The following is a 105,768-nucleotide window of genomic DNA, read 5'->3' as shown; positions in this document are numbered from 1 at the left end:
GAGAGAGAGAGGGAGAGACAGGGACAAACAGAGAGGAAGGGAGTGAGATGAGGAGCACCAATTCCTCATTGCAACCCCTTAGTTGTTCATTGATTGCCTTCTCATATGTGCCTTGTCCTCCAGGAGAGCTAGTGACCCCTTGCTCAAGCCAGTGACCTTGGGCTCAAGCCAGCGGTCTTTGGGCTCAAGCCAGTGACCACTGGGTCCTGTCTATGCTCCCATGGTCAAGCCAGCGACCTCACGGTCAAGCCGGTGAGCGCGTGCTGAGGCCGGGGACCTCAGGGTCTCGATCCTGGGTCTTCTATATCCCATTCCGACGGTCTATCCACTGCGCCATCTCCTGGTCAAACTTAGGTAAGGTACGCGCTTTGGCACCCCTAGAGCCTAGAACGATACCCACCACTGATTAGGCGCTCAAAATATTTGACGAGGGACCTACTGCCAGAATGAATACCAAAAATGTTGAATGCGGCTTTGCCCTCTACCAGATATCTGCGATCACAGCAACCCCTCCGGCTCCCACCCCGCTGCCCCTGGTCAGCCCCGTTCTCCCCTCCCTCCACGATCCAGCCTTCGGCCCCGCCCCCAGCTCCGCCTTCAAGGCTCCGCCTGCGGCCCCGCCCCCAGCTCTCCCGTCCTTCCGGCTCCGCGTACTATCCCCGGCTCGCCTTCCACGCTGCTTTCCGGAAGCCCCACCTCCAGCCCAGACGGAGCTACGCCGCCGAGCCGCCAGAGCAGCCCAAGACCCTTGGGTCCGCCTTACGGCTGACGTCAGCACGCCGGGCCGGGAAAGCGCGCGTCGAGAGTGTGGGCCCGAGAGCCTACAACTCTGGCTTGTGGTCTCCTGGTTCCGAGCGGACCTCGCTGGCCCGAGACCCCGGTCGCTGTCCTCCCGCCGGCCGCAGAGCCGCGCCTGCGCAGCGCCCCGGGCCCGAGCGGGCGCGCCAGCCGCCATGGCGCACCGCTGCCTGCTGCTGTGGGGCCGGGGCGGCTGCTGGCCCCGCGGCCTGCCCCCGCTACTTGTTCCCCGCGGCGGCATGGTGCCCGACAAACGGTCCTACCTCCGGACGGTAAGTCCTGGGCGCCGTCCTCCCCTGCCCGGCCCTCGGGCCGCTTCCGGGCCCAGAGAGCAGGGCGTCAAGGTCACCGGCTCTGGGCGCGCTCGCGGACCGCCGGGCCTCGGCTTCGGGGAGACCGCGTTCGCCGCCTTCGCGAGCGGGCGCCCGAGGTTCTCGTGGGCACGCTTGGCCTGTCTGGCCCGGGGCATCGAGTTGGACTTTTGAAAACGTTCCTTTCCAGTAGAATCAGATTGTTGGGTCAGGTAACTTCAGTAGGGCGTCTGCTAAGGTTCTCAGACTTCATTCTGGGTGAGCCTGTTTTACGGATGTGACAGCCGAGACCCGAAAAGGATACGGAACCTGCCTGTCACACCTGAGGCGTCGGTTGCCTCTTTACCCGAGATGACACTGCCTGTGCTGTGTGCGCTGTAAATCTGCAGCGTGAGGATGGCAGAGAGAAAGCACAGGTGTGGCGTTAAGCCCCCTGTCCTCGGAGCCTCCATTTTCCCATCTGCCGAGTGGGGCTGGCACGCTGTGTGTGGCACATGTTAACCGGGATTATGGGTAACGTCGCCTCTTCGGAGCAGGCTGGTTTTTGCTGCCTAGGAAGGTCTGTCCTCATTAGGAGGCTGTTTCCCACTTGGTGATAACCCGCAGATACAGGATACTTCACGGGTGGGCAGTGGTGCGAGCTGCGAAGTGATGGCTGAACTGAGGCGGTCGTCTGTCTCCAGTGGCGGTGCCGGTAGCCAGGAGTGTGTCTGCTACTTCAGCGACCCGGTTCTGCTCGGGAGGCCCGCTTTGCGCTGGCTTCCCTAGTGGTCCACCTGTAGAGGCAGCACAGCGGTGGACACAGGACTCTGCTACTTACCAGCCAAAGGCCCTGTTTTATCCTCTCCACTTAAAAGAGGAGATTGGTGGTACTTGTGTGGAGGTAAGAAACGTCCAGGCTTGTGGAGAATTTTATGAGTGTATTTGAACCATACTGATGGCAATGCCAGAAGCAGAACCTCAAATGCTCAGAAGAATGGCAATTTACAGTTTTATTTATTTATTTATTTTTTACATTTAGAATTAAGGAGGGAACTTAAGGAAGAGGACACAAAGGTGGGAGAAAGCAAGGCGGGATTGGATTGTGTCATCTCTTGAGGGCAGTTAGCTTCTGCGGGGTGTGAAGAAGAGGCATTTCAAAGGTATGTTAGACGTAAAGGAGTAGTGGACAGGGCTTGCTTAAGGCAAAGATAAAGCTTTTACTAGAGAAGTTCCATTTCTGGGCTGTGACTGCCCACTCTGGCCTGCCCAGTTAGGAATTGAATGATCAGATCACCTGGTTAGGTTACTTGTTAGATTTACTACAGCTCTCCTTGATCATCCACGCTTGCATTCCTGAGTTTTACTCCTTGAAGCTCCCTCATCAGTCTTATGTTATCTTTTCTGTCCTACTCCGTACAGCCCTGCACTAGGCCTTTCCAGTTTCTGGCATTGCATTCATTTCCCTGTTTTATCTTGCTCCGATTTCTCTCCTTTTGCCCCAAGTGATTATTGGACTCAGACATAAAATGAGCAGGTAGGGTCTGCCTTTTTATTTTGCAGGGTTTTTTTTTTTTTTTGTCAGGAATATTACCTAAAAAGCCTTTGGAGTGACACTCTTATCCAGGGGTCTCAAACTCGTGCATGCGGCCCGCCGAACAATTTTGTGCGGCCCGCACTTCATGGATTAGTCTGCGGGCCGCACAAAATTGTTCGGCGGGCCACGAGTTTGAGACCCCTGCGCTTATCCCTGTGAATCGTTGATGCTGAGGTATAAGGAAGTCCCCTGTGCTGAGAGTGACAGCTGATCATTTGGGGGTCTATAACATACATTCCCTGGTTGTGCTTTGAAGGTCTGGGTAGGGACAAAGGCATTACTGTGCTACTTGCAGGGCAGTCTGATAGAACGGGTTTTCCTTTAGGTTCATGCTGGTATTAAAAGAGCAGGCAGAGTTCTGTTCTCACAGTGAGATTCCTAGAGAAAAGATTTGGATGTGTGAGAGGTCAGTTCTCGGGTATTGTACTCAGAGGGATTATAAGACTGAAGATAAAGCAGATAACAAGTGCTCATATTGTCAGTCATAAAAGCTAATACTCTAAAACGAGGTGTTCTAAACTTCAGTTTTGTGAATTCATATCTTTTATGTCTTTCTTTGTAGGGACTGAATTAGGTATGTAGAGGTGAAAAGCTTCATTGATGGTTCCTTTATAGAAAATGTCAATGTGGCCCTGGCCGGTTAGTGCAGTGGATAGAGCATCTGCCCAGCATGTGGAAGTCTGTGTTTGATCCCCAGTCAGGGCACACATGAGAAGTGACCATCTGTCTCTTTTACCTTCCCTCTCCCCCTTCTCTCTCTCTCCCTCTCTCATATCCAGTGGCTCAGTTGGTTCTAGCATCAGCCCCAGTGCTGAGGATAGCTCCGTTGATTTGATCATTGGACCCAGACAGGGGTTGCCAGGTGGATCTCAGTCGGGGTGTACAGAGGTCTCTCTCCCCTGCTCTCTCTTAAAAAAAAAAAAAAGAGCCTGACCAGGTGGTGGCGCAGTGGATAGAGCATTGGATTGGGATGCAGAGGACCCAGGTTCGAGACCCTGAGGTCGCCAGCTTGAGTGCGGGCTCATCTGGTTTGAGCAAAAAGCCCACCAGCTTGAACCCAAGGTCGCTGGCTCCAGCAAGGGGTTATTCAGTCTGCTGAAGGCCCGCGGTCAAGGCATATATGAGAAAGCAATCAATGAACAACTAAGGTGTTGCAACGCGCAATGAAAAACTAATGATTGATTCTTCTCATCTCTCTCCGTTCCTGTCTGCCTGTCCCTGTCTATCCCTCTCTCTGACTCACTCTCTGTTTCTGTAAAAAATAAATAAATAAAAAGAAAGAAAGAAAGAAAGAAAGGGAAGGGTGGGGAAGAGGAAAAAAGAAAGAAAACAGTGTTGATGTAAAATGCAATCACAGGAATTATTCCTAGAAATTATCCAGTTCAACAGAATTTGAAAGTCGAGCTGAAAAGAGGCTGATTAGTCAACTAATGCTGATGGAGTGCATGCTGTGTTCTATACTTAGCTTTGTGTTGACATAAAGACCTGCTTTACATGGGGATATAAAGAAACTTTGCTCTCAAATAGCTTTCAGAATAATTGGAAATGATCATTTAAATCTAGGTTTTACCATACAATTTTAAAAGTGCTTTCACATGTGTAAATTACATTTGCTCCTTACCGTAGTATCCCTGGGAACTGGACAGGCAGAAGTGTTTTCTCCCATTACAGATGCATAGTTGAGGGTCCTGATACATTGAGAATTGTAAAAAAGCTGTATTTCCAGCTTTAACAAAATAAAAAATTCTCACTCTGTGTGGCTGAACTATATATAATAGGTCCTTCAATTCCCAGGCTAGATGTCACTTTTCTTGTGACATCCCTAGATCCCTTAAACTTGTAACCACTTGTCCTCTCTGCGGCCTCCGTTCCTTACACTTAGAGGTTTTGTATTTTGCATGTATATTAAACCATCTTGTAATTGGTTTGTCCCCAGAACTCTCTTCCTTACACTTCTGAGTTTCTTAGGGTTAGGGCAGGGGTCGGGAACCTTTTTGGCTGAGAGAGCCATGAACGCCACATATTTTAAAATGTAATTCCGTGAGAGTCATACAACGACTGTGTGCCATGAACATGAGCGGTAAGAAATGAATGGCATGCCCTGGCCGGTTGGCTCAGCGGTAGAGCGTCGGCCTAGCGTGCGGAGGACCCGGGTTCGATTCCCGGCCAGGGCACACAGGAGAAGCGCCCATTTGCTTCTCCACCCCTCCGCCGCGCCTTCCTCTCTGTCTCTCTCTTCCCCTCCCGCAGCCAAGGCTCCATTGGAGCAAAGATGGCCCGGGCGCTGGGGATGGCTCTGTGGCCTCTGCCTCAGGCGCTAGAGTGGCTCTGGTCGCAACATGGCGACGCCCAGGATGGGCAGAGCATCGCCCCCTGGTGGGCAGAGCTTTGCCCCTGGTGGGCGTGCCGGGTGGATCCCGGTCGGGCGCATGCGGGAGTCTGTCTGACTGTCTCTCCCTGTTTCCAGCTTCAGAAAAATGCAAAAAAAAAAAAAAAAAGAAATGAATGGCTTGGGGCCCTGGCCGGTTGGCTCAGCGGTAGAGCGTCGGCCTAGCGTGCGGAGGACCTGGGTTCGATTCCCGGCCAGGGCACACAGGAGAAGTGCCCATTTGCTTCTCCACCCCTCCGCCGCGCTTTCCTCTCTGTCTCTCTCTTCCCCTCCCGCAGCCAAGGCTCCATTGGAGCAAAGATGGCCCGGGCGCTGGGGATGGCTCTGTGGCCTCTGCCATAGGCGCTAGAGTGGCTCTGGTCGCAACATGGCGACGCCCAGGAGGGGCAGAGCATCGCCCCTGGTGGGCGTGCGGGGTGGATCCCCGTCGGGCGCATGCGGGAGTCTGTCTGACTGTCTCTCCCTGTTTCCAGCTTCAAAAAAAAAAAAAAAAAAGAAATGAATGGCTTGTAATACATGAGAATGTTTTATATTTTTAACATTTTTTTTATTAAAGATTTGTCTGTGAGCCAGATGCATCCATCAAAAGAGCCACATCTGGCTCGCAAGACATAGGTTCCCGATCCCTGGGTTAGGGACTGTTCTGATGCACCTGTGGACTGACCCCACTGCTTGTCAGCACCTGCCTGGATTAGCTGTTCAGGGAATCAGTGTTACTTGTTGCCTTGTGCATCTTGAATAACAGGTCATTTTAACCTCACCCTTAATAGAGTTGTCATTGGGAAAACCTCTCACTTATGATACATCTGGTTATTTCTTTAAAATTTTTAAATTCTTGGCCTGACCTGTGGTGGCGCAGTGGATAAAGCATCAACCTGGAAACGCTGAGGTTGCTGGTTCAAAACCCTGGGCTTACCTGGTCAAGGCACATATGGGAGTTGATGCTTCCTGCTCCTCCCCCCTTCTCTCTCTCTCTCTCTTTCTCCTCTCTATAATGAATAAATAAAATCTTTAAAAAAAGAAGTCCTCCCAAGCCCAACCTTAAAAAAAATAATAAAAAATAAAAATAAAAATTTTAAATTCTTATTAACTTTAGAGAGAGAGAAGAAGGGGGACAGAAAGAATGAAACATTGATTTGTTGTTCTACCTAATTTGTGCATTCATTGTTGCTTCTTTATGTGCTGCGATGAGAGATTAAACCTGCAACCTTGGTGTATTGGGAAGATGCTCCAGCCATCTGAGCTACCAAGCCAGGGCATGTCGTTATTTCTTAGATCAAGTGTTCCTAGTGGGTGGGGAGGGCCTAACACAACGGAAGCTCCAAATTCTCTCAGACCAGCATTGCTGTCAATCAAGAATAGTATCAGTGTTTCTGTCTATTTTGCTGTGTATTAATTTGAAGTTAAATCAGCTCATTTAAAAAGATTTTAATTACCATTTTTATTCACATATCATAAACTTCATTATTTTAAAGTGTACAATTCAGTGGTTTTTAATATTGTATATTTGCAAACATCAGCATTGTCTTAATTTCAAATATTATATCACCTCCAGAAGAAGTCCTACAATCATTGTCAGTCACTCCCCATTTCCCCAGGCATTCATCCAGCCCAAGGCAGCTACTAATTTACATTCTCTATGGATTTACCTATTCTAGACATTTTATATGAATGGAATCATAATGTGTGACTTTTTGTGTCTGGTTTCTTTAACTTAGCATCATATTTTCGAGGGTTATCTATGTAGTAGCATTTATCAACACTTCATTTCTTTTGATGGCTGAATAATATTGCCTTCTATGAGTATACCACATTTTATCTGTTCATAGTCAGTTGATGGACATTTGGGTTGTTTCCACTTTTTGGTTGTTATGAATAATGCGGTGAACATTCATGTAAAAGGTTTTGTGTGGACATATGTTTTCAGTTTTCTTGAGTAGGAGTGGAATTGCTGGATCATGGGTAACTCTTCAGTTAACGTTTTGAGAATTCCAAACTTTTCCAAAGTGATTGCACTATTTCCCATTCCCACCAGCAGCGTACAAGGATCTCACTTTTCGCCACATCCTCACCAAAACTTGTTATTGTCACTCTTTTTGATTATTGCCACACTAGTAAATGTGAAGCGCGGTTTTCGTAGTTTTCTGATGTTTTATTTTTCTCATTAGACCTGAAAGGGGGCAGATAGTGGTAGATAGTAATACAGATGAACTTCACTGTAAACGTTCTCAGCTGTATTTAAAAGTTTATCCTCCCAAAACTTCTGGTGAATTTTTACTTTGCAAAGGATAAGATTACTTGAACTTTTTCACTGCCAAAATTGGATATATCCCCTTAATGTGCCTTGTCTTTGATTGCTTTTAACTATGCAGATTATACTTTGATTTACTTAGACTGTATTTACATACAACTTTTTAGCAACATGTGTTATTAAAGGAGAGATGGATCTGTAATGGGAGTTAGGTAACCAGGGTTCTCACTAGGATGGCAATATATCAGATATTTTTAACAAATGTAATTAGTGTAAGGATTATCAGTGATGTTGGACCATAACATTCTTATCTTTGAACTAAGGTAAATTTAGTATTATGTTTATAAGCAGCATTGTTCTGTAATTTCAGGTAAAAATAATCTTTCAAATTTTTAAACCTTGAAAATGAATGAGTCAGCATGAAGCAGCAGATTTCTGTGCCCAGTTTGGCTTTTGAATGCTGCAAATTAAGTAAACAATACCAAAGTAGGTGTGTTGGCAGAGAATTGTAGTTGAGCTGCAATTTTTACTTACGTGTAATTCTGAAGTGTTCTTGTTTCCGGATCATAATTTATTTATGTCTTGCTGGATAGAGTGGCAGAGTGCCAGACAACCCTGGTTCTGGAGAGAGCTCTTTCTGTGCTAGTCTATAACCACCTGTGGAAAGGAGAAACATTTCATCTACTTTATGGTATTAGGGAAATGACGCTCTTTTTAAAAATTCTTATTTTAATATAACTTATGCTTTTATTTGTGTTATGTTGCAGCTTTATTGCTATGCTACGACTCAAACGACGACCAGAAAAAACTCTCTTTTGGCAGATATAATTGCTGCTTATCGAAGATTCTGTTCTCGACCTCCGAAAGGTAAACACTTAGATGTGACTATAATGTTCTCCCATCCTGTTAAAGAGCCATGCATCAGTAGGTGTTTACAAAGCAGGTGCATAGGTGGTATTTTAGGTTGTCTCCTTCTGTGACCCACCCCTGCTTCCTCCTGTCTGATTGCAGTGATGAAAATGTCACCTTCATATGTGATACTGTATAAGTAATGAAATTGGCATGCAAATGAAACATAATTTTACCCCAAATTGTGAACTGTATTAGACTTATTTTTTCCTACATAAGAAATGTTACATTTTTAGCTATGCTTTATTTATTTATTTATTTAGCTTGAGAGAGAGACAGGAAGGGAAAGAGATAAGTAGCATCAACTTGTAGTTGTGTCGCTTTAGTTGTTCATTGACTCCTTCTCATATGTGCCTTGACCAGGAGTCTCAAGCTGAGCCAGTGACCTTGGGCTTCAAGCCAGCAACCTTTGGCTCAAGCTGGTGAGCCTGTGCTCAAGCCAGATGAGCCCATGCTCAACTGTTACCTTCAGGGTTTCAAACCCGGGTCTTCACTGTCCCAAGTTGACACACTATCCACTATGCCACCACCAGTCAGGTTTAGCTTATGCTTTTTAATGATGTATCAGTTGCTTTAAAAATGAACACATGGCCTGACCAGGCAGTGGCGCAGTGGATAGAGTGTCGGACTGGGATGCGGAGGACCCAGGTTCAAGACCCCGAGGTCACCAGCTTGAGCGTGGGCTCATCTGGTTTGAGCAAAGCTCACCAGCTTGGACCCAAGGTCACTGGCTTGAGCAAGGGGTTACTCAGTCTGCTGTAGCCCCATGGTCAAGGCACATATGAGAAAGCAATCAATGAACAACCAAGGTGTCGCAACGAAAAACTGATGATTGATGCTTCTCATCTCCATTCCTGTCTGTCTGTCCCTATCTATCCCTGTCTCTGACTCTCACTCTGTCTCTGTTAAAAAAATAAAAATAAAAATGAACACATGGCCCTGGCCAGTGGCTCAGTAGATAGAGCATCAGCCCATCTTATGGATGTCTCAGGTTGGACTCCTGGTCAGGGTACACAGAGAAGCAACCATCTGCTTTTCTCCCTCTCCCCCTCTCCCCCTCTCCCTTCTCTCTCTTTCCCCTCCCACAGTGGCTTGATTGGTCCAAACGTTGGCTCTGAGCACTGAGGATAGCTCAATAAGTCCTAGCACGTCAGCCCCAGGTGCTAAAAATAGCTTGGTTGATTCAAGCATCTTCTATAGATGGGGTTGCCAGCTGGATCCCCCAGTCAAGGCACATATGAGAAGCAATCAGTGAACAACTAAAATGATACATATCACTTAGGAGATAATGCTTCTAATCTTTCTCCTTTCCTGCCCACCCCTTCCCCATTAAAAAACAAACAGGTACATAAAACCTGATGACTTTTAATTTGAGGATATGTCTTTTTTACCCTTTTCTAACAGGATTTGAAAAATACTTTCCTAATGGAAAAAATGGAAGAAAAGCTAGTGAACCTAAAGAAGTTACGGGGGGAAAAAAAGGTATACTTTAAAAAGATTATGTTTGAACTTACATTTTCCCCTAACACAGGGATAGTCAACCTTTTTATACTTACTACCCACTTTTGTATCTCTGTTAGTAGTAAAATTTTCTAAATGCCCATTGGTTCCACAGTAATAGTGATTTGTAAAGTAGGGAAGCAACTTTAGTTTATAAAATTTATTAAGCAGAGTTAAAGCATATAATAATAATTACTTACCAAGTACTTTATGTTGGATTTTCGCTGAGTTTGGCAAAATAATCTTTATAAAACAACTTACTATAGTTAAATCTATCTTTTTCTTTATACTTTGGTTGCTCCGCTACCGCCCATCGTGAAAGCTGGAACGCCCACTAGTGCGCGGTAGGGACCAGGTTGACTACCACTGCTCTAACACATGATATTGGGATAGTTTTTATTGAACAAAGAGTGTTATATTAAGATAGTACTGAAACTCATAGGTTATAAGTACATGCAACAGACTCAATATCTTATTTTACCTTTAGTTTTCTCTTTATATTTTTTTGTCATTTTTCAAGTTGATTGAAGATCACCTTAGAGATGTCAGTCATATTTAACTGCTTATTTAATGAATATATGTCACATAATATTGTGTCAATGAGAAAAATCTTAGAAACCTAATCCATGCAGTTTATATGACCCATAATGTGGTATGGGGCATTTTTTCTGCTTGTTCTTCAGAGCCTTGAGGGATTCAGAGAGGGTTTCTTAGAGCTGGCTGGTGGCAGAACCAGGCGGGCTCTGAGCCTCCTCCACTTGACACATTTAGCACATGCCTGGTACGTGCTGACATTTAATTGGCATTCTTTCTTATTAGGGAAATGTAAGGAAAAATATAATCCCTTGTTTAAATGAACTTGGATTTAGTTGGAGAGACAAATACATGCTCAAAGAATTCAAGGAGCCTGACCAGGTGGTGGCGCAGTGGATAAAGCGTTGGACTAGGATGCGGAGGACCCAGGTTCGAGACCCCAAGGTCGCCAGTTTGAGCACGGGCTCATCTCGCTTGAGCAAAAGCTCACCAATACCCAAGGTCGCTGGCTCGAGCAAGGGGTTACTCAGTCTGCTGAAGGCCCACGGTCAAGGCACATATGGGAAAGCAATCAATGAACAACTAAGGTGTCGCAACGAAAAACTAATGATTGATGCTTCTCATCTCTCCCCGTTCCTGTCTGTCCCTATCTGACTCTCTATCTCTGTAAAAAAAAAAAAAAAAAAAAAAAAAAGAATTAAAGGAGTGAAAGCAAGGCCAGGGGAGAAGGGAAGGAGAAGCTCTTGTGTGGGCTGGAACATAGGTAACACAGGCGATTTCGGCAGTGCTGCCTGGGCATGGTAGATAGTCTTCTAATCTTGGTTTGGGGGTGGATTAATGATAATAGGTCCAAGTTTTTTGTTTTTGTTTTTTCCAAAAAAATTTTTTTTTAAGTTTAATAGGTCTAAGTTATAAACACAACCTGTTGGGAACCTTTTGCATATGTTGCTTTGCCCCAGAGTAGTGTGGAATATTTATACACGTGCTTACTCTGCTTTCCAGCCCTGTGCCTCGTGCAAGAGGGCTTGTCTCTCAGACCTTGCCTCACTTAAGATGGGTGTGTAAGCTCTGGATATGCCTCACAGAGGGGTGGGAGTGTCAGGAAGCCCCGGTGGCAAGTAGCCACTAGGGGTGACTGGGTGCTGCAGTCTGCTGTCCTCACAGCAGAGGGGTGCTTCATTACATCGGAGTGACATTTGTGGGTCTTGAAGAAGATAGAAAAGTAGGAAGAAAATGAGGGTGTCAATGACTGGGTTAGTTTCCTGCAGCTGTCATAACAAAGGACCACAAATGGGTATGGTAAGCAACAAATGTATAGCTCACAACCCTGGAGAATGCAAGTCATAAATCAACATGTCGTCGTCATGGTTGGGTCCTTCTGAGGGTCACAAGGGAAGCATCTGCTCCAGGCCTTTCTCCTTTGTTTGTGGGTGGCTGTCTTCTCTGTGTCTCTTCATGTGGCCTTTTCTCTCTGTGTGTCTGTGTCCCGAGTCCCTCTTTTTGTGAAGCACCGGTTATGTTGGTTAGGACCTCCCACATGACCTCATTTAACTTGATTATTTCTGTAAAGACCCTGTCTCCAAATATGATCACTGGGAGGTTAGGACTCGAACATAGGAATTGGGGGGGGGAGAGGGGTGCACAGTTTAGCCCATAACAGTGATTAATTTTAGATTCTTGCAAGTTCATTTTATGTGGCTGGGGTTTTTTTAAGCTAATTATTAGACTCATGTCTTTCCTACAGAGGAAACTGTTAGTAGTGTTTGCTTCACGGTAGTGGGAGAACAGAGCACTTTTTACCTTCAAGGGGGAACTCAGGAATTCACTTTCTGCCTTCACGCTGTCACTTACCGTCACTTAACACTAACAAATTATTCAGCAAGTCATTTAAGCTATAATTTCTCCATCTGTAAAATGAAAGTACTTTGGGTTATGGGATAATTGTGCAGATTTCATGAGATGATGTATGTAAAGCACTGACAGATCTCCTTAAATGTTAACTCTTTGTATTAGTCTCATCTGCCTTCATAGTACTTTATTAGGAACAGATCAGTTGCCACAATCTTATTTTGCAACACATCTTTTTCTAACTATTAATGGGAACATTGTTGAGATGTGGAGAGACATAAGAGCCTGCTCTGCTATTGTGTGTGCTCTTTGTTCATGAACAGAGTCAAAGTCTGCTTCTTCGCGGCCTTCTGGAGGAGCTGGTGGCGGTGGAAAACGTGGTGGCAAGAAAGATGATTCTCACTGGTGGTCCAGGTTTCAGAAGGTTTGATTCTAAACTGTGTGTTCATTTTAAGAATCCTGGGTGGTTCCAGGAAAGTTGGGAGGCATTAATGGCACTGGGAGAGAGTTGTGCCCAACATAACATAGATCACATTGTGACATTTCATTCTTCACAGAAATTGTCTTTTTCTTTGCCCAGGGTGACTTTCCATGGGATGACAAGGAATTCAGGATGCACTTTCTCTGGACTGCTCTGTTTTGGGGTGGAGTCATGTTTTACTTCCTGTTCAGGAGCTCTGGAAGAGAAATCACATGGAAGGACTTTGTCAATAACTATCTTTCTAAAGGCGTAGTAAGTATTTTATGGGATTGGTAGCTATTATGATTAAAAAATGGTAAAATTCAGTAGATTTGACCAATAAAGTGACAGTTGACAAGTTAGCCAAGCTTGTCCATTGTAAAGTTACTATTTTCGAATTTGATTTTTTAATGCTGAAAAGTACTACAACCCCAAAATCTGCTTGTTTTCACCCAGCAATCCCCACGTTACCTACCACAAAATCCTTATGTTTCATTTCACAAGAGAGCCTAGTTTTGGAAGCACTGCTCCCAGCTCCTGCTCCGGCAGCCCTCTGCCTGCTTGCATCGTTTGCTCACGTGCCTTCACTGTCTATCCCTGCGGTCGTGTGCCAGTCTCTCGTGGCACATCCACATCTGTACTGCTTGTATCTCCTGTGGGCTTGGAACTGCTGAGGAGCCACTCGGAGTGTGTAGAGTGAGACCGGGTGGGCTCTGCACGCTGCTCAGGAGCCTTTGTCAGCCAGCTGGGTCTTCATCCACTAAGACCCTATTGCAGTAGTTTTAAGATGCTTCTGATTTTAAGACACATTATTTTGTGTGTTACTAAGAAAAGCCTCCAACGAAGCTGAAATACCATCATTTGTGAAGTGTGTTATAGCTTCTGAGATACTAAAACATGAAAAATGTCCCATTTTAGAGTTGATGAAATATAAGAGAACCAGGATTATTAGGCCTGTTTTGTGACCTTGGGGAAAATATTGAACCTCTCAATACTGGGTTTTTCATCAATCAAATGGATAAAATAAAGTTATTCATACTATTAATGTTTAAGGAATCTAAAATTATTTTTAAAGGTTGTACAGTAAGGTGAGGACGGAAAAAATGAAAATGATTACTCAGATTTTTGGAGCAAATGTTTCTTTCTCTCATGAAAGTGATGATATTACATCTGTAATTTCCAGGCTGTGGGGAGCCTGCTTTTGTGTGGAGGGGCTGCAGCTGTCCTTCTAAGGGTGGTGACAGGCCTCGAGGGTTCTCCGTAGCCGCTCTGACGTGTTTTGTGGGCCCAGTCCACCGTGGCTGTCATGGCTTTATGGGGTAGAGTCCGTCAGATGCTCCTTTCCAGAAGGACTGCCTTTAGGAACAGCCAGTCCCTGGTTCCAGCTCCTCCTGGAACTTGCTGGCTCCCTCACTGGCCAGTTTGACTCGTACCTTCCAGACTTCCTGCCTGGACAGACTTCATCACAGCAGGAAGCGAGCTCGTGCTCTGAGTCAGCCAGAGGCTGTGGGATGAGATTAAGAGTATTCTTGAGAGTCTCATATAATTAGGAGGTTACAGAAAAACAAGTTTTGACCATTTTATACCCACAGAGTGGCAAAAACGAATAAGTCCTATAATTGCAAGTGGGATGCAGAGTAGTAGGCGTATTTTCCTAGGGTGTGTGAATTGGAGAGCAATTTGGCACCATCCAGTAAAATTGAAGACATTTGTGCCCTGCAACACAGCCTTCCTAATCTATCTACAAGTGCACATCCCAGAGAAACTTTTGAAGATGTGCCCAGAAAGGTCTGTGCAGGAATGTTGACAGCAGCATTGGTTGTGATAGTGAGCCTCTGAAACAGCGTAAATGTCTGCTAACAGGAGAATGGGAAGTAGCTTGAGGTATGCTCATAGAAGGACTGCTCCACGGGACTGACATGTCAGCATGATGAACCTCACGGGTACAACGACAGGAAGAAAGAGCCTTGCAGAAGCATACATACCAAATGAGATCATTTTTCAAGTTTGCAAACAGGCAGAAGTGAATATGTGTTTAGAGTTACTTTTGTGTGGGGCACAAGTGCTTTGGGACGATCAGTAGTGCAGAGTGGCCATCCCTGGGGAGGAGAGGGAGGCTGGTGGCTTCAACGGGGTTTGTGATGTTTTATTTCTCAAGCCAGAGTGGGGGGAACATGGGCCATCTTTATGTTACTTATTATTATTCTTTGTATGTCTAAAACATCACATGCATTTTAAATGATTTAAAAGAATATTTCAGGTCTTTTCTTTAAATTTATGTTTGTTTAACTTTTTAAAATTCCAGGTAGACAGACTGGAAGTTGTCAACAAGCGATTTGTTCGAGTGACTTTTACACCAGGAAAAACTCCTGTTGATGGGGTAAATGGTTTTATTAATTGATGTGAATTAGCTGTTAACTTTTCTTTTAAGTGAAATGAGGGGAGATAGAAAGACTCCCTCATGCCACATGCACACCAACCAGGATCTCCCTTAGAGCTGAAAAGCAGACTGGCTCACAGTGCAGAGCATTGTGCACTGGACAAGCTGGAGTACTTGTCACCGCCGTAGGTGATCATGCACATGTTGTGTGCATAATTGTAATTCAAGCATTGGGTCTGTGGGCTTGGTTTGGTCTTACTAATAATTTTGGCCGTACATTTAGGAAACATTGAGTAAAATTCCAGTTTTTTTTATTCCAATATCTATGATTTTTTAAGACTAAGAAAACAATTGTTTTAATATCATTCTTTTTTTTTTTTTTTTTTTCTTTTTTCATTATTTTTAAATTTATTCATTTTTAGAGAGGAGAGAGAGAGAGAAAGAGGAGAAAGAGACAGAGAGAGAGAAGGGGGGAGGAGCAGGAAGCATCAACTCCCATATGTGCCTTGACCAGGCAAGCCCAGGGTTTCGAACCGGCGACCTCAGCATTTTCAGGTCGACACTTTATCCACTGCGCCACCACAGGTCAGGCAGAAAACAATTGTTTTAGAAAAATGTTAAAATCTTAATTGCTTGTCTTGAGACAGCTTTTTTCAAATTGGCTTAAGAAGCATTCGGCTCTATATCTCCCAACCGTTTTGTGATATTATATTGTTATAATTTCAGTTTCTTTCCCAGTTTCTAAAATAATTTACATTTCTTGTCTACCCATTTGAACACTATTGTAGAGCCCCGGACTGGCTGTAGGGATCAGTGGGGGAGGGGAAGTGAGGGGCAGGTGCAGTTCCCAGGCTGAGGCCCTTTCCTCCCTGGGCCTACCCCACCCTCCTGCCTGACCCGGGTCCCTCAGCATCTTGCAGTCTGGCCATCCTCTCCCAGGGCCAGACCTCTCTCCAGCTGCTTCCCTCCCCTCATAGGATGATTTTGTGTAACCATTTCCTAGTCATCCTGCCTGGATGAGGCAACATTTTAAGGCAGTGGTTCTCAACCTTTCTAACGCCGTGACCCCGCAATACAGTTCCTCATGTTGCGGTGACCCCAAACCAAAAAATAATTTTGGTGGCTACTTCATAACTGTAATTTTGCTACAGTTATGATTCGGAATGTAAATACCTGATGTGCATTATGTATTTTCCGATGGCTTTAGGCAACCCCGCTGAGGTCGCGACCCACAGGTTGAGAACTGCTGTTTTAAGGGAAACTAGAGCTGATGGGGACCATTTCTCTGTCTAATAAACATTGGTAAATATTGAATATCTGTGATATCAAATGACTTTAGTATTTTAGGAAAGTTATTTTGTCTTAATTTTTTCCCATTCTTTTCACCTTATAATGAAATGTTCATTGATAAATATGTTACATTTTTTCTCCCTTAGAACCATCCACCAGACTTCTAGTGCTGGGAATTAAATTGGAACTTGTTTCAAGAGGCCAGTTTGCAGTGTATATAGATCAATATTGTTGAAATTATGCACACACTGAGTAATTTTGCTTCGGTAATGATACTAGGGGAATAATTAAGGATGCATGTAGAGATGTCTATACAGGGTTGTCCTCCAAAACATTGTGGGTTTTTTTGTTTTTTGTTTTGTTTTTTTTTAAGGTTAAGATGGTCGAGTTTATTTATTTTTTACAGAGACAGAGAGTGAGTCAGAGAGAGAGACAGACAGGGACAGACAGACAGGAATGGAGAGAGATGAGAAGCATCAATCATTAGTTTGTCATTGCGTGTTGCAACACCTTAGTTGTTCATTGATTGCTTTCTCATATGTGCCTTGACCGCGGGCCTTGAGCAGACCGAGTAACCCCTTGCTGGAGCCAGCGACCCTGGGTCCAAGCTGGTGAGCTTTTTGCTCAAACCAGATGAGCCTGCGCTCAAGCTGGTGACCACGGGGTCTCGAACCTGGGTCCTCTGCATCCCAGTCTGATGCTCTATCCACTGCGCCACCGCCTGGTCAGGCCAAAACATTGTTTATGGAGCAAAAAATTAGAGAAATGTCCCCATTAGGCTCCTCATTTCCTGCGCCTCCCCCTGCTGGAGCCATGGCTCTCAGGGCCGTGCTTTTCCCAGAGTTCTACATTTAGTATTAGCAGGCACAAGTATTTACGTATTTAAATTTATACCGTTTTATTATAAATTATATTTCTTTCTCCTTCATATTACAGTTAAGGTTATATATTGATTTCTTTCCAAACTTGTGCATGCATTTCAATACTGTAAAGGACTTCTATGAAGTCTTGAAGGAGTGGCATCAGAATTGCTAATAGTGTTTATCTGCGGGTGTTGAGGTGACAGATGCTTTGTGTTTTCTTAGTTTTCAATGGAGCACGTGTGTTGCCTGCATGGCAGGCTGCAGACTGAGCTCTCAAAGTGGAGGTGAGGTTTAGTGCTACATTGCTGACAGAGCAGCAGCCTTGAGACTGCTGTGTAAACAGAGCACAGGCTTTGGGGTCTGACAGATTTGGCCTCACATCAGCTCCCTCTTACTAGCTGTAGGCCTAACTCCTCTATGCCTTGGTTTCTACATCTTTAAAATGGGAACAATACTACTGTTTTAGTGCTTAAATGAGAATTGTGAAAGTCGGTGGTTTTCAAACTTCAGGATGGGCCAGAGTCTCCTGGAGCACTAGGACCCTCCCCAGGGGTTCTCATCCAGACTTGTCCCCAGTCTCCGTGCAGCTGGGCCGTGTTCCACCCTGATTCGCTGAGAAGAGTCATGTATTTAGTGTATTGCCCAGTTGCTAGTAGATTTGAATTTAGGAATTGCCAGTCTCATGTAGTTAATCTGTTATTGACATGTTTTGAGGCTTGTAACCATAGGAATTTTGCAGCTTTGCCAGTGAACAGCTTACTGAGAATTATTGTTATATTATAAAACTTACTCTCCATCTTTTGTTTTTAGACACATGGAGAGGGTTACCAGAGTGATATTCCCCACTCAGAAACTGGATGGTGGGAGGAATATGGGGTGACGGGTACTGAGTTGTCTGAGGTTTATATCATAGATTTATTGTTTTGATTAAAAAAAAAGACTTTTAAGCAATTACATGTTAAAAGATAAAGTCTTTGTGCTATAAAAATGTGGCTAATACTTGCAGAGTGCTGGAACAGGGCCTACTGTATAGTAAAACTCCATAAATGTGAGTTATGATTAGCATTTTCGTGGTATAAGAGAGGTAGTGTGATACGGTGTTTATGGTCAGTGGCGTAGAGCCAGACTGCTTGGATTCAGATTCAGAGATTTAGCCTGTTACTACTAAGTGTGTAATCATGAGCAAGTGAAGTTACCTCTGGTTTTCTCGTCTGTGAAATGGGGACAGTAACAGTCAGGGCTGATACAGCACAATATGGACTACCTCTGTGTTGAGGGTAAAATAGCCATTCCCTCAGGCCCGTCAGGTATTCTCTCCAGGGCCTCAGTAATTCACCAGATGAGTGAATAGAAGGGAAACAGGGTAATGGGGATGGGGAAGGTGCCTTCCTGATCTTAAGATTTGACACCCCTGTTGATAGTACCTGCTGCTTAGAGTGGCTCTGAAGGTTACATGAGTTATGTATATAAAGGTCTTAGAACAAGGCTGACATTAGTAAGTGCTCAGTGAACTCTGTTATTACTGTGTGTCACATTGACTTTTTGTTTGAGCATAGGTGGCTGGGAAGTGGAGAAGAGGTAGAGGAAGCATGGTTATTTATAAAAGGGTTCTGTTTTCAAATAGGTTTTTAAATTTTTTTAATTTATATTTTATTATTTTAATTTTTTTTAAATTTATTTATTTTTAGAGAGGAGAGAGGGAGAGAGAGAGACAGAGAGGGAGAGAGAGAAGAGAGAGACAGAGAGAGAAGGGGGGAGGAGCTAGAAGCATCAACTCCCATATGTGCCTTGACCAGGCAAGCCCAGGGTTTCAAACCGGCGACCTCAGCATTTCCAGGTTGATGCTTTATCCACTGTGCCACCACAGGTCAGGCTTGTTATTTTTTTTAATTGATTTTAGTGGGATAGGAATGGAGAGAGAGAGGGAAGGAGGGAGGAAGGAACATCGATCTATTCCTGTATGTGCCCTGACCGGGGATAGAACCGGCAACCTTTGTGCTTCTGGATGATGTTCTAACCAACTGAGCCATCTGGCCAGAGCTTCAGATAGGTTTTTTATTCTTTTCAGTTTATAATTTTAGAACTACTGAGGAATATTGCTCAAGAAATGTTTATTTGCCAAGGATTGCCAGGTGTTCTCACTGAGTGAAACAATCGCCATATCATTAAAACCTGTCTTTTTTTGTTTTATGGTTGGTTTTTTTTTTTGACAGACAGAGAAAGTCAGAGAGAGGGGCAGACAGGAAGGGAGAGAGATGAGAAGCATCAGTTCTTCGTTGTGGCATCTTAGTTGTTCATTGATTGCTTCTTCATTGATTACTTTCTCATCTGTGCCTTGACCTGGAGGCTGCAGCAGGGCAAGTGACCCCTTGCTCAAGCCAGCAACCCTGTGCTCAAGCTGGTGAACCTGCGCTCAAGCCGGCGACCTTGAGGTTTCGAACCTGGGTCCTCCATGTCCCAAACTGACACTCTATCCACTGTGCCACCATCTGGTCAGGCTGTTGGGGTTTTTAACTTGTAAATTTTTAATAGTTCTGAAAAATTCTTTAAAAGTTGAACCCTTTAGTGAATTAAACTTTTGTTTCCCCTTAGTTCTTAGTATATTTTGTTTTTCTGTTTTTATAGCAATACGTCTGGTTTAATATCGGCAGTGTGGACACCTTTGAGCGGAACCTGGAAACTTTGCAGCAGGAACTGGGCATAGAAGGGGAGAACCGGGTACCTGTTGTCTACATTGCTGAGAGTGATGGGTAAGACGCAGTGATGCTCTGTGATGTCACCATGTGGCCAGCTACACATTACTCTGTCAAGTAGGCCCTTTTCAGTTTGGCCTGATTTTTTTTAAACCATTGGTAATTTACTAGTTTTTGCTACTAACTGATTTTCTACACATTTATTTTTATCATGATTAAGCAGTGCTTTGGGGTACTAATGTCCAATGCACTTTTAGTAGGTTTCAGTACAAAGAGCCCTGAGTGTTCAAGAGTAGCATTCCCACCTTTTAAATACATTCACATTTATATTTCACAGTTTTCCAAGATTTTTAAGTATTCTTCCTCTGTTGTCAGAGCTGCTGCTTCCCTTAGGGCAGGCATCCCCAAACGACGGCCAGCGGTCCACTGAGGCCATTTATCCGGCCCCCTTCTCACTGCCGGAAGGGGCACCTCTTTCATTGGTGGTCAGTGAGAGGAGCACTGTATATGGTGGCCCTCCAACGGTCTGAGGGAGAGTGAACTGGCCCCCTGTGTAAAAAGTTTGGGGACCCCTGCCTTAGGGGATATTTGTCTTTAATGAGGGCACTTACAAGTCTGAGTCTTTCAAGAAGGGCCCATTGATTTTAAGAGTTCACTTGTTTTTGAAGTTACTTGGGAATTATATTGACTTTGAGTGGTCATCTGGGTATACCTTTCAGTTATTTCATTTGCAGAAAATGCAGAAGGTACACCTTGCTCTTGAATGACAAGTTTCAGAGTAAAAATAGAAATAAATTATAATTTTTCTGTATATGAAAGAGCAGAAAAAGAGAGTTGATGTGTTAATTGAGCTGATAGTATTGTTCAGTTCTAGGGACTCTTGAATCCTGGTTTGTATAAACTATAATCTACTTGCAGTATTTAGATGTAAGATAGCTATTTAAATCATCTCACTTATGATAACTTTCTGCCTTGAGGCTAGCATGTAAATATTTAACTTTATAGGCTGATGCTGAAACATTACAAAATGTTTTATTGCACGATTCTTTAAATTTTTATCATCAGTATGTATTTTTTTTTCCTCCAGAAATAAACCAAATGTAAGTTTTTCATGGTTCTTGCTGCTTGCTATAGGAGAATTTAAAATATTGTAAAAGATGAAAAATTAGGAAGTAAATTCTGGTTTTTGTTATTGTTTTGTTCTTGACCTGAGATAGAAAGAAGGCAAAAGGCATCCTCAGGCTTTACGTGATTTCCCAGCACATCTCTCCGGAGTAGACACAGGGCTGGAGGGCAGAGCAGCTCGGCTGTGAGTCTCTGTCAGCCTGCGCGAGCCGGCCCAGCGGCTGTGTGCCCTCATCGCCATTGATCCAGAGTGTGCAGCACAGTCTCGGCTGCTGCTCCATCAGCAGCGGGACATTAAATCTCACCTCAACTTTGAGGACTTAGTCTCCAGCCTACCACACAGGCAACACATGTGCTCTGTTGAAAACTAAGAAAACACAAAGCATCTGTAACCTCGGCACCCACAGATAAACGCTGTTAGCAATTCGGATGCCACTCCTTCAAGACTTCATCTCTAACCCTAACCCTAACCCTTTACAGTTTTGAAGTGCATGCACAATTTTGAAAAGAAATTAATAAAAACCTTAATTGTAATATAAAGTAGAAAGAAAACTATAATCAAATGGTATTTCAATACGTAAATGCTTGTGCCTGTCAGTACTAAATGTAAAAATGTATACAGGACTTTTGAAACTGATGAGCTGTTAAGTTAGCAAGGATTGATATTTGGAAGATGCATCTTCAGAATAACCTGAGGCATTCCCATAAGAGAACTAGAATTTCTACCCATGCTAATACCAGGATTGTGTTAAAATTTTTAAGTGAATAATTGAAATGAAATTTCTTGAAATTTGGCTCTAATGCCAGTAAATCAGTTAATTCTGCACTGCACATAAATGGAGGCTGTTGAAATAGGAATTAAGTATTAATACCTGTTAAGAACTGATTTTTCTCTGGTCTTTGTGCTTCTACTTCAGTGATATTGACAGTAAGATTCTCCTTGTGCTTCAGATAAAATGTTAGAATGTTCAGTTTTTATAAAAATAGAAAATGTATAGTTATATCCCAAGCAGTTATCAAAAAATGTATCTTGCAAAACATTAAAAAAAGCCAAAGATTAGCAGTCTTATAAGTGTGTTGCTGTTGTGTGTGGTCCTCTTTTAGTTCGTTCCTCCTGAGCATGTTGCCCACGGTGCTCATCATCGCTTTCTTGCTGTACACCATACGAAGAGGGCCTGCTGGCATTGGGCGAACAGGCCGCGGGATGGGCGGGCTCTTCAGTGTCGGAGAAACCACTGCCAAGGTCTTGAAGGATGAGATAGATGTGAAGTTCAAAGATGTGGCTGGCTGCGAGGAGGCCAAGCTAGAAATAATGGAATTTGTGAATTTCTTGAAAAACCCAAAGCAGTATCAAGACCTAGGAGCAAAAATACCAAAGGTAAAATAAACTTTTAAAATGTTATTTTCAACTTACTAACCCTCAAATCTCTTGAATTATTTATTGATCTCCGAAGTTAAAATTTTCTGAAGTTTGATTACTCATTATGAAGTAGCTCTTTCCTTCTTCCTCTGCCTGAACTTACTAGTTTTCTGCTTAACTTAGGAGACTTGGGTTACTCAGTCTGTGTGAATGTGTGTTCTTGCATGTAGTGTGTATATTCCCAGAAGATTCATGTTTTATCCTCCTTGAAACCTTCCTTGGGTTGCCTTCCTTCTCTCTCCAGTCTGATTTAGACACCCCATTATCAGCAGCTGTAGTGCCCTGAGCATTTTGCTCCCTGCTGTCATCCAGCTGTCCCTGTGTCAGCAAGTATGCACAGCCCCTCTGCCTGAGCTTGGCGCTGAGGTTCATGACACAGGACTCGGGAAGAGCCGGACAGCACTGGTTCCTTCCCTTCTCCCAGAAGGATCACATCCTGTGTGACCACTGCTGGTGATGGGCTGGCCTCACTGATCTTTGTACTGCAGGGACAGCCTCAGTCATTCAGTATATGAATCAAACATTTTTAACTAATTCTTTTTTTTTAATTTGACAGAAACAGACAAGAAGGGAGAGAGATGAGAAGCATCAGCTCATTGTTGTGGCACATTAGTTGTTCATTGATTGCTTTCTTATACGTGCCTTGACCCAGGGGCTCCAGTGAGTCAGTGACCCCTTGCTCAAGCCAGCAACCATAGGGTCATGTCTATGATCCCACGTTCAAACCAGTGACCTTGCACTCAAGCTGGTGGGCCCATGCTCAAACTGGCGAGCTTAGGGTTTCAAACCTGGGTCTTTAGCATATGAGTTCGACGCTCTATCAATTGTGCCCTAAAGTGGTCAGGCATTTTAACTAATTCTTTTAAAATTCCATTAATAAAGTTTACTTTACGCCTGACCTGTGGTGGCGCAGTGGATAAAGCGTCAACCTGGAATGCTGAGGTTGCCGGTTCAAAACCCTGGGCTTGCCTGGTCAAGGCCCATATGGGAGTTGATGCTTCCTGCTCCTCCCTCCCCCTTCTCTCTCTCTCTCATTCTTTCTCCTCTCTAAAAAAAAATTAATAAAAGTAAAAAAAAAAAAATCTTTAAAAAAAAAATAATAAAGTTTACTTTAAAGAAATCCTTTATAAAGGGAATCACAATTTCCTTGATTTCAGAGCCCTACCTTTATGGATAAAAGTCCGTATTTTATAGTTTTTTAATTTGGTTTTAACATAAGTACCTGTACACATCATACTTGGGCATCTCCACAACTTAAAATTATTTTTCTTTTTAAGTTCACCATTGGTCATTAGATTTTTACTTTTGTGAAATTTTTTTTAAGTTTTTTAAAATTTTTACAGGGACAGAGGGATAAATAGGGACAGACAGACAGGAATGGAGCGAGATGAGAAGCATCAATCATTAGTTTTTCGTTGTGACACCTTAGTTGTTCATTGATTGCTTTCTCATATGTGCCTTGACCGTGGGCCTTCAGCAGACTGAGTAACCCCTTGCTCAAGCCAGCGACCTTGGGTCCAAGCTGGTGAGCTTTATGCTCAAACCAGATGAACCCACACTCAAGCTGGCGACCTTGGGGTCTCAAACCTGGGTCCTTCCGCAACCCAGTCTGATGCTCTATCCACTGCGCCACCGCTTGGTCAGGCTTCATTTGTGAAATTTTAAAGGAAAGAGAATAAGCACAATAAAAATTGGGAGTGTGATGTTTATGTCTCCTTGAATTATTTAAGTAAACCTGTTGGTTTATTAGTACGTGGCTTAAGTCACCCTTAATACACTGTTAGAAGAGTCTAAAAAGCAACACTAAAAATGTTATAAAATAAGGGAAGTTTTTTTTTTATTTGTTTGTTTATGTGAGACATGTGGAGGCAGAGACAGACTCCTGCATTGCACCCCAACCAGGATCCACCTGGCAAGCCCATTGGGGGGCGATGCTCTGACTATGGCCATTGCTCCATTGCTTGCAACTGAGTCATTTTAGTGCCTGAGGTGGAGGCCATGGAGCCATCCTCAGTACCCAGGGCCAACTTGCTCAAACTGCTTGTGCCATGGCTGTGAGGAGAAGAAAAAGAAGAGGGAAGGGTAGAGAAGTAGATGGTCACTTCTCCTTTGTGCCCTGACCAAGAATCGATCCTGGGACTTCCACACACTGGGCCAACACTCTACTGCTGAGCCAGCCGGCCAGGGCCATGGCAAGATTTAAGATTTCACATTCTGACCAAATTTTTTTTTTTTTTTTTTTTTTTTTTTTACAGAGTCAGAAAGAGGGATAGATAAGGACAGACAGATGGGAACGGAGAGAGATGAGAAGCATCAATCATTAGTTTTTCGTTGCGGCACCTTAGTTGTTCATTGATTGCTTTCTCATATGTGCCTTGACTGCGGGCCTTCAGCAGACTGAGTAACCCTTTGCTCGAGCCAGCGACCTTGGGTCCAAGTTGGTGAGCCTTGCTCAAACCAGATGAGCCTGCACTCAAGCTGGCTACCTCAGGGTCTTGAACCTGGGTCTTCCGCATCCCATTTTGATTCTCTATCCACTGCGCCACTGCCTGGTCAGGCCTGACCAAATTTTTAAAAACAAAAATAATCTCTAATAATTTTTTTCTTCCTGTTCTTACTAATATAAGAGTAATAATCTAACATATTTTAAATGTTTAAGAAATATTCAATTAAAAAAAAGATTCAATTAAAATTTATCCAGATTTATACCTAGGAATTATTAATGAATATGCTATTTACTTTTCTGAAATTCTAGTTAAATATACTTTCTCTTTTTGCACCTGAAGGGTGCCATTCTCACTGGTCCTCCAGGCACTGGGAAAACGCTGTTAGCGAAGGCCACAGCTGGAGAAGCCAACGTCCCTTTCATCACCGTTAGTGGATCCGAGTTTTTGGAGATGTTTGTTGGTGTGGGTCCAGCTAGAGTAAGTCTTTTGTTTCATTTTGACAGTGCAGCTTCCTTCCTCTCCTCCTCCTCCTTTATCTTCTTCCTCCTCCTTCATTATTCTACTGTAATGGGGATTTGATAAAGACGGCCCTGTGCCCTGGACTCCTGTGGAGTGACCTCTCCCCAATCACTGCTTTGAACACTCTTCCAGGGGAAAGCCTCAGCAAGGCCTGTGACTGCACACAGCCATCCGTCCCCAGCCCTGACCAAGACTGCCGACTGTTAATTGGGTTCTCTTTTTGTTGAATTAAAGAAGAGTCTTTATATGTTCTGGATTCTAACTCCTATTCAGATACATGAATTACAGATGTTTTCTGCAAATGGGTTGTCTGTGGGTTTTCACTTTCTTTATAGTGAAGCACCAAATTTTTAAGTTTTGATGAAGTCCAGTGTATCAGTTTTATTTTTTTCTTTTGTTTCTTGTGCTTTTAGTATCAACTAAGAATCTGTTACTAAATCAAGGTTGTAAATATTTATTTATCTCTGTGTTTTCTTCTAAGAGTTTTATTTATTTATATTTTTAAATTATTTATTTATTTCAGCTAGAGAGGGAGGGAGAGAAAGAAACAGGAACATTGAGCTGTTCCTGTGTGTGCCCTGACTGGGGATTGAACTGGCAACCTCTGTGCTCTGGGTCGATAGCTATCCAGCCAGAGCTCTTCGTATTGTTTTAGCTGTTTGATTTAGGTCTGTGATCCATTTAAAATTAATACGATCTGTTTTGTGTTAATATGGTATGGTATAAAATTCCAGCTTCACTCTTCTCCATGCCCATATCCAGTTTTCCCTGCACCATTTGTTGAAAAGACTGTTCTTTCCCCATTGAATGTCCTTAGCATCCTTGACCATAGAAAATGGGTTTGTTTCTGGACCCTCCATTCTACCTTATTGACCTGTATGTCTATCTTTATGCCAGTACCACACTGTCTTTATTGCTGTTGCTTTGTAGTCAGTTTTGAAATCAGAAAGTGTGGGCCATGGTCAGTTGGCTCAGTGGTAGAGTGCTGGCCCAGTGTGTGGATCTTCCGGGTTCCATTCCTAGTCAGGGCACCCAGGAGAAGCGACCATCTGCTTCTCCACCCCTCAGCACCCAGGTGCTAACGATGGCTCCATGGCCTTGCCTCAGGTGCTGAAATAGCTCAGTTGCCAGCTGCCCCTGCTGGATAGAGCATTACCTGGTAGGGGCTTGCAGGGTGGATCCTGGTCAGGATGGATGCATGCGGGAGTCTGTCTCTCTTCCTCTCCACCTTTCACTTACTAAAAGAAGTAAATAAATAAATCAGGAAGTGTGAATGTGGATTAATTTTTAAAGATACACTTAAATTTTTGTTCTTGTGTATTTTACCAGTGTCTAAAATGTTCGCCCTTTTCTTTTAGCAGGGGTTGGGGGAGATAGACAAGCACAGGCAGACAGGAAGGGCGAGAGATGAAAAGCATCAACTCATAGTTGCGGCACCTTAGTTGTTCTTTGCTTTCTCATATGTGCTTGGACCGAGTAGCTCTAGCTGAGCCAGTGACCCCTTGCTCAAGCCAGCAACCTTGGGCTTCAAGCCAGTGACCTTTGGGCTTCAAGCCAGCAACCTTTGGGCTCAAGCCAAATACCGTGGGGTCATGTCTGTGATCCCACATTCAAGCTGGCAACCCCGCACTCAAGCCAGCAGCCTCGGGATTTCAAACCTGGGACTTCAGCGTCCCAGGTCGACGCTTCATCCACTGCACCACCACCTGGTCAGGGAAATGTTCACTTTTTTTTTAAAAGCACAATAGAAATGCAATGTGTTATCACAATTACTTTTCTAAACGTTGAGATACAACTTACAATCAGTAACAAAGTATAGTGTTATCAGTTGGCAGCATTTTTTTCTTTCTCAGTTGCAAATGTAGTAAGGATAGGTCTTGCCATTAAACTGTAATATATAAAAGTTGGAGTTGGTGGATTCATATGGGTTTTATAAGGCAGATAATTCTTATAAAAATAGGGGTTCATAGAGGAGTTTTATAATGTGGATCATGGAATCTAGTATGTGCAAGGAGGGATTTGGAAGACCAGAGAGGAGCTGTGGGTGTTGGGAAAGCAGTGGGCTGAATGGGATGAAAAGCTAAGAAGTAGGGGAAGAATTGGTTGTGGGACGGGCTTGAGTACCTGGGCAAGCCAGACCAGCCCATCAGGAGCATGGGTGGTCAGAGAGTAGACTGCTTGAGGATGGTTGTTTAGAGGGGACCTTGGCAGTGCTGGTCATGTCAGAGTGGAGCAGAAGGTGATTGAAGAGGTGGGTTGGGGATCTGAAAGACCAAGACCCATGTGAATATGGAAATTAATGAGAAACTAGTTCCTGGTCGGTGGTCTGGGTGGGAGAAGTGGGGGTCAGGCCAGGGAGCGGCTAGAATGCCACATGGTAGGCGCCTCAGTGAGCAGGAGCTTTCCAGCACAGTTATTTTGGCAGTAGTGATGGGATGTGAAGTGGACCCTGACTCCAGCTGGTCTGGAGGGAAAGATAAATACCTTCTATTGAGAGCTTTGCCAGGACAGCCAAATTTCAGCCTAGGCAAGGAAGTGAAGGAAATATTCACAGAAGAGCCTGTGAGGGTAGGGGCCTGTTGATCACAGATCTGGAGTACAGAGGTAAGGCTGTAGTGGGACATGAGTTATGTTAAGAGATGTGCTCAGAGCAGTGTAGGCATGAAAATCCCAGAAGTCTAGGCAGGGAAGGATGGTGGGATACTTGGGTTTCTCGTGACGGAAGTAAAGGGATATGAGGCATAGGGAGTTTTGTCTCTGAATCCCTCCATAGAGGCAAGGGATAGGGTGAGACCCTGAGCTCTCTCATCTGATAGCGAGGTGTGGGGATGGCTATTCCTTCTTCAACCCACCTAAACTACTGGCCTGAGGGTATTAATGTAGGCAGGTAGCTAGATATTGATGGGGAAAGAGCAAAAGGAGTTGGACACTATATTTTATAAAGCTGGGAAGCCTGCTTCAGCAAGAGGCTTCAACATTCCATTTAGCTTAACCTACTCGATTGCGCATTTCAGGAATCCACTGTACCCAGAGTCCATTGTGCCATGGACCCCTTGGACCCGAACCCATTAAGAAAAGAACAGGTGTTTTTAGCCCCCAGGGTAAAACTAATTCATACCCAGACTGTGCGGGGAGGTACTTCTGTGCTTCCAACTTAAGCATGTGCAGTAGAAGCCAGAATGGGGACTACCGAGTCTAGCCTAAAGAATCTGATTGGTTATTAGGAGGAACCCACAAAAGCTTGTGAAATTTTTAAAAAACTGATTGGGTAGCTTAAGGAAAGTTAGTCCTTCCCAGCCCGAAAATATAAATGCAGGCTTTACAGAGGTCTGACCCTTTACCCTTTTTATAAACCTTTTGCCCTCTATCTGCTTTCCTGCTGAGAGAAGCACGCTAGCCCCATTTGCAGCCATGCTTAGTGGTCTGGCAACCGATGGTCTCCCAGTACAGGCGTTGAGCAGCGCCTGGACTGGACTGAGCTTTGATGTGGGCCAAACCATGGTGCAGAGTATCTAGACTTAGGCTTTTTTTTTTTTTTTTTAAGTGAGAGAGGCAGAAACAGATAGAGGGACAGATAGGCAAGAAGGGAGAGAGATGAGATGAGAACCATACATTCTTCATTGTGACACCTTAGTTGTTCATTGATTGCTTTCTCATTGCTTTCTCCTATGTAGATGTGCCTTGACTGGCAGGCTCTAGCAGAGCAAGTGACCCCTTGCTCAAGCCAGCGACCCCACACTCAAGCTGGCGACCTTAGGGTTTCAAACCTAGGTCCTCTACATCCCAGGCCAATGCTCTGTTCACCGCGCTACCACCTAGTCAGTGCAGACTGGCTTTTTATATTGGGCTTATTGGAGACTAGACTGGACTTTTTCCTTGGTGGAACAGATAGAGATAAGACATTGGGAACCTGTAAAAAACCGTCTGTTTCTTTATTTTAAGATATTATTTATTGATTTGAGAGAGAGAAGGCACTGGAGGTGTGGGAAGCATCAATTCATAGTAGTTGCTTCTCTTACGTGCCTTGACCAGGCAAGCCCAGGGTTTTGAACTGGCGACCTCAGCATTCCAGGTTGATGCTCCATCCACTGTGCCACCACAGGTCAGGCTTGTTTCAAGTTCAAAGAAATCTTACTGCAAAACCTAAGCTTCTCCAAGTGTGGTTTTATAAAATGCTTTTTATACAACCCTGTACATAAACCTGCCTGGAACCGGCATCAGAACCGGTATCAAGGGAACATGCTTTGTGGAAAAGACGATGAATGCAGGGCCTCACATCGCTCCTGTTGCAGTAGGCTGAGGACAGGGCACTGACAGTCACCCTGGGTGATTGCTGGCTCGGCTGGGTAGGTCATGCCTTTGCTTTCTATGTAAGTATAACCTGGATCGCTTAGTGAGTCTCTGTTAATAACTGCCTCAGCAATGAAATGTGAACCTCAGAGTAGTTTGAACTTTTAAACTGACTGTAAAGTTTACAGCGCTATGCCTGACCTGTGGTGGCACAGTGGATAAAGCAGTGACCTGGAATGCAAGATCACTGGTTCAAAATCCTGGACTTGCCCAGTCAAGGCACATACCAGAAGCACCTAGTATGAGTTAATGCGCCCCCCTCTCTCTCTCTAGCCTCTCTCTAAAATCAATAAATAAAATCTTAAAAAGTTTACAGCGCTACTTGTGTTATTTTTTTTATAGGTCAAAGGTATGTATTATTAATTTGTCGATGTTGTAAAAGTAGCAAATGTTAGTGGTTATTACATATACAGTAATTTGTGAGATTATAGAAATAATGTTTGCTCACCTTAAATCAGTTATGTGTCACTTCACTTCTTTGGTAACTTCTAAAACATCTACTGTGCAAAAAGATTGTCTTCCTGTGGGACAAGGAACAATGTTTGTTTTTTACTAGGAGGATAAATGTTCATTTGTCAAGTGACTCTAGTGTTTATATTTTTATCCAGGTTCGAGACTTGTTTGCCCTTGCTCGGAAAAATGCCCCTTGCATTCTCTTCATTGATGAAATAGATGCTGTGGGAAGGAAGAGAGGAAGAGGCAACTTTGGGGGCCAGAGTGAACAGGAGAATACACTTAATCAGTTGCTTGTGGAAATGGATGGTGACTATTCAAGTCTTTAGCATTTTAAACTACACTAATTGTTTTATATATTATATCTTAAAGGAGAATGCTTATAATATTGAATGCCAAAAATAAGCATTTTCTAAAACAGCCTTTTTAAAGACTCTTTTATTATACCAGTACAGATAATAGCAAAATATTCTTGCCTGCCATAATTTAATATTGGTGTTGAGATGGTATTTGTACCTAGTGTTGAACAAGAGAAAAATTGGTGAAATGATTCACAAAAGATTTATGTTCTCATTCTCAAAACTGTTTATGATTCTGAAGCATCAGGAAAACCCATGTTTAACCACATGTGTCATGTGAGTGTGGCAAGTTTCTTTTACTAAAAGAGCAGTGAACTTTCCATGTTAGTCAGCTTTTTCTTTTCTTTGGGAAAGTCAGTTTTTAGGGTGTGCTAGGTCCTTCATGCTATGAGATGTGTCGATGCTGTCGGGTGCTCAGAGAGGGGAGGCCTGGTGCCGAGTGTTGAGCTGGTTTACGTTATTGAGCGGGCATTGTCGCCAGACTCAGAAGGTAGAGCTCCTCCTCCACTCTGGTGTCAGTCCAAGTTAGTGCCACGTGTTTAGATCAGAGCCAGGTTTGGGGGAAATTATCACCTGAGCTATTCCAGTGCCACAGTCCAGAAGATAGGCTCTGCAGTCATGGCCTTGATGGTTGAGAAATGGCCAGTAAAACAGAGCAAGTTGAGCCTGAAGTAGTGGTTAGAGGTGGAAGTTAATACCTGTCATCAAATATGTTGTAGGCTGTTCCGGGACCCAGAGAGTTTAGACACATCATTTGCAAATTTAATCGTACTGATTATAAAACATTTTTAAAATTGACGATCTCAATAAAAAAATTTTTAAAAAATAAAATAAAAAATAAAAATTGACGATCTGAATTTCTAATTGTTTCTTTTTTAAAAATTGCTTCTTAAGGTTTTGAGTCTTATATGTGACTAGTATTGCGATGAAGGACAAGATGAATAGTAAGAAAAATAAGTGATTTAAAACATTCGATAATAAATTGAAAAAGGTTTAAGTAGTCTGTCTGTAGTACTCATACCTTTTTGACAAGCACACTGTTTCTCTGTCTTGTCACTTAATAACGATTACATCTTTGTTATCTTTTCAGGTTTTAACACAACAACAAATGTAGTCATTTTGGCGGGCACCAATCGGCCAGACATTCTGGACCCTGCACTGATGAGGCCAGGGCGCTTCGATAGGCAAATCTTTATTGGTAGGTTGATTTTCATTGGATTTATCCTAGTTTTTGTGAGGATATCACTGTTTCACTATGATTTTTTTTTCCTTAAAAATAATTTCTCAAGGACCACCAGACATAAAAGGAAGAGCCTCTATTTTCAAAGTTCACCTCAGACCACTAAAATTGGACAGTACCTTGGAAAAGGAGAAACTGGCAAGAAAACTTGCATCCTTAACTCCAGGGTTTTCAGGTGAGTGGAACATAACCTGCTGTCCTGTTTATAAGTCATTTAAATCAGTGGCAGTTGTCAGGTACCAGTTCACTTTGTTCTCTCTCATCTTAGGGCTTCCTGAGTATATACAGTGTGTCCATAAAGTCATGGTGCACTTTTGGCTGGTCACAGGAAAGCAACAAAAGACGATAGAAATGTGAAATCTGCACCAAATAGAAGGAAAACTCTCCCAGTTTCATACCTATTCAGTGCAGTTTGATGTGGGCTCACGCACAGATTTTTTAGGGCTCCTTAGGTAGCTATCCCATATAGCCTCTACAGACTCATCACTGACTGATGGCCTACCAGAACGGGGTTTCTCCACCAAACTGCTGGTTTCCTTCAACTGCTTATCCCACCGAGTAATGTTATTCCTATGTGGTGGCGCTTTGTTATAAACGCACCGATATTCACGTTGCACTTTGGTCACGGATTCGAATTTAGTGAGCCACAGAACACACTGAACTTTCCTCTGTATCGTCCACATCTCGACTGGCATGGCCGTGGGCTGCTCTGCTGTATACACGGTGTTACGTCATCACCTCTGCATGCGCACATACTGCCACATCATCCTACAGAAACTGGGAGGGTTTTCCTTTTATTTGGTGCAGATTTCACATTTCTATCATCTTTTGTTGCTTTCCTGTGACCGGTCAAAAGTGCACCATGACTTTACGGACACACTGTATTTTATCTCTTATTATAGGAAATTTCAAACATATAACAGAAGTTTAGGAAATACTGTAATGAACTCCTGTACTCATCATCTAGCATTAGGAGCAATTCTTAATTTGTATCCAACCATGTCTGTACCTTCACCCTCCTCCCTCTATGACAGATTCCTTGACAGCATATCATTTATCCAGAAATGCTACAGAAATTGAGTTTTTAAAAAACTCTATTGCGATAGTATACCATCATGTTCACCTGTGTGTGAAGTGTACAATTCAATGGTTTTTAGAATATTTATTAAATGTAGTTATGCAGCCAATCACTAATTTTAAAACATGTTCATTATACCAGAATAATTCATTAGCAGCCATTTTTTCCACTCCTGGTCCTAGGCAACCCCTGATCTACTTTCTTTCTCTAGAATTTTCTATACTAGACACTTATATTGATAGAATTATATAACGTGATCTTTTGTGCCTGGCTTCTTTCATGTAGCTTACTGTTTTCAGAATTCATCCATGTTGTAGCATGTGTCAGAATTTTGTTCTTTTTTATGACCGAATTGTATGAATTCCCATTGTATGAATATGCCATATTTTATTTATCCATTTATCATTTGATGGACATTTGAGTTGTTTCTTTTTCCATTATTCACAACAGGCTGTTGTGAATAATGCTGCTACTAACATCCATGTGCAGATTTTTGTGTGGAAATATATTTTCATTTCTCTTGGTTATATACTTAGGAGTAGAGTTGCTGAGTCACTTTTTTGAGGAACTGCCAAATTGTTTTCCACAGTAGCTGCACCATTTTACATTCCCACCTGCAGTGAATGAGGGTTCCATTTTCTAAACATCCTTGTCAACACTTGTTATGGTCTTTTTGACTAGCCATCCTAGTGGGGGTGAAGTATTATCTTATGGTTTTGATATATATGTGGTATTGAGGATCTTTTAATATGCTGATTCCAAGAGTTTTTAAATGTAAAATGTGATCCTTTCTTCCCATTCCCTATCTCCCTCTTCTAGCTCAAAATGAAATAAAAAGGAACATTTGAAATGTATGAGGAGATTAGAACAAGTTGTCAGAGGAAGATAGGCATCTTAAATGTCTCAGGAGTCCTAACTTTTTACTTTTTGTCTTTGGACTTTGCAATTTATAACATTTTAATATGTATTTGTTGAGCACATACATTGTGCTGTAGTTTATTTATGTTACTTTATACTTTGCCCGAAAGCGTAATTCATAGAGCATGGCTCTAGAAAGCATTTGGCAAGTTTCATGTGTTTAACATTTGTTGTTTGTATGCTCTAGGTTATTTTAATGCTTATGGTTTTTATTATATTTTATCATATTATAATGTTCACATAAGTCACTTTCTCAAAAGAGATAAAACTAGTTAATAAGGGCATCTTTAAGTACTTTTGGTTGAACCACATTGTATATAAATATTTGCCTATAATTATCTGTTTACTACTAATACTTGTAGCTCAGTTTAAAGGGCCAGGATTATACTGGGCTGTTTGTTCTTGAATGCTAGGATACTTAGGGTTATCATGTGTCAAACTGAATTATATTTACGTAAAGCCCTTATAGTGGTTGAGAGATTGACTCTGGTTTTGGTTGTCCATAATGTGTAACTTAATTGGTCACATATACATATTTGGTGGATAAGCTGTCCTGTGTCTTCATTTTGTAGGAGCTGATGTGGCTAATGTCTGTAATGAAGCTGCTTTGATTGCTGCAAGGCACCTTTCAGATTCCATAAACCAGAAACACTTTGAACAAGCAATTGAACGAGTGATCGGTGGTAAGGCAGCTGAATGTAACTCAGGTTAAAAGGCTGATAAGATGAATTTGAGGCCAGGGATTTCGCTGTTTTGGCAAGATCTAGACGCAAAGAAAAGTACATTTCCCAAGCAGTGGGGCTCACCATGTACCTGCTGTGTTTCTTTGGTGCTGCACACCCCTGCTGTCCCCTGTGGTCTGCATAGCGATGGGTGGTGTGGGTGCTGGGGAAAGCAGAGATGGCAGCCCACACACTGCCTCACTTTCATGGGCAGCAAGCAATGGGGTGTCTTCCCTGAGTTATATCAATCTGTTTCTTTATAAATGCTCACAGCCTTATTTCCAAAATGTCACATCTTGTGAATTAAATCTGGTCTATGCTAGCTATAGGTGATGGGTAAATAGATCCAATGACTGTTTAACCTGGAGACCTTTCACCAGCACGGTACAGGGATGGGGGGACACATAATGTGTTTTTCTGGCTTTATAAAGAACTTACAATGTAATACTCATAAAAATATAATTAGCAGCTTGAAGGAGAGAAAAGAGTGCAGTCAGGAGGGCTGCACAGAAGAGGTGGCATTTAAACTGGATTTAGTAGGCATAGGGACACCAAGTGAAAGTGGTGTGAGCAGAAGGTGCTTTGGAGATAGTGTTGCATATCCCTGTGTTTCGTGGAGGGAAAGGAAACCTGTCAGACTCAAGTTCCTGGGGGAGGTAAGGCAAAGTTGATTGTAGAAAGCCTTGACTGTTCAGCTCAGGGACTTCTCAGATGTTCTGTGGCCAGTATTGAACTAATGTGAGTTTTTTCTTGAGCCACTGAGTAATGTCATAATCATTGCTAGTTTATGAAAATGAATCTGACTGAAGAAGAGGGAAGCATCTGGAGACAGAACCTTGTAGTCATTCATAGTCATTCGTGTGAGGTAGCAGACTGTGAAGTACTTTCTATAGGTAGTCCCGATGGAAAGAGGCAAACAAGGACAGTCTGACGGGCTAAGGTGAGTGGGGCGTTACCAGGCAATGAAGAGACAGAAAGCAGTGTCATTAGAGGGGACTCGGACACGGGAGGGCAGGGGCATGAGTTATTAAGAGTCAGCAACTGGTTTGGCTGAAAAGGAGATGTGCCGAGTGTGCGATGGAGAGGGTGTGCGTGTGGAGTTCTGGAGCACTGCAGCGAGACAGCTGTGCTGCTGTGGTGTGAAAGGGCAAGGGTGGGTGAGCCGGTGCTGAGGGGGAGCAGGGCCCGCAGAGTCACCACTGCCAGATGTTCGGACTTGGTGGCAGCAGGTAGAAATGTGAGTCAGTAGAGTCACCAAAGCTTGTGTGCTCAAAACACAGAGGAGACAAGGAAGCGGTATCACTAGAGGGGACTGGGCCCCGGAGGGGAGAGGCCTGAGCGAGGGCGTGGTTATTCGAGTTGTTAGCAGGGTCAGGTGATGTGGGGGTGTGAGGGAGAGTGACCTTAGGATTTGGCAGTGAGGCTGTTCTTGGTGACTTCTAACACGACAGTTTGAATTGAATGAAAAATACTAAGCCAGATTACTGGAGAGTCCAGTGAGGATCTAGAGCTAGGATAGTAATGTGCTCAACCTGGGTTCAGAGCTAAATATCTAACTATTTTGTTAATGAAAAGAAAAAATCTAAGATGATAGAGTGTGATGAAATAAATCAGTATAGAAATAGGAAACTGCATATTTTTGCCTCTTTAAGTCAGTGGGCTGCTGTCATTTCTTAGTACAAAGTGAGAGTGTGAAAGAAAGCAAGGCGGCAGGTGGAATGGGAGGCCTTGCTCTGAGGTGGGTGGGGCTCACCTATTCATAGTCTGGCCACTGTAACCAGCCCGGGACAGCCATGGGTAGCCTTTGGCTGCCCATGATCCTAAAAATTAAAATTTCTGTAATACTGAAAATTAAAAATTTATGATAAACACTGGGGAAAATTTTTGTTTTCTCAGGTGAGCAAAAACTGCTTATTTGTGGAAGACAGAGGCCTTTTTGTTTGTTTTTTTATTTAGTGAGAGGAGGAGAGGCAGAAACAGACTCCCTCATGTGCCCTGACTGTGATCCACCCAGCAAGCCCACTAGGGGGAGATGCTCTGCCCTTGCTCCATTGCAAATAGAGCCATTTAGTGCCTGAGGCAGAGGCCATGGAGCCATCCTCAGCGCCCAGGGCCAACTCTCTCCAATGGAGCCATGTCTGCAGGAGGAGAGAAGGAGCGAGAGAGAGAGAGAGAGAGAGAGAGAGAGAGAGAGAAAGAGAGAGAGAGAGAGAGAGAAGCGATAGGGAGAGGGGTAGAGAAGCAGATGGGTGCTTCTGCTGTGTGCCCTGACTGAGAATCGAACCCAGAACATCTACCCTCTAGGCCAGGCGTGGCCAACAGTTTTTGCTCCCGGGCCAGATTAGAAAGAAAACTTTTTTCATGGGCCAGACAAAATATTAAAATTAAAAAATGTAAATACAAAAACAATTTAAGTAAACAAAATTTTATTATGTAATTTGTTTATGAATAAATGTGAGTGAAAAAATTTCAATATACAATATTATTTTAATAAAAATATTTTTTAATAAAAATATAATTACATACCATATAAATATCCAAACTGTATTGCAATCAATTGAAACTATTTAATTAATAGAATGAGCTCGAAGGGGTTATATCGCAAATAAAACAATTATTTCATTTTACAAACAGCCTGACATGTTTTCAGTTATCAACTGCATCTATTGTCTATCCTACAATGCCACTTGATTCAGCACACTTGACCACAAAAATAATGAATTGTTTGACCTTGGGTGCGCACTGGCAAACTCCACCTAAAAGAATGTGGGTTTCACATCACCACTAAATGTCAAAGAGTTCATATTGAGTATAGACAAATACAAAACTTGTCTTTATAATGGGAATTTTTTAAAAAACGAAGTATCACGAATTTATTTGACCAATTATTGGAAGTTAACCCTAGATTAATATCACTATCTTCTTAAATATCTCAATTTCCAATAATCAAAGACGCTTCCACTTCTGAGTAGCTGAGATTTTAAAGTAGCGGAGAATATTAAAAATTTAATCGCAGGCCGTATGTTGGCCATGCCTGCTCTAGGCCGTCGCTTTACCGATGAGCCAACTGGCCAGGGCCAACAGGGGGTTTGTTAACATACCCTCTATAACTTCCCACCTTTGGCTTTACTTTCCACCTGTGGTTATACCTACTTGCCTTACGTTGTATCATTGGGAATGTAATGCTCTCTTTAGTTGTCTAGGCTCCTGGTATCACGTGCAAAATTCTCTCAGATTGAGTTATCTCAAGCACAGCAAAACTACTTTTGTCATCATGGAATGATTTGTATTAGTACAAACTGTGTAGTTAGTTCCTACATAGCAAAGGTGCTTACAAGGTTTTGTATTCAACTTTTTCTGGGCCAAAGAAGAATCTTGCACAGATAGGGCTGCTTCAGCTCTGTAGTGTACACACAGGCCAGCACAGATCTCTAGGGGCTTATCTTCTCTGGTCTGTCCCTTGCTGCTTGCTCTGGCTGTTGGAATCCCTTGGCTATTTGTTGGATGTGCTGAGTGCTGCAGTGTTGGCCTGACCGACTGACGCTCTGAGTCAGTATTTCTCACTGGTCACCCTCCCTCTGGCTGTTGTCTGTGTGCGCTCAGGAGGAGCAGGCAGTCTCCCGGGGCAGGCATCCCGTGGGGCCTGGTCACTCTGAGAACCTAGACCAGCCAGGGAACTCCTTCCAGACTTCATTTTCTATGAATTTATATGTTGTAGGTTGATTTAAGTGCTAAATTTTATTTGGCATTTCTGTTTATTTCCTAAAAAAATTTATATGTCTCAGAAGTGGGAAAGTTAGGAAGAAAGAGGGCCTGGGGCTAGGAACAGTAAGTGTATTGTTGTTGTAGTTGGTGTGTTTTGAAGTTTATCCTTGACTGTTACTCTTACCTTGACTGATAATTTTTGGATTGTCAAAGCATCGTAATGTCTAAATCACCTTGTAGATAAGGCAATGTGTAGTATTGTGTACCTATTTATGCCAGTGTCACTAACACAGTGGTTTGGGGGTTTTGTTTTTTTTCAGGCTTAGAGAAGAAAACCCAGGTTCTGCAGCCTGAGGAGAAGAAGACTGTGGCTTACCATGAGGCAGGACACGCGGTTGCTGGCTGGTATCTGGAGCACGCAGACCCACTTCTAAAGGTAATAGGAGGCAAGCTGGATGGTTGTATGAGCATATACTTGAGAAAATCATACTCCCTCAAAGGATACATAGATGAGATGTTTAAGTTTAAAGAAATTTGAGAGAAATATCTGGTAATAACAGTGGGATAAAGTGCTTACACAAACCCTCCCACAAATAAATTATAAAGCTTGGAAAGAAAACTACCATTAAAAGAGACTGAGAAGTTTCCAAAAGTAGACCAAAACTGAGGAGAATTGACTCCAAAAGTAGCACCTATGATGGGTTAGGAATGAGTGCTGGTGGCTTTTTTGCCTGAGGGTTTCACACAACCAGTGGTGCGAATGCTGGCCTTTCCATACTGAGGTGACAGAGGAGAGAGTTCAGGATTTGAAGAAAATTGGAAATTTAACAGGAAAATTCTGGAAGCAAGAAAGTTACAGAGACCCAAATCCAAGTAGAAGCTTCCCAAAACCTTGGCTGGCCTGACCAGGTGCTGGCGCAGTAGATAGAGCGTCGGACTGGGATGCAGAGGACCCAGGTTTGAGATCTCGAGGGTCGCCAGCTTGAGCGCGGGTTCATCTGGATTGAATAAAAGCTCACCAGCTTGGACCCAAGGTCACTGGCTCGAGCAAGGGGTTACTCGGTCTGCTGAAGGCCCGCAGTCAGGGCACATATAAGAAAGCAATCAATGAACTAAGGTGTCGCAACGAAAAACTTATAATTGATGCTTCTCATCTCTCTTCGTTCCTGTCTGTCCCTATCTATCCCTCTCTCTGACTCTGTCTCTGTTAAAAAAAAAAAAAAGAGCAAGGCTTTGTGCAACTGTGCATTACTAATTCATACCTGTTAGTAAACAGAAGTAAGGCCAGTAGCCACAGCCACCATCACAGCCACCTGACCCATGCAGGTTCGCATTAGATTTGGACAGACGGTAATGAAACAATGGAGCCAAAAACTGATGGGCCATTATCTTTATCCCATCTTGCACCCAGCGGGCAAGAAATACACACAGTGGGAAGACACTTCCCTTTCCATTCAGGGCTCCCAAAGCCACTGACTCATCCGAGTTTCCTAGAATCAAAGGTTTCTAACCTCACCAGCCTTATTCATCTCTGTTCCCCATCTTCTCTACACAAACTGGCTTCTCCCTCAGCACTCCACCATCTTGGCTGCTTCTCCTGGCCTCTTCCACATGGCCTTTTTCTGCTCTCCTACAGCACGGGCTCCTCCTAGAATGTAATCACTCTTCCCCGGAACAATGTGATCTCTCTTCCTTTTAAAACCTTTTGGCGCAGATGCCCTCCCCCAACACACCCATCCCAAGCAAGAAGGGCAACTAATATCACCTGGGCGACACAGGCTTCCACGTGGGCAGCGCCATCTTTTACAAAATGAGCATAATATATTTTATCTGCCCAACAATCCACCCCTATGCTCACTTTACCACCCAGTCTACACCACTGGCATCCCTGTGCAAGGAAATTAGGCATATTACACAAATTACAACAGCACAAATCATACAGTTTCAACAGTTACAAAGGTACATTTCACCAGTCTCTGAGCACTTTGCCAAAAGTGCAAAATGTCCTCGGCCTTCTTTTTAGCCATGGGAAAAGCTTCCCAGGGCAGGGGAAGGGCCTCCAGCAAAGCTGCCGCCCACCCCCATCAGGGGATTTCACATTGTCCAAAATTCGTAAGTCCATCCAACAGAGGAGCCAGTGCCCACTCCAGTTGTAGTCCAGGAATCAGTTCACGCACATGGGCCCTCAGCCACCCCCCTCAACCCTGCTGTCCTGGCAGGTCCTACACTGTCCCAAGGAGGAGCACATGGCAATAGCAGTCAGCATTTCCATCTCTGCTCCAGAGAGCATGATGGCATCCACCCCTAGTCCCCAAATCACAGACTTACCAGGAGCATAGTAGATACTCCTTGCTGCTGGGCACTCATCTTCTGGAGACTGCAGGTCGCAACTCCAGCCTGATTCTCCTCATCCAAAGATGAACTGAAAACACCAGCTCATGCTGCTGGGCTCGAGCCCCGGGCTGCTGCAGCCTTCTGCTCCGCAGACCTTGCAGCTGCAGCTCCAGCCTCATCCCCAGCCTCCCGCCGCTGCTGGCTCTCCACAGCGTCCAGGGCAATCTGCAACTCACAAACCTGTGATTCCTCCTCCAGCAGCTGCTCCATTTCCAAGTGAATCTCACAAATCTGGTCGGCCGCCTCCGGTGCTTGCTCCAGCTCCAGGGTCGTCATCTCTTTCTCTCATGTTTGCTCCAGCTCCTTCCACTGCTCGGATTGCAGGTCCCGGGCAGCCTCTTCTACAGAGCTCTCAATTTTCTCACGCATGGCTGTTAGCCAGCCTATGGCCCCCAAAAGGACAGCCATGGGGAAACATAACAGCATCTATCCTCTACTCCACCACTCAAAGGTGGCGGCGGCTCCATACTGAACTGTATCAAATCCTGCCACAGACTACACCAAATGTAAACCCAGTAGCCATGGCCACCATCACAGCTGTCTGGCCCATGCAGGTTCACATTAGATTCGGACAGATGGTAATGTAATAATGGAGCCAAAAACTGGTGGGCCATCATTTTTATCCTAGCTTGCACCTGGCAGGCAGGAAATATACCCAGTGGGAAGACACTTCCCTTTCCATTCAGGGCTCCCAAAGCCACTGACTCATCCGAGTTTCCTAGAATCAAAGGTTTCTAACCTCACCAGCCTTATTCATCTCTGTTCCCCATCTTCTCTACACAAACTGGCTTCTCCCTCAGCACTCCACCATCTTGGCTGCTTCCCTCCGCATGGCCTTTCTCTGCTCTCCTACAGCATGGGCTCCTCCTAGAACATAATCACTCTTCCCCGGAACAATGTGATCTCTCTTCCTTTTAAAACCTTTTGGCGCAAAAGCCCTCCCCCAACACATATTAACATAATCATGCCCATTCCAAGCAAGAAGGGCAACGGGCTTCCACGTGGGCAGCGCCATCTTTAACAAAGTGAGCATAATATATTTTATCTGCCCAACAACAGGCAACTCCATCTATTGTGTGGTGATGTGTCCTCTCTCATAGACTCAGGTTTTACATGTCAGTGTTTAAGTGTAAATTAGAACAGGCCACCTAGATTCTTCAGAAACTGAAAAGTTGTTTAAAATAGAAGTGCATCCAGCATGGAAAAACAAACCTCATTGAACTGTACACTATAAATACATCTCTTAATAAAGCAGATTTTTTTTTTTTGTATTTTTCTGAAGCTGGAAACGGGGAGAGACAGTCAGACAGACTCCCGCATGCGCCCAACCAAGATCCACCCGGCACGCCCACCAGGGGCAATGCTCTGCCCACCAGGGGGTGATACTCTGCCCCTCTAGGGCGTCGCTCTGCCTTGACCAGAGCCACTCTAGCGCCTGGGGTAGAGGCCAAGGAGCCATCCCCAGCGCCCGGGCCATCTTTGCTCCAATGGAGCCTTGGCTGCGGGAGGGGAAGAGAGAGACAGAGAGGAAGGAGGGGGGGGTGGAGAAGCAAATGGGTGCTTCTCCTGTGTGCCCTGGCCGGGAATCGAACCCGGGTCCCCCGCACGCCAGGCCGACGCTCTAACGCTGAGCCAACCGGCCAGGGCAATAAAGCAATTTAAAAAATTAAATTGCAAAAAGAGAATAGAAAAGAACATGAAGCCTGCTGAGCATGGCTGTCTGCCGCTATTCTGTGAAGGAGGGAGGCCGCACTGCCCACGGGCTGAAGGAAGCCGCCACTGTATGCCACTCAGGAGTCAGTACTCTTCAGCAGTTGTCAAGACTGAATATTTCAGTTTTGTAAAAAGACAAATGCTTTCTAGAACTCAAAGGTGAAGTTACTCCTACTAGATCTTATCTAGGCAAGGTTGGTAAATTGCCCATCTGTTATGCTTATTATTCATAAGTGAGTTTATCTGTATGTAAATGTTGTGATCAAGCCTGTGTTTGGTGGTGGAATCTCCAGCAATTTCTGTTTTGTACTTGCCAGGTGTCCATCATCCCAAGGGGCAAAGGACTAGGTTATGCTCAGTATTTACCCAAGGAACAATACTTGTACACCAAAGAGCAGCTCTTGGATAGGATGTGCATGACTCTAGGTGGCCGGGTGTCAGAAGAAATCTTCTTTGGAAGAATTACAACTGGGGCTCAAGATGACTTGAGAAAAGTGACTCAGAGTGCATATGCCCAAGTAAGTATGAAATGGAGTGTTTTTTCCTCAGCTTCTCACATTTGCATGAGAAATGGTCATTTACAAATGGCTGATAAACAATTCTATTGTGTTTGACTGGGTTAGGCTTTTCAGGTGAGGATTATTTCTTAAATCCATTTTAAAGCAATCAGAATTTACAAGAAGAAATTACTTTTCTTTGGGCATTTGTGTTACTGTCTCAGCTCTTCTAGGTCTGTCACTTTCTCAAATCCTTTTTAATGCCTAATGTAAAAAATTTTTTTTCTTTACTGTCATCTTTACCATCTATTTCTTAGGGCATTATTTCTTGTGTTTGTTTGCTGCTTTGTTAATTTTACCTTAATCTTTATTTTCAATTTTTCTTTATTTATTGTTTTTTAAAGGGAGAGGAGGGAAGATAGTGAGACAGATTCCCACATGCCCCTCGACTAGGATTCACCCAGCAACTCCACGTGTGTGGCCAATGATCAAATTAGCTGAGCTATTTTTAGTGCTTGAGGCCAGTGTTCCCACCAGTGGAGCCACTGGCTGTAGGAGGAGGAGAGGGAGGGAAGTGGAGAGAAGCAGATGGTTGCTTCTCTTGTGTGCCCTGACTGGAAATCGAACCCAGGCCATCCATATGCTGGCTTGACACTCTATCCATTGAGTCAACTGGCCAGAGCCTCTTTTCTATCTTTTTCCTGTGTTCTAGCACCTCATCTGAGTTTTTCTGGTTCTCGTTTATATTATTATTTCATCTTTTTTGTGGTTGTCCTGATTTAGCCTTTTTTGAAGTAGGAGGCCAGTTGTCATCTGTCCTATGGGATGTCTTTCCATCCTGCTTTCCTTGTCTGTGGAGACAGTATTCTGCTCCTTGTTTTTTTCTCATAATAACTTCATGAGGGATTTTTCTGTTGCCCATTTTTACATTAAATTTGTTTTCCAGACCTGTTAGCAGGGAAGATTAGGATACCTTTTCTAGTTTTAGAGCTTTAGAATTCCCATTTCTGTTTTATTAAGTTTTAAAAAACATGGCCTCCTATTTTCTGAGTTCTCCTGGCTCTGTTTCTGCTTCCCATTTTTACCTGGGTCTTCTCTTTCCTAGTCAGTTTGGATTTTACTTCCAGAAGCCTTTTTTTTTTCATGTATTGAGATGCCATTGGTTAATAAGAGTATACACAGGTTTCAAGTATACAATTCTATGATACATGATCTGTATGTTGCATGTGTGTCCACCAGCCAAGTCACATCTCCTTTTGTTACCAGATATTTGGCCCCCTTTACCTTTTACCTCCCCACCCCCTCCCTCTGGTAACCACCATACTGTTCATGTCTGTGAGTTTCAGTTTTATATCTCACATATGAGTGAAGTCATATGATTCTTAGATTTTTCTGACTTGTTTTGCTTACTATAATACTTTGAAGGTCTATCCATGTTGTTGTAAATGGCAATAGATCATCATTTATTATGGCTGAGTAGTAGTCCATTGTTTATCTGTACCACATCCACTTTGGTTGTTTTCATGTCTTGGCAACCATGGATAATGCTGTGATGAACATGGGGGTGCATGTCTTTGTGAATTAAGTTTTCAAATTTTTGGTTGGATATGCAGGGATGCTGGGTCATATGGTACTCTATTCTTAAATTTTTGAGGAACCACCATACTGTCTTCAATAATGGCTGTACCAGTTCTTTATTGCAGCACCTTAGTTGTTCATTGATTGCTTTCTCATATGTGCCTTGACCTGGGGGCTACAGCAGAGCGAGTGATCTTGGGCTTTAAGCCAGTCACCATTGGGTCATGTCTGCGATACCATGCTCAAGCCAGCAAGCTTGCGCTCAAGATGGTGAACCTGTGCTCGAGCCGCGACCTCAGAGTCTGAACTTGGGTCCTGTTCGTCCCAGTCTGATGCTCTATCCACTGCGCCACCACCTGGTCAGTCTAGGAGCTACTTAATGTGGGACTTATTCTGGTTAGTTTTGGGGGCTCATGGTCCAGAGTGGGCCAGCCGCTTCACATAGTCTCCCAGCCCCGTGGACTCAAAGAATGGGAAAATGTAAACACCCCTTCCAGGGTCAGTTTTTCTCAGATTGACGTGATGACATTCTTTGCAGGAAGAGCCTGGAGGATTTGGGGTTCTTATTCTCGGGTCTGCCAGAGCTTCTTGTTTCTCTTCTCTTCCCTCATGCACAGAACAACATCATGTGGGTCTCACAGCTGTTGGGATTTGTCCCTACCCGTTTTCCCTGATTTTTTTTGTATGTTGTCTATGGGCTTCTGGTCCTATATTCATCATTGAAGAATTTAAAACACCATTCATTGCTGCCACTTTCTACACAGAACACCCTCTTCTGCTCAACCTACTCAAGGCTGCTATGTAGATTTGCCATGTGACAAGTATTATAGTCAAGTGTGTAGAGTTATTGTCATTGTAAAGACTTATTGGCATTTTATAAAAATATGTTCACCTGTCAGCAAAAATGGATGTCTACCACTAATGATGCATTCTTTTTCAGATTGTTCAATTTGGTATGAATGAAAAAGTTGGGCAAATTTCCTTTGACCTCCCACGTCAGGGTGACATGGTATTAGAGAAACCTTATAGTGAAGCCACCGCACGATTGATAGATGACGAAGTACGAATACTTATTAATGATGCTTATAAAAGAACAGTAGCTCTTCTCACGGAAAAGAAAGCTGATGTGGAGAAGGTAGGTGCCAGTTGTACAAATATTTCTATACATGATTTTGCAGAAAAAGTTTAGAGTGGCGATTTATTCTTTTGGTTGGTTTATAGATGCCAGCATTTCCTGTATCTGGCTAGCTCTTGGGTTCCTTCCTTCCTTCTGATGTTTTTGTGTCTGCTTTGTCTCCGTGAGGTGGTGGGAATATGGTGGTGAGCAAAGCGGGAATGAGCCTGGCTCTTGTGCCTCTAAAGAATATGAGTGAGGGGTTAATGAAGTCTTATAACCAATCTGGTAAATCCTCACCTAATATCATTGGTAGTTTCTGCAACCCTAAGTGAAATAATGCATAATGAAACCAGTTTTACCATAGGCTAGTTATAATAAACAAGAACTAAGTTCCTATGGCTCCATTAATGTTATAACAAAACGGTGAATAACATGACATCATTTGAGGCTCTGCAGTGCTCTTAACTATGGAGCATAATGGGCTGATTGAAATTTACCATTGGTTTTCACCCCCTGGAATTAACAGTAAGTGACAGATGAAAGGGCACATGAAAGAATTAGTCAAGGCCCTGGCCGGTTTTCTCAGAGCGTTGGCCCAGCGTATGGAAGTCCCAGTTTCAATTCCCAGCCAGGGCACACAGGAGAAGTGCCCATCTACTTCTCTACCCTTTTCACTCTCCTTTCTCTCTCTCTCTCTCTCTCTCTCTCTCTCTCTCTCTCTCTCTCTCTTCCCCTCCCACAACCAAGGCTCCATTGGAGCAGAGTTGGCCCAGGTGCTGAGGATGGCTCTGGTTGCAATGGAGCAACATCCTGGCAAACATCGCCCCCTAGTGGGCATGACAGATGGATCCTGGCTGGGCGCATGCAGGAGTCTGTCTCTCTGCCTCCCCGCTTCTCACATCAGAAAAATACCAAAAAAAAAGAACTAGCCAACCCTGACCAGGCAGTGGCACAGTGAATAGAGCGTCGGATTGGGGCGCAGAGGACCCAGGTTTGAAACCTCAAGGTCTCTGGCTTGAGTAAGGGGTCACTTAGTCTGCTTTTGCCCCCTGGTCAAGTCCCATATGAAAAAGCAATGGTTCTCAAACATTTAGAAATCAGGGCGCATTTAAAATCCTACAAATAATTGTAGGCACTCTATATACAAATTTCTGAGAAATGTGTTATAATAATTAAGTCAAATATTAAAGAAAAAATATAAAGTCCAAGTGTGCTTTTTATGGTAATTAAACAAAATAAATACGACAAATTTATTCTGACAATAAAAAAGATTTTTAGCCTGATCAGGCAGTGGCACAGTGGATAGAGCGTCGGACTGGGATGTAGAGGACCCAGGTTCAAGACCCCAAGGTCGCCAGCTTAAGGGCAGGCTCATCTGGTTTTGAGCAAGGCTCACCAGCTTGGACCCAAGGTTGCTGGCTCAAGCAAGGGGTCACTTGGTCTGCTGTAGTCCCCTGGTCAAGGCACGTATGAGAAATCAATCAATGAACAGCTAAGGAGCTGCAACAAAGAATTGATGTTTCTCATCTCTCTTTATTTCTGTCTGTCTGTCCCTATATATCCCTCTCTGACTCTCTCTGTCTCTGCCACACACACACACACACACACACACACAATTTTTATGTTACATTTTTTGAGTTATGCTTTTTAGAATTCATAGAAAAAGGGGTTAAAACATAAAAAAAGACAAAAAGTTATCTTTTTATATATATATAGATAGATAGATACATTCTTAGTAAGATTTAGTAAATTTGGCAGGTCCTGGCGTGAATGTGTTTTGCATTCTTGTGTTTATGAGAAACATGAGCCTAATGTGTCCTAGCGATTTCTTCAATATTTGGGCATATATTTGAAAGGCAAACTTACTTTCTCATCAATACATTAAAGAATTTCTCTCTTTTTTACTCTTAATTGTGTTGAGTGCAGAAAACCCCCACCATACATACCATCTTAACTTTACACCAAACAATGGATAGAAGAAATTTGCCTCCGGTCTTTCCGGGGAACATGGAGGGTAGTGTAAACAATCCAGCACCACAGCTTAACAGTCTTTTGCAACCTAATCAGGCCAGGGAGGTGGGGGGTTGGGCAGGCAATTCCCCACACCTCTGTCCCCCCAAAATCTAAACTCTAAAAACCCTGTTAGTTTTTTGGTCCCCAACAGGCACATATTTCTCTGGAATACCATAGGGCGCAACTGGAAATTTCTAGGGTGCACACTTTGAGAACCACTGAACTAAGGTGCCGCAACGAAGAATTGATGCTTCTCATCTCTCTCCCTTCCTGTCTCTGTCCCTTTCTGTCTCTGTCACCCAAAAAAAAAAAAAAGCCAAACTTGATACGCAGAAGTCAGCACATGACAACTGTATTTGGCCTAATTATGAGCATCCAGGAGTAAACACGCTTCGTGTTTTCCACTGTTGTACCCCTTTGGATAGCACCTGCAAAAGGCGCGGATCTTTTTTAATTTAGTGGATTTCTTACATCCAGTACACTCTTAGGTATTCAGAAAACACACACCCAAAATGAGAATATTTTGAGTTTTGAACATTTCACACTAATGCGAAAAGCACAAATGAAAAAGCTTTATTAAGAATTGACACATAGCCTGACCAGGCGGTGGCGCAGTGGATGGAGCGTCGGACTGGGGTGCGGAAGTACCCAGGTTCGAGACTCCGAGGTCCCGCGCGGGCTCATCTGGCTTGAGCAAAGAGCTCGCCAGCTTGGACCCAAGGTCGCTGGCTCCAGCAAGGGGTTACTCGGTCTGCTGAAGGCCCACGGTCAGGGCACATGTGAGAAAGCAATCAATGAACAACTAAGAAGTCGCAACGCACAACAAGAAACTGATGATTGATGCTTCTCATCTCTCTCTGTTCCTGTCTGTCCCTGTCTATCTCTGCCTCTGTAAAAAAAAAAAAAAAAAAAGAAAGAACCCACATAATGCACTTGCACTTAAAAAAAAAAAAAAAGAATTGACACATATAAAAAAATATTCTAAAGCAGGCTATTCTTAAGCAGTTCTTCAGAAAAGCCTCTTATAGACTGCTCTGTGCCATGCAATTCTAGAAACCCGTGACATCTTTTCACAAAGTATAGCGTCAGTGGGAGAGAGCCGGTACCTGTGAAACACCAGAAAACATGCTGCAGGCGCTCTGAGAGAGGAAAGCAGTGGTCAGAGGAGGCTTGGTATAAGGCATAGGGCTTAGGTTTTACCTCAAGGATAATAAGGTTACAGTTGGTGGGAGAGGGGCCCTCAGCATGGAGACCTGAGGAGCAGACAGGGCCGTGGGGGGAGGGTAGACTGGGGCTGGCCTGGCTAGAGCAGATAATGGGGTAGGGACTGGTAACCCAGGCCTCAAAGCTAGGTAGAAAATTTAGAAACACAATTTTAGGACTAAAAGTGACTTTTAAAATAGTCTAATCTAACCCCCTTGTTTTATGGTAGGGAATCCTGAAAGCAGGGGTTGGGAACCTATGGCTCGCAAGCCAGATGTGGCTCTTTTGATGTCTGCATCTGGCTTGCAGACAAATCTTTAATAAAAAATAATAATAACGTTAAAAATATAAAACATTCTCATGTATTACAATCCATTCATTTCCTACCGCTCATGTCCATGGTTGCAGGTGGCTGGAGCCAATCACAGCTGTCCTCTGGAACAACACCAAATTTTTATTGGATAATGCATAACATATGCAGGTCGTTGTATGGCTCTTACCGAATTACATTTTAAAATATGTGGCGTTCATGGCTCTCTCAGCCAAAAAGGTTCCCGACCCCTGCCTTAAAGAATCTTGAGTGGAAATGATTATATTTTCTCATTTCAAAGGAGAGTGTGGCCGCAGTGTGCCAGCCAGCACTGGTGGGACAGAAGAGACAGCAGAGCAGCTCAGAGCTGTTGTGGACTTGTGTCAACATTCCTGAGATGGGGCTCTGGCAGCAGATCTAAAACAATCAAGAATTACTGATTAAACTTAATAAACTAAGTAGAGAATGAATAGGAGGAAAACCCTTAAGATCACTCTAGGGCCTGACCTGTGGTGGCGCAGTGGATAAAACGTCAATCTGGAAACGCTGAGGTTGCCGGTTCAAAACCTGGGCTTGCCTGGTCAAGGCACATATGGGAGTTGATGCTTCTTGCTCCTCCTCCTTCTTTCCCTCTCTCTTTCTCTCTCTCTCTTTCCCCTCTCTATAATGAATAAATAAAATCTTTAAAAAAAAATTTCTTTAAAAAAAAAAAAGATCACTCTAGGACTCCTCATAGTAGACACAACCTGGGGTGGGACAGGGATTTGACCTTGACACCCAAGAAGACATAGGCAATAGGCATTTTTAGTGGTATGTGAGTAGGAGTTTGAGGCCAGGCGTAGGGTTTGGTAATCATCCTCCTATAGTCAGTTGTTGAAAAGAAATGGGCTGTAAAAGACAATGGAGGGTGGGAGAGCTCACCCGAGATGACAAGCTATAGGAGACTAGTGTGTGAGACGATGATTCACGACACAGATGCAAAAATATGTCCAGGAAGCTACACCCAGTTATATATCCGCCTATGTGTACAGTATGTGTACTGGTAATTGTAACAAAGAAATAAATGTTTGTGAAGGGATAATTCAACAGAATGAGGATCTGCAAATACTGCAGAGTTCTGAAATTCTGCCTGGCCTATCATAGAAAATTAAATATGTTAAGAATAATGTCAAGGCCCTGGCTGGCTAGCTCAGTGGTAGAGCATGGGCCCAGCATGTGGAGGTCCCAGGTTCAATTCCGGCCAGGGCACACAGGAAAAGCGCCCATTTGCTTCTCCACCCCTCCCCCCTCCTTCCTCTCTGTCTCTCTCTTCCCCTCCCGCAGCCAAGGCTCCATTGGAGCAAAGTTGGCCCGGGTGCTGAGGACAGCTCCATCACCTTTGCCTCAGGCGCTAGAATGACTCCGTTGCAATGGAGCAACACCCCAGATGAGCAGAGCATTGCCCCTTGGTGGGCATGCCAGGTGGATCCTGGTCAGGTGCATGTGGGAGTCTGTCTCTCTGCCTCCCCACTTCTCACTTCAGAAAAATCCCCCCCCAAAAAAATAATAATAATGTCGAGCCAGCCAAGAGCCATGAAGAGGAGAGGTGGCTGGAAGCCTTTGCTGCTACAGCCATTGCCTTCCATACTCTGGGGCTCGGTTTACTCATGTATGGGATAAGGATTTGGACAGGTTGATCTCTAAGGGACAAGCTTTAGGAGAATAAGAGTAATCTGCTAGTATTCTCTTAGTATCTTATGTCAGCAGGTACTGGCTAAGGTGTAGTAACTTCTCTAAAATCTCCTGCAACCTCATGAAGTCACTAGTTACTATCCCCATTTTACAGATGAAAAAGCTAATACATAAAGAAACAGTGTTGCTAAACTTTGCTTCAGGTCATCAGGCAGTTAACTGGTAAGAGGCACGACCAGGATTCAGACCCAAATGTGCTGTCTGCAGAGCCCTTGCCATGAACTTCTAACCAAGCCAGTGCTGTCACTGGTTAGTCTCAACTGAGATGTACTGTGAGCATAACATGCACACTGGGTTTTTAAGACTGAGTATGAGTCTGAATGAGAGAGAGAGAGAAGTAAGAGGGGGAGGGGTGGAGAAGCAGATGGGCGCCTCTTCTCTGTGCACCAACTAGGAATCAAACCCAGGACATCCGCCTGACCTGTGGTGGGGCAGTGGATAAAGCGTCAACCTGGAAACGCTGAGGTTGCCGGTTCAAAACCCTGGGCTTTCCTGGTCAAGGCACATATGGGAGTTGATGCTTCCTGCTCCTCCCCCCTTCTCTCTCTCTCTCTCTCCTCTCTATAATGAATAAATAAAATCTTAAAAAAAAAAAAAACCACAAACCCAGGACATCCACATGCCAGACTGATGCTGTACCACTGAGCCAAGCGGTCACGGCCAGCAATCTTTAATTGAATACAAAAAATGTTCCACAAGATGGCAGAAAGTAATTACTGTTTTTAAAATAGATCTAATTTGCCTGACCAGGCAGTTGCGCAGTGGATTGAGTGTTGGACTGGGATGCAGAGGACCCAGGTTTGAAACCCCGACGTCACTGGCTTGAACCTGGGCTCACTAGCTTGAGCGTGGTGTTGCTGGCTTGAGCGTGGGATCATAACATAACCCCATGGTCGATGGCTTGATGCCCAAGGTTGCTGACTTGAGCAAGGGGGTCACTTGCTCTGCTTGAGCCCCCTGGTCAAGGCACATATGAGAAAGCAGTCAATGAACAACTAAGGTGCCACAATGAAGAATTGATGCTTCTCATCTCTCTCCCTTCATGTCTGTCTATTCCTGCCTGTCCCTCTGTCACAAAAAATAATAATAATTTATAAGGCAGAGGTAACAGTAAGGGAAAACATGTGAAATAAGATGGCAGTGGGCTCTGGCCTGTGGCTCAGTGGATAAAGTGTCGGCCTGGTGTATGGATGTCTGGGGTTCAATTCCTGATCAGGGCACACGTGAGAAGTGACCATCCACCTCTCATCCCCCTTCTTTTCCTCCTTATCTCCCTCTTCTCCTCTTGCAGCCAGTGGCTACATTGGTTTGAGAGTGGCCCTGGGTGCTGAGAATAGTTCCATTGTAGTGCTATAGCCTAAGGCACTAAAAATAGCTCAGTGCTTGATCATTGGCCTCAGCTGGGGTTGATGAATGAATTCCAGTCAGGGTGCCTACGAAGTCTGTCTCACTAACTTCCTTCCTGTCACCATAAAAAACAAAAAAAGGTGGCATTACACATAAAAGGTGATTAATCATAAAAAAGCAATTATAGCATACTATAAATATAAACATCATGCATCTCACCTTTCTCATTGGGTACATTGTTCATGGTGTATATGTGATAGATTTAGCCACTTCCTTGCTGATGGACATTCGTTTTTCTAGTATTTTACACATCTTACTCCAAAATTATGTGGCCTTGTGCATATCTTTTTCAGTGGGATGGGGTTGGCTATAAATAAAACCATTAGCTTTGAATGGATTTTGCTGATTAACTGTATTTAATAGGAATTATTCATATTTCAGGTTGCTCTTCTATTATTAGAAAAAGAAGTATTAGATAAGAATGATATGGTTGAACTATTGGGCCCCAGACCATTTGCAGAAAAATCTACCTATGAAGAATTTGTGGAAGGCACTGGCAGCTTGGATGAGGACACATCACTTCCAGAGGGCCTGAAGGACTGGAACAAAGAACGGGAGAAGGAGAAAGAGGAGCCCACAGAGGAGAAAGTCGTTAATCAGATCCAAGGAGGGAGGCCCTTTTAGCATGGATTGGGGTTTCTGTTCGCACGTTATTTCAACTCTGGCTTTCTCAGAAGAATGAGAAGATTGCTGAGTTGACCTTAACCAGCTGCTGACCAGTTGGAGTGGTACAAAGAGAATGTGATCCTCGGCCTCAGGAGCCCAGTGGTGTGGCAGGTGATTTTCCCAAAGCTCTTGGGCAACTGGGAGAGTAGAGATTGGTGCCCATGACTGCTCCCTCCCCACCATCAGTGAGGCCCACTAAACGGGTCAGGGAGGAGAATCTGCGAGCTGGCAATGTGGAAGAGGTCTAGATTTCACTTTCCATCTCCCCACTCTGCATTCCCATTTCCTTCAGAGGCTGTGAAGTTCAGTTGGAGTCCTGATAAGAATATTTTAATTACTAAAGATTGAATCCAATCACATGTTGCTGTTTTATTGGAGTGGATTTCTACAGAGAGCTGTAACATATTTAAAAATATGAATGTATTATGTAAATATGTCTTCTTTACATCAAAAATAAACATTGTACTTTTTTTTCTTCTGATCACAGAGAGGGCCCCTTCCTTTAGGAAACAAAATGTCAGTCTTTCTAGTTCTCAGCTCCCACAGGAGGAGGAGTAACTTCTAGGTTTGTGTGTCCTTAAATGATGAACTCTGGATATGAGTATGTTGAGACCAGTCAGTGCAGAAATCGGTAATAAAGGCATTAGTTTACCTCCTTAATAGACAAGCAATGACCACCTGTTGGTCACACTGTCTGGATCTGGCAGTCAGTGTGTAATGATAGCAGGTGTGGCAGGCTGTCCCAAGCCATCACCTGCATTTCAGAGAAGGGCCAGGACTGCAAGCTAGGCGGCCCCTGTGCCTGGGTCTGCCATAACTTCCCAGGTCTGAATTGTAAGTGGTTGCCATTACTATTAGAAGGGTGTGTGGTTCCAGAAAAGCGGAGGTCTGTGTAAAGAAGGTACACTCAGTCTTCAAATGCCACTATTGGGATTGGAAGGTACCATACATTTTTGCATTGTTTATATTTAGCAGCCTCCTTTAATGTTATTCCAACTTGTTTTGTGTGTTCTAGACACCGGTGGAGTGTACTGTTATGGCTGGCCTCAGCTGGGAGGCCTCCTGGTTTAATACAGTGGGTCGTGCCAAACGGGAGTAATGTTTGACTCAGAAAACTGACAAAGCTTGGGTGTGACTCGATCAGATGGTAACCCACACCTGCAGCCCTCGGCAGCTCCGTATCTGTGCAGTGGTCACTCCTGCACTCTAGAAGTGTAGCAAGCGTTTACCTGTATTGGGGCGTAAGTAGAGCCTGGCCCACAGCAGGTGCTCACGGCATGTCTTTTCTCTTTCAACGTCAATCAAACCTAGCATATTTCCAGGTTAGATGGGGATGGTATATTTTTTTACTGTATTCTACAGAACAGTTCAGATTTCTGCAAAAAATAAGATCTGTTCTCACCTCAGGTCATGCTGTCTGCCCAAGGCCAGGGCTTAGCACAGTCAATGCAATTACTTCATGTGAGACATGTCATCACAGAGCACCAGCCAGGGCTAGGTCATGCTGTGAGGTGGCCCTAGGTCTCCAAATGGCAGTCATTTCTCGTTTTTGTCCAACAAAAATCAGGGCTTTGCTCAGGAGTTATTGGTGGGAATGCTGGGTCCCTTTTATAGGAGGAAAACTCCCCACTTGGGAGGCAGACAGAGGGCCAAGCACTTCTGCCTGGAAGTGACACGATACATTCTTATGGCTAAAGCAGTCACAGGTTCACAGCTAACTTTGGCAATGTCTGCCACTTACTAATAAAACTAGCCTGGTCCTGTCCTGTGGAATTTGACTTTACAAAACTCCTTACAGAACTTGTGGCTAGTTTACAGGAACCTTAAAGTGATTTATTATATAGAAAACAGCCTTCGCCCACCCCCTACCCCCACCCCATGCTGGGCCAGCCACTGGCCTGGGTTCCTGGTCTGAGTACTCATGGAAGGAAACTCAGCAGCTCTCAAAGCCCACCTACCTGATACCCCTCACCCACTGGGAGCCTGATGGAAACCTGCAGGTAATTTCCTGTGGCTCCTCTGGCCAATGTCAGCTGTTGTTTAGGGAAGGCTAGGAACCACTTGCCCAGGCCATGTAGGAGGATAAAAGATTCTGTGGGAGGTTTAAATACTGTCGCAAATGAGGATGACAGGCTTTTCTTTATGCGTGCACTACCTTTAGGCTCAGGACTTTAAGCCTGCTATTCAAGAAAAGCCTCTTTCCTCTAGTTCAGGGGTCCCCAAACTGCAGCCCCCTGAGGCCATTTTTTGGCCCCTGCCGCACTTCCAGAAGGGGCACCTCTTTCATTGGTGGTCATTAAGAGAAGCACATTGACCATCTCAGCCAAAAGCAGGCCCATAGTTTCCTTTGAAATACTGGTCAGTTTGTTGATTTAAATTTACTTGTTCTTTATTTTAAATATTGTATTTGTTCCCATTTTATTTTTTTACTTTAAAATAAGATATGTGCAATGTGCATAGGGATTTGTTCAGTTTTTTTTATAGTCCGGCCCTCTAACCGTCTGAGGGACAGTGAACTGGTCCCCTGTGTAAAAAGTTTGGGGACCCCTGCTCTAGTTCTTTGAACTGCAGGGCAGTTCACCCAGCAAGGACAGGGGAGCTAAGCAACCACTGTGACAGTGCAGGGGGACACATCTATCACATAAGCACAGGCTGGGGGACACAAAAGAATAGTTTTAGTGTTTTATTATGAATAAATTGTTTCAAAGGTCATTCTTGCATATTCAGTATAAGGCAACACTACACAGCTTTTCACAAAGGATGAAAACACTTCTAACTTCCCTGCTACTTCTCAGACACGACTGAACCACTTAATAGAAGGTGGGTTTTATTTATCTAGCCCTTTACTGATGCCCTGATGTTCATTAAAATCCTCTAGAAAATGCCCCTGGCCTGATCTGATTGGATAGGACTACCAATTATCTATTTTAATGTGCTTTCTTTATTCTGAGTACAATTCTATTGCATTTGGGAGGGGCCTGCACCCATATATTCAGACCAGTGCATCATTTGATGGCCGTTACAGTTAAAACACATTGGAGTTAAAGAAAATCTGAATTGTATCTGAGACAGGGATGCTCCTTGCTTCTCTATTCATTGATCTCCTCTTCATCATCTTCAAAAGCTTCCTCCCCGTCATTGGCTGTGGCCTCTTAATATTGCTGGTACTCAGACACCAAGTCATTCATGTTGCTCTCAGCCTCGGTGAACTCCATCTCGTCCATGCCTTCTCCTGTAAACCAGTGCAGGAAGGCCTTTCGGCGGAACATGGCAGAAAACTGTTCCGAGATGCGCTTGAACAGCTCCTGGATGGCTGTGCTGTTGCCAATGAAGGTGGATGCCATCTTGAGGCCCCGGGGAGGGATGTCGCACACAGCTACCTTGACGTTGTTGGGGATCCACTCCACGAAGTAGCTGCTGTTCTTATTCTGGATGGCCAGCATCTGCTCGTCCACCTCCTTCATGGACATGGGGCCCCGGAAGACAGTGGCCACGGTCAGGTATCGCCCATGTCTTGGGTCACAGGCCGCCATCATATTCTTAGCATCAAACATTTGCTGAGTCAGTTCAGGCACTGTCAGCGCCCGGTACTGCTGACTGCCTCTGGCTGTCAGGGGGGCAAAGCCGGGCATGAAGAAGTGGAGGCGGGGGAAAGGGACCATGTTCACTGCAAGCTTCCGGAGGTCAGCATTGAGCTGGCCTGGGAAGCGTAGGGAAGTGGTGACCCCACTCATGGTGGCTGATACCAGGTGGTTGAGGTCACCGTAGGTGGGCGTGGTCAGCTTCAGGGTGCGGAAGCAGATGTCGTAAAGGGCCTCGTTGTCGATACAATACGTCTCATCCGTGTTCTCCACCAGCTGGTGGACTGACAAGGTGGCATTATAGGGCTCCACCACTGTGTCAGAGACCTTGGGGGAGGGCATGACGCTGAAGGTGTTCATGATCCTGTCCGGGTACTCCTCTCTGATTTTGCTGATGAGCAGCGTGCCCATGCCCGACCCCGTGCCTCCTCCAAGGGAGTGGGTCAGCTGGAAGCCCTGCAGGCAGTCACAGTGCTCGCACTCTTTCCTCACCACGTCGAGCACCGAGTCCACCAGCTCCGCTCCTTCTGTGTAGTGCCCCTTGGCCCAGTTGTTCCCTGCGCCAGTTTGTCCTGGAATGAGCAAAAGAGTGTAGCGTGCAGTTTAAATAGGGCAAAGCCGGAGAGAAGCGTTCATTGATATTAATACTTTTTAAAAGGAATAGGAAAGAGGTGTTATGAAACAATTAGATATTACGGTGTTGGCCAAAGTGAGTGGGCAGGGAAACAGGCACCCACCAATACCGCTGCTGAGCCTATATAATTAGTACTGCGTTAGACAAATACGTATCAGTTTTTAAGACAGACACGTTTTGACTAGGTAATTCCACTCTTATTTTAAACAGGTAACTGTCACACATGGTAAAATTCAAGGGGAACAAAATGTACACATTAAAAAACAAGTTACTGGCCCTGGCCGGTTGGCTCAGTGGTAAAGCGTCGGCCTGGCGTGCAGAGGTCCCGGGTTCAATTCCCGGCCAGGGCACACAGGAGAAGCATCCATCTGCTTCTCCACCCCTCCCCCTCTCCTTCCTATCTGTCTCTCTTCCCCTCCCGCAGCCGAGGCTCCATTGGAACAAAGATGGCCCGGGCGCTGGGGATGGCTCCTCGGCCTCTGCCCCAGGCACTGGAGTGGCACTGGTCGCAATAGAGCAACGCCCCAAAGGGGCAGAGCATTGCCCCCTGGCGGGCAGAGCCTCGCCCCCTGGTGGGCGTGCCAGGTGGATCCCTGTCAGGCGCATGCGGGAGTCTGTCTGTCTCTCCCCGTTTCTAGCTTCAGAAAAATACAAAACAAAAAACAACCAAGAACAAGTTACTAAAAAACAACAACAGAAAAAAACAAGTTACTTTCCCTCTCCTCTGAACTTTTTGAATTTTGTACTGTGTATATTTTCTTTTAAAAACACTTGTGTTTTTCACATTCATGGAGCCCCTCACTTATCATCTAGAGTTACTGTTGTAAAAACTTCTGAGCACCAGTTATTTACTTTGCACCCACAGTTAAATTCTCAGCAGAGGAAGTGGTTCCTGCCCGCACACTGCTTCCAGCCCGTGGTAGTGGAGTTGAGCATACCTGAAGGATTTTTATGTTTTTATCCAAGTGACTAAAAACAGACCTTCTAATTAGTATGTTTTCTGCACAATGGTGCATTTTCCCCACTTGCTTATTTATATCTTACTTACAGAAGACATTTTGCATCTGGAAGGTTAGCTCTTAAATTTAAAATCCTATCTTTCAAGCTCATTTCATTATAAAAGTGGAATTCTATTAGTGGAAGAGGTATCTCTCACACTGTATAAATAAAACAGGCTGGTGTGTGTATGAAACGGTGCACTCAAAAAGAAGTGATAAAGAGGACTAACAGGGACTTAGCACGGCACGCTTCCCACAGTGCACTGCTCTTCAAAACGCTCTGCAGCACTGCAAATACTATGAGACTACCTGCTCCTCAGACATTTTTAAGCTGACATCTAATTTATCTTCATAAATGCAAATAGTTGTAAATGACACAATTTTAATTTCTAGGGTACTATAACTTATTCCCCTTTAAAAACTTATGTTATTCTGTTAACATGTATCCAACAGTTTACAGAAAAATCAGAAATCCCAGCTTGAAACTGATTGTTGTTAAATTCCTATAATCAAAAGATGTTAATAATACGTCATTAACTCTTTTTCAATTAGTTCATTTATCTAAAAATGAGTATTAAATATTGTCAGAATGAGACATGGTTTGGCATAAATTTTATTCTTCATTTTTTTAATGTATATTCATATTGAAAAAATGATAAAGAGTTGTGTTCAAATAATGTCATTCAATTATTTGATTTTTATATGCCAAACATCAAATAGTTGATCTATCATCAAAAAGTATTTTTAGCCTGACCAGGCGGTGGCGCAATGGATAGAGCGTCGGACTGGGATGCAGAGGACCTAGGTTCGAGACCCCAAGGTCGCCAGCTTGAGCGCTGGCTCATCTGGTTTGAGCAAAAAGCCCACCAGCTTGAACCCAAGGTCGCTGGCTCCAGCAAAGGGTTACTCGGTCTGCTGAAGGCCCGCAGACAAGGCACATATCAGAAAACAATCAATGAACAACTAAGGTGTTGCAATGCGCAATGAAAAACTAATGATTGATGCTTCTCATCTCTCTGCGTTCCTGTCTGTCCCTGTCTATCCCTCTCTCTGACTCTCTGTCTCTGTAAAAAAAAATAAATAAATAAGTATTTTTAATCATATTTCAGCCAAAATCTCAATTTTGGTGAAAGCAGAATTGGAAACCTAATTTGCATCAGTCATTCTTTGTTTCTGGAAGACTGATCCAATGCTAGCTCTTCGCCTTAAAGGCATTTTGTTTACTCCAATGTACTTAGAGTTGGGAAAATGGGAATATTTATACCAGTACAACTTCATCAATATGATTTTTTTAATGAAAAGTTTAAAACTTTTAAGAAATGTTAGGTTGCAGTTTTAGCTATAAAACTACAGCCCATATAATCTAATTAGCAAAGGCAGCCCTCATTATTAGAGCAAGCCTGAAAATCAGTCATATTGTCAGAAATTAATGACTTCAAATAGATAGGTTAATATGCATTTCAAGGGCCTGACCAGGCAGTGGCGCAGTGGATAGAGCGTCAGACTCAGACACAGAGGACCCAGGTTCAAAACCCCGAGGTCGCCAGATTGAGCACAGGCTCATCTGGTTTGAGCAAGGCTCACCAGCTTGAGCCCAAGATTGCTGGCTTGAGCAAGGGGTTACTTGGTCTGCTGGCCCCCCGGTCAAGACACATATGAGAAAGCAATCAATGAGAAACTAAGGTGCCACAATGAAGAATTGATGCTTCTCATTTTCCGGTCTATCCCTCTCTCTGTCACAAAAAATATATATATGCATTCCAAGGAATATTAGGAAAACCACTGAGAACCAAATTTTAGAGCATACTATAAGGTGAATTACGAAAAGCAGTTAAATCAAAGTAAGGAATGCAGACTTAATATATCTAAAAATAAACTGAAAACAAGGCACCTACTTGCCATTTCTCATTCCTTGAACTGAGAATGATAAGAAAATGTAAGAGCCTGACCAGGTGGTGGCACAGTGGATAGAGCATCGGACTGGGATGCGGAAGACCCAGGTTCGAGACCCCAAGGTCACCAGCTTGAGTGCAGGCTCATCTGGTTTGAGCAAAGCTCACCAGCTTGGACCCAAGGTCGCTGGCTCGAGCAAGGGGTTATTCAGTCTGCTGAAGGCCTGTGGTCAAGGCACGTGAGAAAGTAATCAGTGAATAACTAAGGTGTCGCAAGGAAAAACTAATTATTGATGCTTCTCATCTCTCTCCGTTCCTGTCTGTCCCTATCTATCCCTCTCTCTGACTCTCTCTCTGTCTCTGTGAAAGGAAAAAAAAAAGAGTAAGGAAAGAAAATGTAAGAGCTAAAATTTTAAGTTATTTAAGAAGCATGGGAGAGTATTAAAAAGCATTGTCTCTCTTTTGTTGAATAGGCACAGCAAACTCTTGCTTGAAAGGAAGAACCACAAATAAAAAATCCATCAGCACCTGGTCAGACTTTGCCTCCACACTAAGTGAGAGACCAGGCTACATACAGTGTTGAGAGCCGTGGGAAGGGGGTTCGATTGTTTCAAGTGGACAGAAGTGAGAGGCAGAAACACCAAGCCATCTGTTCTGCCCACCTTTAGGGAAAATTTTAAAGTGTCACCAATAAGTGGAGAATTACTGAAGGAAGACATACACAATGGAAGGCACTGTGACTGTCATGGGGGATGTCTGAGATGTGGCAATGACCATTTCAAAAAGCTGCAAAATGATATGTGTAGCCTTATACTCAATGGTAGCCCTGCACCTGGGGCTCACGGCTGAACTATCAGGAAGATTGCGTGTCATTGTTACAGAGAGACTATGAATTATTTCATTAAAAGAGGGTAGAGCCTGACCAGGCAGTGGTGCAGTGGATAGAGTGTCGGACTGGGATGTGGAAGGACCACGTTGGATACCTCGAGGTCGCCAGCTTGAGGGCGGGCTCATCTGGCTTGAGCAAAAAAATGCTCACTAGCTTGGACCCAAGGTCACTGGCTCGAGCAAGGGGTTACTCGGTCTGCTGAAGGCCCGCGGTCAAGGCACATGTGAGAAAGCAATCAATGAACAACTAAGGCACCGCAATGAAAAACTGATGATGGGTGCTTCTCATCTCTCTCCGTTCCTGTCTGTCTGTCCCTATCTATCACTCTTTCTGACTCTCTCTCTCTGTTCCTGTAAAAAAAAAAAAAAAAGAAGGTAGAAACTACAAACTGAAAATAAGCAGGAGGCTTTACGCAGACATACAGCCACTGGAAATCAAGCTTGCTGTAGCTGTTCAGTGTACAGAGATTCTGAACTTGACCCTTTCTCCTCCTTCAGTTCCCACCATTCACTTGGCTTCCTCAGTATTTACAGCATGATTAGCCATGCAGTTTTCTCTGTTCTTGATAAAAGGAGGAAGCTGGTGACTTCTGAAATATTTTTCCACTGTCTCATAGCAACAGACGTTCCCAGTTAAATATTTGGGGGTCATGAGTTGAACATCTTCTGTAATACAGTGTTGTGATATAAATCAATGGCTCCAGATTGTAGAACACAGGTTGTAATCTCTAAACTTTGGCAGTCCGGTTGCAGCAGATCCCCAGGGCTTTCTCAGAGCCTACCCCCCCCCCTTACCTCCAGCTCACCCTGCTGGTGGATGGAGCCCTGCAGCTGTGTGTGCTCTGACCCCTCCCCTTGCACTACATTTTCAAGAAAAGGGTACAAGTGTAAGAGGCTTAAAGGAAAGTGTATCTGGGCGTTTCATTTTCTCCCACTAATAGGCATGACTGCTACGCAGTCAGCAATTCAGTAAGAAAAAGTTTTTAGCCTGACCAGGCGGTGGCGCAGTAAATAAAGCATCAGACTAGGAGGCGGAGGACCCAGGTTCGAAACCCCGAGGTCACAGGTTTGAGTGCTAGCTTGAGCGAGGGGTTGCTGGCTTGAGCAAGGGGTCACTTGCTCTGCTGTAGCCCCCTGGTCAAGGCTTATATGAGAAAGCAATCAATTAACAAGTAAGGTGCCGCAACGAAGAACTGATGCTTCTCATCTCACTCCCTTCCTGTCCTAATCTGTCCCTCTCTCTGACTCTCTCTCTGTCGCTGTCAAAAGCAAAAACATTTCAAACTATAACTGTAAATAGACTGACTCTGGTTTATTTTAATTTACCAATTCTGAAACAATGAGCTAGAAAGCCATCTCCCATTCTTAGACAATTTTGCCTCTTTTATTAACTGGAGAATGCTGAAACAGCTGTTTCGCTAAACAACATAGTATGTTCACTCATTCTGTACATATATCCCTCCGTTCCACAAAGGATGCTATTTTAACAAAATAAGCAAGCATATCACTTAAACAATCCACCATCCTTAATAAAAAGAGCAGCAACAGTGTCGGCAGTGTGCTACGAGGGGCAAGGTTTTCCTAACACTACAAGGGTCTCTGGCCCAGTGAGTGGAATGTAATAGTAATTCTTGCTACTAGTGAAGAAGAAAAGAACAAAGTTTAAAAATTACTATTGAATAAAGCAATTTCATGTCAGTATAGTGTGTTAAAATTTTTAAATATTCTGAATCTAAAATAGAGTGTGTGTTCTGGCAAGACGCAGGGATACAAATAATCCTAGACACGCCAGAGTGCCAAATGCCACTTCTCACACTTTCAAGGTTTAAAAGGACAGTAAATTAGATAATTAAATGGTTACTATAGGTCTACTTTATTTTTTTATTATTTTTTTTATTTTTTATTTTTTTGTATTTTTCTGAAGTTGGAAATGGGGAGGCAGTCAGACAGACTCCCGCATGCGCCCAACCGGGATCCACCCAGCACGCCCACCAGGGGGTGATGCTCTGCCCATCTGGGCCATTGCTCTATTGCAACCAGAGCCACTCTAGCACCTGAGGCAGAGGCCATGAAGCCATCCTCAGCGCCCGGGGCCAACTTTGCTCCAATGGAGCCTTGGCTGCGGGAGGGGAAGAGAGAGACAGAGAGGAAGGAGAGGGGGAAGGGTGGAGAAGCAGATGGGCGCTTCTCCTGTGTGCCCTGGCCGGGAATTGAACCCGGGACTCCTGCACGCCAGGCCGACGCTCTACCACTGAGCCAACTGGGCAGGGCACTATAGGTCTATTTTAATGTGTTCTTAAATTTTTTGATCCCCTTTATTGAGACCTAGAAAGAAAACCTTTCTTACATTCTCAATATTCACTTCAAATAAATGAAACCGAAGAAAACCTCCACAATTGCTGAAGCTGCTGCTCTGAGAAACTGGCTTATCATGACTTCACTAGCTTGTCATAACCCAACTATGTGAAAATCAGCTCACAGTTTCGACTCTAAAACACCAGCAGGTCCTGGCTGTGTTGGAGGGGGTGGCCGAGGGGGAGGCCCAGCTGCTGAGCAGATGTCTGCACCAGGAGAGAGGAAGTGAGGCAAAGAAGGTACATGGCCTCTGGTGTCCAAGTAGAGACCTCCCCCAGAAAGTGCATTAGCAAGTGCCATGGCCTCATCCGTGGCTTTTCTTATGACAGATTTAAGGCATGGAAAAGGGTATAAAGAGTGATGTCCTATCTACTTACCTCCACCCATCTTAAGAAATAAAACATAACAATGTTACACGGAGCCCAATATAACATATATAATTTTGAACATCTCAAATTTAAACAATGTAGAGTTAGAGAATTTTTTTTCTATTTTTCTCTCAAAAAGCAGTTGGTGAATGTGTGTTTTGGCTGACCTCTATGGGAACAGGATTCACTGAGTTGGATTTTAATATTGTGTCTTCAGCTTTCTTCATGTGTGAGTCCTGTTTATGTGCACTTGGAGCCCAGTATGGTCTCTAATTCAGTAAAAGGTAAGGAATATAATTGTCCCCACTTGTGACTATAATAGGGCACCTCGCCATGGGAAAAGACACCTGATACCTGTGTGAGCCTATGGACCAATGTCACCGCATTAAATTTAATTTCTAAATAAAGTTCTTAAAAATTACAAAAATAAAAAGTGAAACGTTAAAAAAGAAAAAGTAAAAAGAAAAGGGAACCAGAGCCCTGATGTATTTGAAATATAAAGGTGAAAAAACCCTTGAACAAGTTATTATCAGAAGCTTCACCTGTCCTGTTGGCTGTAGGTTTGTCACGGTGACGGGGAGTGGGTGATACCCAGAGGTCACATAAACTCTGAGAAGGTTCATCATCCCGAGTCACCTTTCTACAAGTCACTGCCTGATTCTGCTACAAGCTAGTCAATTCATCTACAAATCAAAGCTCCCAAAATTCTGTATCCTCTTGTATACTTTAAAGCAGGGGTCCGCAAACTTTTTACACAGGGGGCCAGTTCACTGTCCCTCAGACCGTTGGAGGGCCGGACTATAAAAAAAACTACAAACAAATCCCTATGCACACTGCACATATCTTATTTTAAAGTAAAAAAACAAAACGGGAACAAATACAATATTTAAAATAAAGAACAAGTAAATTTAAATCAACAAACATCAATATTTCAGCAGGAACTATGGGCCTGCTTTTGGCTATTGAGATGGTCAATGTGCTCCTCTCACTGACCACCAATGAAAGAGGTGCCCCTTCCAGAAGTGCAGCAAGGGCCAGATAAATGGCCTCAGGGGGTCACATGCGGCCCACGGGCCGTAGTTTGGGGACCCCTGCTTTAAAGTAACCTTGACTCTAAAAACCATGGCTACAGGGTGATGAAGGCTGGTAACACTAAAATGCCCCTTTAATTTTATACATTTTCTTTAAGAGTTTACAGAAGCGTAGATGCTATTATCACTTTTTCTTTTTTTTTTAAGTAGAAGAGAGGGAGGATTTCCCAATTTTGATAAAACAACTCAGATGGCACCAGTGTTTAGAAAGAGAGAAGAACTAACAATAGTGGAAAAGAAATAAAAGGTATAAACGTATTGAGGTTAAAAGATGAGCAACACGCCTGTCCATTGGTGGCGCAGTGGATAAAGCATAGACCTGGAATGCTGAGATTTCATGTTCAAAACCCTGGGCTTGCCCGGTCAAGGCACATCCAATAAGCAATCAATGAACAACTAAAGTGAAGTAACTATGAGTTGATACTTCTTGCCCCACACACCCCCTCCTTTCTCTTTAAAATCAATAAGTAAAGTCTAAAAAAAATGAGCATATAGCAATAAAAAACAAATTATTATCATATAGCCTGACCAGGTGGTGGCACAGTGGATAAAGCATCGGACTGGGATGCAGAGGACCCAGGTTCAAGACCCCGAGAGGTCGCCAGCTTGAGCGCGGGTTCATCTAGTTTGAGCAAAATCCCACCAGCTTGAACCCAAGGTCGCTGGCTCTAGCAAGGGGTTACTCGGTCTGCTGAAGGCCCAAGGTCAAGGCACATATGAGAAAGCAATCAATGAACAGCTAAGGTGTTGCAACACGCAATGAAAAACGAATGATTGATGCTTCTCATCTCTCTCCATTCTTGTCTGTCTATCCCTGTCTATCTCTCTCTCTGACTCTCTGTCTCTGTAAAAAAATAAAAAATAAAATAAAACATTAAAAAAATTATTATCATATAATAATTTATGAAGGGGAAAGAAGCTAATGGCTAAAAATGTTTTAAATAATGACCTACCAGTATAAGTATTTCATTTAGAGATGCTGAGGTTATTTTCTTAAAAAAAAAAAATCAAGAATTAAAAGAGGTGCCTATGATGGGGCTGGGGCTGTGATTTTCATGCTGTGTGATGTTTTTAATTTTGTACATAAATTAGCTTTGATCTTTAAAGAAAAAAATGGAGAGATGGAACCTACCAAAGATGAAGTTGTCAGGCCGGAAGAGCTGCCCAAAAGGCCCGGACCGCACACTGTCCATGGTGCCAGGTTCCAAGTCCACGAGGGCAGCCCTGGGCACGTATTTCTGAGCTGGAAGAGGACAAAGCCCACCCACAAAAAGGTCATTTTCTGGTTTCTAAAGTAATGGACTTCCCCACAGCAAGTCCCACCAGCTCAGACGCCTGGAATGGATGAATCAGGGTTTCAGACAGGGTGCCTGGCTTTCTTAGACTCACATCATCTTAGTTAGCACTGGGAGAACACGATCCCACCTTTGACCTGATCTGATGAGGGAGCCAGCTCAGGCCTGAATGGGCAGAGGAAGTTCCAGGAACAAGCAGGGTGAGAAATCAGGTCTTCTGACTTTCTGCTTCCCATACTTCCCAGTTCACCCTAACACCTCTTTCCCATTGGGCAGTTTTACTCTTTTAGCTCCACGGAAATAAACTGTGTCTGTTACAGCAAATTGCTGTGCTGCCGTGACGTTCTTTCTGCTTTTCGGCACCTCCCTCATTCACACACGTATGACCAAGCTACAGTCTGAGCACCTCAACACCTGTACTATTCCATGGGCCATTTTCCAAGAAGCCCTTTTATTTATAAATGAGTTTAGCATTTTCATTGGTAAGTACTCTTTTGTGCCAGCTGGGTAAGAAACTGTTCCCAGTGAGGATGGGGTCGATATAACTGCAGATAGGAACAACATGTTCTTCAACACACTGAAGGCTTTAACTGGGCTGGACTGGGAGTTAACATGAAGCGCACTGTATACTGGAGTTTTCCTTAGTGCTATCTAGTAATTTCATCTTCTAGGCCCTACTGTCCCAGATCTTGTGTGAGAGCTGCTCAATGAGTAAAACCCAGTGATTTATGTGTCCTGCTCTTCACAGCTCTTATGACAACAAGCAAAACAAGACTCCCCAAAGCTGAAAGCCATCATCCCTGGGAACACACGTCCTGTGTGAAACCCTGGTAGCACCTGTCACTTTCTGGGCACTACTTCAGTCTTAGTTTCTTGTTGTTTTGAATGGTATGCATCACTTCTATTCACTTTTATAATAAATGTTTTTTTTACAGAAACAATGTATGCATGTAGATATAATACATACATAGATATCCAGGGTAGGGGTGATATTATTCCTAAACCGAGATAAATCACAGCCCGGATTTTAACTAAAGTCCGCCAGACAATTACCAATAATTTTAAAGTTTCAGGTTCCAAGGAGTGTAAAGTCTTTTTGGAGGTGTGCAAAAGGCCACAAAAAATCATTTCAAGAAGTACTTTTCAAATTTTTAACCAAGAACCTCCATTAAGAGAGACATCTTAAACTAGAAAGAAAAAAGCTGGGTATTACCCACTAAGTTGATTTCACAACACTAACGAATAGTCTGGTTCAAAAGCTCAGACCCGCGCGGAATTGGGCTGTTTGAAATAAACTATCCGCGCATTTCCCGCCCTGCGGGAACGAGGGAAGCGCCGAGCACCCTGCCATACAGCCCAGGTGAACTTTCCCCAGAGCGGACCGCCTCCCCAGACGGAGCACCCTGAGCACCGGCGGCGGCCCGGGCGGAGGAGGCCCGGGCGGAGGAGGCCCGGGCGGAGGAGGCCCGGGCGGAGGAGGCCCGGGCGGAGGAGGCCCGGGCGGAGGAGGCCCGGGCGGAGGAGGCCCGGCCAGGCTGGGTGGGGTCTGAAAGGGCTGTGCCGGTGGTCTGGCGGGGAAGGGCACGGTCCGGGAGTGGGGTGTCCGCGGCCCCAGACACAGGATGGCCGAGGTCCAAAGAAGGCTGTGGCCGGAGTCCCAAAAGAGGATGACCACTGTCCCGTCGGGGGATGGCCGGGACTCGGGAGAAGGATGGCTGAAGTCCCAGAGCCGGGTGGCCGGTTCCGGCGGCGAAGGGAGTCGATGCGGGGAGAAAGGGGTGGGGGTTGGGGGGGACGGGACGGGTTGGTCGCGGCCATCGGTGGGGATGGCCGGGGCCCGGCGGGGAAGGGCGGGCCCCCGAGGTGGCGAGTCGGGGCCGCTACTCACACGATGACTCATTGTAGTAGACGTTGATTCTCTCCAGCTGCAAGGCCGAGTCACCCACGTAGCCTCCCGCCGGGTCGATACCGTGTTCATCGCTGATCACTTCCCAAAACTTTATGCGGGACGAAGTGGGGAGGACACACTGTCAGAACCCGGAGCCCAGGGCGTCCCGACCCCCCGCGGCTAACCCCAGGGTTGGGCGGGGGCGCGGCCGCCGAATTCCAGGCGCGCCCGAGCCCGCGGCGGCCGCGCCCAGACGCACCGGGGACGAGCGCACGGGGTCCCGGTTGTGCGACAGGGCTGGGCTCCAGGGCCGAGGGGCACAGAGCTGGTGCTCAGGCGTGTGGGCCGCGCGACCCACACCGACGGTCCAGCCTGGACACCCAGGCCTGCCAGTTGCCACCCGCGGGAAGCCCAGTGCCCGCGCGCCCCGCGCCGGACCCACCTTGGTGCCTATCTGGTTCCCGCACTGGCCCGCCTGGATGTGCACGATCTCCCTCATGGCGGGCGCCGGCTCTGTGATTGCGGAGCTTGCTCTTCTGACCGTGGGGGCAACTGTGGGCCAGCCACACACTCCAGGGACTCGACCCTCCTCCCGCCCTCCACCCCTCTCCCCCACCCCGCCGCCGGGACCAATGGCTGTGGGCCGCGCCCTCCCGGGCCGGGTCTCCTCGGTCTCCGCGGTCCCGCGCCTCCCTCGGCTCGTCCCCGCCCCGCCCGTCATCCCGCCCCCCCAGCCCCAGGCCTCCCCGCCCCCGCGCCAGCGTCCGCCTTGGACTCGCTGACCCCAGGGCCCACTCCGCGGCCGCCTCGACGCTGCGCTGTCCCAGGAGGAAGAACTGACAGGGGACAGCTGAGGGACCCCTGACGGGGGGAGCCGGGACGGGAAATGAACGGGTCCTTCGAGCGCCCCCCACCCCCAGTGGGTCCTTAGTGGGCAGGCAGACGGAAAAGACAAATGGCGCCGGCCCCTCCTCCACCCCATTTTGCTGCCTCAGTTGCTGACCCGCCCGGGAGGGATGGAGACCCCTCGGGCTCGGAAATCGAGAGACCGCGGTGTTAGAGAGTTCCGGCTGAGCTGACGGGGGCGGCGGGGTCCCTCTTTGAGCCACCCTGGATGGATTCGGACCCCTGGCCCGGGAGGGTGCGCGCGGTCTCCAGCGGGTAGAAGGGCTTTGGGCACGAAAGAGGAAGGTTAATTAATTAATTAATTTACTTATTATTTTAGAGATAAACATCAGTTTGTTGTTCCACTTATGCGTTTGTTAGTTGATTCCTGTAAGTGCCCTCACCGAGGATCCAACCCCCAACCTTGGTGGCAACGTTGGCATATCGGGATGACGCTCTAATCGTCTGAGCTTCCCAGCCATACCAATCTTATGATCTTGCCCTTGCCCTCCTGGAGCGTTTCCATCGGGAAATACAGGTACCAGTCCATTCTGACGACGTTGAGCAGTTTGCAAAGGGGTTTAGTTAAAGTGAATACGTGGTTGGATCGGAAAATGGACACCCCCCCTGCACTGTCGTCTACCGTAGTCTCTCTAAAAGGAGTCAGCGGATGAAAAGCGGTTTGGCCCTGGGTGGGCTCAGAAGTCTGGGCTCCAGGGGCCATTCCCTTACCTCTCTTAGTCTTAGGTCCAGGAGACTCCCTTTTGCTGTTCGCAGGGAGCTAGCTATGTGCGTGCAGGTGTGGTTTAGATGAGTGCAATGCTGGAAAAGGAGTGAAGACAGTAGAGGGACAGTTAATCCTACCCAGCTTGTTGTCAATGCTCTATCCGCTGTGCCACCACCACTCAGGTGGCTCTATATTTTTTATAACATGATGCACCCCTGGTGTCTCTTTGAACTCCAGCTTCCCCAATTTCACAGTGTTTGCTGGGCAGGCACTCCAGCACGTAAACAAAACCTTCATTTGTTAATGGCTTGCTTCCAGGCCACCCTAGATTCTGGTCCTCCTACCTTCCATGCTCAGTTGCCCTCTCCCCACCGCTCAGACACCTAGAACTCCCCAGTTCACTTCCATGGGCAACTCTAGCTGACAAGGCTCACTCACTGGGGTGCTCCTGTGGCAAATACTTCATGTGCGCCAGGTGTAAGTCAAGGTTTCTTCTGGGCATGAATTTGGTCCTTAGGGTGCAATATAGTAGTCCCTTTATTGGGAGGGCTTATGTGGCTGAAAGAAATGACCACTGAATGGTGAGTCAGGGTGACTTGGAATTCTATTCTATTCCTGTCTGTTTCCAATTAGCTCTGTGTTAAATCACTTAAATTCTCTGACTTCAAATTACTCATCTGTAAAATGAAAGGACTATCTGATAGGGCCTGGTTCTGTGGCACCTCCAGTCTGAATGTGCACCGCCAACGACTTCTGTGTGTGTTTCCCACGTGCACTTCCAGGCGAGGGCGCTCTAGAAACTGAGGGCGGCATTCCTGCCAGGTCAAGTGTTTTGTAATCTGCACCAGCAGTTTTTTTTTTAGACACACGAAAACTTTGGGGAAATCCCAACAAGTGGGTGCATGGTTGGAAAGAGGTGAAAAAATATTTCTTTTGGAGTTTTTCAAATGTTTCTAATTTTAGGTATTAATTCTTTAGTCTTTAAATCCCTGCCTCTGTCCCCCTCCCAGTCCCCCTTTATGCTGCTTTTCTGCCTTCTTATAGGTTCCCACATGTCTCTTTATACACAGGATGCTCCCAGGTAGCAGGTGAGGCCGGAGCCTCGCCCCTGGTAGCCTGGCAGACTGTGAGCCTGAACTGACCCTGCCGTCACCTTTGAGGACTCAGCACCCTTAATTTAGACTTGCTGTCGCACTGGGTAATTATTGACTCCAAGTACAGGCTCCCTTCATCAGTGGTGCAGGGAGCGTGGGGAGCGGAGGGCCGGGGGCTCCTCAAAGTCTTTCCTCAGCTCTGGTCACTCAGTCCCTGTGGAATCAAGCCGCTGAATAACAGCTTCAGGGTCTGTGAAATAACCACCTTCTCCATGCTTGTTCTAGGGTGGGAATTCAACTCCAAGGTGTCAATGTGCCAGAAAGTAGTGTCTGTGTAGCTTGAAGAACACTGCTGTGTCCTGAATTCAATGAAGGAAAGTTGATTCACTGAGTTTCTGGTGAACACTCCCTGTTGACTGCACCCCAGCTGTTGGGCAGATAAAATATATTATGCTCACTTTGTTAAAGATGGCGCTGCCCAAACAGAAGCCATCGCGCCCAGGTGATATTAATGTGTGTTGGGGGCGGGCTGTTGGCAGGCAGAATCCTTGTAGCCTGGGGCTTGGTTTTAGGATTAAGCCTTTCCCACCCTTTTTGATGTGGGGTGGTACAATCCTATCATGCCTCAGAAAGTGACTTTGTATTAGAGACTTCCCTATTTTGTATATTGGATTAAAGGTTTGGATTTCTACACTATAAAATAGGGGCAGAACGGGAGCTTGCTCTTGGTTCCTGAGATGATCATTAGAGGAGAGAGCAGAGCAGAGAGCAGAAAGAGGCCATGTGGCCAGGAGAAGCAGCCAAGATGGCAGAGTGCTGAGAGAGAAACCAGTTTGGGCAGAGTTTGTGCAGGGAGAAGGAAGGAGATGGGGAAGAGGTGAATAAATCTGGTGAGCTAGAAACCTTTGATTCTAGGAAGCTTGGATAAATCAGTAGCTTTGTGAGCACTGAGTGTGAGTGGGTTTTGGAGCCCAGTGTGTGTTTTTACTTGCCTGCCGGGTGCAAGCTAGAATTAAAGATGATGGCCCATCAGTTTTTGGCTCCATTGTTTCTTTACTGACTGTCTGAATCCAATGCGAACCTGCATGGCCCTGGCCCTGGCTACTGGCTTTACAAATTGGTAAGTTTACAACATCAAATAAAACTGAAATGTGATAGGAATATTACTACTTTTTGTGTAACCCCACATCCATATAATGAGACTAATTTTCCTTGGGATAAAGTTATAAGACATTTGGGGGCGGGCTGTGGGCAGCCAGGATCCTTGTAGCCTGGGGCTTGGTTTTAGGACTAAGCCTTTCCCACCCTTTTTGATGTGGGGGGGGGGGGTACAATCCCATCATGCCCCAGATAAGTGACTTTGTATTAGAGACTTCCCTATTTTGTATATTGGATTAAAGGTTTTGATTTCTGCACTATAAAATGGGGGCAGAACGGAATCGTGCTCTCTTGGTTCCTGAGATTAGCACTAGAGGGGATAGCAGAGAAAGGCCACGTGGAGGAGGCCAGGAGAAGCAGCAAAGATGGCGGAGTGTTGAGAGAGAAGCCAGTTTGTGCAGAGTTTGTGCAGGGAGAAGGAAGGAGATGGGGAACAGAGGTGAATAAGTCTGGTGAGCTAGTAATCTTTGATTCTAGGAAACTTGGATAAAGTCAGTAGCTTTGTGAGCACTGAATGAGTGGGTTTTTGAGCCCAATGTGCGTTTTTACTTGCCTGCCGGGTGCAAGCTAGGATTAAGATAATGGCCCACCAGTTTTTGGCTCTGTTGTTTCTTTACTGACTGTCTGAATCCAATGAGAACCTGCATGTGAATGGCCACGATGGCGGCTCCTGGCCTTTCAAGGGGGTTGACAGCTAAGAGGATGGCGGTTCCTTCTTGAGGTGACAAAAATGTTCTAAAATGGATCGTGAGGATGGATGCCCACCTCTGGGAATATATGAAAAACCTGTGGATTGAACGTATTGAGTGAATTTTACGTTAGGTGAATTATATCTCAATAAAGCTTTTTTATAAAACCCTTCTGGAGGGATTTAAAGCTGTGGTGCCCTAAGGAGGCAGCAGTGAAACCCAGACCCAGTTCCACCACTGACCAGAATAACAACCTGGTGCCCTGAGAAGAGAAGAGGCAAGCTCACTGCAGGAACAAGTATGTATCGTTTCCCTCATTCATTACTGTCTTTCTCTATAAAAATTAAAAAGTCAATGGAGAAGCTGGTGAGCTTTTTGTTCAGGCCAGATGAGCTTGCGCTCAAGCTGGTGACCTTGGGGTCTCAAACCTGGGTCCTCCACATCCAGTTTTGGCGCTCTATCCACTGCGCCACCGCCTGGTCAGGCAAGGTATGCTTTCTTAGGATGTAAAAAGAATTGCCTGACCAGGCAGTGGCACAGTGGATAGAGCGCTAGACTGGGATGCGGAGGACTGGGTTGCAAAGCTCACCAGCTTGGACTCAAGGTCACTGGCTCAAGCAAGGGGTTATTCGGCCTGCTGAAGGCCCATGGTCAAGGCACATATGAGAAAGCAATCAATGAACAACTAAGGTGTCGCTACAAAAAACTGATGATTGGTGCTTCTCATCTCTCTTCGTTCCTTTCTGTCCCTATTTATCCCTCTCTCTGACTCTCTCTCTGTCTCTGTAAAAAAAAAAAAAAGAAAGAAAGAAAGAAAAAAATTGCTATATGAAATTATTTCCATATTTAGCTTGCCCATAAATATTGGATCTAATGATGGGCCTGCATTTCTATCCAAGATCTCACAGCTAGTAGGAAAGGCACTCAATATTAATTGGAAATTACATTGTGCCTACAGGCCCAAAAGTTCAAGGCAGGTAGAATGCATGAATTGGATCTTAAAGGAAACTTTAACCAAATTTGTTTTTGAAGCCAGTGAAAAGTGGACCACCTTACTCCCCTTAACCCTCCTTAGGGTGAGGTATACCCTCTATAGAGAAGGATTCACTACTTTTGAAATAATGTTTGGGAGACACCCTCCCTTACTATGAAAACTCAGAGAAGAAATAAAAGCTGAGTTAAGTAACCACTCCTTCCTTAAGTACTTACAGAGTCTACAGATTACTCAGCAGGCTGTCCAAGAGTTACTTCCAGCACTGCCAGGAGATCAGGTACATCCCGTCCAGCCTGGGGACTCAGTCTGGGTAAAGAAGTACATTATCCAAGGACTGACTCCCATGTGGATGGTTCCACACACCGTGATCCTGACCACTCCCACTGCTGCCAAGGTAGAAGGCATGCCCACCTGGGTCCACCACAGCCAGTTAAAGGTTGCAGTCCCAGTGGAGACACCCTGTGGACAGTGCAAACTGACCCTGCCAACCCTTGTAAGTTGACCCTGAGAAGGACAACATGCCCTGCTCCAGCCACTAACCGGAAGCTGGCTGGTCTACGTACAACTGATGCCTGAGGAAACTCACCGAGGAACTCCTTTCTCTTTCTTTCTTTCTTTCTTTCTTTCTTTCTTTCTTTCTTTCTTTCTTTCTTTCTTTCTTTCTTTTTTACAGAGACAGGGAGAGAGTCAGAGAGAGGGATAGATAGGGACAGACAGACAGAAACACAGAGAGATGAGAAGTATCAATCATCAGTTCTTCGTTGCGACACCTTGGTTGTTCATTGATTGCTTTCTCATATGTGCCTTGACCATGGGGCTGCAGCAGACTGAGTAACCCCTTGCTTGAGCCAGCGACCTTGGGTCCAAGCTGGTGAGCTTTGCTCAAATCAGATGAGCCCACGCTCAAGCTGGTGACATTGGGGTCTCGAACCTGGGTCCTCCGCATCCCAGTACAACGCTCTATTTACTGCACCACCAGCTGGTTAGGCCCAAGGAACTCCTTTTAATTAGACTTTGGGGAGGGAGGGAAACTGAGGTCAAAGTAAAAAGCCAGAACAAGTTGTCTTAAGGTTTGATGCATGTACTGCTATGAGTCATACAGAAGGGAGATAGAAGTCCCTTTGCTAGAAGGGAAGCTACAAGGTAAATGAAAAATATATATGTGCTTATAGCTACCCCTATAAAGTAACCTATAAATACTAGCTACTTAGAGGGAGGACACCTTCAAAAAGAAGTATACCTTAAAGAAAAATTACTTATTGACAGCTTGGTTGTCACTAAAGGTTAAGATTTTTTAAATTAAGAGTTCTGGGCCCTGGCCGGTTGGCTCAGCGGTAGAGCGTCAGCCTAGCGTGCAGGAGTCCCTGGTTTGATTCCCGGCCAGGGCACATAGGAGAAGCGCCCACTGCTTCTTCACCCCTCCCCCTCTCCTTCCTCTCTTTCTCTCTCTTCCCCTTCCGCAGGCGAGGCTGCATTGGAGCAAAGATGGCCTGGGCGCTGGGGATGGCTCTGTGGCCTCTGCCTCAGGCGCTAGAATGGCTCTGGATGCAACAGAGCGACCCCCCAGAGGGGCAGAACATCACCCCCTGGTGGGCATGCCGGGTGGATCCCGGTCGGGCACATGCGGGAGTCTGTCTGACTGCCTCCCCATTTCCAGCTTCGGAAAAATGAAAAAAAAAAAAAAAAAGAGTTCTGGCCTGACCAGGTGGTGGCACAGTAGATAGAGCATCAGACTGGGTTGCGGAGGACCCAGGTTCGAGATCCCGAGGTCATCAGCTTGGGTGCAGGCTCATCTGGTTTGAGCAAGGCTCACCAGCTTGAGCCCAAAGTCTCTGGTTTGAGCAAAGGGTTACTCAGTCTGCTGTAGCCCCTCAGTCAAGGCACATATGAAAAAGCAATCAATGAACAACTAAGTGGCACGACAAAAAAACTGGTGATTGATGCTTCTCATCTCTTTGTATTCTGGACTTTCTGTCTCTATCCCTCTGACTCTCGCTCTGTCTCTGAAAAAAAAAAAAGTTCTGATGAGAAAGAGATGGTATGGTTTTGATAATAAAAGGCATAAAGTATAGAAATATTTTTGAAAGAAAAAGGAAGAAAGTAAGTTGTTATAAAAGCCAGTTATTTGTGAATAGATAAGAAAGTTCATAAAAATTAAGGGTTTATGTAAGTTGCAGAAGTACAGGTTAATTAAGAGATTAATCAGTAGCATTTGTTTCTTCAGTAGACTGTGTTACTGTTAATGAAAACATCAAGTCTACTTGTTAAATATGAACAAAAGGCATCACCCTTTCTGTTGCATGTTATAGGCTGATGTTCCTACTTACAGGAGCTGCAGATCACTAATCTTAGCCTTAACTTTAGGCCCCTGCCTACTCAACAGCCTCATACATTGCATTAAAATGAGTCAAGGATTTGACTCATTATATAAAACCAGTAGGGAGGCCTGACCTGTGGTGGCGCAGTGGGTAAAGCATCGACCTGGAAATGCTGAGGTCACCAGTTCGAAACCCTGGGCTTGCCTGGTCAAGGCACATATGAAAGTTGATGCTTCCTGCTCCTCCCCCCCTTCTATCTCTCCCCCTCTCTCTCTCCTTTCTAAAATTAATTTAAAAAAAATTAAAAAATAATTAAAACCAGTGGGGAATGTGATAAGGTGTCAAGGAGCTATAAAACTTAATATTAGCAATGCCATTTTATTATTATTATTATTTTTTTGTATTTTTCTGAAGCTGGAAATGAGGAGGCAGTCAGACAGACTCCGGCATGCGCTCGACCGGGATCCACCTGGCATGCCCACGGGGGGGTGATGCTCTGCCCATCTTGGGGCATCGCTCTGCCACAATCAGAGCCATTCTAGTGCCTGAGGCAGAGGCCACAGAGCCATCCTCAGCACCCGGGCAAACTTTGCTCCAGTGGAGCCTTGGCTGTGGGAAGGGAAGAGAGAGACAGAGAGGAAGGAGAGGGGGAGGGGTGGAGAAGCAGATAGGCGCTTCTCCTGTGTGCCCTGGCCGGGAATCGAACCCAGGACTCCTGCACGCCAGGCCGATGCTCTATCACTGAGCCAACCTGCCAGGGCCAGCAATGCCATTTTAAAGAGGAAAAGTCAGGCTTCTTACCCCCTCCTTTCTGTAGAGGATGGAAAGGGAAGAATGCAGGATCTTCCTGGCTTACTAGGACAACTAGGTCACCTAGTCATAGTTCAGCTAATTCTTAGAATTCTCCAAAAGGGTGCATGGGGCCACTTGACACACAGAGCAAAGAAGGTAGAATTTATATAAAAACCTTAAAAAACAATGTTCATGGCCTGACCTGGCGGTGGCGCAGTGGATAGAGTGTTAGACTGGGATGCGGAAGACCCAGGGTTGAGATCCCAAGCTAGCCAGCTTGAGCACGGGCTCATCTGATTTGAGCAAAAGCTCACCAGCTTGAGCCCAAGGTTGCTGGCTTGAGCATGGGGTTACTCAGTCTGCTGAAGGCCCATGGTCAAGGCATGTATAAGAAAGCAATCAATGAACAATTAAGGTGTTGCAACGTGCATCAAAAAACTAATGATTGGCCCTGGCCGGTTGGCTCAGTGGTAGAGCGTCAGTCTGGCGTGCAGAAGTCCCGGGTTCGATTCCCGGCCAGGGCACACAGGGGAAGCGCCCATCTGCTTCTCCACCCCTCCCCCTCTCCTTCCTCTCTGTCTCTCTCTTCCCCTCCTGCAGCCAAGGCTCCATTGGAGCAAAGATGGCCCGGGCGCTGGGAATGGCTCCTTGGCTTCTGCCCCAGGTGCTGGAGTGGCTCTGGTTGCAACAGAGCGACGCCCCGGAGGGGCAGAGCATCGCCCCCTGGTGGGCAGAGCGTCGCCCCCTGGTGGGTGTGCCGGGTGGATCCTGGTCGGGCGCATGCGGGAGTCTGTCTGACTGTCTCTCCCCGTTTCCAGCTTCAGAAAAATACAAAAAACAAAAAACTAATGATTGATGCTTCTCATCTCTCTCTGTTCCTGTCTGTCTATCCCTCTCTGACTCTCTCTATCTCTGTAAAACAAAACAAAAAAACAATGTTCATGTACCTTTACCAAGAATTCCTATACTCGGACTCACCCTTAAATCATGAGAGTAATGTATACCTCTACAAAGGGATCATGAGCCCCTCCTTACCCACCTCAACCGTTATGTGATTTGGTCTATAAAATCAGCCACAGAATTGTAGGGACTTTCTACATGATTTGGGATTGTGCCCCATTTAGCTAGCCGCTTAATTAATAAACTCCTCAACAATTCATCTGGACTTGGTGTCTATGTAACCCGCGGATTAAAGTACAGTACTTTACAACAAAACTCTCAGGACAATGAGTTTCTGATCAGCATCAAATAATCTTAGAAACAAAGTCTTAGGTCTGTTCATCACAGAGACAGCGTTTTAGTCAAACTAGAAATAACATCTAAACCTCAGTTGTGTTTCAACACCAGTCCCAGAAAAAGGAGCAAAACCAGATGAAGCAACACCGTGCTGGCATCAGGACCAAATGCAATGACCAATGATCTCCTACCCTAGTGCAAACCAATCAGTAGAAACCGCAACCCTGACCTTATATGCTCATTTTGATAAATCAGCATATTAAAGGATATACCTGAAAAGCTGATGAATATTCTATTGAGATCCTCCCCTGAAACATCCCCTAAAATTCTTGCTTTTAGAAAACAGCCTGACCAGGTGGTGGTGCAGTGGACAGAGTGTTGTACTGGGATGCAGAGGACCCAGGTTCGAGACCCGGAGATCACCAGCTTGAGCGTGGGCTCATCTGGTTTGAGCAAAACTCACCAGCTTGGACCTAAGGTTGCTGGCTTGAGCAAGGGGTTACTCGGTCTGCTGAAGGCCCATGGTCAAGGCACATATGGGAAAGCAATCAATGAACAACTAAGGTGTCGCAACGAAAAACTGATGATTGATGCTTCTCATCTCTCTGCGTTCCTGTCTATCCCTCTCTCTGACTCTCTCTCTGTCTCTGTTAAAAAAAAAATAAAAATAAAAAAATAAAGAAAACAGATAAATAACCTTAAGACAAAGAACCCAGGGCATGCATCCTCTCTCTCTAGAGCGTTACTGTCTTTCTTCTTCAGGCGTGTATCTTTGCTTTCTTTCTCCTAAACTCTAAGGGACCCCATGAGACTTGCAACCAGGGGAGCAAAGGGCAGCGGCCGTGCATCCTGGGCTAACCCCCTGAACCTGTCGCCAAGGGCCTTTCTTTTGCCTTTATATTTTTTTTTCCTGAGTCCATGCAGCCCAGCTGACTCATTTTTTCTGCCTCTGTGATTTTCTTTCTAAAAGACCAAGGCAGCTCTCTGAGGAGCCTACTCGAATCTTCTCTTCACGTGCACTTTCTCGTCGCGTAGTAAATAAACTTCCCCTTGCACTAGAATCCTTGGCTCTGAATTCTTTCTTTGCTGAACTCAAGAACCAAGAGCCAACACTGCAGGTAACAGGGCTATTGAAGAGCTCCCACCAAACTCCCAGGTTCTGAACTGTCCTTCTGTCTCAGTGCAATGCATCCCGACCTCTCTTGTCAGAGACATGTTTCTGTGGGATGGAGAAGAGGATCCTGCTCTCTGGCCAAATATTCGTGGCAGCTGACACAGCTTGTTCTGAGGCTGAGTGAAAAGAAAATTTCTTTATCTTGATGGGACTGGGGCTAGAAGACCTGGGATGGTGGAGAGCACAGCTAGATGCAGAAGGTTTGCGAAAAGCGAAAAAGAAAGAACTGAAGCGATAGGCAATGCTCTTCCAGGAAATCAGCCATAATCAGAGACCTTCCGACTTTTTTGACTTGATCCACTATAACAATCATACTTGTGCACACACACAAAGCTGCAATAATATAAGCTTTGCAACATAATATTTTTTTTTTCTTTTTCTTTTTCTTTTTTGTATTTTTCTGAAGCTGGAAACGGGAGGCAGTCAGACAGACTCCCGCATGCGCCCAACTGGGATACACCCGGCATGCCCACCAGGGGGCGATGCTCTGCCCATCTGGGGCGTCGCTCTGCCGCAATTGGAGCCATTCTAGCGCCTGAGGCAGAGGCCACAGAGCCATCCTCAGCGCCCAGGCAAACTTTGCTCCAGTGGAGCCTTGGCTGCAGGAGGGGAAGAGAGAGACAGAGAGGAAGGAGAGGGGGAGGGGTGGAGAAGCAGATGGGCACTTCTCCTGTGTGCCCTGGCTAGGAATCGAACCCAGGACTCCTGCACGCCAGGTCGACCGGCCAGGGCTCTTTTTTTTTTTTTTTTTTTTTTTTTTTTTTACAGAGACAGAGTCAGAGAGAGGGATAGATAGGGACAGACAGATGGGAATGGAGAGAGATGAGAAGCATCAATCATCAGTTTTTCGTTGCGACACCTTAGTTGTTCATTGATTGCTTTCTCATATGTGCCTTGATGGTGAGCCTTCAGCAGACTGAGTAACCCCTTGCTTGAGCCAGCGACCTTGGGTCCAAGCTGGTGAGCTTTTTGCTCAAACCAGAAGAGCCTGCGCTCAAGCTGGCGACCTCGGGGTCTCGAACCTGGGTCTTCCACATCCTAGTCCGACGCTCTATTCACTGCACCACTGCCTGTTCAGGCTCATAATCTTAGCTTTACTATGCACTGTAAGACCAGTAGCCACAACCACCATCACAGCCACCTGGCTTATGCAGGTTTAGGTTTGCATTTAATACGGACAGATCGTAAAGAAATAGTGAAGCCAAAAATTGGTAAGCCATTTGTAAAAACCAGTAGCCATGGCCACCACCACAGTGACTGGCTCATGCTAGTTCATATTTGATTCAGACAGACGTTAATGAAACAACGGAGCCAAGAACTAGTGTGCCATTAGCTTAAATCCTAGCTTGCACCCGGTGGGCAAGAAATACACACAGTGGGAAAACACTTCCCTTTCCATTCAGTGGCTCCCAAAGCCACTGATTTATCCGAGTTTCCTAGAATCAAAAGTTTGTACCTCCCCAGCCTTATTCACCTCCATTTCCCATCTCCTCCTCTCTGCACAAACTGGTTTCTCCTTCAGCATTCCACCTTCTTGGCTGCTTTCCTCTCCTCTATGTGGCCTTTCTCTGCTCTCCTCCTGCATGGGCTCCTCTGCCCCATTTTATATTGTAGAAATCCAAACCTCTATTCCAATATACAAACAAGGAAGTCTCTGATAAAAAGTCACTTATCTGAGGCATAATGGGATTCCTCATGAGAATGCACCACCCACTATCATGCAATAGTCAAGGGTGTGGGGAAAAGATTTGTCTTAAAACTAAGCCTTCAGCCAGGGGTCCCCAAACTTTTTACACAAGGGGGCAGTTCACTGTCCCTCAGACTGTTGGAGGGCCGCCACATACAGTGCTCCTCTCACTGACCACCAATGAAAGAGGTGTCCCTTCTAGAAGTGCAGTGGGGGCTGGATAAATGGCCTCAGGGGGCCACATTGCAACCCAGGGGCCATAGTTTGGGGACACCTTCTTCAGCTATAATGACCCCACCTGCTTACAGCTTGTCCCCCACACACAATGCAAACCATAAGCAAGAAAACATAAATATCATATTTACAAACTTATTTGACCAACACCGTTCTATTTATTCCTACTCGCAACCTGTGGGTGAGAAAAATACACACAGCAGGAAAACGCTTCCCTTTTCATTCAGGGCTCCCAAAGCCACTGCCTTTCTTCAGTTTTTGCTAGAATCAAAGGCCCTCACCAGTCTTATTCAACTCCGTTCCCTATCTCCTTCTGTACAAACTGGCTTCTCCTTCAGCACTCCGCCATTGGGGCTGGTTCCTCTCCTCCCCGTGGCCTCTCTGCGCCGCCACACATGGGCTCCTCCTCTACAAGAACGTGGTCTCTCTCTCTCTCTCTAAAATGGCTCCCCAACTTCTTCTTTTAAAACCTTTCTGTGCAGGCCCTGGCTGGTTGGCTCAGTGGTAGAGCATCGGCCTGGCGTGCAGAGGTCCTGGGTTCGATTCCCGGCCAGGGCACACAGGGGAAGCGCCCATCTGCTTCTCCACCCCTCCCCTCTCCTTCCTCTCTGTCTCTCTCTTCCCCTCCTGCAGCCGAGGCTCCATTGGAGCAAAGATGGCCCGGGCACTGAGGATGGCTCCTCGACCTCTGCCCCAGGCGCTAGAGTGGCTCTGGTCACGACAGAGCGACGCCCCAGATGGGCAGAGCATTGCCCCCTGGTGGACAGAGTGTCGCCCCCTGGTGGGTGTGCCAGGTGGATCCCAGTCGGGCGCATGCGGGAGTCTGTCTGACTGTCTCTCCCCGTTTCTAGCTTCAGAAAAATACAAAAAAAAACCACACAAAAAACAAAAAAAACAAACCTTTCTGTGCAAAAAAAACAAAAAATCAAAAAAACTTTCTGTGCAAAAATCTTCCCCCAATACATATTAGCATAACCAAGCCCCTTCCCAAGCATGAAAGGCAATTAACTGTATCACATGAGAGCATCATCACGTGAGCAAGTGGCCATCGTTAAAGAGTGAGCATAAAACCTACAGTTTACAAACTTATTAGCCTCACAGCACTCTGTTCCTATTCTCATATGTTCTCTTTGAGACTATGCCATTGTTTAAGTGCTGTCACAACCTCTGAAATGGATCTTTAACAACCTTATCCAAGCATCATATACATGCCATAAAACCTACCTATGTGGATTTTGAGGGAGAAGAAAGGAGAGTGTATTCAGGCTGGGGGCCCCCACCCCACTTCCCCGCCTTCCAGATTTTCAGAAAACCACACTCCCTGGCTGCCCTTGGCCATCCCAGCCGGGGACAAGAAACGCCTGCCTGACAAGAAGGTCCCCTTTGCTTTATGGAGGATGCCCCTCCTCTCATTTTTAAAAAGGGTAGGCTTCACTTCCAGTTTTACTCTAAGATGCACACACTCCCCTTCATAAAGCCAGGGTGGTGGCCCAGAGGGAGCTGCCTACTGTGGGAGTGGCAGGGGCGGTGTCAGGGTGCTGGGTGGCCCCCGGAGGTGCAGACAACACCTTTCCACCCTGAGTCCCACTACCTCTTATTTTGGTCTTTCTGTGTAAATCTAATTATGGAAGGTCTGGAAACCTCACAGACAGTTCAAAACAAGCCCGCTAAGATTTCAGGATTTAAAATAGACACGTGAGCAAGACAAAATACCCAATGCAAGCATGGACCTGATTGGATCCTCCCCCCTTTTTTTTTGGCAGAGAGAGACACACACACATACAGAGAAAGCGACAGATAGGAACAGATAGACAGGAAGGGAGAGAGATGAGAAGCATCAATTCTTCATTGCGACACCTTAGTTGTTCATTGACTGCTTTCTCATATGTGCCCTTATGGAGGGGGTGGGAGGGGCTACAGCAGAACGAGTGGCCCCTTGCTCAAGCCAGCGACCTTGAGCTTCAAGCCAGTGTAAACCAGCGACATTGGGGTCATGTCTATGATCCCATGCTCAAGCCAGCAACCCTGTGCTCAAGCCGGATGACCCCATGCTGAAGCCAGCAACCTCGGGGTTTCGGACCAGGGTCCTCCACATCCCAGTCTGGCACTCTATCCGCTGTGCCACCAAGCCACTGTCTGATCAGGGAATTGGATCCTTTTTAAAAATTTAATTCTCTAACAGGCATTTTGAGGACAATTGTGGAAATTAAATGATATCTAGTTAATTTTTTTTATAAATTAAAGTCTTCCGTCAGCCTTCAAGTTCTATTTTATTTATTTATTTATTTATTTATTTATTTTTAATTATTTTTTTTAATTTTATTTTTTACAGAGACAGAGAGTGAGTCAGAGAGAGGGATAGACAGGGACAGACAGTAATGGAGAGAGATGAGAAGCATCAATCATTAGTTTTTCATTGCGCATTGCAACACCTTAGTTGTTCATTGATTGCTTTCTCATATGTGCCTTGACCGCGGGCCTTCAGCAGACGGAGTAACCCCTTGCTGGAGCCAGCAACCTTGGGTTCAAGCTGGTGGGCTTTTTGCTCAAACCAGATGAGCCCGCGCTCAAGCTGGCAACCTCGGGGTCTCGAACCTGGGTCCTCTGCATCACAGTCCGATGCTCTATCCACTGCGCCACCACCTGGTCAGGCATATTTATTTATTTTTATTTTTATTATTATTATTTTTTTTTTTACAGAGACAAAGAGTCAGTGAGAGGGATAGATAGGGACAGACAGACAGGAACAGAGAGAGATGAGAAGCATCAATCATCAGTTTTTCGTTGTGGCACTTTAGTTATTTATTGATTGCTTTCTCATATGTGCCTTGACCATAGGGCTACAGCAGACTGAGCAATCCCTTGCTCAAGCCAGCGACCTTGGGTCCAAGCTGGTGAGCTTTTGCTCAAACCAGATGAGCCCACGCTCAAGCTGGCAACCTCGGGATCTCGAACCTGGGTCCTCTGCATCCCAGTCCAACGTTCTATTCACTGCGCCACCATCTGGTCAGGCAATATCTAGTTAATTTTTAAGTTGCGGTAATGATATTGTGGTCATGTAAGAGTCTCACCGAACTGGCAGTTGTGCAACCTACTTTCAAATGCTTCATAAAAAAGGGGGTGTGTACAAGGGGAGGAAGCAAAAGTGGTCAGGTGCTCCCATCACTAGATGAAGGGTATAGGTGTATGTTTTATTATTGTTATTATTCTTTCAACTTTCTTATATGTTTGAAAACTTCTGAAATCAAATGATGGTGGTGGGAATGAACTGCCAGTAGTTTAGCTGAGGGAGTGGAGGACTCAGCCTGATGACAGGTAAGAAGCTGCTGTCAAAGCAGAGTGACGGGTCTTCCTCCTGTACCGCAGGCAGAGAGGGGACAGATGCGAGCTCAGTGCCAGGGGCTGGGACACGGTGGCTCCAAGGGAGGAGGAGGGCTTCCGGGAAGGGCTTCCAAAGGCTGGAGGCCTCTTGGATCCACTGAGTCCAAGTGTGAAAAGGGAGGAAGATGGAAATCCTTATTTATTCTGGGGTTCTGAGGTGCCCCGTGAGATTCGCTGGGCAGTTGAGGGCACAGCCTTTGGATCTAATTCAACCCTACCAACATTAACTAAACATTGCGGTGTGCCAGGCACCATCGGGTTTAGGAACTAAGCTGCCACGCTGCCTAACTGCAGGCAGATGAACAACGGAAGGGCCAGAGAGCTGAGGACGCTGGACTCAACTCTTGCATGAGGCCCTCACCTCACCCTGTCTCCGTTTCCATGTTGGGTTCATTTGAACAGTGCTGATGGTCAGGTGATGGACACACCTAAAAAAAAAGCAGCTCCCCCGTGGCTGCTTTTGTGTAGGGTTGGGAATAAAAATAAAGATTCCATTTTATATCACTTTCCTAGATAAGAGTCCAGGCACATTTGAGGTGTGTGATTAGAAAATATTTTTGTTGTCATGGGTTTGCTAAACCCCTGGCGTGCCAGAGGAAGGCCCCATGGAGCGAGGCTGCCTGCAGCTTGTTTTCTCTATACGGGAAATGAATCGGAAAGTTAACTGTGACTCTTAACCCTGCATCCTGGAAGTTTTAGGCTTAGATAAAATCAGTTTCCTCCTTAGCCAGTGAGTAAGGAAGATGATCTTTAAATTCCTTAGCAGCTCTCACATCCTGTGACTAATCACACCTGCTCTAACCCAGATGATCTAAAATGCAACCTGATTGTCCCATTTGATTCATGTACTAAACAAAAATTTTAACTTTTGCTGGTAAAAAAAAAAAAAAGTCGGTTATAGGACATGGAGTGTAAACTTGCAGCAGCATGGCTAATAGAAAAGACGACAAATCTGTCCTCCCCAATGTCTGAAAACATTTTTGTACATCATGTAGGAAGGGAGAAAGATGTAAGCTGTTCCAAAAGAGTTTACATCAGCCACAGATGGGGGGAGGGGGGGATGCAGGAGCCGGCCTGGGATGGGCCAGCAGTGTGGAGTCAATAGTCACCTGGAAAAATTAATTTCATAACTCCAACATAGCCTGACCAGGTAGTGGCGCAGTGAATAGAGCATCGGACTGGGATGCTGAGGACCCAGGTTCGAGACCCCGAAGTTGCCAGCTTGAGCACGGGCTCATCTGGTTTGAGCAAGGCTCACCAGCTTGAGCCTGAGGTTGCTGGCTCCTGCAAGGGGTTACTCAGTCTGCTGTAGTCCCCTTGCCCCCCCCCCCCATCAAGGCACATATGAGAAATCAACCAATGAACAACTAAGGAATCGCAACGAAGAATTGATGTTTCTCATCTCTCTCCTTTCCTGTCTATCTGTCCCTATCTGTCTCTCTCTCTGACTCTCTCTCTCTGTCTCTGCCACAAAATAAATAAATAAATAACTCCAACATACGCTGAAGAGTGTGAGCACTCTTCTGTTGGTTTTGCACTTCAGTTGTTAACTGGGGAACTCCTGTAGGGGTTTAGAACAGCGGTTCTCAAGCTGTGGGTCACGACCCCGGCGGGAGTCTAACGACCAAAACACAGAGGTCGCCTAAAGCAATATGTATTTCCGATGGCTTTAGGCAACCCCTGTGTTTTGGTCGTTCGACCCCCGCCGGGGTCGCGACCCACAACTTGAGAACCGCTGGTTTAGAATAAGCCACCCTGAGATGTGCCTCCGTGGTATGCAGGTTGTGAGCTAAGGACAACTGAGCCCCTGCAGGCTGAGGAGGGACTTCTGAACTCTCTTGACTACCTAGAAGAATTTAAAGTAAGAGCCTGGCTCATGATAAGAGTTATCAGCAGCAATGACTTTTTACCTAGCTATACGGCAGGCAAACTACTGATTAATGACATGCTCTCCCTCCAACGACCTTCTGAAGCCGGGAGGCGCCTTACTTCACCCCAGCTCAGAATGTCATACGCCCTCCACTCCCCTATCTCTGAACCTCTCTTGCAGTGAGGTCTCTCGTTCTCTCAGGTATGCAGGACTCCCATTCATACGTGTATATTAAATCTGGTTCTTTTCTCTTGCTATTCTGTCTCATGTCTATTTGATTATTAGACCCGCCAGAGAGCCCACACTTTTTTTTTAAAGATGATGAATTTTTTCTGTTTTTTTATTTGCATTTTTTATTTACATTTTTCTGAATATAATTTTGACTTTTTTAAAATTAATTTTAATGGGGTGACATTGATAAATCAGGGTACATATGTTCAGAGAAAACATCTCTAGGTTATTTTGACATTTGATTATGCTGCATTCCCATCACCCAAAGTCCAATTGTCTTCCATCACCCCACCCCTTTTTTTTTTATCTCTTCCTTCCACCCTCTGGCTTGCTATAATTTAATTTCAGACACCTCAGAATTTCCTCTTTGTCACATGCATAGAGCTGAGTGTAGTAAATCAAATTTATAACAAATATGATTTGACACCTATCTAATCATAACAGAATTGTTATTGTGTTGTATAGCGATGAAGCAAAAATATACAACATATCTCCTACATAGCTATAATCAAATGACCTTTCCCAGATCGACCCAACTCTTTGTTCATTTCCAAGTCATGGTGTCAACTCCAACACTGACCATTTTCCCTGATTCCGTGTGCAATACGACAGCCTTCAACATGTTCCAGAGGTGTTGAGTGAGGTGGCAGCACCCTGGAATCTAGTCCCTGATGAACCCTAGCAACCTGTGTGACCTCTGAGCCTCAGTTCTCTCCTTTGCAACATGCAGGGGCTGAGTAGACCAGCTGTGAGTCCGAGGGCCCAGAGCTTCCCCAGCAGCCCCTGGCCGTGCTCCTGGGATGTTCTCCCTCCCACTTCCCTCACCCAGCCCTTTACCTTGAATGGACACAACAGGGTGTGAGGGGTTGGGGCCCAAGGCCGCAGCAATCAGCCCAGGAGCTATGGAGGATGGGAAGCCGGGATGTGGGCAGTGGGGGAGCAGAGTAGGGGGAGAACAGGCTCTGGAGGATCCCCAGCAGGTGACTGAGGGGGGAGCAAGGGGGAAGTAAGGAGAGGCGCCTTCAGCTTGGGATTATTAAAACCACCTGAAGCAGGGCAACTTTTAGGACTGGTCTTGGGCAGTTTTTTTGTTGTTTTTTTTTAAATATTTTTTTTATTTATTCATTTTATCAGAGAGGAGAGGGAGAGACAGAGAGAGAGAAAGGAGAGACAGAGAGAGAAGGGGAGGAGGAGCTAGAAGCATCAACTCCTATATGTGCATTGACCAGGCAAGTCCAGGGTTTCGAACCGGCGACCTCAGCATTTCCAGGTCGATGCTTTATCCACTGCGCCACCACAGGTCAGGCCTTGGGCAGTTTTTATATTTAAAAAAAATAATCTTTATATTATTTTTCCATTAGAAATAAATAGAGGCCCTGGCCAGTTGGCTCAGTGGTAGACTGTTGGCCTGGCGTGCAGGAGTCCTGGGTTCGATTCCCGGCCAGGGCACACAGGAGAAGCGCCCATCTTCTTCTCCACCCCTCCCCCTCTCCTTCCTCTCTGTCTCTCTCTTCCCTCCCGCAGCTGAGGCTCCATTGGAGCAAAGTTGGCCCGGGCGCTGAGGATGGCTCTGTGGCCTCTGCCTCAGGCGCTAGAATGGTTCTGGTTGCAACAGAGCAATGCCCCGGATGGGCAGAGCATCGCCCCCTGGTGGGCATGCCAGGTGGATCCTAGTTGGGTGCATGCGGGAATCTGTCTGACTGCCTCCCCGTTTCCAACTTCAGAAAAATACAAAAAAAAAAAAAAGAGATAGAGAAAAAAAAGAAATAAATAGATATGTTTTTCAAGATAAAAAGTTCTGGAGATCAGTTGCACAACAATACAAATACAAATATACTGAACAAATATACTGAATTGTACACTTAAAATAGTAAAGATGGTCTTTTTACGTTATTGTACTTTTTAACCATAATTTTTTTTTTTTTTGTATTTTTCTGAAGCTGGAAACGGGGAGAGACAGTCAGACAGACTCCCACATGCACCCGACCGGGATCCACCTGGTACGCCCACCAGGGGCGACGCTCTGCCCACCAGGGGGCGATAATTTTTTTTAAAAGGGTGTGGGAGTAATAAACAAGCATTACCAAAGTTGGAAAGACTGAAAAGTAACAAAAGACAGATCCTGGCTGGGTAGTTCGGTTGGTTAGAGTGTCGGCCTGATACATCAAGGTTGTGGGTTCCATACCCAGTCAGGGCACATAAAAGAATCAACCCGCCTGACCTGTGGTGGCGCAGTGGATAAAGCATCGACCTGGAAATGCTGAGGTCGCCGGTTCAAAACCCTGGGCTTGCCTGGTCAAGGCACATATGGGAGTTGATGCTTCCAGCTCCTCCCCCCTTCTCTCTCTCTGTCTCTCTCTCTCTCTCTCTCTCTCTCTCTGTATCTCTCTCTCTCCTCTCTAAAAATGAATAAATAAAATAAAAAAAGACTCAACCAATGAATGCATAAATAAGTGAAACAACAAATTACTGCTTCTCTCTCTCTCCACTCCCTCTTTTCTTCTCTCTAAAATCAATACATTTCAAATAAATTAAAAGAAAAAGAGGCCCTGGTCAGTGGCTCAGTGGATAAAGTGTCAACCTGGTGTATGGACATCCCAGGGTGGGTTCCCAGTCATGGCACACAGGAGAAATGACCGTCGCTGGCTTCTTCCCCAACCCCTCTCCCTCTCCTCTCCCTCTCAACTCCACCCCACCTCCAGCAGTCAGTGGTTCAGTTGGTTCCAGTGTGGCCATGGGCGCTGAGGATAGCTCAGTTGGTCTGAGCATGTCAGCCTCAGGTGCCAAAAATAGCTCGGTACTCAAGTATCAGCCCCAGACACATCCCGGTCGGATGACAGGAGTCTGTCCCACTATCTTCTCTCCTCTCACCTAAAAAAAAAAAAAGAAAGAAAGAAAGAAAGAAAGAAAGAAAGAAAGAAAGAAAGAAAGAAAGAAAGAAAGAAAGAAAGAAAGAAGTAACAAAAGACAAAATCCAACTTCCAAGCACCATTAATTAACATTTGACACATTTCTTGCCAGTCTTTTATTTTAAAGCTAGTTTTCTTTAACTTAATTAGGTTCATGTTGTATGTACGCTTTAAAACAATGAACTTTGTACATGTAAATTCATATTAGTATGGTGTTTCATATAAAGCGTTTTTAATGAGTGCCCAACATTTTCTAGCATATTCTAATATATTTGGCCATTTGGGTTGCTTCCTATTTTCCATTATTATCAATAATGCTTTAATAAACATCTTTGTATATAAAATATTATTTAAATTTAGAATTGAAGATTGGTTCCTAGAAGTGAAATTACTGGGTCAAATGGTATGAGTAAAAGGATATCAATACATGTTGTCAGTCCTCTTTTCAGAAAGGGAACAGATTGAGTATCAGCGCAGAAGAGAACTCAAGGCAACTGGAAGATGAGAATCACTCAGTGAGGAGGGTAATCCTCAAGCTTTCCTCCCCCAAACCTCTTCCCCTTGGGAAATTCTTTTTTTTTTTTTTTGTATTTTTCTGAAGTTAGAAGTGGGGAGGCAGTCAGAAAGACTCCCACATATGCCTGACTAGGATCCACCCAGCATGCCCACCGGGGGGCGATGCTTTGCCCATCTGGGGCATTGCTCCATTGCAGCTGGAGCCATTCTAGCACCTAGGAGGAGGCCATGGAGCTGTCCTCAGCACCCGGGCCAACTTTGCTCCAATGGAGCCTTGGCTGCAGGAGGGGACAAGAGAGATAGAGAGGAAGGAGAGGGGGAAGGGAGGAGAAGCAGATGGGTGCTTCTCCTGTGTGCCCTGGCTAGGAATTGAACCCGGGACTTCCACACCCTAGGCCGGCACTATACTGCTGAGCCAACCAGCCAGGGTCCCTTGGGGAATTCTTTGAGGAGACAAAGCCTTTATCCCTCCCTCAGAGAGGAAAGGCTTTACAGGCACTGTTGTGGACCGGTAATGGCAAAAAGCCATTATAGATTCAAGGCTTGGCAGGGGGCTTAAGTTCTACCCCCTCCATCTCCATATTTGGCTTTGATGCTCTGTGTTTGCACCCACTCCCCTTCCTTCCTTGGGTTGCAGGAAGCAATATACATACCCTTCCTCTGACTCTTTGTTTTCGGATGTTTGTGGAATTCGCTAATGTATACTGTTTTTGCCTTGGGAGAGTTCCTGTCTTAGCCTTTGATGTGCAACTTTGTATCAGGGTCCTTGATTTGCATAGGTCCATATAATAAAGCGAAGGAGGCTGTGAGGCACTCAGATGCTGCCAGGCAGTTTGAGGAGTCCTCCCGGTCCCATCGGTTTTGTTCTGACAAAGTGTGTTTCCTTAATTCCGCACCGTTATTTGGAAGCTGCGCTGGTCCGCGGCAAGGCACAACCGACAGGGGGTGTGAGTTCTGGTTTGTACAAAAGGAGGTCGAGGACCCTACTCTGATTAGAGGAGAAGGGATTAGAGAGGTAGAGGTGGCCCCTGGGAGACCTGGGGTATGACTGAAGAAGGGACAGACACTCTCCCAGCCTGCCCAGGGTCTGTCTCGTGGCACCGCACTGGTGTCATAGAAACTCACTGAAGCGCTCTATGCCCCACAGGGCCACCTTACTGCTCTTTTCTTCCAGGGGTCATCCCTGGCAGTTGCATCTGCAGTGTTCTCTGCCCCTTTCTATGCGATTTTGGCATTGTCCTCCCCTTGGGATGTTTCAGTGCATGACTCTCCTGCTAACAGAAGTAGCTGGATTAGTGCCTCCTGGAGCTCTGAGGTCAGACAGGGTGAGTTTAATTTCTGCTCTGTCCCAAGGGAGATGGGTTGAGGGGTAGGTTCTGTATTGAGTATGTGGAGTCTTCTCTTTTGGCGTCTGGCACAGAGCAGTACTCATCATGTGTGACCACACTGTCTTTCTCCTCTGGGTCTCAGAGCTGTAGTAGACAACCTTGTTTTTTTGAGGCCATTGGGTTATAAAATAATAATAAGAAGAAGAATAATAAAGGCTGCATTAAGCAAGATAGAAATTGATCTAAGTGATTATGTGATTTGAAAGGTAGTTGTTTGTACATGTGTGTAATAGACAAATTTTCTGGTTCCAGGCTCTGGTCGGACATGACGTCACTGTAGAAGTGTGATAAAATTGTGCTTATCATCTGCCCCTGTAGGTCTGGACCAGCCACATTATCATGCCCTCATTAAGTGTCACCCATGACCAGATTGTCCCGGTGTGCCACATTCAGGAATCGCTCCTCCTGGATGAAATTATATATAAATTCATCAGGTTAGAGACGAGTCTTTCTGTATATTATCCATAATACTCAGCATGTTACATATTATGCTAATGCACCTAGGAAATGATTGTGAGTGGAGAAAATGGAATGGCAGAAAATTTGCAGTGCAGAACTCTCTTCCCCAAAAGGAGGACCCAGAATATGATGTTGGGAAACAAAGAAAAATGTCATACTTCCTCCTTAAATCAGAGTTTTCTCAGAGTAAGATATAAATTCAGATGGCTTTTCTTTTTTAACTTTTGTTTATTAATTTGAAAGAGAGAGAGAGCCACATAAAAATAGTCGGAAGCCCTTGAGGTACCACTTCTCCAGCTGTTGCGCTGAGCGGAAGCCAGATGAGAAGGTGGAGAAGTCTTGGCCTCTGGTCAGGGCCTTGGAGAGGAGGCCAGCTGCTCAGCGTGTCCCTGTGGTGGTTCAACTTATTTACGCATTCAGTGGTTGATTCCCGTATCTGCCCTAACCTGGGATCAAACCCGCAACCTTAGTGTATCAAGACAACGCTCTAACCAACTGAGCTACCCGGCCAGGGCTACATGACATTTAAAAAAATATAGTCAGAATGGTTCACAACTGATTACCATCAATAAGTTACCGTATCTGTCTGAATTCTTTTCCTCGTCATTCTCCATCGGTCTAGATAGGAAGTAGGTTTGTACAGTATCTAGTTGCAATCTTGGCCCCGAATGTTCCACTGCAGAGGGTGGGGCACGGTGGAAAGACCAAGGAGCCTGTCCAGCCCTGCTTCTTTTTGACATGCCTAGAGGCTCTGAGGTCAGAGGATACCCTCTCTGCCAAACAGGCTTGCTAGGAAAGCAACTGAGATCATGTAGGTAAAGATGCCTGCAAAGAGCAAACTGCCAAACCAAAGTAATGCAAAGTTCTAATTATTTCTTCTCTACAGTAAAATGGTAGGTATTTAGAGAGTTGAACTTAGCTAGAGCGGAGAGCCCACCCCTCCCAGCTGTCTCAGCTGTTCTCAGGAATTCTGTGGCAGCCACTCCCTGGTTCTCAGCTGGCTTAGTGATTCAGAAAACATCTCTCCCCACCCACCCAACAGCTCATCTCCCAACTTTCTGCACTTCCCCACTTGAGTGTGTTTGTGACCGGCTCCATGGCTTACTATATCAATCAGGCAGAAACAAGCAATCCAGCGCCGAGTGTCACAGTGTACAGGAAGGGAGCTCGGCCTTCTCCTGTGCCCCTCAGCCAGGGACCATCCTTTCCAGCAGACATTTCACACTTTTTTTTTCAGAGACAGAGAGAGACAGAGTCAGAGAGAGGGATAGTATAGACAGACAGGAATGAAGAGAGAGATTAGAAGTATCAATCATTAGTTTTTCATTGCGACATCTTAGTTGTTCATTGATTGCTTTCTCATATGTGCCTTGACTGCAGGCCTTCAGCAGACCGAGTAACCCCTTGCTCGAGCCAGCAAACCTGGATCCAAGCTGGTGAGCTTTTGCTCAAACCAGATGAGCCCACACTCAAGCTGGCGACCTCGGGGTCTCGAACCTGGGTCTTCCGCATCCCAGTCCGATGCTCTATCCACTGTGCCACCGCCTGGTCAGGCCAGTTCACACTTTTACATAAGAGGAAACTAAGTCTGAGAGAGGGCCAGTAACTTGTCCTGGCCATATATTCAGACTCTAGCTTCTTCTTTTTAAGAAGTTTATTGTAATGTGGTAAGAACCGTTACAATGAGATTTATTCTCTTAACAAAATGTACACTATATTATTGTTGACCATTGGTACAACGGTCCACAGCGGATCTCCAGAACTTATTCATCTTTTTTTTTTTTAACAGGGACAGCGAGAGAGTCAGAGGGATGGATAGGGACAGACAGACAGGAACGGAGAGATGAGAAGCATCAGTCATTAGTTTTTCGTTGCGCATTGTGACACCTTAGTTGTTCATTGATTGCTTTCTCATATGTGCCTTGACCATGGGCCTTCAGCAGACCGAGTAACCCCTTGCTTGAGCCAGTGACCTTGAGTCCAAGCTGGTGAATTTTTACTCAAACCAGATGAGCCCACGCTCAAGCTGGCGACCTCGGGGTCTCGAACCTGGGTCTTCCACATCCCAGTCTGATGCTCTATCCACTGCGCCACTGCCTGGTCAGGCGCTAGTGAGTTTTTTGCTCAAGCCAGATGAGCCTGTGCTCAAGCTGGTGACCTCGGGGTCTCCAACCTGGGGATCCCAGTCCAGCACTTTATCCACTGTGCCACCGCCTGGTCAGGCCAGAACTTAATCATCTTGCTCAACTGAAACTCTATGCTTGCTGGCTAGTAAATCCCCATTGTCTTGACCTTGACTTTTCTTTTTTTTTTTTTTTTTTTAGAAAGCTATCTCCCTTCATCCCCACCTATCCGTTCTCCTGTGTGCATTTTATTTCTATTTTTTTTAATTTATTCATTTCAGAGAGGAGAGAGAGAGAGAGAGAGAGAGAGAGAGAGAGAGAAGGGGGGGAGGAGCAGGAAGCATCAACTCCCGTATGTGCCTTGACCAGGCCAGCCCAGGGTTTCGAACCGGCGACCTCAGCATTTCCAGCTCGACGCTTTATCCATTGACTTTTCTTAAACAGGAAACAGGACCCTGGAGTCCTGAGTCTGTCTTGTGCTGGCTCAGGACAACAGAACATTTTAGCTGCAATGGAATTGAGTGGAAACTGATGGTACAGGAAGAACCATTTTGTCCAATGCTCATCCCACCACGGGGACACGCTGAGCAGCTGGCCTCCTCTCCAAGGCCCTGAACAGAGGCCAAGACTTCTCCACCTTCTCATCTGGCTTCTGCTCAGCGCAACAGCTGGAGAAGTGGTACCTCAAGGGCTTCCGACTATTTTTATGTGGCCATCTGCCCTCCAGACCAGCCTGGCAGGCAGCGACAGGCCCGAGGAATGCCAGAGCAGGTGGGCGACGCCCTGACAGCTGAGGACACCCCGCCCGGCTCCCACCGTTGTTCTAGGGACACCGCAAGTGTGGTGTGAGGAGACCGAGAGGAGAAAGAAAGCCTGGACACGGCACAGCTTGAGGCGATGTGTATACGCCCTTGATTCATTTTCTATTTCTAGAATGACCCGAGCTCTGCCCTGCCATCGCCAGGGTCTGGACGGCAGCCTCAGGCGGGGAGACAATGTGCCAGTCACTTTGACCAGCTGCTGACCTCGGTCTACCAGGGGACAGGGCCCAGCAAATGCCGCGCAGAGGAGAGGCACCCAGAGAAAACCTTGGCTTCAGCTTGTACTAATAAGACGCAGGCATCTCTGTGGTGGCCTTGACCGAAAGCTGAGCTTGGAGCAGTCCGGCAGCTGGGCCTGGGCAGGGCTGCCAGCGATCTGCATTTAGAGGATGGGCTTGCTTCACTCACAGCGTCCTGGGCAAGAGGAAGCATGAAAAAAAATCAATCAATAAAACTCCCTTTTCATTATAGAAAAATTTAAATATGTACAAATTAGAGACTAGCGTAATGAAACCTCATCCACAGTCTAGCTGCATGTAGCAGCATTCCTTCAATATTAACATCATACCTGTTTCCTAAGAGAAGAAAAAAAAGAAAGGGTGTGTTTGTGTCAGATTTTTTTTTTAATTAATTAATTTATTTATTTTTTACAGAGACAGAGAGTGAGTCAGAGAGAGGGATAGACAGGGACAGACAGACAGGAACGGAGAGAGATGAGAAGCATCAATCATTAGTTTTTTGTTGCGCATTGCGACACCTTAGTTGTTCATTGATTGCTTTCTCATATGTGCCTTGACCACGGGCCTTCAGCAGACCGAGGAACCCCTTGCTGGAGCCAGCGACCTTGGGTTCAAGCTGGTGGGCTTTTGCTCAAACCAGATGAACTCAAGCTGGCGACCTCGGGGTCATGAACCCGGGTCCTCCGCATCCCAGTCCGACGCTCTATCCACTGCGCCACCGCCTGGTCAGGCTGTGTCAGATTTATTGCAAACATTTTAATTTGTTCTTTTCAGGAAGAAATGGGAAAATAAATGGGTCTGATACTTTGAAGACAGTATATTGAATTTCTGTTACAGCTTCCTTTTTCCTCAGGGAATGGGTGTGTGCTCTCCCAGCACGGACGGGCCCACCGCGCACCCAGCTGCCTCCCCGGCTCATGGCTGGGTCTGCTGCAACAGCTCCCACAGGCTCCCAAGGCTCAAGAAGAAGGGTCTGGAGCCCTGGGGCCTGCACCGAGGCGACTTTGAGAAAGGGAACTAAATTCTAAATTCTAGGCTTCTTTGTGTGTAGAGTAATTATGATAGTGTTGATCTTTATTAATATTATGAAAATCAAATACAACAATCTTTAGACCATGAAAGTATTTTGTAATGATAAAAATATTCAAAAATTTAAAGGAGTGCCTGACCAGGCAGTGGCGCAGTGGATAGAGCATCAAACTAGGATGTAGAGGACCCAGGTTCAAGACCCCGAGGTTACCAGCTTGAGCGCGGGCTCATCTGGTTTCAGCAAAGCTCACCAGCTTGGACCCAAGGTTGCTGGCTCGAGCAAGGGGTCACTCGGTCTGCTGAAGGCTCACGGTCAAGGCACATATGAGAAAGCAATCAATGAATAACTAAGGTGTCGCAATGCGCAACGAAAAACTAATGATTGTTGCTTCTCATCTCTCTGTTCCTGTCTGTCTGTCCCTGTCTATCTCTCTCTCTCTGTCTCTGTTAAAAAAAAAAAATTTAAAGGAGTTATTTAGGCTGTGCCTGAATCAACAAGGGTCAGAAACACTTCCATGGTCCCCGAAAACTGCCTTCGTCCTAGGTGGAGAGATTGGAAAACTGAACCACATCTCCCTGCTTCTCTGCGGCAAGGCCTCTGGTGCAAATGGCAGGTGGCCAGCTAGATGCTCGTGGGCCTGGTTAGGGAGGACTCTCTCTCTCTCTTTCTCTCCCTGCTGCCCAGCCAGACCCCAGGGTGCTGGAGGTGCTGCTGCAGCCACCCTTCTCAGAACCGATGGGTGTTTTGGGGAGCAGTCACGCAGCTGTCTGGGCAGCCCTGAGTCCAGCACTTCCAGTGACTGTGAGTACCTCACTCCTTGGGTGGAAAATTTTTCTGCTTGAACTGTGTAGATTGTAGAATGACTGTTCTCCCTCCGGCGAGTCCTGCCTGCAGAGGGCAACTCAGAGAATGAAGGAAGGACCGTCCACAGCCCTGGCCCACCTGGGTCTTCACTCTTGATCTTGTTCCGAATTGGCTTGGCCTCTATGTCGGTCTCTTAGACTTTTTATGTGACAGGGGCCATGGATGCTGCTTGGACCAGCCTGGACCACATGCCACACGAGCAGTTTTACATTTGGCAGCTCCAGCCAAACATTGTAGAGTCGAGTACCAGGTGTTCCTCGGAGAAGGGCGTTTGTGTCGCCTGAAGAACAGGAAGGGATGCTTTGCAGAGGGAAGCAACATGTGACACAGAAACTTTTAACGAAGACAGCTAAGACAAGCAGGTTTGATCCCCGGTCATGTCACGTACAAGAATCAACCAATGAATACATAAATAAGTGGAATAACAAATCCATGTTTCTCTCTCTCTCTCTCTCTCTCTCTCTCTCTCTCTCTCTCTCTCTCCCCTTTCCTCTTTCTCTAAGATGAATAAATAAAAGTTAAAAAATTAAATAAACTGATTTTGACAGGGATTTAAACATCTGGAAATTTTCCAAAACCTTGGCTAACTAGACTTTTTCCTGGCCCTTCTGTACCAAATCTGATGGAATTTTCAAGTAAGTATTTCTTATTGAAGCCATTTTTCTTAAGCACCAAAGATAAAGTTACTATAATATAACAGGTGTTTTTCCAGATTTATGAATTTTTTTAAAACCCATAAAACAATCTCCAAACAAGGACATGAATCTTGCATTTTAAGTAAAAACTTAAAATACTTTTATGTGAAATTTTTTTTTTTTTTTTTGTATTTTTCCGAAGCTGGAAACGGGGAGAGACAGTCAGACAGACTCCTGCATGCGCCCGACCGGGATCCACCCGGCACACCCACCAGGGGGCGACGCTCTGCCCACCAGGGGGCGATGCTCTGCCCCTCCGGGGCGTCGCTCTATTGCCACCAGAGCCACTCTAGCGCCTGGGGCAGAGGCCAAGGAGCCATCCCCAGCGCCCGGGCCATCTTTGCTCCAGTGGAGCCTCTGCTGCGGGAGGGGAAGAGAGAGACAGAGAGGAAGGAGAGGGGGAGGCGTGGAGAAACAGATGGGCACTTCTCCTGTGTGCCCTGGCCGGGAATCGAACCCGGGACCCCTTGCATGCCAGGCCGATGCTCTACCACTGAGCCAACCGGCCAGGGCTTCTATGTGAAATTTTATGGGAAACAGTTGAGGCTTCCTTGGTAATCATTCAGCTTTTACTGCCTTGATTTTTGAGTTTCCCAAAAGTTGTTTTCTCATTTTAATAGATATATATTTTAGAAAAAGCAGAACCATTAATAAAAATTGTTGTACCTCCAACTCATGAGAACCAAGTCAATATATTCCAATGAAGTGTTTTCTTGAAGTTCTATGAAATACTTTGTTTGAAAATGCTTGAATTTAAAACTTACTATGAAAACCAGTAAACATATAAAAGTAGAGAAAAAAAAGCATAATGAATCCCATGTACCCATCACCCAGCTTCAACAATGATCTGTCATGAGTAATCTTGTTTCATCCACATTCTCATTTACCTTCTCTCCACTCCAAAAGATCTCTCATCAATCATCAGTTTTTCATTGCGACACCTTAGCTGTTCATTGATTGCTTTCTCATATGTACCTTGACCATGGGCCTTCAGCAGACCGAGTAACCCCTTACTCAAGCCAGCGACCTTGGGTCCAAGCTGGTGAACTTTTTGCTCAAGCCAGATGAGCCCGCCGCGCTCAAGTTGGCGACCTCGGGGTCTCAAACCTGGGTCCTCTGCATCCCAGTCCGATGCTCTATCCACTGCGCCACCACCTGGTCGGGCCACTCCAAAGAATCTTGAAGCACATCCCGAATGCCAGTTATTTTGTCTGTAAAGATTTCAGTTTGTAGGTCTAAAAAGTCCTTTTGGAAACATAACTGTCATTATGCCTAAGTAATAATTTTTAAATGTTATTTTGACCATATAATAGACAATCTTAAGAACTTTGTTGTTTTCTAAATGTTCTTCATTTGCTATATGACCTTTCTTTGATAAATTTTTTGAAAGTTTTCAATATTATAAATGGCTTGTAGTGTGAATTTCCCCCTTATTGACATTGACATTATACATTTTCTGTCTTTTAATTATGAGCTTTAGCCTTGACATGATCATCATTCTGATGAAATGTATGTTTTTAATTTTTTTTACTTGAATGAATAAAAATTTATGTCACTGCCAATATGGTACTCTTTTTTGTTGTTGAAATATTGTTATTTTTTTTTTCTTTACAGAAACAGAGAGAGTCAGAATGAGGGATGGACAGGGACAGACAGACAGGAACGGAGAGATGAGAAGCATCAATCATTAGTTTTTCGTTGCGCATTGCGACACCTTAGTTGTTCATTGATTGTTTTCTCATATGTGCCTTGACCATGGGCCTTCAGCAGACCGAGTAACCCCTTTGCTTGAGCCAGCGACCTTGGGTCCAAGCTGGTGAATTATTGCTCAAACCAGATGAGCCCATGCTCAAACTGGCAACCTCGGGGTCTCGAACTTGGGTCTTCCGCATCCCAGTCTGGCACTCTATCCACTGCGCCACCGCCTGGTCAGGCGAAATATTGTTATTTTTGAACCCCAAAATTTGAATGTAAGAAAATCAGAAAAAAATGCACCTGGCACTGGTTTCTTTTTTAAAGAAATACTACCTCTACAAGGAATCTGTTGACCAGGAAAGGGAATTTACAAATCTGAGTCATTTGCAATTAAATAGCTCTCATAACTAAAAAATGTGCTCGACATTCTCTGTGGTTTCACCTTTGCAACCACCCTGAGACCTGACTTGGAGTGAGTGGATATTCTATTTCCTAGATCTCACAGTGATGCACAGGAAAACTGCGTCCTGCGAGGCAGACCTGGAGGTGGGCGGCCAGGTGGAGCGGGGAGTATCAGTCTTCCAGTGTGGGGCCTCACACTGCCGTATCCATGGAAGCCAAGTTTCTCTGAATGAGCATCTAATACTCACTCAAAGAAGTTCTATGGCCTGACCAGGCGGTGGCGCAGTGGATAGAGCATCGGACTGGGATGCGGAAGACCCAGGTTCAAGACCCCGAGGTCGCCAGCTTGAGCGTGGGCTCATCTGGTTTGAGCAAAAAGCCCACCAGCTTGAACCCAAGGTCGCTGGCTCCAGCAAGGGGTTACTCCGTCTGCTGAAGGCCCGCGGTCAAGGCACATATGAGAAAGCAATCAACGAACAACTAAGGTGCTGCAACACGCAATGAAAAACTAATGATTGATGCTTCTCATCTCTCTGCGTTCCTGTCTGTCTGTCCCTGTCTATCCCTCTCTTTGACTTACTTTCTGTCTCTGTAAAAAATAAATAAAATAAAATAAAAGTTTTATGTTGTATTTTTATTTAGATGACAACTATGCATCGTGTGTAATTCAGTCTTCTGTATTTTGTGCTAATTATTGCCGTGTGCCAAATAATCCTACTAAGAAAAGAGCAGAGGTGGACTTCCCTCATTTATTTATTTCTTGAATCCACATGCATGTAAGAGCACCCTCCACACAAAGAGGCAGGTGTGGGCAGATGGGATGTGTCAGCGAAGGCAGCTGTATGAAAATCGTTTGCAGTAGCCTGAAAACACAAGTGGAAGAGGTGAACTGTCATACCCTACGTCATAGTCTGACTGCAAGATAAGATTTAACTTATTTAACGACAACACTAATTTAATTTGAATTTAGTGTTTTCTCAGTTATGTTTATGTTTTTTACATAAATGTAAAAAATTGCTGTATAGACGCTATCAGCATAAAGGGTTCATACCTGATTTTTATGTGCACGGTGTTTAAATAATGTTATAATGGCCTGACCAGGCGGTGGCGCAGTGGATAGAGCGTCAGACTGGGATGCAGAGGACCCAGGTTAAAGACCCCGAGGTCGCCAGCTTGAGCGCGGGCTCATCTGGTTTGAGCAAGGCTCAAGGTTGAACCCAAGGTTGCTGGCTCGAGCAAGGGCTCACTTGGTCTGCTGAAGGCCCGCGATCAAGGCACATATGAGAAAGCAATCAATGAACAACTAATGTGTCGCAACGAAAAACTGATGATTGATGCTTCTCCTCTCTCTCCGTTCCTGTCTGTCTGTCCCTATCTGTCCCTCCCTCTCTCTGACTCTCTCTGTCTCTGTAAAAATAAATAAATAAATAAATTAATTAATTAATAATGTTATAATGAAAATAATAGAACTTCTTTGAGATTTTCTCCCCTCCTACTTCTCACATAACTCTGGCAGTTTCACAACTCTCCCAGAAACAGGCACTCGTGACTGTGCACACACGGACACACACGCATACCGCGTGAGCATGCACTCATGCACACTGCGTGAGCACGCACACCACCTGGGCACGCACATACACGTGCACACACACACACTGTGTGAGCACGCGCATACATGTGAACAAGCCCAGCCCGGAGGAGGTCGAGCCTGAAGGTGAGGGCACTCCAGGTCCCAAAAGGGGATCTTCCCTCCCGGGCAGGGATTTAGAGATCGCTCGGGGACCGAGGGCGGGACTGGGGCAGGGTGCTTTGGGGGAAATTAGACAGTACCTGGGAAATAGGATTTATTTTTAAAAATAATTTAAGAGCACAGAAGTAGAACCTGCGGGCAGAAGGTTTAGGGACCCAGATATTTGGCTAAAAAAACTCCCAAACTAATCAAATTGTCCATAAGTAGGATGAGCTGTTTTTGTGAGGAATGTCAACCCTGGAAGTGGTTGTGCAAAAGGTTTAGAGGGAGCACAAGTCTCCTGTGCGGGGTGGGAGGGTCTCTGCACACTCCAGCGAACCTGTGACCCTGCTGAGATGACAGTGTAGCCCTTGAGAGCCCTTTTCATCCAAATGTCTGTGTCACCTGTGTATGTTTTATCCTTGAACAGAGAGGCAATCATGTCTAAAGCAAAATACCATTTGGAGTGAATCCAGTGAATTAGATGTAGGAAATCCCTTTAGATTTTTTTGGTTTGTGTTTTTGAGGTCTAACTATATATATACCAGTGAAGCAAGTGTGTTGTGGCTTGAAAATAATTCCAGCCTCATTGTCTTTCCCTTTTGTACAGCTTGGATTGTCATACCCAGCACAGAGCAGGAACCCAGCACCACTGTGGCCATGTGGTGGCTCTTGTGTCCTGGCCTGGCTGTGGTGTGGCAGAATGCTTACCTCATGGCCAGGGAGGACCTGGTTCTAAGCAGTGGTGGTGTGGAGACTCTGTGTGGGAGGGCAGGGAAGATGCAGTATGACCTTCACAGACTGACCTCCAAAGGTTACAGCCAGTGGGCATCTGGGGGGACGCCTGGACGGGACACAGCCCCTGATGGTCAGTGTGTGCCCTCCAAGAGCCTTGGTACAGTAGCCCCCGAAGGCCTGCGAGGTGGGGGGCGACTGCTCAGTGGAATGGAGGTTTGAAATGAAAAGTGGTGCACTGACAATTGGATTTACAAAGCCACACTTGTATAAATGTGTACATATACCACATACACACACACACACACACACAGACTCACACACATGCGCACACTTTCCCCACTGGAGCTTGTGGACTGCTCTGAGAGTTTGGGGCAGTGTGCAGTTGGAAGCCTCGGGCTGCATGTTTTCACCTTGACCTCTCTCTGAGGCTTCAAGGAAGGAGTCCCTGCAGGGTTGTACTGTTTTCAGGCTGTGACAAAACAGAGTCCCCAAACAAGCCAGGTATTTGCACTTGTTCATGTGAGGATGGTTCCAACTCTTTTATAGAAACTAAGATAAATATAGCAAGGAACAGGAGTCCCGAAAGAGAAAGGTGGCGGAAAGCAGAGGGGATGCTGCCCACCTTTACGTACAAGGTATTTTTCACAGAGGCACGGGAGCAGGAGGCGTGTCCTGAGCGGGAGAACACTCAGGGGATTCAGAGGCAGATAGCTGCCTGTGGCCAGTTCCTAGGCTGTGAGCCGGCTGGGCCGTTTCCTGGAGAAAAGCCACATCCCCCCAGGTCTAGAGCAGCCCAGTGTCCCCAGGTGGGCCAAGGAGAAGCAGGGCCAGGTCGTGCCTCAGTGAGAGGAGCAACTCTGGAGGGTGGACATGTCCACATTGCATCTCTGCGTAAGAAGAAAAGCATACAGACACCGAATCGTGGAGGAGAAAGAAAACTTTCCTTTGTGAAAATGGATCCTAGTTTGAGGATTCTAGTCGTTGACGGGGTGCCCGGGGGCAGCCAGGTGACAGATGCCTCCTCCAGGGCCAGGGAGAAGGGCAGAATCGTGGTGAACTGAAAGTAACTGGCTGATAAAAGGCACTCGGCTCACATCTTAAACACTGTGCCAAGAGAACCTGCTTGGGGATGCAAGTCCCGAATGAACCACCTCATTTCTATCCTAATTTTATAGACGAAAGAAGAGCCTTGTGGCAGGGAAGCCCATTCACAGCAGGGTGATTTTAACCAGAGTCTGTCTTCGGCCTTGAGGCTTTTAGAATACTTATTCTAACACCCTGAGTTCTTGCCAGGCCTGGACTCTGTCCCATGCTCATGGCAGGAAGTGCGCTCTGAATCTAGCCCACACCAGGACATGTGGGGGGTATGTGCACCTCAAAAATGTGGACACACTGATAAACATCAAGGTGCACACAGACCAGAAGGGGCATGAACACTGAGCTCATGGGAACAAGTTCTTGTTTTTCTGAATTATGATTCTAGAAGTCAATGAATTGGGAGCTCTGGAACTTGGCCCCATCAAGGGCACACAGAAACACCCTGAGCCCTTGAAAGGGACACATGCCACCAGTGAGGACTCAGCTAATGACTTAGTTATTGGCGACATCTAAAACCTCCGCAGCACCTCCTCAGAGCCCTCTTTTGGTGCCGTGCGCAGCACAGCTGGCCGGGAAGCGGGAGTTGAAGTCGGCCCCGCCCCCACCGGCCACGGGGCCACGCCTCTCTCTGAGCTAGCTGGCTAAATGTGGGTTAAAGGGAAACTAAGATTAGAACAAGAAAGTGTCATGTTTGGAATGCAGGTCGCCTAATTTGAACCAGAGACGGGAGGGAGGGAGCAGCACCTGTTGAGACCCTTCCCATAAACGGAGCAGATTTTATTTCTGCCAGTTTTCTCCCATCAACAGTCTCACAAAGGGGCCTCCAAAGCCTCCAAAGATGTCAGCACAACCAGCCTTCGCACCCCTCCCTCCACTGGCCTTGTGCAGAGGAGCCTAGAGCCCCCATGACATTTTCTGAGAGTTTGATGGGGGGGGGGGGCTCTCCATCCCAGCTGTCCCAGTAAGTCCAAAGATGGGGTAAAGTCAGCGTGTTCAGAGAGTCCTAAATTCTGAAGACTCCTTCTTTTGGATTAATATCCCTTTCGAATGATGGGATGGCGCTTCCACGCTTTTTCTTTGTTTCATTCCCCCTTAAAACAGGCCCGGGTGCCCCCTGGATACTGTGAGGAAAAGCACCAGCCCAGCGGGAGCAGTGGCTGAGTCAACGGGATCAGGCAGTTCAGGGAAAATTCCTTTTTTGGAAGCCAGGCGGTCACTTTCCAGGACTGCCGAATCCTTGGGAAGTGACGCAAGCCCAAGTCAGGGAAAGACCGGAGCTTGTGCTTCTTGGAAGGTGCCCTCGGTCTCTGCCCGCCGGAGATGTGAGCAGCTTCCGAGGCCCTTTCCTTTCAGCCCAGACAGCAGCGCGTGGGGGCGGGCAGGGCCCTGAGCAGGGCTCCTTATATAGCAACCAGCGTCCAAAGGAGGCTCTCAGCACAGGGGCTGCGTGGAGCAGTCTGTGGAACTAACTGCCTTCACCAACAGCGCCTCTCTCCCCGTCAGAAGAGGAGGCTGGGTTTTGTAACATGCCACAGCGGTTTCTTCACTCTTGCCCCTCCTACCTGTGAGTCGCTGGCTCCTCGCCCACTTCTCTGAGTGGGCAGTTCAGACACAGTGCCTGCCTGGCCCTGGAGCAGACACTGGTGACAGGGACTTCGGTGGGGACTCTGGACTGTGTTTGTGAAGGGAGGAAACACCTAGGCCCACGGGGGAAGAAGGTACGACAGGGCGCAGGAGCAGCAGAAATGGTTTGGGGTGCAGTGCACCTTGGCCCCTAGGTTCCCTGAGCTGTCAGTCAGCCAGGAAAGGGGAAAGGTATCTGTGGAAACACTTTTTTTTTTTGTATTTTTTTTCATCCTTTTATTTATTTTTTTTTATTTTATTTTTTACAGAGACAGAGAGTGAGTCAGAGAGAGGGATAGACAGGGACAGACAGACAGGAACGGAGAGAGATAAGAAGCATCAATCATTAGTTTTTCATTGCGCGTTGCAACACCTTAGTTGTTCATTGATTGCTTTCTCATATGTGCCCTGACCGTGGGGCTACAGCAGACCGAGTGACCCCTTGCTTGAGCCAACGACCTTGGGTCCAAGCTGGTGAGCTTTTTGCTCAAGCCAGATGAGCCCGTGCTCAAGCTGGCGACATCAGGGTCTGGATCCTGGGTCTTCCGCATCCCAGTCTGACACTCTATCCACTGCGCCACCGCCTGGTCAGGCTGGAAACACTTCTTAACAGGAAAACTGTGAATCTCAACAGGAGTATATTTGTCTCCTAGTATCTGTTACCCTCATGCTAATAGCAGCACCCCCATTTCCCTTAGGGAGCTGTGTCTCCCCACTCGACCCGTGTGGTTGGAGTTAGCCTTCCTGTCCTCTGGATCAGGCGTGTGGCCCGATGTGTCACACTAGCTGCGGGGACTGTGGTGAGGGGCCGGGTTTAGTGTGTCCCTCCAGAGGCAGCCCAGGACTTCCTGCTCTAGGTCTGACCTCTTGCTTCCATGCGAGGAGGGCCTGCCTGAGGATGACCAGACAGGAGATGAAGAGACAGATCCTGGGCACCCTGTCTGAGTGCTTGTCTCCTGTGCCTGCGGCGAGAGCCCCGCTGTTCTCCTGGGCTGCCTCTTGGTGTATGGCAGCCCGAGTCCGAGTTCTGTCACTTGTAATCTGTGGTCTTGACTGAGCACACAGGTGCCGTCAGCAAGTACGGACATGGTCTGCTAGCATCAGGCGTCAGGTCTGGGTATCAAGCAGTTTTGTTTGTTTGTTTTAAGAAAAAGGCGGAAGGTGCTGCTTGAAGACCTTTCTTAAGCTTTTGGGTCTCTTTGGAGCTCATTC

The 105,768-nt window shown here is 45.5% G+C and overlaps 2 protein-coding genes across 2 annotated transcripts; one reads left to right on the top strand and one right to left on the bottom strand.

Moving 5' to 3' along the window:
- The first annotated feature begins 740 nt into the window (after positions 1–740).
- On the top strand, positions 741–53,253 carry AFG3L2 (AFG3 like matrix AAA peptidase subunit 2). Its single transcript, XM_066247588.1, has 17 exons — positions 741–1,070; positions 8,093–8,192; positions 9,639–9,716; positions 12,440–12,540; positions 12,697–12,849; positions 14,882–14,956; positions 19,735–19,859; positions 22,032–22,305; positions 25,134–25,271; positions 30,272–30,425; positions 31,566–31,673; positions 31,765–31,890; positions 34,284–34,394; positions 38,459–38,574; positions 42,563–42,763; positions 45,261–45,455; positions 52,483–53,253. The coding sequence occupies exons 1-17, from the start codon at positions 954–956 to the stop codon at positions 52,723–52,725; spliced, it is 2,415 nt and encodes an 804-aa protein (XP_066103685.1). The 5' UTR covers positions 741–953; the 3' UTR covers positions 52,726–53,253.
- A 2,183-nt stretch (positions 53,254–55,436) lies between these two features.
- TUBB6 (tubulin beta 6 class V) lies at positions 55,437–68,341 on the bottom strand. The gene is made up of 4 exons (XM_066247590.1): positions 68,200–68,341; positions 67,758–67,866; positions 65,707–65,817; positions 55,437–56,920 (listed from the first exon to the last, which is right to left on the bottom strand). The coding sequence occupies exons 1-4, from the start codon at positions 68,254–68,256 to the stop codon at positions 55,920–55,922; spliced, it is 1,278 nt and encodes a 425-aa protein (XP_066103687.1). The 5' UTR covers positions 68,257–68,341; the 3' UTR covers positions 55,437–55,919.
- Between the last annotated feature and the right edge of the window lie 37,427 nt (positions 68,342–105,768).

The sequence above is a fragment of the Saccopteryx bilineata genome, chromosome 11, assembly GCF_036850765.1.
Source record: "Saccopteryx bilineata isolate mSacBil1 chromosome 11, mSacBil1_pri_phased_curated, whole genome shotgun sequence".
In the NCBI taxonomy this organism is placed as follows: Eukaryota; Metazoa; Chordata; class Mammalia; order Chiroptera; family Emballonuridae; genus Saccopteryx; species Saccopteryx bilineata.
The sequence above is the reverse complement of the archived record's forward strand: the minus strand, read 5'-3'. Positions and strand labels throughout refer to the sequence as shown.

Excerpts from the sequence above, each read along its gene's own strand:
- TUBB6 (XM_066247590.1), bottom strand. The coding sequence starts at position 68,256 with ATGAGGGAGATCGTGCACATCCAGGCGGGCCAGTGCGGGAACCAGATA. Across the intron at positions 65,818-67,757 it reads CTACTACAATGAGTCATCGT|CTCAGAAATACGTGCCCAGG; the intron begins GTGAGTAGCGGC and ends GTCCTCTTCCAG. Across the intron at positions 56,921-65,706 it reads GCCTGACAACTTCATCTTTG|GACAAACTGGCGCAGGGAAC; the intron begins GTAGGTTCCATC and ends TGCTCATTCCAG.
- AFG3L2 (XM_066247588.1), top strand. The coding sequence starts at position 954 with ATGGCGCACCGCTGCCTGCTGCTGTGGGGCCGGGGCGGCTGCTGGCCC. Across the intron at positions 25,272-30,271 it reads TTGGTGTGGGTCCAGCTAGA|GTTCGAGACTTGTTTGCCCT; the intron begins GTAAGTCTTTTG and ends ATTTTTATCCAG. Across the intron at positions 42,764-45,260 it reads CTCAGAGTGCATATGCCCAA|ATTGTTCAATTTGGTATGAA; the intron begins GTAAGTATGAAA and ends ATTCTTTTTCAG.